Source organism: Psittacula echo, assembly GCF_963264785.1.
Source record: "Psittacula echo genome assembly, chromosome: 11".
NCBI lineage: Eukaryota > Metazoa > Chordata > Aves > Psittaciformes > Psittacidae > Psittacula > Psittacula echo.
In genome coordinates, this window is record NC_137746.1 from 12,028,384 (window position 1) to 12,166,474 (window position 138,091).

Genomic DNA, 138,091 nt, shown 5'->3' on the forward strand with positions numbered 1-138,091 from the left:
CATGTGCAAACCTGTTTTCTTGACACAGCAGGAATTAAATATAAAAGTTTTTGGATTCACTGTTCTAAATCACTTCTGGCCGATACTGGGTCCACAAAGATTTTCCGTTTTCATGCTCTTTTTTTTCCAGCTTCTCTTGCCTTCTGGATCCACTGAGCTTTTTGCCCTGTCAAGCTAACCAGTAACTAGCCAGGGCATGTGTCTTGTGTACACAAAATTCATTTTCTGATTGGGTACATGACTGCTGGTGTCAATCATTTTGGTATGTTGCATTAAAAAAGGCTTTTGATTCCTTTTTGTATTTTTTCCTCAATAGAGATTACTAAATTTTCCAGCTGCAACAAGGTTTCATCCAGACTCCATTAGTTTACCCCAAACAGGCTACATGGGTCTTATGACCAGGTGTTGCTCAATGTATTCCTTACTCGGCAAGGCAAAGCATAATGCTGAGCTCTAATTAAACACAAGTCAAATCTGAAACCTGTTCAATCTTGAGACATTCTTTTGTTACTGGCACAAACAAATCTACTGATTTCATAGAATTCTGCTGAAATTCAGTCTCTTCAGTTATATGAAATTATATTGAGAAGCAATAAGGGATCTCTCCAGGCTTACTCCTTGTTTGAGTTCAGGTGAGCTAGTACATTGTTCTGCAAATATGACATCTTGGAATATTTGGGTTTAGAATATGCCTGTCATATTCAACACTTAATGAATTACACAGAGTGACCCATAGAGTTAGGCAGAGGTAGACACTGGTCAAATGTTATATGAAACTGGAATTAAGGAATAGTGCTGTTTTGTCTGAACCATTCACTCCCCCAAGAACCTTCTCTGAAGCAGGTGATGCTGATACCTTATGATTCCCTGCTTTGAAAACAAAATGAAACAAAGCACCACTAATTCCAGTTCTAGACACAACTACATTTAGCTTACACAACTGGCACGTTTTGTTTTCACATTCTTCATGTGGTCAACTCACTCCTCATTATACAGACAACAATGCTCTGAAAGGAAGGGTGGGATTCTTATCTAACCTCTCTAGAAAGCACTTAAGGGGTGTTTTCACATGGGAAAAAAAAGCATTGCTGCCTTTTCAACTGGCTTGTCTTGAAATGGCAGCAGAGAGCAAAATAAACCCCTTGGGGGGGCGTGGGGGGTGGAACTTGCACAAAATTGTCACCAAGAATCCACCAGTTTGGCCCACATTTGCTGGTATCTAGACTTCTCAGCAAAAAAATAGCACTAAACTAAATTTTATTCAGCAACACCTGTACACATTACTGGGGCATTGATTATACTGATAAAAAAGCATTATATACACTTTAAATTGTTCACTACAGTGTGTAAAACTCGCTAAAACAAAAGGATCAAACAGTGGTTTTGACCAACTTTGCAAACACCAAGTTGTGGCTTTCTTACAAATGGGGAGAGGGGAGTAGTTTCCTGTTTAAAAAAGCAGCAAGCTGCAGCTGCCAGATTTTTAAAGTTCATTTTAACCTTTGCTGCCTGATCGACATCAGCAGACTTCTTCCACCTGTATCCCTGCTGCAGCTCTTGTCAGGGCTCACTAATATATTTGGGGTTTTTATTTTAATGTCAGCTTTCTCTTTTGCTCGGTTATAGTTACCTGTGCAACATCCTCCCCTGTAAGTGAGTAACAAGTGCCGTAGCCCATTTTGTATTCTGAGCCATGTTTTGCTGCATTTGCTTCTGCAGCAGCTTTTCTTACTTCCAAGGCTGCCAGGGAAGTACAAGCTAATCAGCTTGTAAAAATTCTGATCTATGACTATGCTGCAACTGACAGCATCAAACTGCACAAGCACAGGGTGGGAAGTGTTGCATCCATTTGTTTAAAAATTAACTCAGCTTTGCATGCACCTCTGCAGCTCACTCCAGACAGAACTGTGTTAAAAAGGCTTCAGAAAAGCAGCTTTATGTTGGCTGCACTTTTACACTTTCTCTTCCTGATAAGGTGTTTCGACAAAAGAAAAAAACAAACAAATAACCAGAGACATGAAAAAGTATTTACCTAGAAATTAAATGTGTGGAATTGCCACCAACATTCAAGGCATTTTGGAGAGAGCTGTCAGTCAAAGCAGTATTAAGCCAACTCAAATTCTAATAAATCTCTTCCCTTTCAGAGGCTGCTCTTGGACTTAATCTGCCTCAACTCCACCCATGATACAACAGCACATATGGAACATGGAAGTCAATGGACAATTCCTGCTTAGAATATAGAATCACCAGAAGAAAGACTGAATGTAGAGCTGTGTTCTCCTATTCAGTCTGTCAATCTGCTCAGGTAAGATGGCACCTCCAAAACACACTGGCCATCTGATCTGCTTTTATATCTCCACCTTGTCTCTGCACATTTTCTGCTTTTCTTGTGCAGTGACCAAATTCCTGATGTCTAATCTTTCACAATTTATTTTTTGGCAAGGTCTTTCCATCACAGGTCTTACCACTCTTCTAGAAAACATGATGAGTGCTCAGATCAATTATTTTGAAGGTATAGACATGTACTTTTTACTAGCTGTTAAAAGCTAAGGAGAAACTGCAAAAAGAAGAGGGTACTTCAGCTGTGTGGCTTGTTTGTTAGAAATTTTCACTGGGAACTTGGCAAGTATTTTCACCATTAAGCACAATGGCAGTCCAAAGGTTAACACTGCACATGATGCAAAAATTATAAGGGTGATAAAAAATTCCCCCAACAGTACTGCCATGTATATGTTGTTCTTTACGACTTTCGAAAGACAAAAGCACACACTGAAGTCTTCTGAAAACAAAGTTTAATATAAATACAAAGCTAACAGAATAAAAGACAAAGTTCTCTAAAGTTCTAGACTAATTTCTGATGAGTACTGCCTCCTCAGTTATAGTTTGCACTTAAAAAAAATAAACCAAGAAGCTTGCTCGAGCCTGCTGAATGGAAGAAATTATTAGCTTGATACCAGCAGTTGTGTTCTTGGAACATAGTACACAAACACACATTAGCATGCAGGCTCATTTTTCCCCTCCACCCTTAAACACCATTAAAAACAAGTCTCTAAAAATATAATTTAAAACAGCACTATGAGACACAACTTGAAAAAAATGCCCCAAGTCAGTAAAAGCATATTGCACATTATGTGTATTGCTGTCCCGAGAACCTTCAGAGAGAAGGCAACCCGAGTACTGCCTTCAAACAAATTTACAGTAGGTTGCATATATCAAAACTAAAGATTCACATTTGCAGAAGTCCATTTCTTGTAAATATATACATTACCATAAAAGCCTCTACAGTCTTCTGAACTATGAGCCCTGGTTTCAGTTGAGAAAGAACCCTCTGGATGCATGACAGTAGGTGTGCGTTTCATTGCAAAGCTGCAACAGGATTTTCAATTTACCAGCTACATTTTCCAAGAAAATGCAAAGATGGTATTGAAAAAACTAAGTCAGCACTGCAGTCAAACTCTCATTTCACAGTAAAGTTAACCAGTTCCACACCTTTGCCCCATTAACAGCAGTTCTTCTGTCCTGAGCCCGAGCTACTGCCAGAAGTCATTGAGCCCAAAAGATAAAATAACTGAAGGCCGTGAACCTTTTAAGAGGTTTTCCAGGAGGATTTCTTCAAGTAACATTAAATCCCTGATAAAGCTCGCTCATGAACATATTAACAATAATCTCCAGTCTCAAAAGCAGCAGCATGTTAAAGATGTAAGAGATGATTTAGTTTTTGTTTCTAAAATACTTGAAGGCAGAGTGATGTTCTGTTCAGCAGCATCATGTTCAGATTCCAGGAGAATTTTAAGTCAAAAAGTATTTGATAGTCTTCTGGCCAGTTTTTCTTTTTTTCCTTTTATTCTAAAGTCTTACTCCTGAACTATCACTCCTGATCAAAGGAAACAGAAAGTGTTCTACATATAGATTTCTGCATAAACAGAGTTCACATTTAACTGATGCCAATTTCGGTACATTTTAGTAAAAGCTTCCAGTAGTATAAGCTGCCAGTGTTCAAAGCAACACATCACTGGGAGAGAGAGTACTCCATGTTTTCCAACAACATCTTCTAGATACATTGCTACTTGGCCATAAATTCAACATATACTCCAGCCTGAAATAACTCTTCAACACAACCTTTCAGACAACTCTCTTGAGTCACTAACTGAAGATCAGAAGGAAGTAATCTCCACAGAGTCCCCACGCAGATGCCTCTCAAAGTGACACTGAGTGAGATACATTAACATTTCTATTTCTCTCTCTCATTAAAAGCCAAAGCTACAACCCTTGGCAGAAAGGCACCAGGTTCCAGTCACCAGTGGATCCATATCAACATTGTCTGAATGGGCAAGTCATAAGGATGTTGTTTCTCTGTGGTTTTAATTCAGATACACATCTTGTATCACAGAGTCTCTTCTTCAGCTTCTATTCATACCACCTTTTTCTCCTGTCAGTATTTGTCAGTCAAAACACCCAGCTGCATATGAATGATTATCACTGAAGTAACTACTGCCACAAACCATGGAAATGCAGTGTCTGCTCTCTGTTCCAAATGCTACCTGCACGGCAAAAGGTGTCTGGATGGGCAGAGCCTGGGCAGATGGCTGAAGACTGGCCTGAAGAGCTGTGTAGGAGCGCAGGGAGCTGTCAGTGCTCCTAGCAAGCAGACCACTGGGCCTGTGGGCCTGCTGTAGAGATTCACGATAAGCTGAGCACAGATCTTGTACAGGCCACTGGAAATGGGAAAGTGTAGCTGAATGCTGTGTTAAAGGGTGGTAACTATATTGCTGGAAGAGAACTTGAGTAGTAGCTTCATAACTCAGATTTCCCACTGCTTCCTGTTCTTGATGTTGAGTTGTTACTTGCTTTTTTATGTTACTGGCTTCATTGATGTCATTCTCATAATATCTGAAACAAATTATAAGTAGGATTTATTAAAAAGAACTTCATAGGGGCTGAATATATCCCAAAGTGTTCACCAGTTAGGCTACATTATCAGCTTTTTTGCCCTAGGTGTATATTGTAACCCTAGTTGCTTTCACAATTAATTTCTAATTATCCTACTGCAATCTTCACACACAATAGGTCTATGGATTATTTTGCATCACAAGTATGTTTTTACTGATGGAATGGTTGTCTTGGAATCTTAAGTCCACAACACAGAGAAATTTGAAATAGAATTTACAGAGTATTAAAGTGCATATCTATAAAGGAACAATGCAAATTCCTATTAGATATTAGAAAGAAACATTTTCACACTTGTGGTTATCACAAGAAAGATGATGCACTGCAACAAGTTGCCCTGAGAGGTTAGGAAGTCTCTGTCCTTGGAAACAGTCAAAATTTGACTAGACCAACATCCCAAGCTGTCTGATTTAAATTCAGTTGGCCCTGCTTTTAGTAAGAAGTCACAAGGTCCACCATCACTCCCAACCTAAATAGAAAATTTTAAAAGCTAAATAGAATGATTAAGACTGTATGTGCTCACATACCAGCCCAGTATTGATGCATCACAGTCATGTCCTTTACTAGAGAAAAAACAAAGAATGGTTCTGAAATGTCTCCCTACTGTTTTGTTGGAGATACACTGGTGTGTCTCTGCAGCAGGTGTATTGTGGGTACAATAAGAAAACAAAGGGAAAAAAAAAAAAAAATCTCTCATCAACCATCTCTACAACCTTCCATCCAACCACATAAAGAACTAGGAGAAGAAAACATAATGAACACTAAATTGTGCGCACTGTTCTGTACTGCAATTATTGTTAAAATACAGTATTTGGTAAAAGTGACCTGATTTTTAATCTTTTATTCCTCTCCCCAAACTGAAGATGGAGATTACCAATGTAATACTGTACTACCTTAATTCTAAGCCAAACAATTACTTAAAGAAAATAAAAATAAAAAAGCATCTTAACATCTTCTTAAAAGCACAAACAGGTTTTGTTTCTTTCTTACATGAGCATCATCTCAATGCACTGGGCAAGATGTTCCAAGGAATAGCATGTTAACAATTCAAGCTGTGTTGTCCAGGCAGGAGAAACCTGCATACAGATACGTGAGGCACACACACAAGCTGCAGCAATCAGAGATGGACGAAAATGGAGGAAAGTGGGATCTACAAAAGAAAAACCAAAACCAAGAATTATGCTCCTGCTCATCACTGCAGTGAACCCAGTGTACATGGCAAAACAGGACACAATTACATCCACAACTTTGTTCCACACATCTCAAAGTATTAACTCATGACTAGAAAAAAAGTCTCTCAAAACTGGATGAAGCTTTCCTGAAGATCTCTGTACTACTTGTTCATAACTATTACCAAGGCTTCAATAAGTTTTATTTCAGAAAAGGCCACAAAATAGACTATGCTGAAATCTGTAGACCAGTCTCAGCTGAACCACAGTTTGGTACTGGCAGTTCCACACATTAATATTAGTGTTGAAGCCAGCCTATGAGGATATGCTGTAGTTCACTCCTCTCACGTGGGCAGATATTGGGAGTGATGCTACAAATGAAATCATTAAAAGCCCCCTTGTTCTAAATAGGTCTTGCAGCACAGGATCCTGTAAAAAATATAATTTAAAAAGATTCATATGTTGAACTGCGTATCGCATCTGCAACTGACAGTAGTTCACAGTCTGTGGCACACCTAAACTTGGACCCCATTTCTGAGAGCCTCACCAATTCATGTTCTAAGCTGAAGGAAAAAGCTGATCCCACCTAGAGATTTCTGAAGAGACAAGAGACTTGCACACAAACAAGGGTCACCTCCCATTTGCCCTCTGAAATAACTGCAAAGAGAAACCATTTTGCACAGATAACTTTGTGCAATCCACATTTTGACAAGTTTTAAAGCCTTTATCTCTTCAGACTTTTGCCTAATGGAAGATCATTCTAGCACAAAACTAATCCTCCTACCTTGCACTGAGAAATCAAGGAAATAATACGCGTATTTTTCCAGAAAGTCTTTGACTTTGGTTGGTGAGGTGATGGGCCAGCCATTGTGAAGGTCATTCTCTCCAACAGACACATAGAGGTAGTAGTCAATGTAGTGTGCTGGTGTTGGCATACAGAGGTTCCAGTTGAAGTTTTCCAAAAGCAGTATTTCTATTGTAAGCAAATCTTGTTTGTTTAATACCACATTCACTTTGCACATGCTCGCCAGGTTATTTAAGAGCTCCAACTTTGGAACTTTATCTTCTTTTTCTTCAAATTTACCTGCCAGAAGAGATTGTTTTCAGGTAAGGTTTATCATTATGATTGAGTGTCCAAAAGCCAATAAAGAACACTCCCAAACCCAGAAAGTCTAATGATAAAAGGTGCTTTTTAAAGAATGGTGAGAAAGTACAGTGACACAAGAAAGGCAACAGACTAGCCAATGTATTCCTAATATCCTTTTTACAGTTTTGTTTTTAATTGTTAGTATACTATCAATGACAAACCCAGGATTATAAACACATTAGGATTACAGATAGTTTTGCTGACAATAACTGGAAGCAATCTGCTGAGGGGTATTCAGTCAAGTGTGTAGAAAGCAAGCAGCATGGGGAAAATACAGCAAAGGAAGATCTAATATTGAAAGGAAAAAAAGCTCATTTGGGTATAAAATCTAAACACACATGCTACAAGAAGGAAGACATTAAAAACCCCTCAGCAACACCACCTTTGCCCTTGCTGCTTCAGAATTTCTCTTTGTTCCTTCCTGTCTTGGGGGGCCTCATTAACTAAGGTCACTGAATGGCTAGGAGAAGTACACTGTAACCAAGTGATTAACATAAATAATTCCTACAGGGTTAGGAGAGAGAGCATACATTTTCAGTCAAGACAGCTGAGCAAAGCTCCACCTTCCTCTAAACTGTATTTACCAGCCTACTGGAACAGCAGTAGTCTCTAGAATGACTCAATTTTCAGCAGTAAGTACAAAGTGCAGTCATTTTGTACAGAAAACCAGGATCTCGCTCTGTTTCATAAAAAGCATCCTCCTTTCATAAAAAGCATCCAATAGATCGAGTCCTGGGAATCAAATTTGCTATGAGAAATACAGCAACAGTGTTACTTTGCTACAAACTTAAAACAATTAAATCTTCTTAAATTCACACTGTTACTTTACCAAGCTGAAAAAGACCTATCTACCAAACACTCCTTGTTCAAGAGCTAGCAACTATCAACCACCAGTAATAAGTTTCCACTGCACCTTAAAGAACATCCCTGCTGCAAAACCCAAACCCATAGCTGCCTCAGAGTACTCTGTAGTTACTTTTCCTTTTTGTTCTTGAGGGCATATATTCCACAATTGATTCTTGTTTCAGTTGTCCTTTTGCTGCCTCTGTAAGAGTGCTCCTTTACCAACATAGACCAAGTGACAAGATATTGGCATGTCATATGGCTTCAGTGCCTTGTCAAATCTAAAAGTGACTGAATATTGCACTAGAAAATTATTTTAAAAGATATTCCTAACTGTTTGAGACAGCAATTCCATCCAAAGTGTTTCCAGTGTATTAAAACTGACCATTTTCTGTACTCCTAGCAGCTTGAATGTCTTTTTAACACATTCAAAAGCAGATATGAAATACATTAAAAGTGTAATATGGCAGCACCTCACCATAAAAGAGCAGAACAATAGCAATGAAAAACAAAACTCATCCATCATATTAAGTACAAAAGGGTTATGGGCATACTGTCAGTGAAAGAGCCCTCGAAATTCAGGAGTCTGTATACGTGTTCATGTGTTCATCAATCTCCTGGTTACCTGAACTTAGAACTGTTTAAGAAAAACTAAATTTGAGAGAAAAGTTAACCCTTTGTTCTCCCCATTCCCGCCAGGTGATGTCAGCCTGATACAGAAATTTAATGAGTATGCTAGTGGAAGTAGGAGAAATCACTGCATGCCCAGAGAACTATAGACAGGATCTGTCATTCTGACTCCTGTAAGTTCTGTAAGCTCCTTTCTTCCCACTCAATTTTGGAAGTTTCAAAAGGTCAAACTATAGTCTGGAGGGCAGCACAATAGTGTTGGGAAGGTATCATACTAACAAAAGACAAAGCTATTGACTGGAAAATTCTTACTTTTAACTTTCCACCTTGATCTAAAACACTTTGCTTCCAAGTTCATCAAACCACTTCCTCACCTATTTTGAATTGAAATCTAGAGAAGATAGCAAAAGTTTGTTCATGCCATCAGACCAAAGAGGTCAGAGGCAAGCTGGCCATGAGCAAGTTTAAGATGGTTTTTAAAATGCAGTGTGATCTTTTCCAGTTCCCCAGTTTCCCTAATTTAAGGATATCAGAATATACCATTCCTACTTTTGTTCCTTCAGTTGCAGTAGAAACTGAAGTTCTATGTACAGCGTATTTATGCTGAGAGAACCAGGACCTCCAACACAATTGCTGCAAGAGTATTAAAGGCTTAGCCAAGACAGTTGCAAGTTTAATATTGATCAAACAAATAACACTGACTTGTTTAATCAACATCACACTTAGGAAAGAAAACCAAAGCTGTTTCACCTATATTATCACCTGGAGTCTGTCCTTTGAAGTCATTTGCATGCTTTTGAAATGCCACCATAGACACCTCAAAAGTTTGCTCTTGTGTTCTGGGGTTTGGTTACTGATAAAACCATTTAGTTGTCACTATTGTTACCTCAAAAAGTTTTGCTTTGAGGTAACAATTGTAGGCCTTTAAAGCAATGCTTAATTTAAGAAATATATGGATGCTGCAAATTTTTATACAAGGAAACTTACTGAGGTCAATAGGATAAATAAAATAAGATGAACCTGTAACATAAGTTTAGATTTATGAGCAACTTTTTTGTAAAAATCTAAATAAATGGAGACAGAATGGAACATTTTTAATGTGTGTAATACCACTGTGGTTAATGATAACAAGGTATTTCCAAGTTACTTTAGATCATGTTCTGTCCCACTCCTAATTCGACAATCAGATGCTCCCCAGCATAAAAAAAGTGAGTGCTTTCTGTGTTACAAATTCACACTTCTGTTTTGATGAATGAAAGCCAGAGCAAGTCCCGTTGTCAAGGGGACATCGCTGAAATTATAAAGAAGTACATTTCATTAGCACATTTGTCACATTATCAGAACAGCCTCCATGCCAGCTTTTCTCTAGGAAAAAATAAAGGTCTCAGAGAAGCACCACTCCTATCAAATGTACCCTGAAGAACTGTTTCATCCACTGCAACAGGCAAGTGGATGGAGCAGTCACAATGTAAATCTTGCTACACAGCAGCAGTTCAGACTGATCGCTAGTGGTTGGGTAGATGATCTTCCTGGGGTTTTGCATGGGCAGCAAAACAAAGCCAGAACATGAAGGCAATTTGTTTTATTACATTTTCAGAGTCCTTGAGGAGACCAATGAACAAAGAGGGCTGCCAAATTAAAGAGTCACTAAAGTGTAAGTACGTTTTGTCCCATACACAATTAAAATCAATCCAAAAGAAAGATGAACCAGTCAAGCCCATCTAGCCCAGCATGAAGAAAAGACCTGTGGCTGCTTACACAGCTAAAGGCCTACTTTTCTTTATTCCTACACTGTTCCAGAAGGTGGTAAAACAAACTTCTGAGACTCTCTCCCAGGCTGCATCCAGACACAAACACAGCTTCTAAATGCCCTCTAAGCAAGGCAATAAAGAGACAGGCTATTTTAGAGACAGTCTGCTTAATTCCTTTTTTCTGCAGCATCTTTCATCTGTTAGTACCTAGTATACCACTTATCTCAAGGCAACCGAGTTTTTAATGCCTTACTACAGTAAAATTTAATTACTGAAGAAAATATTGTGTACACGTTACATGAACAGGGAAATAAAAACAATAATTAAGAGTACAGACTAAGTTTTACACTAATCTATATCCAGTACTGACACCCACTATTATCTTTTATTGAAAAGAAGTAGCTCAGCTGTCTTTGTCAGAACAGTTACCTGCTTAGGAAAATGGGACAATAGAGAATGGATGAGAAAACACAGTCAAACAGGAAAACTGCCTGATGTCTGACAAGAGCTCCATATAGTCAATGAGGAATTAGGCAATAAAGGATTACCCATGCCCTAAACTGAGCCCATTTAGCACAGAGATATTTTCTTGCTTTAATTGCTTTTACTGTCCTGTGTTAATTCAGCTGCTGAGAATCCACCAGCAGACTAAGGAGCTGGGCAAAATAAAGCCAGGAAAACCATAAGAAATAACCAAGTACTCGTGAGGCAATGCAGCACTGGTTGTGCTGAGCAGTAAAACCAGCTTTGCTCAAATCAGTACTCACATTTAAACATTGTTTTCATGTCTCCATAGCAGCAGAACCCTTTTGAGGAAGAGGGGCCATAAGAACTAAAATTGCTGGAACATTCAATGCCAATGAATGGCTGAGACCTTGCTTTTATCAGGTACTGAAGCACCTGCTGCTGAAGGGGGTTAGCTCTTCAGGGAAGAAAGGAACAGGTTTTAAGACCCAGCTAGGATTTTACAGCAACAAGCAAAAGCTGCACTGCATTAACGATACTGATACACAATAACAGTACAGTGCCTGTATAGTACAGTTAGAAAACTCACAGAAAAAACAATTGCAGTGGTTTAAGACTTACTGTCCAGGTGCTTGCTTTCTCCCCAGAGTTTACTGCTCTTGCAGCTGGGCCATCTGAATGGATTGTGTCAGTGCATCTCATCTACTCTGGGGCAGCTGGTTTGCACAGCTTTCGGCAGGCAATTTGAGTCAAGCAGCACTAAAGCAGATGGGCTATCTTTACACAATCCCTTTTTCTAACAGGACACTTAGGGCTAGAGCACCTTAATATCACTATCATTTTCTGTAATAAATTGCCCAATGAAGATGCAGTTTAGAACTTTACAACCTGCTGCTGCTCAGCAGTGCCTCTCTACAAAGAGCTGCCTTCTGAGCTGCCAGGTGAGGCAAACTGAAAGTTCCTCAATTCCCTTCAAAGTGTTAGCTAAACTAGATCAATCCACCTATTGACAGCATCAGACAGCTGATTTTGTCTGGAAAAAATAAATCAGAGCTTACTAAAAGGACTGGGGTACTCTGGGGCAAAAGGAAAGTAGTAACATTTTTAGTCAATTATAGAAGCATCTATCCATAGCCTGATGCAGAGGCAGCGTCCTGGCTACTGTGCAGGTGTACTGGTAACTATCCTGGCTCAAGATCCAGCTGGCTTGGCTGAAGACCACCAGTCCCAGCTGTCCAGCATTACTTTTCACCAAAAGCCAGCATCTCTCCTTTTGAACAATTAAAATCACTGGACTTCACTAATGATCTTGCAGCAGCAGGAACCTACAACCTCTCATATTACCACAGCTTGACCTCAAAAGTAGGTCCTCTGTATCTAGTCATGTACCTAGCCAAAACATCCATGTGGACAGGTCTTTCTGTGTTACAAAAACATGTTCAGTTTATGATTCCAATTTAGATCATAAAGTTTCCCTTAGTTCAAGTGAAAGAGATGGGCTATTCAAAATCAATTCCTAAAGTAACCGTGACATCAATTTTTCTAGCAACTTTTACTTCCCTCCCCCAATAGCACTTAGTTCACTGTGAACAACTTTTACTGTTCTTTTTCAGAACTGATTCAGAGGAAATAAAAACCACTGATGACATTAGTAAACTTCAAAGCTTTTATAGCTGTTCTGAGGAGCTAAACTATCTGGAAGGAATTGCCAGAAGCCTTCTATTATTACAGTGTGCATGCATTGCAAAGAAACATACATCTTCTGGCTAGTGAACAACTGGATGATACGAAGTACACACACCCACATTCCTCTCAACTGCAGCAAGTCCAGGCTGAACATTACTTGGCTGCTAGTGCAATTTGTTTGCAACAGTATTAACTTCTCAATCCCTCCCAATTATTACCAAAGTGGGAAACACTATCATCATCCAGTTTCCCTGGCTGGGGAAACTGCTGACCCAGTCAAAATGGGAAAAATTAGAAATTAGCCCAGCTAACAGAATACTAGCATTCTGAATACTAGACATATAGCAGAATACTACATTCTCCATCATGACAGCACTGCTGCTGTATGCTATCAAAAATAGGTGATGGCAATGTCTGTAGGTAAAGTGATGAGGTTTTGAGATCCTTTAGATCCAGAATAGAAGCAACAAGCTTCAAAGCAAAACACAAGTTTACAACAATTTCTAAACTTAAGAATCTTCAACTTGCTTTTAGTTTAGAAGTTTGCTGCTTCTATTTCAAAAGTTGTGTCTAAAAGCTTCTCTATTATGCCCCTCCGACTCCCAAAACAACCCACACTTACAGTAATTAGTGGGAATAAGTAATCTTGCCTCTAACTACACCTCATCTTGCTTGTGGCCTGCACACTAACCTTAATGCCCTGTTTTTTTCTAAGGAAGCAATCAGGAAGAAACCCAGAGTTTCTTAAAACATGTTTATAGCAATGACTCAAAGACAGTCTGTATTAAACAGTCATTTTGATACGATGTATACACCACAACTATTATTGGGGGTTTTTTCGCTCTCTACGGTAAAGGTGTATTTTTTTTCAGGAGTACAAGTATCTTGCAACACAGCCTGAAGAGCACTTTTGTTGCAATCCTCTGCTGAAAAACCATGCCACTTCCTACAGTAATGTTTTGCAGGAAGTTCTAATTACTGCACTTGCAGTAACAGGCAAGGAACTAGTTTCACTCTTCTTTGCTACAGCAAGCACTTTTAAGGTGACTTCAGGTTGGTACTTCTGATTTACACCGAATCTTTTACTCCAAAACATAAAAAAAAAAAAAAAAAAAAAAAAAAGAGTACATAGTACAAGTTTTCTGTCATTTGATATAATTTTGAAACTAAAACTAACCACAGGAACTCCCACTTACTGTAGAGTGGCTTTTCTTGACTCGCATCACTTTGAACTACACGTACCAAAAAATATCCTTATTGCACATTAGGATGGCCCAGACAGTGAGAACAGAGCTTACTATGCTCCCAGAAGTCTCCAAACTGAGCCCTACTAGCATTTTAAACCTTACCTATACAAGTTAATGAGGCGTTAATTTTGTGCAAAGCTGCTTTGGTTCAACTGTCAATGTTTTGTTGTCTACAAGTTGGTAGAAAAGCTGCCTTTACAGTAGTTGATCTTTTCCCCTTCCTGTAAGGGATGATTTGATTCCAGATCAAGATGTATACATGCACTGCATTGCATTAGTTTTAGAAAGACTCTCACACTCTTTAGTTCACTAGACATACTCTTGCTCTTTTAAGCATACTGCCTTCCCCCTCACACCCAACAGGCAGAAGTTACAAAACATTTCCCTCTAGTATTATCATAGGGCAGTTTGTGAACTTCCTTTTCCTTCACAGTTGCATAGAGATGGCCTAAAGTTGCATTTTACTTCAGTTATTTACATAATGAAAGTCTTGAAAGCTTTTTTGCTTCTGTTAAAATCCTTGAATATAGATGTGTAGTGCAAGTTATGCAATTGAGCCAAGCTTATTAACAGACTGCTTTACACCTTGATTTGGACTTCATTAGGCTTTACCCTAAGTAGGTGAAAGCTGTTAACACAGAGAAAACAGTACATGATATATAAGGAAAACAACCATCTGCTCAGAAGAAAAAGCCTTAATAGACAGCAGCCAACTTACTTGCTAGGAGAAGACAGGCAAATGAAATGATGTACAGTTGCTTGGCAGTCACATCATAGCGATCCATGAAGAGGTCCAGTAGATAGATAGCGAGATGCCGGGCTGTAGGGCAGAGGTTGCAATGGTTGCTGAGCACAGTCAAGACATCAATGAAGTATCGGCGCATCCCAATCTGTGGTGAACGAGCCTTGTACACAGGCAATTTAAGTTCCTGTAGCGAAAAAAAAAAATAGAAAGAAAGGTACTGAAACAGAAAGCATTTCAGTGTCTGGAATTCCAGACCAACACCCACCACCTACTATGGCAAATGCTTAGCAGTTACAGCACTGATTGACACAGAAATCAGGGCTGGATTACTGCAAGTTTTGACAGTCGGTTAACTTCTAATACTCTGGTCATCCACACACTTTCCTCACCAGCATTAATCACATGGTCAAACACTAGTTTGACCCAGGAACAACTTGCTGTTGCTTTCTACAGAACACCAAACTTCCTGGTCATCTTAAAGGGTTCCTTTTTAACTTTGTTCACCCGAATTAGGTTGTTACATAGAGTTTTAAGAGTCTCATTAAGCAAGAAGGGCAAGATAAGTTTCCCTGATACTGCCCGCTCCTCAGCTGCCCAAGTTACTACATCTGGTGTCAAAAAAAAACCCAATGCGTAGGTCTTTAGAATAAATCACATCTAACAAATATTTAAGAATTTCACATGGTATGTGGCTGCAGCAAGCAACAACAATAAACAAAATGGGAGAAGGATTAGACTTTCATAGTTATAGCAAGTTCCAGTATTTTCTGTAGTAACCTATTTCAGCATTTAAAGCACTAATTATTGAACTGAGACTGTATTTCATATACGATATATGAATTTTCATTTCCAAGGGAGAATTACGTAAGTTTATGGTCTACCTATGCTAGATCTTCACCTGCGAGTGTTTTTACACACAGATTTGTAGCCACTATGCAAAGGGTAGCTTAAGGGTGGCAGTGAAGTTGCTTGAGAATACCTGCAACAAGCTAAAACCACTTAGACGTTCACACTTTCTCTCTTTAGACATGGTCATATCCTAATGCAGTTACCATGGCCAGACTTGAATTAAAATGGGCTGAACACCATGTTGGTAGGCATGGATTAGAAAAATACCCTTTCAGCAATGTGTGTATCTCAGTAATTTATCAAGGTAATACATAATTTTTGTATTACCTATATTTGAAAGTAAATCAGAAGTAGTACAATGCAGCAGGATAAAAGTGGTTTGTAATGGAATACAAAGCTGTACATAGCAGTTAATTCTACTACATAAATCAGGTATTTTTTTAATCAAGTGCTAGGAAGAAGTATCTGCACTGGCTACGCCAATACAGAAGTAAGAGGCAGCACCTTGCACATCTGGCATGGTGGCTGCCCACGCTCCTTTCATCCCCTGGAAGGAGACATTCCACAAGGAGGTTTAACTTATCAGGGAAAAATAGCTACACAATCAGACTCAGAGGGGCACACAACTGGAAACCAGGGAGGCTCCCAAACGAGAAGCAGCTCACAAAGACGGCAAGCTGAGTGCTGTTCCGGATGATTGCTTCCCAGGCCTTTTTAAAGAAAGTCAGTGAAAAACACATTTCTGACTGAACAGCCACATGCTGTGGACAGGCAAACAGCCCTTTGAAACCTGGGACAGCATGCTCTGGGGGATTAGAAAGAAATTACCCACCAGTAACAATTTATAAAGCAGGGAGACAATGGGACATGTTCCCCCCCATTGGTTTATACCCAGAAAACACCCATAAATTTGATTTTTCAGTTGCTTTATGTACAGAGATTTCAATCCATCAGTGCAAGTGACATATACAGGTTCAGAGCAGGAATTCATAGCATACCAATAACAAATGTTTTGGCAGAAACGGTTTAAAGCTCAGTGTTTACAGTGCTTACATCAGTTAATAGCTGCACTGTTTTTAACTATGTCTATACAAAGCCCAAGCTATCATAAGATCAGGTGGCAATCCTACCTCTGACATATTTTGTTCTTCTAGGTGACTGATAGGAGCTTCAAGTTTTATTTTCTGAGAAGATTTTCCTGTTTCAACAGCTAAGTCTCCCAGCAAAATTCTGCCATACACTGAGGTCAGCATACATATTTATTGTGATATTTGATTTTTATACTGTAAAAAAACATAACCAGTAACCCCAGTTATACATGTAGTCAAAAATTCTGAGATGTCTAAATGTTACGGTTCAATGGGTGAGCATTAGAGGCTCAAAATTAAAGCAGAGATCCAGAGTTTTGCATCCAAACTTCTGATGCTCAGAAGCAAGAAATACCCCTCCTCAGCCCGCTGCACCAGAAAATTCAAAGACCAGTCAAAGCACCGGATTTAAGCCAATAGGATTATTCTGTTACTGGTTTATCAGACATTTACCCCCCTGTAATACATCTGCTTTTTTTATTTTTATGGTATTTTTGACAATCTGTTACTAGCAAAGGGCACAAGTGAAAGGCATTTCCATTTTATTCATCAAGAACATGCACACGGGCTTCAGTATAATGAGACCTGACAGCACAGACAAGGTTCAACTTCAGGATTACTGTTTAGAGGAACAGAACCATGTGCTGTGGTTTCTTACAAGATCAAGTTCACAGGTATTAATTCATCAAGGGTAATTATCTGTGTATAGGCAACAGCCTTGCTCTGCACCACATAGCATGAAGCAGCTAGGAAGTGATTTAATAGGGGTGGCTTTGACAGAGCAGTCTTAAATGGTGAGATTTTCTTTTAAAGGCAAGCAAGTAATGAATAGTTTAACAATGCAAGAACTGAACATCAGGCTTACAGTTATCAGCACTGCTGTGAGTATGTACCTCCTTCCATCACCCCCCTTACTTAGGATTCTTTAGCATAAACTCATCAAGAAAATAATTATTCCTTTGAATTAAAAAATGCCTTTGCTGCTTTGGGGACAGTGATGCAGAATCAGCAAACACAACTCTTAAGGGGAAAAAACGAATTAACTTCTGGAGAGCAAGAATAAATCGTTTCAATTACTTATTTTTTGCCACTATCTCCAGGAAAGACCAAGTCCGATTGTCTGCTGGAATTGCCCTTTCATGTGCTGCTTCTGCTTATCATTGACCTGTTTATCTGCATCTACTTCAGCAACTTTGCTTTGGGCTACTGAGCAATTACCACATTGAAATGCTAAAAGCAGCTGCACAGGTGTCTTGGAAATTACTTGGCCAGCTTTGCTCAATCTATTGATCAGTGTCTCTCCATAAAAAGCCTCCAGAAAGTCAGACCACAGCATTTAAAGGGATCACCACTTAAAACCTGAAAAGTAAGGCTTGGACTGAGAAACAGTGTTAAGGTGAAGACAAATTTTAAGCTGTCACCTCCTACCAGCTTCAAGACCTGGTCTTCCAAAAGAAGGGAGTCAGTGTAAACATTTTTAAGTGGTGTAGTGGACAAATCTTCCTCAGCAATCACATCTGAAAGCCAGACAGGCTCCAGACATTAGCCATTCAATCTCTGCAGAGACACCTCACCACCAGTAACCTGACCACTTCAGCTGGCACAATCAATTACCTGAGCTCAGGAGACACGATTTCATCTGGTCTGGATGGCCTTATAACTGGACTGAGCAAAAGCACTTCAGAACCCATCCCTAAAGGAGGCACTAAGCAACAAGACTAAACAAGAGTAAAGAAAGCTTTTGAGCAACCACAGGAAGGTAAGGCTTTCACTGGCAATTTAATCTAAATGAGCCGAACAGCGATTGAAGTGGAGAGGAAGAAAACAGGATCACTTCCTCCAGCTCCTTGAAAGCAGCACCTGACACAGGCCAGTCTACCCAGCACTAAACTTCATCTGAGTTCCACATGAGGTGGCCCGGTGTTCAATACGGCAAGAAATTCCATGCGTACATTTTTCTCTGTCCAATTTATTTTCAGTAAAACTGTTCTCCCACTGGTAACCAAGAATGAACTGACAAGCAGTGAGGAGAAAAAAAGTTAGCAGTAGAAAGTTAGCAAGTGATGTGACATTATGGTAATAAGGCTCACTAATAACGATCAGTGCTCTGAACAAAAGTGGAATTCATCAAGTGTCTTAGAGCGACTCACAGGCTTTTTGCCAAGTAAAAGTAAACGCAGTAACAAATATGCCTCAGGTTCTGAAATTCAGGGAGCTGATAACTAAATCTGGTTTTCTACCATGTAGTTTTCTACCAGAGCACTTGGACTTCAGCTGGGGTCTGTTCTGTGCCACAGGTCAAACATGCAGCATCTCCTGACTCCTGCAACAGCTCTGGTTCTCCTCACTGCTCTCCTCCCTCTCCCAGCATCAGCAGTCCCAGCTGCAGGGTACCAGCTGATGCACAGCCAATCTCCAGAGAACTGTATCCTCTGTGGACAGCCAGGTAAATTACCTTAGCCTTTCTGGAGCAAAACAAAGCACTTAAGCCAAAGCTCCTCAGTAACAGTAAAGCCTATTCATCTAGAAATAACTGTTGCAATACTCCCTCCACAGACACAAGCTTCATTTACTTTATACTTCTCTAATTATTAGATCTTATAATCTACTTCTGTTTCTGGATACCTCATCAGAATCCAGCAGATAGCCCCTGCTACCACAGCTCACAAATGTTCACCACTGATCCCAAGCCAAAATCTCAAAAAATAATTCCACCTGATGAAAAAGACACCCAATGAAGTGTAACTGAAGTTTCAACAAGTTCTCCATGATTCTTATTGATCCAGAGGAAAAGTGTATAAAACCAAGACACTACTTGTGTGGTGTCAGTATAAGGCACTCAAATTTAAAAGTGCCCTTACCAAGTATTTAAGTCAGAAAAGTAGGAAAAACCATGGTAACTTCAGCAGTCATTTAGCTCTCTGTATGTTGCATGTTCTGGAAAAAACAGCCTGTACATGACCTCCACCAGATTCTGAAAAATTCCTATAGCAAGAATAACAGATACTGCAAAGTTGTTGGCATTAGAACAGGAAAAAGAAATGCCTGTAGATGAAAAATAAAGGGAAAGCTTATCTAGCAGGCTATTAACAGTTGTTCTTTGAAAGAGAAAAACTCCTTCCTGCTCTGTGTTCTAAGCAAACAGCTTTCCAGCTGTGGGAGAAAGGTGCCAAACTGACCTCTTGGATACAACTGTTGCACAACACATAAGAAACCACTAAAAGCTACCTCCTCTAATGCATTATTTATGCAGCCAAGAAGGTGACATACAAAGAAAAATTTATACTATTTTTTTTATGCAGGAGCTTGAAAATTGAAAGCACTCGGCATGCTTTTTTGCAGTAGGTAGGTAACATGCAACCAATTTAATTCTGCTTCTAACGTCATGCTGTTCTCTCTTCCCCCCCTCCAGAACTAATCCAGACTGCAGCACTGTGCCTTCCAGTAACAAAATCACACATAGGAAACTTGCTGGTGAGTGCTTCCATGCTTAGCTGACTGCAGTTTAATTAATTGGTCAAAAAGATTAAAAGTTAGTGTGTTTGTGAACAGTCTGATGGTAGAGTACAGCTGATGCATTTAGCTTTTCCTCAAATTCTGAACTTAGCATAGACACTTATGCTTCAGGAGTACTACTGAGATGTCACACAAAAACCCTGGTGCAAACCAAGACACTATTTCAACTGTACATGAAAACTTCTTGGGCTTGAATCCATTCCACCCTTCAGCATCCTTGCAACAATCCCAGGCAGTTGAAATTTGCAGGGAAGCTGAACTAGTATTGTGCTTGAAAATCAATTATTTCAACATGTTCCACTGTGGTATTTTATCAAGCATTTCATTAAGTCCTTCTTACACACTTCAAAGTATTCACAAGCAGCTAGTCTGAGAAGGATCAGAGACAGGAGTGTGAAAATTGAAATTCCAACTTTAAGGAAAAAAGAAGAGAGATCATGAATAACCATGTACTTTATTAGGACACCTGTTCCTTTCAGCTTCATGCACATGCTGCCATCTATGACATAAGCAAATTACAGCAAGCAACCAGTAATGCTATTGTTACTGATTTTCAAAAGCTAGGGGGTTTTGTGTGTGTTTTCTGTTAAGTGAACAGATTATGCTTTTGTTGCAGTCTTGGATTAAAAAATCCTGCTATTAATACACCTCAATGCCTTTTACACCTACTTTCTTTTACAGCTGATTAAAACTGGAAAGGTGCATCATAATGCAAGGTTAATGTTTTATCCTATTAAATGAAATGGAAAAGAGCACAAAACCTTTGCATGTCCACAGGTCCTCATCTAGATCTTGTTTTAAAAAGAAAACCCAGAAACAACACCTGTACAACACCCTAATACCTTCCCTCTGCTCAGACTGGCTAGTCTGCACCAATCTGCAGTTCAGGCTGTGTCAGACAGATCTGACTATGTCAAATTTACCATTTAATGAAGCATTAAAGGGGTGACCATTTTTTAAAATAACAAGGAAAAGAGTGGACTTCAGAGGCTAAAAGATAACACAGTACTTTGTTATATCAAGACCTTCACACTATCTGTAAGTTAAGTAAACCAGATGCTTTGGCACAACTACAGAAAGTACAGGGACATACACTGGATGCAGAGAGAAGGGGAAGAGGTGGTGTTTTACTGAACAAAGTTAATAACAGGGTCCTGCACTACTAACAGGATGATCTAAAATTGCAAGAAATGCATTTATGCTGACATTACTTAAGAGTAGTGAAGAAAAGGGCCCCTCACAACAAACCCTGTATAGATTACACTCCTGCTTCAGAGACTGCACTCCAAAATGACACTCCAGACAAAGCCAAGGGAAGTGTTGCATGTCAAAATAGAATGAAACGCATCATGCTGGTAAACAGCATTTCCTCATTAAGATTTTTAAATCAAGAGGAGGTGGGAGATAGCTGTGGAGAAGCATTCACCTAGAGGAAATCACTCATACATTTCTACCACTTAATGGCAAAGAACTGTTTGCTTTCAGCAGAAACAGGATCAGTTCTCCTCACCTGGCTGAAAGCAGCTGCAGACAGTAATTTGGACTGCCTTTAAGAAGATCAAGTTACAATTTTTAACCTTTTAAATTCACAAGCAACAAGTCCTGTAAAATTTGGCTGTGCTCTGAGAAGCTATGCAAGAGATAAATAAAAGGGAAATGCAGGCAGATTAGCAATTCTCATTAATTGCAGGAAATGAACATATCCTGGAAGGAAACAGCCCAACATAAGCACAAAAATGAGGGAGGAATAGCAAATACACATAATTTATTTCTGGGACACTCAGACTGCCTTCTACAGCAAAGTATTTCCTCAATTTTAAACAATAAGCAAACAAAAAACCCCATCACTGACTTGTCACCCAGCTTTCCACTCTTGCAGAATATTCTGCCCTACTAAAGTGGACAGAAGAGGTTTGGGCAGATGTTGCAGTAGTCCCACATCCATACAGAGAGATCTCTGATTTTTGACATGGAAGTCAGCTACCCAGCACAACCAGTACCTTTCCAATATCAGTAATGCAGGGCCATTGTAGAAGTAGCTAAGTACCAGAAAATCCCAACACATACACACAGCACAGTTTTTTTGTTTGGTGTGTTAGACTCTTCAAGTACAAACACACAGAATATGCTTCAATTTTTATTTTCCTTCTCGGCTCAGTCAGGTTTAATACTCTGGCCTAATCCAGGGGAATATTTAACCTTTCATTTAAAACCTAAGGATGCATGTAGCACTATTGAAATTTAGGCATTTTATTCCACTGGGTCAGCACACTCAGTAACTAACACAATACAACCCTGCTAAGCTGAACACTACATGCCAATAATCACAGCACAGATATTTTACTAGTCAGACAATTCAGAGGCTATTAATTTCCTCCACATTGAGCTAGAGCCTTTGAGAAGTCACAAAGCCTCACAGCATCTTTCGGCCCTCCCTGAATGAGAAGTCAGGTATAGCACACACATTCAGTATCTGCTCTCATGCAGAACATAACGCATCAGATGCAGCACACAGCATCTGTCACAAAGGACATCAACTTTCAGTGAGGTTAAGAAGAATTCCTAAATCCAACTGGGGAATGGGAGGGATGGCATAACACTTTCTCCAGTTGTTAACATAAAACGTGGGCTGTTTCATGGTAGGCATTACTTCTGTATTGGTGTGCCTAAATTATTTTTTGAGGAAAAAGAAAAAAAAAAAAAAGTGCTTTTAATGATCCTTCAGTTGTTTTCAGAAAATATTTGTTATTTAAAACAAATTATTTTAAACTGCCCCTGTTTATTTTCACCAGAGACACACACTGTTCCAGACTAAGACTCCTCAGCAAGTGTCTTAAACCAGAAAAGTCATTCAGGCTTGAGGGTACCTTTGCCTGAATCTTCTGTACTCCATTAACATGCTCATACACTAGTAATGCACTAACACACTAATGCTCTAGTGGGGGTGCCTCTTGAAGCGTATTCTGTTCTATGTAATGGCTACAGCTGTCCCTAAAACTGGTCCATGCTCACAACACTGACTTCAGCACCTCAAAACTACTTATCTTCCCGAAACTTTGTTGAAGGATCCTTTTGAGGAACTCCATAATGCTCTACAGTAAATTCTTGACAAAGCAAATTTTGGCAAAAGAAAAAGATAAATCACAGGAAGTGAACCAAAGAAGCTTTAAGGGCTGTGATTATTTTTGCTTGATATACTTGCAGTCTGGATTCTCAGGTAGTACTTCCTTCAAAAAGAAAAGTCATCCTTACAAAACAGGCAGAATTAGGACTATAATTGTCCAAGCAGAAAGAGCTGTAAAACTTCCTCAGAGCAGAAAAAGCAAAGCTCTCTTTTTGGGGGTTCCTTGAACTCAAACAGTTCTTGTCATTTCAGCTGGCCTAGGTTAGTATCCATATATAAAGAACAAGTTTTTACAATTTAGAGTCAGATGCATCCGAAAGCAGGCTGAAGAATGAAAGTTGATAAAAAGGTAGTGGGTACAGAAAAACAAATAAATAATCAAAGCTTCCTCACACCCTTCTTTTAACACCCTGCCAAGTCGATTCTCAGTTATTCCTCCCTGTAGGGTGAGGAGGACCTGCCTCAGCTGGAGGTGAGAACTAACCAAGCGCCTCGCAGATACCTAACAACAATTAACTCACTTGACATAATTTATTACTAGATGCCTGTAAAGAGAACAGAATGTCCAAAGCATAACTTTGCTAGCCATAACTTTAGCAACTTAAAAGCTGTGTTAAGTACAGGCAGTCAATATTTGCCGAGGGCTCTCTCTCATGTCACCCCACTAAAACCGCACTTCAGAGCTTCCCCGAAGTTCAGAGCCTGCCGAAGGGAACGTGAGAAGCTAACGAGCAGCTCGGTTGTACCTGCTCCCCGTATAGGTTCAGTGAACAGCCGCCGGGCTATTCTGCAATATTATTGCAGGACATTTTACTGGTTTTCTACTCCATGCGTAAACGATACACATAACTTCCTGAAAAGGCACTACAAACCCCACTATAGCTGTTTTTTCAGCTCCTCTGCAGCCTGCCAAGGAGCAGGATCCTACCTCATAATTCTAACTTTAGCATTTATCCGTTGGAAAAGAAGCAACGCTCTTTCTCCAGTCCCGCAACACGCTGATTTTTGACGGGTCAACAGCAGCATCCTCTTAGGGTTTAATGCAATCAGTCATCAACGCCTCCGCTAAGTTAACGCTACAGGGAAGTCGTAGACGGGTATTTTTAGGTAGCAGCTTTCACAGGTTTGGCTTTGAAAAGGTCTCGAGCAGAGCACAGGGATGTGCTCAGTGCAAACTTGCCCCTCCGCGAGTGGCCGAAGGGGAACTGCCAACCCCGAGCCCAGCCGGGGCCACTCCGGGCCCTGCTCCACGGGCCGGTGGGGCGAGAAGGGGGGGAAGGAACAAAGCGGGATCCAACCTTCGTCCTCAGGGTGTGATGGATGTCCGCTGCCAGCTCCCCTTTCCACCACTGCTCCTCCATCCTTTTCTTTCCATCCAAAGGTCTGGAAGAGAAACGGGGCCGCTCTGCAGGGAACGAGAACAAACCGGACTAGTCACCCGAAGCCCCGCGGCCGTTTCCGCCGGCCCTCCCCGAGGCACCGGCCGCGCCAGCCCCCGGCCGGCCCCGCGCCCCACTATCAGCACTAAGGACTGCTTAACCCTTTGATTTATGCACCACGTCCGGGGCGCCTCCCCAGCCACCCTCCCCCGGGGCCGGACCGGCGGTGGGGACCATCTCCCGACGCTTCGGGAGCGCTGCCGCAGGGTGCACACCTCGGAGAGCGGTGCTGCTCGGAGGTTAATTGCGTTAACAACCGGCCGGCTGCCCCGCGCGAGGACAAGCACGTCCTTCCGCCCTCAGCGCCAGCGGCCGTTAGCGGCGGTTACACCTGCGCTGTTCCCCGCGGCACCGGACCGGACCGGGGAGAGTCAGGGCAGAGCAGACCCGCCGGAGCGATGACCTGGGTCTGTCGCTGTTGGCTGCACCGGAAAGGGCAGTGCATGCAAAACGGCCAGAGAAAATGGAATGTAAAACTTGTCCCAGTCACAAAGACTGAATACTCAATAAATATCCTCAGAGTCAATAGAAGAGATTGACTTTTTCCTTGGTTTATGATTCCCAACACAAGATGCCCTGCCTTAAGCTGACAGAAATCTATAGACAGAAGTGCTAGCTCATGTCTGAGCTTGAGGTTCGGTAGGACTCCCTTTCGGGCCACATGTCAAGGTTTGCTAAGGTCTCACAGTGCCAGAAAACAACTGTCCTGTGCAGACACTGAGCTGGGACTGAAGTGGGGGTACACTCCCTCACATTCCCTATGTAACCCACATCTCGTGTCTTTGGGACAGGTCGCATCCCTGTTACACAGCAGCACACAGCACAGGCTACAGCAGGACCCTGCTGTGCTGCAACAGAACCTGAAGATGCATGGGTCTCCCTTGCAGCTCAGCCTGGCTAAAGCTTCCAGACTGGGCATCAGTCACTGTGTTGCCCTGGGAGCTAAAGAACCCTCATCCATTCCAAGTTTTAAACCAAAGAGCCTGAGAAACCACCAGGCACTACAGTTCCCAGCCCTTTGAGGAACATCTGTATCGTTCAGTGGACACTGCAGCAGACTAAACTGAAATATTCCAACAAGTCATTCTCAGCACTTCTCACTTAGCAATTCCAGGTGCCAAAACAATCACCACAGAACCTGTTTTATACCCAAATCTCACTACTGACCCAGAAAGGATGAAAAATGTTCACAAGGAATGTTAGCAGGCCTAGGAACAACTTTCCCATTTAAAGAGCTACATTTTCTCTGTTGATTTCCTAAAGGAAAGGAACAACAAAAATCTGCTGCTCCAGTCAAATGTTTGTGTTGATTTTAGTGTTCCTAGGAAAATATTTTTGTGATCAAAGAAAGTTGTTGACCAGATCTTCCCGGAAGACATACCCCAGTTGTTTATAGTCCCATCTTTGCTGGCTTGGCCTTGCTATAAAAGTTAAGTGGCAGCAGCTATTAAGCCTGCAGATAAAAGCTGCCACCAAGTGTCCATCAGAAATAATTTTCCCTTGTTTTCTTTTAAGCACATCCTGGAACCCTTAAACAAAGCACTTTGGTGCCTTGCATTAAGGCAGAGAAAAAGATATCTTGGTTTTTTGCTTAAAACTGGGCATGTGCTTAACTGTTTTGTTGAATAACAGCCAGAGCATTTCTTTACAAGTAATCATGGTTCATACAATAATACATCAATTTTCTGTAGCAGCTTTTATATACATTTCTGATAGCAATAATTCTATTTTTTACAGTGTAAATCAAACCAATAATATTATTTGAAAGAAAGTGTGTCAGTTCTTTGAAATCAAATTTCAATAATATGAACATGGAATGGATTTGCAGAGCCTCATGTCCACTGCATCTATTGATTTAAAGCTCTTGCATTTCTTAAATCTGAATTAATAAAAAAGTATCTGGAGATTCCACGTGAAATAGAAAACTGTTCCATGTGATGTTGGGTTTAACTGTGCAGCCAAAAGATTTTGTTTTTCCAGAATGTGGTCCATGTGTTTCACTCATTCCATCTGAAAACAAATTCTGATGTATCAGAAGTTTCCTTCAGTAACTGCATTGATATTAAAAGTGAAAACAAATAATGTTTTCCTTTCTGCAGCATGGCTGTTAGCAGTCTCAAACAGTGTCTTTGATATCATAAAATATTCACACTAACAAATTAGAGTAGTAATTCTAGACTTGATAAGAGCTCAGACATAGCCTTGAACCTTGGAATTGCCCTATTCCAAAGGAGGGAGTGTCTGCAAGGCCATGGACATAAACCAGGGTATCCAGAGCTGTTTTGATAGTCAAGTGAGCAGCACATAGACATTATCATTATCTGGTTGATACTGTGAAAACTGACTGCAGCTACAGTATATCCTTTTCATCCAAACAGGATCAGTCAAAACGTCATTAGGTTCTGATATAACAGGTAAAGTTTGGGTTAAAAACCAGGCTTTAGCCACAACAGAACTGTGTTGATTTCATTTTCAAGTGTTTTGAATGTCAGACTGACATAAAGGTAAAATTCCATGGACATTTCGAAAGCAGGTTTGCATAGAGTTTATGTTCACTCCGAGAAGGTTTATATTATTTTTCATCATTAGCAAGTCAAGGCAGAGGGGCAGAGTCAGTGAAACTCACTGGTGAAGCTGAATTTGTAAGTTAACAGAATTGTCAATGTTTACCCTTAAAAACCAGTTTAACTGAGCAAGTTAACATCTTTACCACTAGTGCTACCATTCTGGGTGCTGGGGCAATAAAACTGCTTTTAGGCACGAAAAAAGTCTGAAAATAGCAGAGAATACCAACTGCAAAGTGACCACAAGTGGCTCATATGGCAAACCCCTATCTTACTGGCTAACACAAAGGCGTCAGAGGAGACAGGCAGTCAGTTAGGGAAGCAATGCAGTGGAAATGTGGGGGTAAACAGACAGCCCCATGCACAGAGAGAGGCTGCTGCTGTGTCATCAAGGAGCTGGGCTACTCTTAGTTGAGCCTGGGTAGGAAACGTAGGCTTTTTAGTCGAGTCTCAGGTGTAACACAGGCAGCACCTACTCATGCCTGTGCACCTGAAAGGTAGGCTGTATACATCAGGAATATACTCCAAGAAGCCACTTGTGCATATATTCACCCCTCTACCCCACCTGCTACCAAAGGTAGAAAGGAGCTTCTTTTGCACCCAGCAAAGAGGTTGGTGAAAACAGGGACCACTTCATACCAGCATAAAGCCCAGCACCCCTCAGGGATACTGCTTCTTCTCCTCCCCCAGGTGTGCAGCCCAACTTGCCACTACCCAGGTGCCTCTCATTTCACCAGGGCCCCAAAGCTAAATAATGCTCAGCAACAGCTTGAGCATTATTTAAGCCAATTTGAGTGCTCTTGTACAGTGTAGTAATGTTTTGTTGATAAGGAGGAAGAGCTTCTTTAACCCTATTCCTCTATGTTCTTCCATACTTTCTATTGCCCTCTATTGTTTCTTGTGTGTTTCTGTTACATGGCTTATTTTACTGAACTTAGTTTTTCTCTTAGGTTGGTTTTCTGCAATGTTTAGAGAGACATATCGGTGCAAAGCAAGGAGGCCCAGCTTTGAGCAGCAAGAGGTAAGGAAGACATTTTCCTTCAGCAGCATTAAACTGGAATGATGTGGTTTGTGGAGTTGTGCCTAAGTCTGCTTGTCCTGCTCCTCCTAAAAGCCAGAACTGGTGGGGCTGGGCAGAGAGGGCCTGATCTATTAGTAAAAAAAACACCCAGGGGAGGATGCTGTGAGATGTGCCCTCGCTTTGCTGGATTAGGCTTAGTACAGACCCATTACCAAGTTGATCAGAGAGAGGCAGGGGCGTTCTTTGCCCCCACAGATGGCAGGGTTGAGAGCAGGGCTGTACCTTCCATGTGGGGCTCATGGGTTTGGAAAGCTTCAACCTGCTTTCCTTTGCTGTTAGTAGAAACAAGCTATGTACAACTGTTATTTTCATTTAGACAATACTACAGGATAAGGACTGTCCTTGGAAACTAATTATTAAGCCTGGCTGATATGAAGGCTTTAACCCCAGTGAGCTGCTGCTGGGTGTGTAGCCATGCCAGACTCAGCCTGAGACAGTGCAAGGAAAGAGCAGTATTGCAGATAGCATTTTAGGGTTTAATAAAATATTGTTGCATTTCTGTGTAGCTTGAAGAGCCTGGTTTATTCAAAGACTTTTAAATGGTCACATTTCCTTGCTCTCTGCTGAGTCTTGCCTTGGAACACTGAGAGCCCCAGGGAAGGTTCATGAGCCTGTTGCTGCCCAGTAGCCTGAAACATCTGAGCATTCTGCCTGAGAGTTAACATGAGGCACTAGCCAGCCCCCTCCATGAATTTCCCCTTGAACCACATCATCCCCTCATCCCTGATCCTTCCTGCTCTGAGCACTCGTTTCCTTGTTTCTCCTCTTAACTCGTGGTTGATGTGGAAATTAGAAACTCTGTGAACATACCCCTCCTTATTGGAGGCTTTCACTTCTTGACCTGCATATCAAGCACCAGGGGACATGGCCTTTCCTGCATAGAGTTGCTGAAAAACACAGGGAGGAATGACAGGGCTGCTGTGGGGTTACAGCAATGCTGTAGTGTGGCATGGGGAGCTGTGCCTCTTGTGCTTGTGCTGTCCTGAGGTAACTCCAGTTTCTGCTGTTGGATATGGCTTGTTTCAAGTGCTGAAGTAGCCCCTGGCAGTGAGAAGGGGCTGCCAGGAGGTGGGACAGTGGGTATGGTGCAGAGAGCCACCAGCAGCCATGTGGCCCCAGGGCTGTGTGATGTTATACATTATAATGTGGGCCTGCCATAGCATGGTCCTCAGGGACGTGGTGCTACTTAGTGAGGCAGCACAGCTTCCAGCTGTGACATCACATCGTTGCTTTCCAGACACTGTGTACCAAGTCAATGGTTAATGTTAATTTTCCATAGTGAAATATCTGTTATTTTCTTTTTGTTGCTAGCATTGAAATGTAGGGTTAAAACCCCTCCAAAGCCTTGAGGTCCTTTTGTGCAAACCAACCCTGAAGGGATGGAAAAGGGCTCTGGGGGGGGCTGAGCTAAGCAGTCAGAAGCTGCACCAGGCAGGAGCTGTCTTTGAGTTCATCCAATGCTGAGCGCTTCCCACTCTGCAGATGTTTGCGCAGAGTGCTCAGGCAGTGTGAAATCAGAGTTGTGCCTGAGCTGGAAGTGTGGTGCTGCAAGGAAGTGGGGGTGGATGTGGGATGGAGAAGGCTCTGTGGGAGTCAAGACAAGCTCCTTTGGTAGAGAAATCCTTCTCTGCTTTGGAGGGGACCTGAGCAGGTATGTGTGTTCACAGCTGGGTCCATCCTAGTCTCTGATGAGCCACCAGCTGAGCCTTTTCTCTCTGGCAAATTGAACACTGGAGGTGGATGCTCCTGCCTTTCCTTGCCTCCCTGTCCTGTCATGTTGAATGTCCAGAAGGGACGCATTTGTACCAAAACATGGTGCAAAGGGCAGCTCTGACACTTGGCGGCAAAGGGGGATGCTGCAGCATAAGGTCTGGCAGATGTGGATGGTGTCCTGCTCAGCCAGGACTTTCATCCTGCCTTCCTGGTGACATCTGCCCATGTGCTTGCCCAGCTACCACCATTCCCAGCTCTTCTCCTGCTGTGCCGGAGGTGCAGGCAGCTGCCTGGGCTGAGGCGAGCAGCCTGTGTGGGAGCAGTGCTCTCTTGAGGCACAACTTGGCTGTGAAAACCACAGCTCATTACTTGGTGAATTTCCAGAAATTTATGTTTCTGGAATAAAGATACTTTATGTAAATCTCAGTTTCAGTTTAAAACAAAGTAAGTAACTGCTTGGCTGGGGGATAATGGCAGCACAAACCAGGATGCAGCCTGAAGATGCAGAGGCAAGCCAGAATGTGGTGCTTTAGAATTCTCCAAAGTCTGAGCCAGTCACTTTGAGTTTTGTGTGGGATTCCCTCTCCCTTAAACATTTCAGTGATTGACCACGTAGTGACCCAGGCACACTGTAGCTTGCCAGCTGCCCATCCCTCCCTCCTCTCCTGGGTGAGGCAGGGTGAAGGGAGCTGCTTGAGATGAATCTTTGTGCAGGATTGGGCTGAGTGGAGACATTTTGTTCAGCCTTCAAGTTGCTTTTACGGCATTGTAAGATGAAATCCATCTTTTTCAGAGCAATCTGTGCAAGAACCCACATGTATCACATCGAACGTTCACGCCTCTTTCACAGCAATACTTACGATGTATCTTTAAATGTGTTCAGCCCCATGGGAGGTTAAACAATCTGTAGAAGCTGTTCCACTCCCTCTTGCCTGCTTTGATTTATTAGTTTGGGTTTCCCATTGCTTGGAGGCAGCAGGTGCCTGGGGCTGAGGTTTGAGCTGTGCAGCACAGAGGGCAGCACTGTGACCCAAGGGGTGGCTAGGGCAGTTCCCAGGGGGACAAGAGGAGGCTGGGGCCAGCAGCCTGTGCTGCTCCTGTGGAAGGACCTGGCAGCCCAGATTGAAAGCAAGTGCTATGGCACTGAGCTCCCAGTGGGGAGCTGTGGTTCTTTATAACTTGCATTTTGATATACCAGATTTCAAAGACTCATTTACAGGTTTTCCTTTTCACTAGAATAAAAAGGACACTGCCAGACAGTTAATAATGTCTCTTGCTTCTCATCTGGTGAAACCAGCTCGTGTCTCTTTGAGAGGGCTGACACTGGGAGGAAGAGGCTCCCTGCTGGGGCCTTCCCTGCAGATAAGGGAAGACTGAGTGGCTGAGCTGATCTAATTGCTCACTGCTGCTTCTTCTCCACCCTCCTCAGCCTTATCCCCCTGTGGTGCTCTTCCAGCTCTGGTATCTGCCTGGTGCCAAGGGGTTCAGCTCAAAATCAGTAGAGAACTAACTTGAATACAAATAAAACCCAAACAATAATAATAAAAACCACCCCTATTTCCCCCCCAAAAAATACTCACTTTAGGGAATGGATAATGCAGTGAATCAAAGGGGAAGAATGAGGAGAGAAGCAAGATCTGTATTTTGGCAGCAGTGACTAATTAAAGCTGTACTATGTAATTTCCCTTTTGGGTGCACCACAGCTGGGTGGTGCTGTAGAGATGCAACATCCTCCTATGTGTCCCACCACCTCCCTTGAGCTGCCCCTAGCATTGCACAGCTGCTGAGGGACCTGTATTTGTGCAGAAACCTGTGTGCACCTCAGCCCAGCCAAAAAGTGAGTGCTTCCCTCACTGGACTGGCAGGGTGGGAGTGAGGGGCTTGGCATGAAGGAGAAACACAGTTGTTGAACTGCTGCTGCCTTTGGGAAGCTGCTTGCAGATGCAGCCCAGGGCAGCCTGAAATGAGAGCACTTTGGAGAAAGAAATAAATTATCTGAGCAACCACTGTCAGGGAAAGGACATTTGCCATCTGGGTTAGCAGCTTTAGGGGAATGCACACATCCTATTCTTCCACCTTGCAGGTTTCTGGCACAGAGAGCAGAAAACCCTATGCATTCCCCAGCTTGCTGGGCTGGGCTGGAGAAGGGAATACTGCCATTGCTCTGGCTCCTACAAAATCCATCCCTAAACCTAACAGTGTCTGTGGAATCTGTAACACAGTTTTGAAATGCCTTCTGGGAAGCCACTTTAATAAACATCAAGATGATTCCAGCAGTACTTTTGTTCAGCTTTATTTTATAAAATGTACTTGAGAAGATTTTTGTAAGCTACAACAGTTACAGTTAAAGGCAACTACAGTTACTGTAGTCCACAAAAAATATGCAGATATTTTCACTTGTAAAATTGATCTGTAAAGTCCATAATCCACTGTGGCTCAGAAGCCCGTGGGTAGTTGACTTGCGCAGTCCAGTTTAGATTCTGATTGTGGCTTATCAAAGACTGTCTGAATCCAGACACAGGACTCCCGTGCTGGTACATGGAGGCTGAAATCTGAGAAGCACCAGTGATGCTCAGTGCAGCAGCTTGTGTCTTAGGAGGAGTCTTACCTTTAACCTTAAAAATGAGAGCTCTTTTGTGTCATTTCCTATTTGACCAGATGCCTTTGCTTATCAGTGCTGCTTTGATGAGGCTGAGAGCTACTCTTACTTTTATAACTTTAGCTGACGACTTCCTGACTCTTAAGTAGCTAGTAAAGTGTAACGCTGTATTAAAAAGGGTTTATTACTATTATAGGGTGTAGGGGGAGGAGGTGCAGTGATACGGTCTCTAGCATCAATGGCACTTCTGAGCTTAGCCTTTAGGAGACAGTTGTTGGTTTCCAGGCTTCATAATAATACTATAATAAAACATTCAGCACCAGTATGTGAGTTACATGTCCATGGCATGTTGCAGAGTAACTAGATGCAGGACTCCAGTGCTGGTACATGGAGACTGAAATCTGAGAAAACACATTGGGTGTCTTTGAGACTGAGAGATTCATGAGGCTGCTGAAAGGTGAGTCCTGCTGGTCCTGGTACCCTGTGGGCCAGTTGATGACATTAAGTGAATATCTGAATAGCCCATACAGGCTGCTAGCGCCAAAAATGTGGAATTGTATACTAATTCCACTCATGTCCATGTACAGGCTACACTTTGCTGGACTGAGGTCTCATGCATTTCCTATTTTTTCCCACAGGTTAGTTTCTCATATTTCATTGAGATAATCTTGATCAGGATATATCAGGAAGCCAGTAAATAAGCTGTCTGTCCAGTAAGGATCATAAAAGAGCCCATTTTGTTCTGAGTAAAATATCTGCAGCCATACCTCATCCTCCTGTTTCAAAGAAAGGATGGTTGATCCAGAGGCAACGTCATGGTTCCCAGTGTTTGCATCAAAAGTCTTGATCCGGTACTGCCCGTTGTGGACCAAGCCAATGGCCAAATGTTTGTTAGCCAAAGTGATATCATAAGTGAAGTAGTAAATACCTGGGATGCTGCATACAAATTTCCCACTGGAAGCATTGTAATGTCCTCCCTCGTTCATCAGGATCCTGTCAAACTTGATGGGCAGCCTTTCTCTTGGGTAGCTCTTTGAGACTGCTACAGAGAAGGCAGACTTGGCTTTGTTTGCATTACAAGTACAGGGTCCTGGCAGTCCAGTCTCACCCTTACTCCCTTTGGGCCCTTTTTTACCTGGGGCCCCATTTTTTCCAGGATTACCTTTTAAACCCTTGGGCCCTCGTGGGCCTGCCTTGCCAATAGCTCCTGCTTTCCCCTTTGGGCCTGGTTTGCCAGGGTTTCCTGTTCTGCCTTGTGGACCTAGAAGATAAACAGCCTTGTAAGTCTTTCAGTGGAAGAGTCAATACGGCAAGTGGAAAGAGGTTGTGTCATTCCAACTGTATATTTTCATTTAGGAGGAAAACCTTACTGGTGAGAATCCCAATGAAATACCACCAGGGAGGCATCTCTCAGAGCTGTTAGGTAGGTAGTTGGCATGATAACAATGGGATTTGAGAGCAGGACAGGCGGTCCTTCTTAGGGACCAAAATGCTGGCTCAATTATATGGCTCACTTGAGAAAAGGGAGTAATTAATTATAGAGCTAGCCAAGAACAAGCTTTAAATGTTTGGGGTTTTTCATGAGTGGGACAGGTTTGTGAAGCTTTTGGAACCCAGCTTTGAGCAGATGGAATACTTTCATCGCCTGTCTCTTTTATTTTAATTTTTTTGGGTTTTTTTTTGTTTTTATATTTAACATTAATCTGGTGTTAAAAAAACCCAACAAAGCATCTAGGTGTAGTAAAAAGCCTGACATATGTGGGGGATGAACCAGAGGACATACAGTGCAGGGACTGCCTTGAGATGGGAAGCAAGTTGTGCTGTCGCAGTGATGCTGAAACTGCTGATTGTGGTGTGGCCTGATATAAGACAAATTCATGGGGGTTTATACCCTATCTCTTGAGCTGCTGCTGCAGCAAGACAAGAGTTAAATGCAGCTGTGGGTGGAAACCTGTTCTCCAGATTCCCAGTTTTGGGGGTGGGAGAAGAGAATAAGATGCAGCTTTGGTGTGCTGATGCTATGCTGAATCAGGAGTGCACTCTAGTGTGGCAATGGGAAATCACTCTGTTCTCACCACAACTGGTCCCGAAGCTTGCTGACTGTAAGGCTGGATTTAAACGGTTGTTGGATTAAATAAGGGTGATTGTTTGCTTTGATTTAGATTCAGCATGGTCAGAGCAGTGTCTGTCACCCAGCTAGAGTGCTCTGGGCAGCAAGTGCTTGATTTTTTCACCTGACTTTGTTCTGCTTGAGAGCAGGAGTCAGAGACCACCACTTTGTCTTGTCTAGCCAGCATATATCAGAACAGGAAAAATGTTACTTCATAACAAAATGAAGCTGATAGGAATTGCGTACAGCAATAAGATGCTATCTGCAAATAATACAAGTCTGAAACCCCCAGGCAGGAGCTGACAAGTGTGAGATGTAGGAGGGGGGAGAGTGGAAATTTCTAGAAGTTTCCTATGAGAAGTTGTCTGTGCTGGGGCTCAGATTTGGGGTGATGTGTTGCTGTTAACTGGGCTGTTGCAGTATTGCTTTTACATGTTACCCTTGTGTTAAGAAGTGCTTTTCTATTACCTTCATCTCCGTGCTCGCCTTTATCCCCATCCTTGCCGTCCTTTCCATCCTTGCCTGGGAATCCCATCCTGCCGACCGTCCCTGGAGCCCCGGGTGCACCAGGAGGGCCAGGTGGCCCAGGGGGGCCAGGCAGGCTGCACGCCAGCTGGGTACCTTCCTGCAGAACTCCCTTGGCCAAGCCCCCCAGGATATGGTTTGCCACACAAGGCACAGTCCACAGGAGGAGGACAGCAGAGATCATGGTGCAGCCTGTAAAAAGGAGATGGGATGTGGCTGTTGTGGATGGTATCCAGCACGTGTGGGTACGGAGGTGTCCCCTCCACCAGGACTTGCATGAAAATAGGAGATAATTTGTTGTAAACCTCCTCAGTGAGACCTGTCCTGCAGCTGGGGTTTCTTACCAAGCACAAAACCCATAGCATGATGCAGGGCTGAATTTATGCCCCATCCCTGGCAGTGGTCAAGGCCAGGTTGGATGGGGCTTGGAGCTACCTGGCCTAGTGGAAGGTGTCCTTGCCCGTGGCAGCGAGTTGGAACTGGATGAGCTTTAAGGTCCCTTCCGAACCCAAACCATTCTATGATTTAGAAGACAGGCTTGTGGAGGCTTTGGGCCAAGGCAGTCCTTACTGTGTTTTGCCTGGCAGTGCACATTGAGCCTCTTAGCTAGCATAAAATGTCCTGTCCTTCATCACAGCTTATCTGCACAGCACTGCACAACCTGCAGCTGAATCACCCACCAAGTCTGGCTTGGTTTTGGGGTGCAGCTGCCCCTGCAGCTAGGACCAGCCCCACCAATGGGTTTTCAATCTCTCATTGTGCTGAGCTGCCTCTGGGGTGGCAATAGCTCCGTCTTTCTTTGTTACTACCATTCACCTTGGAAAGATAGGTAACTGTTAAAACCCTGGCCAGTGTTGGTCTCCTGGCTCTGTAAAGTGAGCCACTGCTTGAAGTATAGCAAATGCCAAGGGCTTTTTTGGAACCTTCATTCACAGTGGGAGGCTGAGCCTCTGGGGCTTGTCTTACTTCGCTCCTGGGTGGGGAGATAAATAGAAAATAATTTCTGGAATAAAGCTATTCCCATGAAGAGGCTAATGATGCAGAGCAGATATTATATAGTAAAATATCCCTCTGGATGTCTGTGCATGGAGTGGTTTGCAAGTAGCTATGCTCCATGTGCATCTCCTGAGTAACTCCAATGCATCTTGAAATATTGCTCAGGTGCATCAGCAGCTTGGAGAAGATGCTCAAAATCAGGCTGATTGACAAGGGCCCATCTTCATGGATGACCTGTCTGAGGCTCTGGGTATTAGAAATGTTTAAAATAGAATTAGGGTTCTGCACATGGCTACAGATAGAGTGGAAAAAAAGTACATTCCGCTATACAGTATCGGTTTCTGACTGCCCCTGGGTAAAGGTGCTCCTGCCATCCCCTCCCCAGAACAGAAGGCCTCCCCATGCCTAGGCTGAGGATTTTCTTCTCCCTTTGCTTTGCTGGTGAGGGAGGTTATGGCCACAGCCACCAGCTTCCCAGCAGGGCTGGTGCTCCCTGGTGTGTACTGACCATGGGCTCATGGAGTCGGGCTCTTCTCCAGCTGTATGAATATGGAAACAAGCTGGTGGGGTGATGAAAGGCATCCCCTGGCCTGATTCCTTTTTTTCCGCTTCTGTAGCTGGAGTATCCCTTGGAGAAATGAGACATGAAATCTAAAACTGTCCCATACAGATCTGTGGCTGGTTCACTGTTTGCATAATAGCTTTTTGATTAGGAGAGATCATGCTAAAGCCAAAGGATTTTCTTTTTAAAAGAGGAATTAGCTATGTATTGCTTTGATACAACTCCTACCCCAGGGCGAAGAGGTGTGCACTCTTCTTTGTTGGAAAAGACTCCTTTTAGTTTTTTCCCTTATTACAGCTACTTCTAATGGTAGGGGTTAAATATTTTACAAGAATCATCAGTTTGCATGGGCTTTCTTATCACATGGAATCATAGAACAGTCTGGGTAGGAAGGGACCTCCTGAAGTCCTGCTAATGAAATACAGAATATAAGTGATGATTGCGAAGCAAGAAAACTGCCTCTCACACATATCTTCAAGCTTTGGTGCTGAAGCAAATTTGGAGTTAAACAGATGAAACAGAAGATGAGCTGGGATATCCCTGCCTTTCAGTTTGTTTGTGGTCTTCTGGTCAGGAGAGGTCCTGCCTGGCGTTACGTCAAATACTGTGAGGCTTTAGCATCTCCCCAGCAATATTATGTTTATCTCCTGCACTGGAAATGAGATTCTTAAAGTATTGTATAAATTTCATGTTGGTCTTAGCACTCTTATCCTGGTACTGGCTCCTGAAGAGGGTGGAAATGCATATTACATGCTCCACATCCAGTGAGCAGTGTGCTACATACTAATGCTGAGTGGGAGCCCTCAGTTCTGCGATATGTATAATTAAGAACATGCAGAGGAGTGGGAAATGCAGAACAGATCACCAGGCTGGATTTGGCTGTTAAGCCATTTTGTTCTTCAGTGCTCTTTTGCTTTCCTTATACCTCAGTTTACTTGCTGCTGGTGAAAGGTGTCAGTTTAATGGCCTTGTGAGAGAGAAATCACCAGCCAGTGTTAATATGGACAGTTGAACAAAGGCTTCTCAGTTCATGGAAAGGGAAACAAAATGGTAAAATGCATGAGGACTGGGGAGGTCCCAAGGAAAGCTGTGTCTCTGCTTCCCAGTAACCACCTCAAATGGGGTGGAAGTGAGAGGCGTCTGGAGGTGGATGACGCTGAGAATTGTGGCAAGGAAAAATGCCATTGTGGAGCATAACCTGGAAAAAAGCTGGGACTGCTTCATGGAGAGAAAGAACAGGCAAGAGGGAGCACGGGGCAGAAGGGCAGCTCCTTCTTTTAATGGTTCTTACCGTAAGTACTACTTCTACCTTCAGACAACCAAGCTAATTGACCTGATGGGATAAAAGTGGCAAACACAAAATGCCTCGCGGCTGGGAAGTTAGTAGTACTGGTACTGGGATAGATGGGGAATATTGGACTACCTGGATCCATGCTCTGACATAGCTCCCGAGTCCATGTTAATTAATGGCTCCACAAGAACATTTCATCCCACATCACAGCAGTGTGTGGGATGCAAAGCACAGTCACATTCACAAGAGGATCTATAAATAACCTCTTAAAGAAATCTCTTTGAAAGAAAACAAACCTCATGCTGTTCCACCTTAAAAGGAAAATTGCTCCTCGATGTAGAACTACTGATGAGCTCCAAAAAGCAAATTGGAAACAGATCAGCATCTTTCCTCTTGGCAGTATGGGCGGCAGGCCTGGCACTGGAGGCCATGCAGCCTGCTTTCAGCTGAGGTCTTCCTTTTCTAAGGACAATTAATGTCTTTGTTAATAGGGCTTTGGAGACTTTTTGGCCAGAACTGATGCTTGTTGTGTGGGAGCGTGTGCTATGCCCAGGGGGTTACAAGCACTGACGTGGTGGAGGGGAGGAGAGCAGACCCTGTGTTGTCTGAGCACAGGGACTGGGAGTTGGCTGTAGGAAAGGGACCTGCTGCTGAAATACAAGTGTCCAGCTCCTCAGCACTGGGGCAGAGCACCCTGGTATTGAGCGCAGATTTCAGTATGGGAAAAAAGGCTGGACCAGCTTCACATAAGCTCTAGCTTTGGTGTCTGCAACATAGGCATGGCTGGCCAGATTTAGGACTACAGCTTCTCCCCAGCAGAGCTTGCAGCAGCACTAAGGATTGCTTCAGGTTATCAAGTGCATTTGTGCTGAGCTTGGGCTTTCATGTGTGAAGTGCTTCTCCCTCGGTGAGATCAGATCTCAATGCTTTTCTTCCCAATACTTAAAAATATCTATTGAGTCACTCTGAAACTATGTCTTCTGAAGTATTTAGCAGCAGTAGTGCTTTCTAGTTTGCTTTGAAGAAGACCCAGCCCTTGGGCTCATGAGATGATGCAGCTCGTGGTGGGCGCGTGATGGTCATGGGCAGCAGTGAGTTGCTCTGAGGGTCTTGGAGGAAAGACCCTTTGAGCTCCCAGTTGCTAGGTAGACCCTGGCTGAGACCTCATGTTCTGATCACAGCTGATCAAACCTCACCCAGAGAAAGAGGGGAGAGGCTCCAAACTGTGCTGCAAATGTCTGGGCCCTGAGGCAGTCCTGACCTGCAGCTCCTGCTTCTCAAGGCCACTGCAGCCTGGGGGCATGCTTGCTGCTGCTGAGGGGCCTCACAGGCAGGAACCTAGGGGGACACACCTCTTGCCATATCTCCCCTATGGCTTTGGCTACCAGGACATCCCTGTTCCACATGCCTCCTGCAAGTCCCAGTGCAACCACCCTTATCCCAGCCCTGCTACAGTTTTGCTTCCTGACCCACTTCAGAAGCCAGGCCAATTCTATAGATGTGTATGCATCAAATAGGTGTGTCTGTGACAATTTTGCCTGTAAGAACGGGATGAAAGTGCAAAGGATCAGTTGTACTTTCTGGTGCTTACAGGTCAGCTGGTCTGAACTCCCATGAGAGGGAAAATCCCTGAGGGCTTGCTCTGGGGCTGGTTTGGAGGCATGTGCAGTGGCTGGGTGGTGATTTTTGGCCAGGGAAGTCAAACCGTGCCATGCAGTGATGGTGTGTGCATGCCCATGGGGAGGAGAAGCACAGAAGGGGAGAGGAGACAGAGTGGGGGAATTGCTGTGCAGAGGAATGGAGGATGATAGTCTGATAGCCTGAGAGGGGACCCAGCAGCAAACAAGTAACTGTGACATTCTACTGTTTCCTTTCAGTACTCTTTAAGAGACTTAAACAGAACAACCATCTTCCTACTTCACAATTTCCCAGCATACCTCAAGGTGTCCTAATTAGTCTTCAAAGTAATCATTATCCCTTGTGAGCCTAATTCTTGGCTCTGGTGGTTGCCCTGCAGTGTCCCTGAGGTAGAAGCACAAGAGCTCTTGGGCACATGGGGCTGATGTAGATAAAATGAGGTGTGCTGCTGGTTACAGCAGCTGAAATGAGTGTATTTTATTTTTGATACAAGTCAGTGAAGTAGTTATATCAGATACGCGTTTGATCTGTTATCTGCTATTGCACAGAGCAATGCCAAAGGAGATGAAGGAGAGCGATGCATCTTCTGTGCCTGAACCTGCATCACCGTCCACGCTTTAGGCAGCCGGGGGTGCCTGTGCAAACCTCTCAGCCTGAGTTAAAGCCCTGTTACAGAACCTTCTGATTGGAACCAGAGCAAAGGGAGAGGCTGTGGTTTTGGCTGTACGGGGTGGGTGCTCCCAGCAAAACACTGAGGAACGTTTTCTTCCTCGAGTACTTCTATAAGTGGTGAGTGTTGCCGTTATGGATTCCTGTGCAGGCGTTGGAAACCTGCATGCTCAATGATCTAGACCTTATTTGGTCAGTTTTCGAAGTTAAGGTTGAGAGGAGGGAGGGGAAGAAACAAAAGGCAAAGTGAATCTACTCACCAGGGCTGATGCCTTCAGTGAGATCTTGACAGGCGCTGGAAACCACTCGGCTTTAAGCAGCTGTTTTGCTGCAGAGCCCGACCCCCGTCCGGCCGCAGCAGCGTCCTTCGAGGGGTCTGCGGTATTGACCTCGGTCTGTGTTCTTTAAGGTTTCACTCCTCTTTGTGCGGGTTGCGGGCTTCCTGCAGCAGCGCCAGGTTCTGCCTCAACGTTGCCAAAGGCATATTTTTATTATTGTGTAATGGGTCTGCGCCTCTTCCTCTGTCACGTGGCACAGGGAGAAATTTTTACGCACATATGGCTGGGAAGCTCTTGATGCTTGGGGAGCTTTTCCCTTTCTCTCTCTCCTTGTGTGAAAGGCTCAGGAGTTCCCTGGATCATTTCTGACTGATTCTGCCCCTCTCTGCTGTAGCTGCTGCCGGCACAAACAGAATTCATAAGGGGATGGGTAATGGACATCAAACTAGGGAAAAACTTTGGTGCTTGATCCTGAAGCATTAGCAAGGAGAGCAAGCCTTGTCCTAAGGGTGGAAACTCGCTTCTAAAACAATTTAGACAAACAGGTAATGGCAGATCATTCCAGGCTTGAATTAAAGGAGGTTGTGAAGCAGCATCTTTGCGAATGTGAATTTGGAGAGCAAAGTCCCACTGCTACAGGTGGATGTGCGAGACAGAACATGGAGACACTGCCATAGGGGTGGCAGGAATGCTTCTGGCTTTGGAAAGGGTTAGAATTTTGTTTTAAGCTTGCAAAGTAATTACAAATCCCCTAGCAGTTGCTTGAGGTAAGGCAGTAAAACCAGAAGCAGTGACTGAAGTCAGAGCTCAGCTTTAGCTCTGCTAACACAGTATTGAGTTGCAGTAAATACCCATCCTCTTGTTTCTCTGCTGCAGCAAGTCATGATGTTGATATCCCAGCTTATACCAACCCATTAACCCAGATTTTGGGTTTAAATGGGTTTTAAAATGGGTTGGAAAGGTTTGCCTTTCAAACTCTCAAAATTGATGGTGCTTCCCTCCCTGGGGAGGTGCAGAGTGACAGACTGGGGGTGAAGAGTTTCCTGCCCACCCCTTCCCTCCTTCCCAGCTTTGCAGGATGCTCTGTGATGCTGCTGGGGTTGGTATGGACCAGACTGGTCTTTTGAAGTGGCTGATGGGGACAGCCCAGGCAGGAGCTGTGAGATGACCCAGAGGTACAGCATGGTCTGATGGGTGCCTGGGCTGGCAGCATGAGAGGTGATAGGGGACCTGTCATCCTGCTGGGAGGGCAGCCATGGCCCTGGGGCTATTGTCACCCATGCAGAGCAGGGCGCTGGTGCTCCTAGCTGCAGCCTGTGAGTGTTGTGGGTGCATGGATCCTGCTCTGCCCAGCCAGGATCCTGTGCAGGGCTTGGGATGGGCGTGTGCTCGGTGGCAGTGCTTGAGATCCTGCCCTGCTGCTCTCCAGCCAGGGAGTATTTTCTGCTCAGTGCAGATTATCAGCTGGCTGCGGAACGCTGGACGTGTCATTCCTGACTCTGCCAGAGTTCATCCTTATCGGAGTTGTTGTGGGGTTTTTTAAGCTTTTGTCTGCACTTGCTGTCAGAACATGGTGGGAATGGATATAAAGTGAAAATGAAGTACGTGTACAGCTTGTTTGTGAGCTGTCATCAGTTCAGCTGCTTCTGGGAGGAGTGGGAACATTGGGCAAGGAAGCATGTGGCTGTTTTCGTGCTGTGCCGATGGTCCAACAGCAGTTCAGTGCCATTGAACAACACCCCTCCCCAAACCCACACAATCATCGCCTTAAATCTCACTGGGATAAGGGCTGGTTTAGAAATGCTGCCATATGGCTGCAGAGCTCTGGTGTGCCTGTGAGAGCTGCCTCCAGCCCCACTGCCTGCAGTGGAGTGAGCACTGGTGGGGACAGCCCAGACACAGGCTCCGAGAACTGTTGTTCCCTGGGGCAGCTCTGGTTATCAGCCAGGTATGAATCCTCACTCTTTGCCTGTTTCTATCAGGTTTGTAGGAAGCTGGTTCTCTTAAAGAGGCTCTTCCATTGGTGTGTGGGGCTGGAGTCAGCCAAAAGGCTCAAGGCATTGCATATGCACAGGTCCTGCCCCAGGTTTCTTATGAAACCAGAGGAGAACTTCCTGTGAGCTTTGCCAGAGTGCAGTTGGATTGGCCTGGGCAGCCACAGAGGTTTCCTCAGATGCTAACAGTGTTGGGAAGAAAAAGCTCTTATGCTTATCCCGAACCTGCCTCATGGCAGCTGTGCCAGAGCACCAGGGCTTTGAGATGGGTGTGAAACAGGCCAGGGATGAAATGATGCTTGAAAATATAGCAGTCCTGCCAAGCAATTCCAGGTGTGCCTGGGGGTTCTGTGGTTACTGGCGATTTTGTGCCCAGATCCACAGTGTGTTGAAGGCAGCAAGAGCCTGACCTAGTTCAGTGGTGTGGGAAGAGGCAGCGCTGGGAAGCTTCTGCCAGGCAGATGGAAAATATGTCTGTGCTGCAATGCTGCGCCGAGCTCACCCGGGGTCCCAGGCGCTCTGCTACAGAACATGCTTGGCAGCACACTGTGTTAAACAAATAACTGCCCGTCCACAATGAAACAGAGCAGCCCTGAGACTCCATTCTCGGTTCATTTTGTTTCAGATAGACAGTGGACCGTGTCCCTTCTGTGCTGCTTTTTAGCAATAGCCTCCCTGCCGTGACTAACATGGTTCTCACCACTGAGCATGGGGAAGGCGGCTCAGTGCCGCAGTGCAGGAGCTGGCTCAGGCTGATCTCACCTTGACAGGCCCCCGTGGTCATACATCGGAAGGGGTGGTGGGTCCCCACTGCTGGGGCCCGTTGTGGTGCTCCCTCCTCAGCACTGAAGCCATCCTGCCCGTGCTGCCCTCTGTTGTCCCCACACCAGCCTCAGAGGTGCTGCCTCACCTGGGCTGGGCAAGGAGACTGTGCCCCTGCCCATGCACTCTGTTGTGTTCATCCTTCAGATGAAGCTTGTTGTTCATGTGGCGAGGGGAAGGTGAATCATCCAGCACCTACAGAGTAAAAGGTGTAATTTTAGCTGTGTTATCACCTGAACACGTGCTTGGGGTAACAAACGCACGTGCCCAAAGGTGGGTGACCACATCCCAGCAAGGAAGTATCTTCCCTTGTTTGTTTTCTGAGTGCTGATATGTTTCACCGTTACAGATACTGACCTTGCAGCAATGACTGTAACCAAATAAAATGACTCAGCAAATGCCAAACTAACTGCAGTTCACCCAGGAGCTGGAGACAGCCTGAAATAACAGCCTCCCCATTGCACTGGGCAATGGCAAGGAAGTGTCCCTCTCTTCAAAGATGAGTGTAGGTGCTTTGGGTTGGTGTTTTTCAGATCCTAATGGGAGGGGAAAAGCATTTTTCTGCCCGACAGGCCTCCTGGTTTAGTGTGGAATGGTGATTCGAGTGATTTTTATTGCCCTGCCTAAAAGGAGTTTGAAGTCTGTGAGCAGTCTTCAGAGAGTGATTGTCCCTCTCCAAAAGCCCCCATAAAAATGAATCAAATCTCTGTTTAAACCTAAAGGATGCCCTTGAGACCATTAGCTCTGCTTAGGAACTGCAGTCCTAACCCATTAAGATAAAAATAAATAGAGCTTATTTTAGGAAGAGGGAAGTGGGAACCAGCCCAAGCACGAGTGAGCCACAGCAGGCGCAGTGCAGATGTGTTAGGGTTGGGTTTTTCTTTTGTCTCCTGCACCTTTTAATTCAAAGTGAAACTCAGCAATCTTTCTAATTTGCCACAATTGGCTCCTGCCTTAGTATCTAACAACACAGTTGGACAAGAAAAGACTCTTCTGAAAATGCTACATATTTCCCAAATACGAATTAGTCTGTAGCAGCATCAGCAGCAATCCCAGTACCTGGGGACATGAGCAGCATTTGCCCAAGCCAGGATAGCCAGTGACAAATGCCACTTACCCATGTCACGGTACAGTGCCTCTGACCTTCAGGGCAAAGCAGCACACCCCAGAGATGAATGAACAATTACTCATGTTGCATGCAAGCAGTGACAGTCTGTGCAGAAAGTAATAGCTACAGAGAAAATCCTCTTTCCTGCTGCTGCTTCCCAAGCAGACAATTTTGCTTTAGAGTCGGCTTTTCTGTTCTCAGAGAATTGACAACAGGCTAAAAATTAAGTCTTTCAGCCACTCCTCAAGTATTGAGAAAATACGAGTGTATCAGCAGAATATACTGCAGGGCTGTGCTGCCTCCTGGGTGTTAAACCCCCCAGTGCTTTTGCTTCTGCACATGCCCAGCATAAGACTTGTCAAAGCACAAAGGGGCAGATGAGGAAACCCAGGAGCCAACTGAAGGCATCATTTTCCTCCTTCAGCTTGGGCTTCGTGCAGCCCAAGGGCTGATGGCATCACCCCTTCCCAGTGAGGATGTGCAGAACCAGGAGCAATGCTCACATGAAGCAGCTTCTCCACTCCTGCTGTTCTAACAGCTGCCCTATTAACAGGGCACTGCAATGGGTGATGTCAATCCCAGCCTTTGTGCTCCAGCATCTGCTCCCCAATACACTGATAGCACACGTCGCAGCAGCTTGTGGATAAAAACAGCAATGGGTTAAAACTCTGCTGTGAGGTGGTGGTGGAGCTCCAGGTCCAGCTTTATATAAAAAATTGAGAACAAACGCATGTGCAAATGTGAAAAGGCTGAAAATGCATCTGAAAACAAGTCCCACTCACAGGAGAGGTGATGGGAGATGACAGAGTGATGCACATGGGACCGTGCATAGATCTGCATGCCATGCAGATGAGTGGCTGGGCGGAGGCTGATTCTGAAATGCTTTGGAATTACTTTTAAGACTTTATAGGCTGGAAATTCTGGGTTTGTGAACCTGTTCACTGAGCAAGGTTTTCTTAAGCACAGTGAATTTCCCCTCTGTTCCACTGAGGTCTGAAATGTGCTGGTATTTTGCACGAAGCAAAAATTATCTCTGTCTACTGACCTTGGTTGGGTCATCTAAGGGATGTGAACAAACCTGTTTCATGTAAAATAACTAGTTTGAGTTAGAATGATATTTCTGTCTATTTCTTTGTTACATCTGGCAAAAGAGTGCTAACAGAGCAATGGGGAGTTGCCTGCATGTAGTTCAGACCAGTGTTTTGGCCTGTATGGAGTAACTGAAGTTATACACAGAAATGACAGGAAAACTGCAGTTACTAGGTTGTAGTAGGCACTAGTGGGCACAGAAAATTGTTTCTGCTGTTTCTTTATCCTAAAAGTTGAGCTCCATTTCATCCTTAATGAATTGCTATCATTCCTGCTTTTTTCTGGTCCCTCAGCAGCCTAAATCAATTACAGTCACATAGAACAGTGCATCTCTAACTCACTCAGGAAAGCCATAAAGATCCAGTTACAAATAAAGGTAGAGACAGTAAAAGAGCTACCTTCTGGCATGCCTTGAAAGGCAACGCAGACTGCTAAAGTTTCCAACAAAAAATAAAGGAGAACATTTTAATCTGCATGTTTTAAACACACAGACTTCTACACATCAGCTGGCTGGCTCAGTGTGCAGCCTGAGCATGCCTCAGACACCCAGAACTCAACAGGATGAAAAATGAGGCAGGCAAAGCACTTGTTGAAAAGGGAGTTGAGAAAATAATGTCTGAGCTTTGCCAAGGGCCGGATTCAGAGAAAGCTGCTGGCTCTGTTCTGTGACACGATTTGAGGATTTGACTGGTCTGCGTTACCAGGCTAAGGTGTTTCCTGTCACCTCACCTCCTTGTGCATGCGAAACCAGTTCTCACTTTAGCTACCTCTGCTAGAGTATGCTTGGTTTCACTGTATGTTCACTTTTGCCCAAGCTAGCCTACAGACTTGTTTCACATTCATTTTAGAAAGGAAAGAATTCTTCTTGTGCAATAGGGAATATGCAGTCTTATTGCATGCCAAATTCGAGGGGAAGCAGATGGAGGAAAATTAATCCTCATGATCAGATCCACAGCGTTCTTTAACATTTAACCTTTATGATATAAAAGGACAACATGTTTTAAGCTTTATTTGTCCTTTAACTGTTGAATCTGATCCAGATGAGGTCTACTCTGCATCATTCACAAGTTCAAGGAACTGTGTTTTGTATAAAATTACACTAATTGTTTTATCCCCCAGAGCTGCCTTTCTGCTTCTCTGGAGGAAACTGGTCCATCTTCCCCATCGTCTCTCTCTTGGCAGGGCAAGCCAGGGCATGCCCTGAAGTCAGTTACAGTCATATCTTTGGGTATTGAAAAGCAAAATTCATGCACACAAGTGTATGCTCAGGGTGGAATTCAGGATGTTTATTTGTAATAAACAGATCTTCCTACAGTTATATTGACTTCCATGTGAACCTTTCTTTCCCCATTTTTCTCTTGAACATCAGAAAAATACTCACTAAACAAGCATCTAAACCCAAACTTTACAGGCTGAATTATTGGTTCTGCATTCTAAATTGCTCTTTTCAGTGTTATTTCTGAATTGCCTCCTTCATAAATAATCAAGCCTCCAGCTACTTTTAGAAAGGTATCTTAATAACTCAAGGGACTGCTATCATGGACTCTTCTGTTACCTCATCTTCTCAATTGCCTTGGCACTAACCAAGACAACAACAGTTGGTATCTCTGCAGCTGGACATATCCTGGCCAGAACTTCAGATGTTACAGCCCTGAGAAGAATAACAGTCTATTGTTCAAATCAGCTAATTTGATTAAGGACAGTTTGCATTCAGGTCGTACCAGAGGATCTCTGGAACACAGCAAATAACCTAAAATGTTGATCATCAATGAGAACATCACAAATGGTTTTACTATAGAACTACACTGCAGCCTAATGCAGAATTTCCATTGTTGTATGTATGCTAACTTAATACACTCGAAATCCTCAAAGCACCTGTGAAATCACACACACAACACTTAAATGTATGTTTATTGCATGTAATGACTTGTGGAAAAGACCAGTTTTTCCTTCAAATTATCCATAACATAGAGAGGTCAAGACATGAGCTGATGTGGAAACTTAGAACGTGAGTCACTAGCATAGAAGAAGGAAAACTCTATCCCTAACATTTTCCCCTTTCTGAGTTTGTGAAAATGTAAGAGCAATTTCTGCAAAAGCTTATTTCTCTTCTCTGAAGTCTTTCTTCCCTGGTACTTGATGTATTAACAATTCCACCCTGAGATCTTCGATCTCACTACTTGGGTTTATCTTTTTTGCACATGCAGAATCAAGTTTTAAAAATAAATGCCCACAGTCAGATGTTTAAGTCTTATAAAATAAAGTCTGCATCCAGAATTAGTATTTCTGGAACAAAAATAAAGGGGAAGCAGGCTTGGAGAAAACCTAATAAAAAAAGGAAAGCAGCAGCTTTACAGGTATAACATGTTAGAGCTTTAACACTGTTTCACCTTCTGCCAGGAACTGTAACTTTCTTCATTGTTTACAAAGTGCACATTGTAATCAGGTTCTTCATTTTAAGAAGAAAAGCCAGGATTACAGCATCTTCAGCCCTACCATTAATATAACCACATTAAATGTGGTTATAAAAGCCATGTTTAACAAGTTAAAACCATAACAGAAATAATTGTAAGCCTTCCAACTCTAAAGTCATGCTGTTAAGTTTTTCACACTTCTCCAACTTTTAATGGTTAAAGGAGAAAACTCCCAGTTTAAGGACTAGTATTGCCAAACACAAAGCAGATGCTGCTTTACACTGTCAAGAGATATTAGAGCCTGACACTTGGTATTATATCAAGCAACAGGATTCTGGAAGTTATAAGGGTGAGATGAACACTGTTATCAAAAGAACTCAGATCTTTGCAACTGAAATTGGTACGTTAACATTGGCAGAAATAGAATTTAAAAGCTCCACAGTCAGCTTCTATCATTAAAAAGCTGGACAGCATTTAAGATATTTGTATTAATTTAACAAAAAGTGTACAAAGTTATCAATTTTTACATTTCCAAAATACCTACTACAAAGTGATTGAGAAAGAAACTATTTCTCCTTTTAAAGCCATGTGACAAGCAACTCCCCTTACAAAGAAGAGGATTCAGTAGCTGTTGTATTTTTTTTGCAACAATTTTTATTCTATATTAAGCAACACTTAACAACCATTTCTTCTGAGCAGTTTTGCCAAATGTATCATTACTTTATGCATATATTGGCTGGCCAAATGAACTTAGAATTGCAGTCAGGATCAGATCTTTTTCAATAAAGAGATGAAATATTTCTACTCTGTAATATCCTATATATATACATGTGTGTATGTATACATTTGTGACTGTATATGTATACATACACATATGACTATAAATATGTCTTCTGAACTAATTGCCATGTCTATTGAACTTATTGCTATAGTATATCTAGTTAGGTCTATTGGCAGAAGTTTTCACGGTGTTTTTTGGTGCAAAAAAAGGTCTCTGCCATAGCAGGTTTCTATAGAACTGTAAACAACAATGAAAAAGAGTCTGGTGTATAGGAATGATTTCTGCCATGACTACTGTCCAAGAAAAGAGGCCATAGGATCATCAGGTCTCTGACGTTTCATTCTGTAAGCTTCCATTTCCTCTTCTGTTGGCTCCCTGCTGTCATATACGCTGTTGTATGGTCTCTTCCTCTCATCTATCTGCATGATTTCTTTCACGTGAAGAAGACGAGCCTCTTCTGCATTTAGTGCCTGAAATTAAAGAAAAAAAACCAAACCAAACCATCACAATGAGAGTTTATATTACATTTCAGTATCACGAAGAAGCAGCAGGCAGAATGGTGGGATAAGCAATGCACATCTGTCCAATACACCTACAGCACACTTCACTTAATGCTCATTTTTTAGAGTTTAACATAAAATGACAGTAAAACGATGTTTAGCAAACAAGATACTTTTATCTCTTTCCAATTGCCAAAATCAAGTAGGAAACTCCTCAGCTCTACCTAAAATGTAATCATGACCCAGCAAGTACAAAAGCAGATAAGCAAGCATGCGATCTTAGGGGTTTGGGTATGTGCATTTTTTTTGGGGGGGGGGTTGTTTTTTAAATGCTTTTTAAAATACATGTTATCCCACTCCTCAAACTACTCCTGTTACTCCGTCTAGCTATTTAAAAGAAATTGCATTTGTACAATGCTTTGATTAACCATAGTTTCACATGGTTACATCATTTCACAGTCTGAATATCCAGAGGCTGTGCTCATGGAAGGGCTGTTCTGCAGCAGTCAGCCTATAGCTTGGTGGATGGATTTATTGCATCAGCTGTGAGACTGGGCACATGTCTGGGATAAAAAGTGCTAAGTTAAGCTTTGACAGTGCTTTTGATCTTTCCATCTTTCTTCAATACACAAATCACTGTGCTCTGAAATGTCTTTTATAGATCTACAGCTGTGGTGCCTAGACAGGAAGTGTTCTAAATCATCTCAACTAAATCTTCCAACACTAAACGTTTATTGCATGCTTGCCCAAGAAATAGGGAATATACTTTAGGACATCTAACAGCATTTTAAATTTGCTTTAGCTCAAAATTAGCATTAAAGAACATCCTACATAATGCCATAGGAACTGCATAGCAGGCTTCATAAAACTGATGTTGTTGTAAAATATTTTTCAAGTTCTTTTTGCCACAAAACCATTGAAGAATATAGTGTACCTTTTTAAGTTTTTCTTGCTTCTTTTTCTCTTCACCCTCACTATCTGAATTTGAGTTCTTCTTGTTCTTCTTCTTTTTCTTCTCTTTCTGTTTCTCTTGGTGGATCTGTAAAGTGGAAAACCACTTACTGTTAAGATTCAACTTGCAAACAGTAATGTTGAAGCCATTAAGTCCCACCAAGAGTCTACTGGAAACTAAGGTCTCATATAGCATTAATAGAGATGTTAATGATCTGTTAATGCAGTCTAATGATTTTCAGACTCATTATGACTTGCATAATTTTGTAGTTATACGTATCTTTCCATCTCTTAAAATGCTGAGGAAAAATATCTGCCTCCCTGAGAAAGGGGAACAACCTACCTCCATCAGTGTTTTGGGTTTTGTCATGTGTTCTTCCTCCCCGGATTGCTCTTGTAGTAAGCTTGCTTCAGCATTCTATACAACAGACAAGAGAATGGACAGCCACTTATTAAGCATACTTGAAAAGGGAAGGACAAAAAAAACCCCAAACCAAACAAATATGCCATCCCCCTCAAAAAAGCAAAACAGTCTAAAACTTAGGTAGGAAGATTAATAATTTTTAGCTCTTATCAAGTGACTAAGTAAGACAATACTTACAGCAATTTCTTTCCCAGCTTCTCCTGTACAGTATGAGTACTTGACAAATGAGTGGCAGCATTTGTAACCCCACTTGCCTTCTTTCCAGTATGAACCCCAAATGCTCTGAAAGAGGAGAGACATACATCCATAGTGATACTCCCGTAAGAAGAGAGCTGCAATCTATTCCTGAGGTTATATCCTGGCAAGTAAACTATTTGAACAATCCAGAAAGGAAAGTTACGGGAAATAGTCTGTAATTTTGCATCAGCTACACAGGTACATTTTCGAAGAAGAGAAAAGCAACAGCATGTGGTCAACTCATATTCAAACTCAAAGCGAAATACAGTTAACTTCCCCTTTAGCTTAAGATTGCCACTGTAACTCAAATTTGCATTGCAACCATGGCAATTGGAAATTTCTCCTTGGTAGAAAAGGAGAGTGTCAAATTTGAGACAGGAGAAATTTATTTAGTGTATTAATTATATTGCACTGTATCCCACTGTACCTCATACCCTTCCAGTGGAAGGGAATCTGATTTTTTTTATAATCTTAACATATGCTTACTGTATGGTTGTTGATCTTTACATCCTCTTCATATTTAGAGCAAGCAACAGCTTTCTCTTGTCCTTTGATGACTGTTCCATGCCTAGAGTACTCCACATAATCTTCTGTTTGAGCTAACAGCAGTTCAGCTGGTGGGGCATCTAAATGTTCTTGTCCTCCATACTAAAATGCAAAGAGAAATAATAGTTTGGAAAAAAAGCCCACCTTTTATGTAATTATGCATTACATTTTAAAAACGTGTCTCTTTCAGAAAGCAGTGAAAATGACACAAATGAAGTGGACAGAGACAATTTAATCTTTAGGGAATAGTTAAGAGTGAAATACATCTCCTCCTATGGCCATTGTGGTGTTTTGGTTTCGTTTTGTTTGTTTTGCCTGGGGAATTAAAGCAGTGATAGTCTTCATACAAAGCAGGAAAACTTTTCAGATCAAACCAGAAGGCTCTGGTACAACCAAAGCAGTACTTTCTGTCCCACTCCTGACAAGGTTAGGATCTAAATGGATTATTTAGTTGCCAGCTGCCCAAGAAGCCAGCTGCAAAATATAAACCAAATATTTGTCTAGAAGACTGCACTCAAAACTCTAGTCTGAAAATTCTGCTTTTCACATTTAAGAGAAAAAGAATGGTTAAAAATAATTCTGGGAGACCGTTACCTGGGTATTTAACAAAAGACACCACTTTTAAACTGAAAAAAAAAAAATCAATCACTTGTATTATTAAAAAAAAAAACAAAACCCAAATTCCCCTTCCTCCTACATACTGCTGTCAGATTTTTGACTGGAGAAATTCTGTTAATGGAAGAGCTCCCAATAATCCAAAGAAATGTAATGAAATCTTCAAAGTTTCCTATATTAAATAATACAATTAATCTAATTGATGAGATAGTGTGTTTAGATATAAAAATGTTTTTTATGAATCCAAGCTGCTGAGAACAGCTAATGCTGGTAACACTGGCAATTTTATTTGTTCCCCAAGACCCAGGCTTCAAACTCAACCGAATTCTTATTAAATAAAATCGAATGTCTGTTACCTTCTCTAGGATGCTTTCTTTCTGCTGTGCCTTGAAATCTTCTTTTTTGACTTTGAAGGATTTATAAAGCAGCTCTAATTTTGTAGGGTCTGCTTGCAGATGAACTTCAGAGCCTTTGTCATAAGCCTCCCAAGCAAACACTGTGTACACAAGAGGTTTCACTTAATATTTATTCTAAAACTGACATATGCATTCAAATTATGATCATCTTTAATTCTGTAATTTGAAAGAAAGCCTCAATCTAAAGAGATTTATTTCTCTTTTTCAAGAAAGAAGCATTCTTAAGTATTTTAAATCAATTTCCTTAGAAAGACTTCAAAACCCACTTACGCTGAGTCTGTGCCATTGAAATGGTATCTCCAGTGTAGCGAACAAAGTTATCACCTGCGTAACCAACTCTGCAGAAAAGAACAATAGGATTTTTAGCATTCAAGAAACATGATTTCCTTTTAAATGCAACCATAGAACACCAACGGGAAAGTAAAAATTCTCCTTTGTGCCCTGAGAGTTAAGAATGGAGGGAGAGAAAGTATTCAACTCAATGCATGAAATTAAAGTCTAGACTTCCCAAAGTCATGCAAGTATTAGGTAGCAACTCAGAATACTTGATGCCTATGTTTACCTGGAATTATCTTATGACGGAGACCTGGAACTGTGTCTGGGATACCAAACACCGTAAGTCAAACTTGGATCTAATTACACAATAAATATGCATAAATGGTATGTGATATTCTAGCACAGTGATTCTCACTTTTGGATTTGTGAATCTCTCCTCCCAACCAGATCCAGTGTATGGCTCTACCATTCTCAGTTATCTGAGAATCACTTTTGCACCCTTCAAAGAGATTCAATGACTGCATAAAATATGATGAAAATCAATGTTAACAATCCAACTTCTTATTCTTTTCACCTCCCCAAAGCCACTCTGAAAAATTTAGTCTGTGGCAGAAACACAGATTCAGCAAAGGTCAAATTACGATTCCGGAGAGAAGTGAAAGCATCTGCATCTAAAACCAGAACTGGCTGGCATGATCCTAGCTGGGGGCAAGGAGAGGTAGAAAGAGCATTATTTGCCAGCATTCAGTCACTGCCATCCTGTTCCAGGCAGAGAGCTAATCCAATTACTGTACTCTGAATAAATGTTTCTACTCCAGGCCTGTCTGCTCTGCAAGGCCACAGCACTACACAGGTCAATGCCGGGTCACAGCTCAAGTACTTGACTTGAGTTTTAAGTGAGACAGTCTTACATGCAGTCAAAAGCCAGCCTATGACATTCTTTAGTTATCTATCTAGACAATGCCAAAGCTTTGGGTCCTTTTTTATGCAGAGTCTGTTAATATATGAGGAGCTCTTGCTCTAATTCAAGCATTCACTTGGGTACTACAGATATTCCATGCTAGTCTCCACTGCTGAATGCTTTCCAACAAACAAGGGATAAAGTTTAAGATTTGGTTACTGAAATACTTTACATAAACATCATTACTGTTTACAGGTATCACCTCTATATACAGCAGTATTCTAATTCTTGTGCAGATCATTAAACTAAATGGTGGTCCACATATCCCTGAATATTAAGGGCCAGTATTACTAAAATACCGTTTTTACATAGTAAAACAAAAAGTGCTGCTAAATATTTTTTCTGTATTTTCTACTACTTCTATCCATAACTGACTAGAGATTCCTTAGTACAAAGCATACAGATAAAAGAAAATACAAAACTATTAATCTTATTTTTAGCAGTTTTGTTGGATACAGAAACACGATCCTGTTTTAACTTACTCGTCTGGATTCTTGCCTGTATTGGCATATGGGTTCTCCCTCATTGCTCTTGTTTTGGGATCATAGTAAGCAGAGTTTGGATCCAGATTCCTCAAGTACTAGGGAAAGAAAACAACATACAAGATATTTAATATTTATGATTTAAAAAAGAATTAAGTTACTCCTGTATCCCCCAGCTCAGACATTTAAGAAGTTGGATCTATGTAGAAGGTTAACCTTGACAAAGTCATAACATGAGCAGGAATAGAACTTAGAATAGCCCTAAATCTCTATGCCCCAAGATCCATACATAAACTCATTAACCTTCGAGCATACAATTTTTTGGAAACTAGCTCTCATGAATACAAAAGAACACCTGTAATGAATTCTTAACTTACTTTAGCAATATCTTCCCGAATACGTAAATTTCTAACTGTGATACGTCTTTTCGAGTCAAAGTTCTGTCCAGGCATATCAATGTCATCTGCATATTTATCTTCATCCTCATCTTCACTGTTATGATCTCTTTCCTGAGAAGAGATGGGAAACTTCTAAATACAAGAGGACATTCACACTAGAGACATGTATGAGAGACTGATTTTAGTGGTTTCATTAACACTTCTTCAATCCATGTAGTTAAAAACTAGCATCATTTACCTGGGCTTCAGTGTGTTATTATACTAATCTAACATTCAACAGTTCTCAGAAATACAAGGATTTCCACTTCCTCACATGGAAACAGTTACAAAAACAGAACTCTGATTATATTAAGAATACAGTTATCTTGGACAAACTAAATTACTTAAGAACTAGTTATCTGCATACATGTCTAAAGTTTGACAACACACAGGAATTAAACCCAAAAACCCTTCTGTGAAATCCAATGATCTCTGCTGAAAAGAACAGGCAGCCAGTGGCATGAACCCAACATTCAAACCCTTATGCCATCCTTGTTTCACTGTTCCAGTAACTAGAGGCCCTTTTTTCTGCCCATGGTGCGATGCAGTGGGTAGTCATCTTACTGTCTGTGAATTTGGTTCCTCTTCTCCCCACTGGTGTCTTGGGGAGTTCTGCAGCAAACAAAGATCACATCAACACAGAAGACAAGATAGTGGAGAAAGCAAAGATGGCAGGGATATAAAGAGCAATCAAAGCAGAGCTTGATGATGGATACAAAATACAATTTACATGTAGGTGGCAAAGACTGCAACATAATGTTCTAGGAAAGCGCTTGTAACTGTCTCTATTACAGATGTATGTTGGAGACCTTTTCACTGTATTCCAAACTAATTTTCCAAGTCTTTGGAAGAACAGCAAATTCTAGAAGTGCCACTGTTTGTTAGAGCTTGCTATGCCTTTGACCACTAATGGTTTACACTTTCATATCATGCAAATATAACCAAGATTCAACTCTGAAAGCTTAATCAATATTTATGCTTAATGAGGATTGACAGAATTTCAGAAGCCATGATTTAATCTGGAGAAAAAGAGCCAGACTTTATTTTTCAACCTGCTTAGCCTCTAACTTGAGAATACTTGCAGCATTAAAAATAGAAATAAGATGACTGACCAGCAAATTGGCTATACAAAAGAGTCTTGGTCCTGTCCATCAGAGACAGTTCTTACATTTCAAACACCCTTCCCTTCTTACAGCTTCATTTTGTAAGGAACATGGAAGCCAACAATGTTTGCCTTGTGGTGAAAACAGGCACCAAAACGAGAAAGAGTATTTTTCTATCCGGAAGGCCAGAACGCTGTAGTTTGTGCTGGGTTGGAGATAAAGTTCACTCTGCCATCTACTGACAAAATGTGAGGTGACAATCTCTGGAAAGCGCAGGCCCAACTGTATGTAGTCTTTCTTGTGCTTGTTTTCTTTCTTACAGTTTTAATTAAAAATACCCTGCTTCCGACCAGTAGCAGTCTCTACTTTTCCCCCATTTTATAAACTTAGAATATTATCAGAAATTATTTTTAAAAATAGAATTTTATATCAAAGATTATCAAAAGCACTGCCTATCATCTCAGAGGAGCTTGTAGAAGTTAGCAGAAGATGCAAACTCTGCAGTAACACTGCAAGTAAGTCATAGCAACGACTGGAGAAGAAACAGGTTTGGTTTAACATAAAGAAAACACCTTCCTATTCTAATTTATACTAATCATTACTAAAACAATCCACAGTCATGTCATGGTCATTACCTCAACATTAGTCAGATGTAATCTTTTAGTATATGAACAAAATTCCATGTAAAACAAGCTTTTTTGACCCAAAATTCCATGTCATTAATGTTACCAAGAATAATAATCATACGGAATTTTTGCCCGTAGGAGGAAAACAGACAACTTTCATTTGAAAGAGATACTAATTCAAATTCTTGAATGTGACACACAATATGCTGGTGCTAGGGAAGTCTTTAAATTACTGAAGGGCATAAAAAACCCCAAAAATAGCAGGCCCTGTATAGAGAGGAAAAGCATCAGAGAGCAGAAGGAACCTGATGTATTTTTATTCAGGCTAAGCATAAATATATTAGGAGTTTACTTACCACTTGCTCCAGCTTCCCTGATGCTAACTCTTCCTGAAGCTTCTGGGCTTTCAGTGTACGTTTGGCCTGTGTATCATGAAACACAGTTGTTTTAATACTCCTTCTTAACAGCAAGTGTGCAGTAATATTTATTTATCACAACCAACTCCTCTGACTGCTGTCATTAAAATGTGCTAATTATTACCAAATACGTGGGGTTAACTGTCTTGGTGCTTGTAAAAAATCAGCAGGCTACAACTTGTCCCCTCTAACTCCCATGCTTTCCCACACTTTTTTCCGAGGCTCAAGGAAAGGAAATTATGAACACTAACCATTTTACTACTTTATATTATACTGTTAAAAGTTTACCAGATTTATGCAGCTGTACCATTAATACAGTCATCCTACTTTAAGAACTAGAGAGCTTATTTCAGTTGTGTTTAAAAACAAACATGTTTTACTATTATGTCCTCATAGACTAGTTAGAAACTTCAGTGCTTAAGATACTTCGTGACTGATGCTGCGTTTATGGTTCATGCAAGAAGGGCCACCAAAGTCTAGCACCTGAAGTGGGATTTCAAAGCAGCATGTAGCGAATTTCTGTAGGTACCTCTGGAGACTGCCAAGGACAATCCCCCTGCTCAGAGCAGGCTTACCTACAACACGTTGCCTAGGGCTGTGTCTAGGCAGGTTTTGATTACCTCCAAGAATGGAGACTGCCCAGCCTCACTGGGCAAGCTGTTCCACTGTTTGATCACCCTTACAGTAGAATATTTTTTCTTATCATTAAACAGAATTTCTTGTATTTCCATTTTTGTCCACTGCTTCTTGTCCTGTCACTAGATACTACTGAGAAGACTCTGGTTCTGCATTTAAACATTCCCATCAGACATTTATGCACACTGATTAGCTCACTTTTAGCACTAGCTTTCCTATGTACTGTAGGAAAATACCGAGGACCAGGCATCGAAGGGACTTACTTAGGCACCTAAATATCTTTTGGAACAGGTAGCTAACATCTAGCTAAGGTAGTGAACTCCTTTTTCAGCTTTTCTTAGAAGTTACTTAGTGTTCACATGCATTTTGTGCATACAGATAGAAAGTCATGTGCAGCAGCAGGATGCCAGCCTGCAAAGAGCTGTGTACAAATATTCTACTCCTCCATCACGGTAACAAAAAGGATTCATTAATAAAATAACATGAACTAGGTTACAAAATAGGTAGAGATTTATTGGCTCTAATACAACCAGATAATAAATTCCTTTCTTGCCTGTGATTCAATCTGCATCTTGGGTAATAAATTCTAAGGTTTGCCTACTAAAACATAAGCAATCTGGAGAGACTATTTATTGTACAGATCCATACTTAGTTGCCAGTTCTGATCTTAATTTTCAGTTTATGTGAAGTTCGCTATCAACCACAGTATTCATCTCACTTTTTCATTATCAGTACAACACAAGGTCTAATATTAACACTGCACATAACAAACACGCCTGCTCCCAGCCAAACCAAACACTAAACTTTTCCTGAATAAAACATAACAGCTACATACCAAGTCAACCTTGGCATATTCCTCTACAATCTTCATGTGCTCTTCTGGGTTATAGCCATTCCAACGGTCTCGCTTTCCATCATAATCAAACATCAGTTGAGGCTGCACATGTTCATCTGGTGCAATATTCATGCCTGTGTATCTTGCTCCAATTTTCCTGGGTCTCTGAAAGTTAAAAAACAATGGCTGGATCAGTCCATTAGACTAAGATACGTCACTCAGATACCTGTTTAAAAATAGTATCAACTGAGCTCCTCTAGAGCCACTTAATTCAGCACTATAAGCCTGTGAATTGTACACAAATGCAAGTAATTAATTTCTGTATTTTAAAGTAGCACAACTGATTCCAAACCCCATCAATTAAGTTAAGAAAGAAATTGAAACACCGATTTCTGGGAATGGCTTCTAATTGATATGGAACAGAAAGACAGCACTTGAGTTAAAGCAAATTATTATGAGGAACTAAAATGTTTTCACCTATTATTGCAGTACTGATCACAAACAGAATTGATGAGCAACAACCTGAACAGTAACATTTCTTCCCTTTATTTTTCCTACATAATTATTTCTTCAGAAATTTCTAAGCCACCTTTCAATACCTGTAATGTTTTTCAAAATAGCTTCTTCAAAACTAGTAATTTCTCTTTTACCTATAGCTGGCTATTTTTCACTAAGATTAGAATTCACACTATTTTCAAAACCACTAAAACATCAACAAAATGATTCTATGATTCTAAAAGTCGAGTTTACCTCCATGCAGTACTTCTTACTGTGTGTCAATGCACCACAGTTCTCGCAAGCTCCTTTACGGTATCTAGTTGCCACAGCATGCTAAACAACAAAAAAAGACAGTGTTGTACAAACCTGTGGCAAGATTCATACATATGTTCCCAACGCCCAATTCATTTTTTCAATAGAACTAAAGTGTGCACGATTTACCCAAGCTCAGAACACGTATTTTGATTATTATCAAACACTGCCTTATGTTTGATCAAATCAGACTTGCCTGCTGAATTAGAATTCCCAACTCCTGTCTCCCTCAAAAACATGTTACCAGAAATCATATCCTCATGGAATCAACCCAAATCTTTATTTTATGACAAGAACATTTTTTTGCATACCTCTTTAACTCCTCGTTTGTACCATTCTCCAGAGGTGCTATACTTTTTCTGCTTCTCTGGCTGTGGTCTCTGATGCTTTAGTGTAGGTCTTTTAGAAGGATCTATGTACCATGGTACTGAGGATATGTACTGAGGAATATGAGGATTGATATCCCTGGAAAAGATGTGTAATAAATACATGGCATAGGAAAAAAAACCCACAACAACTCAGCCTAACACATAACTCTCACATTAAAGTTCAGTGCTTTAGAAGTGATAAGAAAATAATGAAGTTGTTACAACTCATTGCAAATTTAACTAGATAAACACAGGATCATGTTGAGAGGTTGCTGTCACCTAATTCCTGACTCAAAATCAAATATCTCATTCTGTGCAATGTTACTGAGCACAAAACCAGTAACATTCCTCTTCTCAGAAGCAAGAAGCCTTGTAGAAGCGAGAGACAGCGAACAGGTAACATACACTGTGAAGTTCCCCAGTACCAGGTTTTGGTCACTTTTAGAACACTGCTTATAAGTAGCCACATAGATGGAACTTTTAATAGCACTATCAATAGATTACGGTCAATAAACACTGAACCTACATTTTTTGTGGGGTAAAATATGTTTCTAGGGATGACTGGAATGTTAAAAGCAAATTAACAGAGTCCCAACTATTTATTTCTACAATGACTCATGTAGAAATCATGTATCACCCTCATGATTACTCTGTAATCACATTAGGGAAAAAAAGCATTTCTAACCAGTAACTTTACAACAACCATAGCTTTAATTAAACTTACTTTCCTTCTTCATCCACCTCAGCAGGCGCATTTCCTAGTTTTCTCTGTTCTTCCAATTCCTTTTTTTTCCTCCAGTCTTCTCTTGTCATCTTCTTTGGTTCCTCCAGCCCCACATCATTTGATCCTCCTGAAGGAGTGGCATTCACTACTGTCCCTGATGACATATTGGTTTTTCTATTTCTTTTCCTGTTACAAGAAAATAAAAGTCTTACAGATCAGTATTACTTAACAGCACAGTTCTTCATCATGGTTTTGCATCGAGTGAAAACCAGTAACACTATAAAATGCATTCAAAAATAAGCACCGGTGCTGAAAAAAACCCTTACTATTAATTAATGCAATGTCTCCTTTGTTATGTTGATTAATGTATTATTTAGGGTCACTCGCTGGAGGTGCCTTACTGCCTATGTTGTTCATCTACAGTAATATTACCAAGTCTTGTATATTTTCCTGCCCATGGCAGAGGGTTGAAACTAGATGATCTTTCAGGACCCTTCCAACCCAAACCATTCTATGATTCTGTTTCCTGTTCTCTGCCCAGCAAGACGCCAGCACAGCAGCAGCTCTGCACACAGCGGCAGGACACGCACTATCGGCGCTCCAGCCCTAGCGGAGGTGGACCCGGACTCACCAGCCGCCGCCGCTACTGCTGCTGTTCGGGTCAGCAGAGCCCGCGGACCGGCCGGGGCTGCCGGAAGGCCCCGGCGCGTCTATGTAGCATGCGCGAACCCGAGCCTACGCGTAGGCCAGTCGAGAGAGGCCTGCGAGGAAGCAGCGCCCTACCAGGGCCCAGGCCCGGCCCGCAAAGATGCGGGTACTTCCTCGGAGCCCAGAGCGGCCACTCCGAGCGCCAGCCCTCGCCGCTACCCGCGGCCTCTCTACCCCAACCCCGCACCCTTGTTTACCTGCCAGGCCGCACAGACACCGAGAACGCACCACGGCTACGTCAGAGAGACCGACGGCACTGTCAAGGGCGGAGCCACGTCGTCACCGTAGCAACCGCCCCGTACCCTGAAGCAGGGGGTGGAGCGCAGGCGCGGCGGAAGCATCACTGCTGAGCCAATCGCGTGCGGAGCGTTAGTCGAAGTAGCCAATGGGCGATGCGGAGCCAGTTTAAAAGGTGGCGGTTCGGCACTGGAGGACGCTACGGGCTTGTTGTCTGCGGAGCGTCTGTGGCTCGGCCTTTGCGTGACTTGGAGAGTGTCTAATCTTTTTCTGTACGGGTGCTGCTGCGCTTGGACCTGCCGGTGGTGCTTGAGGTGGGCCCTGGGTTGGGGAAGCGCGGCTGGGAGCGGAAGGTGGTTGGTGTTAACTGCTCATAGCAGGAGTGCGCGAGGAGAGAGGGCTCCCGTGACCAGGAAGTGGCTTGAACTAAGGGAAGCGCTGAGGCCTGCGGCTGTAAGTCTTGCTCTGACTTTGTGCTTGAGATCTTGACTTCAAGCTACACCAACTAAAAGCAGCTTTTTTCTTCAGGCTCCTTCTGAATGAGGGGTCGTTGCATACCTGTGCAATGGCAGTGGCAAGCTCCAGGTGGGAGCTGCCTGGCTGCTAATTAACAGTGTGAAGAAGTGCTCTGATCTATTGTCTTGGTTAGGGCTGAAAAACAGGAGTGAAGTTACCGATTTGTATAGGGTGTCCTCGGTTTCTTTTTCTCATGAAAAGATGTCTCTGCTAGTAAAATAACTGTAATTGTACTTATGCGCTCAAATGTTGCGTGTTTTGAGCTAAGGACTGGATTGCTTAGCTAGGAGATGTACTGTTATTGTACCAAAGAAACCACAAAGAAGTAACAAAGCAAGCCAAAGGTATTAGATCTTTCTGTGTAGGATTGCTAGTGAGACTTTACTTCTTTCCTAAACTCATACAGGCTCTTTTAGGACTATGAGACTACCATGTGCACTAATAATGCTTTCAAGCATAAGGGTCTGTAGCTAAACTATGAAATGGTGTGAAGTACGTGTTTGTTCCCCCTTGTCTAAGGACCAGAACATGGCAGCTGTGTTGTCTTTAATGTGGTTTGTTTAAAAAGTGTGCTTTAGTGGAAAAAAACTGACAAGAATAATTTCCTTTTTCCTGTATGGCCTTTCCAGAGTCATCTCATCAACTTGAAGATGGCAACTCTGATCTTCATTGATCAGGAGAATGATGAAGTTGGCAGTACTAAGAATCGGCTAAGATTCCCTTCAGGATCTTGTGAGTACATACTGCCTTAAAACAGCAGGAGATCAGATAAAGTGCATGAATCCATGTCTTGCTAATCACTGGTTTGATCAATAATAGTTTTCTATCCCTATATCTACTTCTCTAACTAATTCTACTAAGCTCTTCAAATACCATAAAAATTATGCTCCTGAGTTATAAGTGATGGACAATGTTTTTTGACAGCTACTTTTCTAGCACATGCACTTACTGAAGCAAGCTTTAGGGTTGATATGGTGCTAAAGCTTGTTTATTTTTTTCTTTCACTCACTCCAGCAAAAATCTTATCTGAAAGAACACAAGTTAAGACTCCACTTCTGAAAAAAACAGTCAGTACATCTCCAGCTGCACCTCGCTCTGTCAGGAAGGCTCTTGGAAATGTGAATAGAACTCAAGGAGTCACAAGCAAGTTGGAAAAGATAAGACAGAAAAGTCAGCATTGTGCTGCAAATAAAGTGAGTACAGTACACTTACGAGGGACAGAGGGGAACTTCCCCATCAGTTTTCATTGTTTAGCATGATGTCCTATGATATAGAATATCCCTTTGGTCTGTTGCATCAGCTGTCCTAGCTGTGTCCCCTCACAACTTCTTGCACATCCCCAGCCTATGCATGGGTGGGGTGAGAAGCAGAAAAAGCCCTGACTCTGTGTAAGCACTGCTCAATAGTAACTAAAACATCTCTGTATTATCAACATTGTTTTCATTGTGAATCAAAAGTATGGCATCATATGAGCTGCTAGAAGAAAAATAACACTATCCTAGCCAAAGCCAGCACAAGGAATACAGGAGCATAGGAGGTATCAAATGGCCAAGTAGTGGTTCTAGAGAAAATACTGAGTTAATGCCTTGTTCACATGTCAAGTATCGGGAACTTAGCATCATGAGTGTAAATATTCCAGCACAGTGATTTATTGCTGCTGTAGTGTTGTACTACATAAACTCAACTGAAGCCTTTGTCTGTCTCCAGGTTATTTGTCTTGAAGGTATTTAGGCATAGCTGTTGACTATAGCAGGCATTCTTGTCTGTAGACCTGTGTAGTAGGTCTGTAGACCTGCTATAGCACAGGAAAGCCATTGCAAATGGAAACTGCAGTAGCTCAAATAATGTAACTTCCTCTTTTTAATATCACTAAGAAGACTGCAGGTTTAGAAAGCTGTGATGCAGTGGCTGAAGAACAGTGGCCAGAAATAGAAAATATGTTTCCTTTTGATCCTCGAGGTAAGAACTATTGGTGTAATTATCAAAATGAACAATCAGGCTTTCATGAGTGTTGCTATTGTTTTAAAACTTTTTCTAAACTATTGTGGCAAATAAGTTAGAACTCCAGAGAAATGCAATGCTTTCTTAAGCATAAGGGTGCTTGCTACTTCTGAAATACCATCTCATTTAAGTATTTTCCACTTAAACTTGAGAAGAAACTTCTTCTCAGTGAGGGTGACAGAACACTGGAACAGGCTGCCCAGGGGGGTTGTGGAGTCTCCTTCTCTGGAGACATTCAAAACCCGCGTGGACACATTCCTGTGTAACCTTATCTAGGTATTCCTGCTCCAGCAGGGGGATTGAACTAGATGATCTTTTGAGGTCCCTTCCAATCTCTAACGTACTGTGATACTGTGATTTCTAACAGTGATAGCTGTGCTCCACAGATGTAGTAGTCAGTCTTTTACTGCGGTGGCAGGAAGCTCCTTCCAAATAACCATGCTATAGTCACTTAATTTGTAAAATAGCAACTGGTAGACAAGTATTCAAAGGAATACTTAAGCAGTACTGAAAAGTAGACTAATCTTAATTGTATGCTGAGACAATAACTTGTAACTGAAAAGATTCCTACTGGTGTAGGATATAATAGTTTCATCTTCAACTCATAAAGCTATTCTTTGCACAGCCTGCTGCAGATAGTCTATCAATCATCCCAAGTGTGTCTTTAGGCCATTCAGTTCATTTGGAAGTGAGTGTGCAAAAACTAATCTGCCAAAGACTACTTTGGTGTTAGTGAAACATATGCTGTGCTGTTGATGAAGTTGACTTGGTATAGTGATTGGGAAGAAATGACTAAAAGTTCCTGCTTTACATTAACAGTTATGTGGTATATGGGATTTTATAGACAACTAAGATGTAACTTTGAAAAAAATACCCCGTAGAGGGGGGATTGTTGGATTGTGCTGTTTTGGGCCTGCTCTCACTTCATTTAATCCAGGAGAATTTGTGGCTGTACACTGTTATTAAACTACAGTGTGTCTTTCTCAAATAGACTTTGAGAGTTTTGACCTTCCTGAAGAGCACAAACTAAGCAATATCAACCTGCATGGTGTTCCCCTCATGGTATTTGAAAGGACATATGAAAGATGTGTGAACATGGTTCCTTCACCTGTGAAGATTGAAGAGATTTCATGGGAGTCTAGTAAGTGGAAACTTGGCATGACTTTCAGTACATGCAGTGCTCATTGTGGTTTAGGAGAGAATCTACTGCAGTAGTGAGCCGCCACTGCTCTACTAGCTACCAGAATAGCACGCTACTGTCAGCTTTTGGTGTATAGTCAAGCTGAAATTTGCTAGTACAGGTAATGGTCTCAGTGATGTTGCTGAGTGTTGTAGACAGGTGGTGTGGTGCGGAGTTACTGGGCACCAGCTCAGGCCGGGTTGTTGCTGCACTTGCACTGTTTCTTGTAAGGGTCTACCTGCTCTGTTGTGGGCTTATGCATGGCTGCATGCTGAGGTGCTCCAGCATGACCTCATGCACAGCCACAGATTCTTCAAGTTGCTAACTGATTAGTTAAGTGGAATTGTTTTATGCAATCAGACTATTTCCCTTAATAATTCAAGGGCTTTATGTTAATCCACTGGGAGCTAGCTTGTATTTGGGAGTATAAATTTTGGGTTTCATGAGAAACTGATTTTTTTTTCTAACTTTCAGACTTGCTACAATCAACTGCTGACTTCCTTGATACCCTGGATGAGATCATTGACATGCCACCTCCGAATTATGACATTTAATCCATATTCTGAAGCTTCTATTGAGTTCAAATTTCATAGTTCTGTATTTTTAAATAAAAGTTAATCTAACCTGTATAATACTAGATTTGTCTGTTTTAAATAGACCCAAGGTGTAGATAGTACAGTAGTGCTTTGAAAAAAAAGACTTAAAGCAGAGCCTGGGTAAGCTTCAAAGCAAGACTACAATACACTGTTGTCTACTGTATCTGGAAGTTAGTACGTGCTGATTAGACTATACGGTCATGATAGGTTGAGGCCCTTCTGAACTGTTTCGATAACTTTGTTTAAAACTAATGTGTATTTAATAATTGTGTATCTAGTGTAAATTAAGTACTAGAGCTGGTATGCTTGTGGCATTTTCCTTTACTGAACTTGTTTGCTATTTACAGTGGTTGTTCAAGGTGTGTTGGATTCTTATGCAGCTGTAGACTGCTTCTAATTGTCACATCATTGTGGTGCTGATTGCTGGTTACTGTCCGTGCTCTGTGAAGTAACCCCATCCTTCAAGTTGTAAACACACAGGTTCAATAATTTTAATTTTTTATTTTTTTTCTTGTGTTTTAATGGTCTTAACTCCTGTTTCTCATCACATAACGCAAGTCAGTTGACAGCCTTCGCTTAATCTACTTCTGTAGCTCTTGGGCAGTGCTCTGATCTAGTTGTATGACAGCAGCATAAGCTGCCTTCAGCTTTTTCAGCTCATGCTTAACATGGATTGCAATGATATGCTGTATTCTAGTCACATGACTAGAAAGCCTTTCTGTATTCCATGATGCACCTGAGCTCTGAACAGGAGGTATTGCTGTTACACAGTTAGACTGTGGCACTATATAACTGCAAGCAGTAACAACAGCAGGACCAGCTTTTCAGCTCACATTTTACAGCAGTGTCTGAAGTAACAAGAAATATGCTTTAATGATTGTGAGCTAACTATGAGATGATAAATGTGAAGGAATGGGGTTAATTTGGTGTGAGTCAGTGCTGCATCCCACAGTTCTGTTGCTTGGAGGTATACTGTGGCTGCAACCTGACTGCATGAAGATGAGATGTGAATCTGTAACCATAGTCCTTTCATGTGTTGCTTCTAGGAAGCTTAATGCAGGCAGTGAAGGAGCCCTTGTGCTTTTCAATGGGTTGTCTGGTCTGCAGGTGCTGAAGGGAATGCATTTGCCTGCTGTGATGGCATAATGAAGGTTCCTTTTAGTTTGGAAAAGAGTAGCAGGCAGAGCACAGAATACTCATTTTTATTGTTTCCTACTTATGGATGTTTCCTCATGATGTTTCATTCCCTTAAATGCTTTTTACTCATAGGTGGGCCTTCTTGGAATTGTTCTGTTGCAAATGCTGACCTTCAATCAGGACTAGAAACTTGCTGTTACTAGATTATTAGAGAGTTAATGAAGTGAAAAGGTGTTCATTTTGTTTCTTTGAACTTGTCAGGGTATTGACTAAAGTGTTAAACTGTACTGAATTATACAATAAATGGTCTTTATCTCCAGTTTCTTGTAATTGTTTTCAAACTTCAAAGAATTCAGGGGAATATCAAACTAAAAAATTTGAGGAAATTCTGTATAGAGTTTTCCAGTTTTGGCTGATCCTTAATTGCATTTTGATAACTTTTGATTCTGAAATAACTTGCCCACCTCTGCTGAGAGAAGTTTAATAGGTGTAGTCTACCAGCTGCAAAGGTTAAACTGTAATAACTGTAAAAGAAAGTGTTAAAATGCATCTTCCTTTGGCTTTTAGTCTTTACCAGTTCAAATGAGCTGGGAGAAAACGGTCCAAGCCCAATTTTACACAAAAATGGCTGTAATTAAGGCACTGAAACTGGTTCCACAGTGCCATCATGCGGCCCCTTGTTAAGCAGCCACACGGGTGAAAACCGTTCTTGGTATGCAGAGCACCAGATAATGTGGTATGAGGTACCAATAAGCATATGACATGAAATCAACATAATAAATGTAGGATGTAACTTTTTGTATGTACAGATGTTTTGTCTGGAGGGAGACACTAGTGCTTTGTGTTATGGACATTTATCATGGCGAATATAATTATTTTTGGTTGGTTTAAAATATTCACTGTGATCAAGCACCCAGATCTACTACTTGAGCCCCTGGAGTTAAGCTTTTGTGCTGAGTCCATGTATGTTTACATGCACACATGTCAATATTTACAACATGCTTGATAGTTGTAAGTTTTTATACCAAAATGGGTAAGTATTTGTCTAATGTTTGTAAAGGTGATAAATGGTTCAGATAGGCCTGTTGGTACTAACACACTTTAATCCCAAAAAGTTGTTGCTTGTGGTTACAGTGGAATGGGTGTGCAGAAAGCAGAGTGTGAGTCAGACTTGGGAATATTGCTGGTCTGTCTTGCATGAGAATGAATGCTGCTGCAGTGTAGAACAGAAGGTAACAATACTGGGATAAATGATATGAGTTCATACTGGTATAATCTTATTTTGCTTAAATTATTAAATCCTTTCAAAGTCTAGGGGAAAAGACACAGCCGTAGGCTTTGTGTCCTTTCCTTTACCTACATCCAATTTTCTTTTTCCTGTAAAAAATATGAAAGGGTGTTTTGGGTGCAGAGGAATGTTTTCTTTAGGATCCTTTTCAGTGTGTTTCATCAGATTTCCTACAAATCCTGTCTCTTACAGCTGCTGGCAGGCAAGATGAGCAGGTCAAAGCTAGATCTGAGTAACAAGCAAGCACTTCTCAAGATTTTGTCTGTAAATAGTTGAGCCTGAAAAGGTGTTTCATCATGTAGCCCATCTCTGAGCCGAAACAGGAGTGTTGCTAGGAAGCTTCTGTATGGAGTATAAATCTACTTAGAAATACAATGCAGAAATCAGTTTTCTTCATACTACTACTATAGTTAATTAATATTTAATGTTTAAACATTGATGAGGTTTTAAAAATGTCCATGATCCTTTTGGTTTAAAAGATTCAAAAAAAAAAAAAAAATGCTAATGGTTAATTTCAGACACAGCCTTGACAAATCCAGAGTTAAGAAGTCTCTATAGCAGATGAATTATGAAGCTAACTTCAGTTTTAGGTAGATGTTAATTCTTAGCACCAAATGTCAGGTGACTGGGAATGCCTTTGTTCCTTACAGTAGTGCACCTCATCTGGGGCTTCTTGTTTTCATTGGGATTTCTGGTTAATGCAGGTCCAGGGTTTTGCTTTTGTAAAGTTTGATTTTGTAAACATTCATCAGAAAGATCCATTTGTTTCAGTTGGCTTTTCTTCTCCCCGTTTCATGTACTTTTCAACTTGGCTGGCTGGGGTTAAAGAGAAATACATGTTCCTGTGACCTGCATAAGAACAAAGCTGTGGTAAGACTCAATCTGTGGGTTGAGCTTCCTGCCTGCAGTGACCTGAGGAGATGGAAGTCACAGAAGCAGTCTCCTATTTAGGAAATGTAAACTGTAGCTACAAAATAGTCTGTGTCAGCCCCTGAAGTCCTGGCTTCCTGATGCTCAGTGTCAGGATAGTGCTGGGAATTCAGCACTGCTTCACGCCATTTCAGTTAACGCTGACTTCCACCAGTGACTGAAAAATCAACTTCCTTAACTGTTCTGATGTGGATATATGCAGCTTTTTATACTGGTAAAGTTTTGTTTTCTGATGGAGTATTGTCAGAAATGGATGCACCTTGAGCTCAAAATGGTGTCTGAGCACTACCCTGCGCAACAGAAGTCCTATTTAAAACTGCTTGTGATGTTTTGGTTTACTTGAACAATTTACACTTCCTGCAAAGATCTGAGGTAAAATCTGGGATTTTAAATACATGGCTGTGATGAAAACAAATGCTCACTTGCTGGCTTGTTCTCAGTTTGAACAAGCCTTAAATCATTGTAACTGTAAACCATGATTGGCAAATCCGGATTGTAACCAAGTACACAGAGCAGGTATCTTTTAAGTTGGTTATCACTCTGTAAAGCAGCATCTTTGACAGCATTCTGGCTGTGAGAATCACTTTAAATCCTTACCTGGATTTCTGTAAGGAGAACTTGGCAATTCATAGAAAAATAATCTCTTAGCAGGCTGAGTAAAATTACTTCAGTGCACATCAGATACTTCATCCTATTTGTAATGTTCTGGCAGCGGGTGGCACCATGGTAACAGCATGTATTACGGCTTCTCGCTCCCTCAGCCTGACAGCTGTGGTGTGATGTTTGCCTTTGGTGCACAGTGCAGGCATCTGTAATGGGTTTCTTTTTGCTTCGTTAATGTGAAATGGAGGATAAAAGTCAGCACTAAGGAATTCAGAGTGCCTTTACCCTATGACTGCAGGGAATAGTATAACAGCCAAGGGCATTTTTATCTTTTGTTGTTTAAAAAGAAGAGGAATTAGAAGCCTGAGGCAATTGGTCTCTTTAGGGTTAGCAGAGCCAGGAATCTTGTAACTTTTAGTTTCACTGTAGTTTTATTAGTGTTAGCTGTATAGAAATACAATAACGTCCTTCTAACTATCCCCCAAGTGGTACTAACTGTGTTCTGAGACACATAGGCACTGATCTGCCCAACATGCTATAATGAGGTTTACATACAGTTTATATGCACAATATACATTTAAGAACTGGTTGGTAGGGATCTGACTGCAAGCACGTGTTTTTGCTTTGTAACTTTCTATGCATGTAAGAAAAGCATAATTGACAAATTTACTTGTAACTGTGGTTGAGAAGAAGTTGAAAGCATGGTGGGTCTGTTGTGCTTGAATGACCTACAGAATTAGAGGGAGAAGTTATAAAATGTCCTTAATGTGTATTTTCTTGCAGTCAGATTATGAAGAAAGCCAGGATGAAAAAGGAGCATGCGAACAGCCTGCTGGGGTGGCTGTTTTGTGCTTTTCAAACAGGTGAGGTAATCTCTCCCAGTCAGTGAAGCTTGACAGGAGGTTCATGGAGCTGAAGGCAGTGTGCAAGGATATCACAGAGATGCTAAACTTGACTTAAAAGCTGCTGAGGACCTTGAAGATCAAGTAAGATGGAGGTACCATTTTGGTGATGAAGATTCTTTTTTTTGTACCATTTTTCAGTTGGTTAAAGCAGAATTAGAGATGCTTCCTTTGGGATTGTAATAATGACTGGTGTAGCTATACACAACAGGATGTGAAAGAGGGGAAGCAAAGGTTTTTGACATGGGACACTGAAGATTCAAAGAATAGACAGAATGATGCAGGGTGATAGACATAGTATGAGTGGAGACATAGTCTTCTTGGTAACATTTCCCTTATTGTGTCTTAAATCCAACTTCTATTTCCAGCATAGCCTGACATAACCACAGCCTCAGACACTTAGAGATGTACCTGCTGAGGCATGGGCTTATCCACAGCCACAGATGCTTTGGGGTGTCCTGCTCCTGCGTGGACCCATCCACAGGTCATAGTACCTTGAACTCAAATTCACACTAGAGTCCCAGCCTGTCCAGTACAGCAGCACAGAAACAGCACCCATGCACTCCATCTGCCAGCCCTGGGGCACCACCGTTGCTGCTATCAGAATGTGTCAGGCATGGTAGACCAAGATGATGAGCAGTGCAGTGGTACAACAAGGAGCAAAGGCAAAAAACCAGCCACTAACAAGCACTAGACTCTAATTTACAGTAAGGCAAGCAAGCTCCATGGCAAGCACAGGAGCCTGCTGATTAATAGCTGAACAGTAATAACAGGTACCAATGTGATCTAGCACATTCCAGCCAAATCTGTTGTTATCTAGAACTGTTTGAGCCCGATGTGGTGTGCCAAAAAGGACTGTTGTGGTTTAATGTCAGCTGGCAGAACCACTTGTTTGCTCCCTCCCAGCAGTGGGCTGGTGTGAGAAGCAGAGGGCCTTGACTCTGTGTAAGCAGTGCTCAGCAACAGTAAAAACATTCCTGTATTATCAACACTGCTTTCAGCGCAAATCCAAAACATGGTGAAGCAAATTAATTATCCCAGCCAAAACCAACGCAGTAGGGTTCATAGATCTTAAACCAGCCAACAGAATGTCCCAGAAAACATGGATTTCTGATGTGAGAAAAACCTCTATGACCTTGCTGTACCATTGAGGTGTGTTCTGGCAGCAGTGCCCAGTTTAGATGTCACTCACGCTTCAGCTCACAAGTGTTGTATTTTGGGGTTGAGTATTTTCCTCATAAAGCCAGATCCTGGAGGAAGCAGTTGTTTTTTGAGCTATTTAAGCATTTAAGAAATAACCTTTGACATTCAGGTATCCTGCTTGGCTTCAGGAATAGACATTTGGTTTCATTTTCACAATTAACCCTGAGCCTCCTTGATAAAAACACCTCCTGGAGCTGACCTGTCAGCCTCTCCTCGTGGCAAGTGTGCATTTTGGGTATTTTTGACTTGAGGAAAGGTCCTGCAGAAAAGATAAAAGCATGGTTGGGGCAGCTCTGCAGGTAAATTTGACCCCATTTCCTCTGTCCAGCAGTACAGAGGTAAGGCACCAGTGTAACTAAAAGTGACCCTTGGGGTGCATGATATAAATCCAGCCTTTTACAGCACTGCAGCCTCAGCTGAGCCCTACTTTCACGTGAGCGCTCAACAGCCCTGTGGGATCTGCTCCTGTGTTTCCTAGAGATTGGATCCTGCATCTTCTGCTCTCTCCTAATGCAGGCAAAATTTCCATGAGCAAAACTTTGAGAGCACTGAGTAAACCCAGGAGTTTCAAAAGCACTGCAGTCAGGAGGGGGTGATAACAGCTCACGTGTGAACATCCAAGCTCCCTTTCGCTTGCTCCAGACATGTCTCAAAACCAAGCTGCAGCACAGTCTCTGCTGAGCAAGTATAGCTAAGCAGCACTGGTGGGAACTGCTGTTTTCTTGGTGCCTTTTCCTCCTGTTTCCTGCTGCAGGTTGAAAATGAGCCCAAATCCTCAGGTTGGGTACAGCAGGCATGGTGGGAAAGCCCATGGGGTGAACTTCATGGCACGGAGGTAGAACTGGATGTCACCACACTAAGAGTGAGGGGCCATGCTAAGGCTGGCACAGACAGCCCCTTTGCCACACCTGGAGGTGGTTTAACTGGGGAGGTGGGACAGGGAGAACTGGGCTGTGCTCACTATGGCTGGGAGGTGGGAGCTCTGGATGCTGGCAGGAGAGACAAGCCTCATCGTTTGACATAGGTGTCCCTTTGCTATGGTGGCACAAAAAAGGAAAGACCCCTCTTGCCAGACTGATGCCTGTAGGGAAAGCCAGGACCTTTTTATTGCTGCAGTAATTGTGAGCTCAGTGTTGTGTAAGTCCAGTCTTCATCTCTGAATACAGAAGCAAAAATGAATTTAAACATGGTCATGTTTGTATGTATTTATTGCAAAGATGATTGTTTGTAATTCCTATAATGTTATGAATATGTTCATTGGCAGAGGCCAGGCATTTGCTGTCTGGTGAAGTGCCGAACTCGCTGCACCGCTGTTCAAAGTCTCAGTGGATGGCAGAACCAGGCATTGAGTGAAAATGGAAAAGTCAGGGTGGGAGCTTTGAAGGATGAGGACAAAATGTTGATGACATGATTTGGGTTACATGAAGAGAACATTTCATTGGTGATAGATGCGGTTATTGCTGTGAATCATCAGGCTGGATGGCTGTGGAAGGATGCAGAGACCTCAGTGATGGCATCTGAGGGGCTTTGGTGTGGGTGCTGTGAAAAGACAAGAGGAGAGGCTGAGCCATGAGAGGGAGGCCCTGCTGGATGGCAGGAAAAGGTGGGCAGAAACCAGCTCATCCCAAATTCCTCTTGCTGTGAGGCTGCATCTCCAAGGCCTCAGCCCCAGCCTCACTGCAAGGTGCAGGGACCAGCGCTGAGCAGCAGGGGAGGGGCAGAGCCTCTGCCTTATGGCCTCTGTACACATCACCACTCCATGTGCTTTGCCAGTCACGCAGCCACTGCTAGCTCTCAGTGGCCTTACTTGTGCTTCCCACAGCCAATCCTTTCTCTGGCCACAGCAGCCTGTGCGCATGATGTGGATCCAAATAAGGAGGAGAGTTCTCCTTGAGCCTGAATTATAGACCCTTGTCTTCATAGAGGGCAGAAGCTGACCCTTTCTCTGAAAAACAAACGTATTTTCTCATGAGCTGTGACAGTGATTGCTGTGCAACAACAGAGAGTGCCTTTTCATATTTCTCTGTCACTTTTCTCTCCACTGTTGCTGCTCGAATTGCTTCTGACATCTAAACAAGATGCTGCTGCCAACCTTCCATTCCCAGCTGGGATACTGAATATTTAGCGGGTTTAAGCAAAAATATCTGGAAATATTCACATTCCCTGTAGTGTTTTTATACAGCTGCACTCTGTATGTGCGCCTTGGAGGGAGTGCAGGGGAGAGTGAGCAGAGTTCCTTGGAACATGAAGCCCAGGTCATCCTGTTCTTCCTTCTCTGGTAAATTCCCAGCTATCCACGAAGACACAAAACCAATGTGTGCCTGTCCCTGTAGCGAGGGATCTCCCTGGGACTGTCACAGGGAAATGCCTGCAGGCCCATTCTTTACTGCTCTTCAGAGCAGTATGCACTTCTCCAGCCTGTGGGGTGAATAATGTGGTTAAAGCCAGCCTTCCTTCTGAAGCAGCTTGGACACATATGGGAAGTCCCTGTGGTGAGCAGGTCCCTGCTGGAGTCTGAAGAGCAGCACTGAACACCTCTGGAGGGCAGGGATTGGAAGGGCTGCTCCACGCACTGGTGAATCATTGCGAAGGCTGGGGCTGCAGCACACAGCAGATCGCGGCAGGCACAGACACCCTCTGTGCTGGGATGCCCCCATCGGGGATATCAGCTTTCAGCAGAACTGTTTCCTCAGCAGGAATGTTTTCTTTGGCTGTCGCTCCAGTGCAGGTTCTGCAAAGCCTCTATGACTCAGTTCTGGAATGAGGAAAAACCCCAAACAACAAAGCCAAGCTCGAACCAGTTACTATTTGGTTTCAGTTTTCTCTAAGCCAGGTGGGCAAAACCATTCCAGCTTCAGGAATCTATAAACTATCATCCTGTTTAGCTAACATATCATCTTGTTCTTTAATCAAATACGTTGTTCTGCTGGAATTGAGTAGTTCAGAGCATTTTGCATTTCATTCAGCATGATACCAACCTCCTTTTAAAAACTGATTAGCCAGAATTGTGGTTCTCTGTACCTGCTGCCTGTGGAAACTCCAGGCAGGAGAAGTGAGTTATGATTCTCTCTGATGGACTCTGTTTATTTTCAGGGAATGTACCAAGTTCTGTTCATCTAAACACATCCAGCAGCAAACAGTGAGTGGCAGTTTCTTTGCTCTCAATCTCTTTTCAGCTTGAAACCTTCTTCCTAAGGCTGTTTAGGTATTGCCACGTCCTTGCCCATCACCTTCCTTCTTAAAAGGTACACAGCCCTTGAGAGCTGCATTTAGAGTAGTTTGGAGTGGAGCCTGTTATGTTTCACCTTCTGGATTTTGTGAAGGAGCTGATAAATCCTTTTTAGGTATTCACAAAACTTCATTTTGTGAATGCTGTATCCCTCTGTCCCAGCAGCAATGCTGACCTCCCAGAGCTTGTGTGGGAGAAAACAACCAAAGTGAAAACGGAATCATTCCTGTGGGAAGTCGATTCCAACAGCACAGCACTTTTCTAAGAATAATTATTCCGCTGGCAGCCGTTCAAAACTTGCAAGTTGTAACCAGGTGCCGGATTTCGCTTTTTGCTTTCTACCCAATCTTGCCTCAGCCTTTTTTCTTCAGATAAGAGGTTCTCAACCGCTTCTTTCAGTGTCAGTAAACCTCCCTCTGAAGAGTTTTGTCTTTCTGTGCCCATCTTCCCACGCCTTATTCTGAATTTCTTCTGAAACTAGGAAGGATCTGGAAATGCTTTGCATTGAAATCCAATTGCCTTGAGGAAGCTCATATTCTACTTCAGTCATATCCCGGTTCCCCAACCTGGTGTATGTGACCATGCTGTGACTCTGAAGTCTTTTGCTACAGTGGTTTGCTGCTTTGCAGAAGACTGTTCTTGGAAGAAGCAGAGGAGAAAAGGCCTTTTTGTAGTGCAGAAACTCAGCCAGTTCTGTCTGTCCTTCTCCAGGTATTTCTTTTTTTAGTTGGAACTAGCATCTTATTTTTCTGATTAATAAAGAGAGCAAAAATGGATTTGTCCTCCTAAGATCTTCAAGAGTGTGCTTGCAACAGAGGCCAACATAATAGGAACCTAATGCACTACCTGTGGAACAGCTAATTCTTTATTTCCCTGTTTAGGAGCCTGCAAAAGTTGGTGGGAATTTGTTGCCCATCAAGAGTCTGAGTGCTTGTGTGACTGTCCAGACTTAAGGGCTGAGTGTTATTTCCTGGTCCTGCAACCGGGAATACAGCATTCCTGTGTGATGGGCAGTACTGTCAAATAGCTAGAGTATAATTTCCAAAGCTGTCTGTGTGACTTCAGAACCCAAGTTCTATTTTTAGACATAATTTGTGTGCCTGGAGCTACACCTACAAAAGGATTTGGGCCTTTTTTGTACTCATTCCGAACATGCAGATCCTCAGAACTTCTGCCATCGTGCTACTGAGCTGCGGTAGCACTGATGGCTTATGGCTCTTCTGTTTACTCTAGTTGATACTTGGGTAAGCATCTGTTCCTGGACAAGAACCTAGATTCCCATTTATGCCTAAGCCCTGCTAAGATGTTCCTTGGTCTGTGGAGGCTGATGTGACAGTGTTTTCAGAGAGATTTCTTCTCATGTGGGATGTGGGCAGAGTAGGATGGCAGCTGAGGAGGAGGTGTTGGTGTTTCTATTTCCAATAGCACAGTACTCAGATGAGTGCGTGAGAGGCCAGCGCTCAGATTTCAAGATGCTTGAGGGGACTTCAAATCCTGATCCCAGCTGAGTTATTCTGGAGGATGTATCTCAGCTGCTTTTCCTGAGCAGAGCTGTGTGGGATGCTTCAATGTGCATGGGCAGAGAGGGGATGAGATGATGGCTTGTTGGTTGGGCTGCTTCTACACGGAGAAGGCAAACTGGTTAGAAGGCTGTCCTCTGCATGGAGGACTTCCCTCCCTTCACTAGTCAGTGAAGAAGGGTCCCTTTTCCTCTTTGCTCCTGCTCTGCTGGCATGCTCTGCACTCAGGTTCACTCACTCTGGTTCTGGATGATCAGGTCTCTGTCCCCTGTCTGCGCATCTGCAGCGAAGGGGTTGCTCTTTGCTGTCCCTCCTGCTCAGGGCTGACTCACTTCCTGCCTTAGTAACTCATTTGAAACCTTCCTGTTTTCTTTAACTTCTGAGTGCAAATCATCTTGGCGAAGCCATCTATGAAGCTTATGGCAGACATTGTGCTGTGCTGCCTGACACTATTCTGTATCAATTCTTTTCACTCAAGCTGGCTGATAGGGTGGCAGCAGATATTTTTTTAACCCATTGAAATGCTGCATTCATCTTGGTGAGAGCCGTTTGTCACAAGTGCAGGGTGCAGACAAGCCCAGGGAGCAGCAAAGGTGCTGCAGGCCAGGATAGAGCTGGGGCAGATCTGTGGGGGCCTGGTGGGGTCTGTGCTGTACCGGCTCTCACAGCCTGGCTTGCATGCGTGTTAAAGCCAGCCATGGAAAAAAGTTATTAGCATGATAAACCTGAGGAGAACAACTCTGGCGGGGTTTTAGGATGCTAGGACAGATTATCTGGCTGTTGTGACCCTGAGCAAAGCTGTTCTTGGAACATCCAGGCCCTCCGCGCAACTACAGAGCAAAATTCTTCCTTTAGGATAAGAATTATGTGCATGTACATGCACTCACGTACACAGACAGACTCTGTGGGTAAGGCTAATGCCTCTGTATGAATCTCTGCAAGCATTTCCTACTGGGAAAGCTTCCCAGTTTAGAGAAGCGTGTCATGTAGGGTAGCTGCAGTGCTCCTGTCTTGGCTCGTTCCTCCTATTTTGTGAGTCCTGTCCATGAGCAGAGCTCTGTGGCTTCTGGAAGCTGCACAGGTCATCAGGAGTATGCGGAAGGGCTGTTTCTGCCATCCCCGCTCTCCTCTGTTACCCAAGCATGCCTGACAGAGCTCTTCACTGCTTGCAGAAGAGGTGGGAGCACCGCGTCCTAATTTATATGTCTATCATAGTGCAAAATAAGAATTGGGTAATCAAATCCTACCTGGCTTGTAATTTGACCATAGCCTTTGTACATGTGCAAAGTGGGCTGTGAGAGGTGCATAATTTATAAAGTATTTCCTAGGTTTGTCTGTCAGCCTGATCTCTTTCAGCAAGGTGTATTGGACGTTAAAGCAATGAGTCAGAAATCAGTGGGAGAGCTCATAAGATTTGTAAGTCAACTCAGCTTAAAGAAACCTGACAACTGGAAGCACAAAAGTAAAAAATAATATATGTACTTGTATAAGGCTCTAGAGTGTAGAAAAAGACCCAGGCTTATTAAGACCTCATATCTCAAGGGAAACAAGGGAAAGTTTGTTTTTATAGTATTGAGGGAGAAAGCCCAGTTTCTTCAAAAACACTGTGGATTTTACCATAGTTTTCAATGGGACCAGGCTCCAGCTCCTCTTGGAATTCATCACTCATGGTATTATCTCACTGTCTGTTACAATGAAACGCTGTAAGCAGGGCTGGAAGATTTATGACATCATGCAAGAAGTGGCTATATATCTACTGCGCTTTCTGAAGGCTATATATTTGTAAAAGGTATTTTATATACAGGACCTGATTTATCCCTGATGCCTGCATGTTTTATACTGCTGTAATTTTAACTGGCTTAGGAGAGATCCTCCCTTTTGTGAGGACCTTTCCACACAGTGAAAGAAGGAAGTCAGCCATTTATACAGAATATAGTGAACAGCAATAAATAAAGGAGAGAAGCTGGATTCTAGCACCTGGGCTGTGATTTAATGCCTTTAGAAAGCACTGCATGACCACACATTGTGCTCCTGATAGTGCTACGTTCAGGGCTGTAGTGTTATCTTGTTAGGCTTAACATAATATTGCCGCAAGAAATTCCAGCCACTGAGTTTAGACTTCCTGTCCAAAACCAAATTCAGTTAGGCAAAACTTTCCAGATGAGATGCTAAGACAATAATAACTGACCTGACTGATGTCAGCTGTCGAGCAGTGCACAGTATATTGTCTGCCTCTTCCTTTATCAGTTGCTGTGTGCAAGCTTTCTTCCCCCCTTTAGCCTTCGCTTTTGTTTCACAAAGCAGAGAACTTGTCCTGTCATCCTTCCTTTGTAAAGGCCTGTGTAAATGCTTAGGCTTTCCTGATCACCTTTTTGCTTTTGCTTGACAGATATGCTGAGGACTGGGGAATGTGATTCTCTCACCATGGGACTTGGGTTGTGTTTAGCTTTAAGTTATCCAGCCATAACACATGCACATAATGAAACCTTCCTTTTGGGACCCAGAAAACTTGAATAATCTTTACTTAAAGAACCAGCAAGGGTGTATTGGACAGCAGGAAACAGATTAATTTAGTTCAGTGTCTTTTACAAAGAGGCTTTTAAACCTGGGGCTAGAGTGGGGATGCATTTTGAAAGGTGTACCACTGAACACAGCAAATATAGCTCAACCCCAGCCTGAAATATCACTGTTCCTCTCTTCCTAAGCAATGACTTACACAAATTCATTTGCACATCCTTACACAAATTCATTTGCACATCCTTATTGATTAATCCTATGAGGGTCTTTGCTTCTTTGTGCCCAAAATTGACCCACGGCAGCATCTAAGACATGGTATTTTATTAGCTAACATGAGGTCTCATGCTGGTGAAAAGCAAAATCCCATCTCCAGGTGCTTTCAAATCTTTGGGAATATTTCCCATTTGGATCTGGACTCAGTGTCAATGGATCTCTCTTCCAGTGTAAATTACTGTTGTTACATATTTTAACACAGGTATTAAAGTGAGGAATGATTTTGTGCGTGAAACTTCTGCTCGTATGAAGGAGTTTATTAGCCTAGATGTGTATTAGCCTAGATGGAGATCTGCAAACCAGATCTTGGGATGAAACAAAAGATGGTAAATACTTTTGCCCTGAGTATGGGCAACCTGAGTCTTTGTACTGACTCAGAGGAATGTGGTTATTAACAATAAATATCTTCCCAGTTTTCTTCTCTCCAAAGTAGCTGGTCCATACATGAGCTTGTTTTTGTGGTAGCCCTTAGGGTGAATGCAGCAGAAAACATCAGAGCTCTCATGAAATGCATTTGATATGTTGTATTAATTGGGAGTGGAAAACAGATTAAGCCCTTACAGCTTGCAGTCCTGTACCTGGGAAAACATTCCTAGTTGCTTCCAGACTTGTAGATGGAGTGAGTTTCTCCAAGATCTATAGAAGTTATGAGTGAAGAAGAACCTCCTGGAATGTATCCTAGAAAAACTCCTTGGCCTGACTGAGATGAAGGAGACCAGTGGAGTGGGAGTGATTTCCTGTGGGTGAGTCTTGATTCAGTACCCACCAGAACTGGAAAATGTTGGGGGTTCAGACTGAGGTGGTGGAGATTTACTCTTCCAGGGCTAAATCCACAGATCAAAGAGTAGAGCCTGCTGTCAGCCTGCGATGAGTGGCTGTGAAATAGGTTTGGCAACATCTGTCTAATGCCTGGTAAACAAGTGTCTATGTTGAGCAAAACGAGGATTGGCACACTTGCCAGCTTTGTCCCAGAAGCCTGTGGGATGAGTGGGTACCAGTGTTTCAAGCAGTCCTTTTCTCTTGAGGCAGAAACAATCTGCCTCAAGTCAGTGGTGAACATTAAGATACAGTATGCAATCTGTGCTGCTGCTTCTGCTGCATTATTTGTTTGTGGATAGATAAAGGCATTTAATTTAACCAGACATTTCATTCCATCCCTTTTTAATAAGCTGGAATTACACACACCAAGCATCTTGATGCAGGTATGGAAAAGTAGATTTGTTCATGCCAGTTTTAAACATCAGTCACATTATTTTGGCTACCAAAGCTGTTAGACTGCAGGTCTAATCTCTTCTCCATTAGGGTCTTGCTTTTTATTTAGGTTTTAAAACTGTATTCAGCTGAGGTTTTGACCGAAACTGAATCACTATGTACTTGAAAGCTAAAGAGCTTATCAGGCATCTGATAATGTTTTCAGGATTTCCCCAGATTAGACCGCGGAGTGTACAGCCAGGAAGCTCAAGTATTGAGCGCCTGACCAGAGCTTCCTCCTATGCAAGAGTGGGGGTTTCTCTGACTTCAGTCTTTAGCTCTACATGCATGGTCTGAACCTTGACACCTAAAGGATAAAAAGCACCCAAATCTCCCAGCTGGGCACTCTGAGCAAGGCGAATGGAGCGTTTTGTTTAAGCCCCGCTTGCAAGGTCAGCAAAACAGTTCTCACCTCTCCCTGCTGTTGCGTTACCTTCCTGGCTCTTTATCAACCAGGGAATCAGAAAGGGACTTTCCAGAGCTATAAACGGGTGAGCTGAATAGATGGAATGAACCTGTATGCAAATGAGTTTTGATTCCTTCCCTTTATAAAGTTAAAATGTTTTTGAGAGAGAAACAGACCGTCCAGAACGTGGGTGTCTGAGATTGTTACCTTGGACTGGCTGTGTCTCTCTCCCTGCTGTCTGTATGCCTTTCTGCCTGTCTGTCTTTCCATTGTAGAGAACAAAGCGGAGTGATGTAAAATAGAAAATGAGAAATGCAAACCTGTGGTGATTGAAGAGGAGGAAGGAAAATGAAAGAGAAAAAGCTGAAGAGTGGGAAAAGATAAAATAAAATGGATTTTGGGGATTCCACTGTGAGTAAGAGCTGAAAAAAATTTAAGCTGATTTATTACATGCTTATCTTCTGCCTGAGAGCCAGTATGCTTTGTATATGTGAAAGGTAAATTGCACTCTAAAGATTGAATCAAAACGCCAAATTCTTCCTCAATTCCTCCAGCTTTAAACCAGAGTAATTCTGTCAGCTTCGACAGATTTATGCTTTGTAAACAACAGCAGAATCGAGATCAAGTATTTGAAGTCATTTGGGGTTATATTTATGCTAACACAATGAGAAGTTTAGAATGATTTTGAATACTGTTGTATAGGGAATCTGCACATTTTCTAATGCTTCTCTTCACCAGGCAGGAATTTTTTGCTGTTGTCCTTCCAGCGCTGTTATGACTTTATTCCAAATCCAATGGCAATTCAGAAACAAGGGGCGATGGTAGCATTATGTGTATTAATGTTTTCCTTGTATTATGATTTATGTGTATGTTTTTTTCCTTTTAAATCTGTATTTTAATCCACTTAAATAGCAACTATTTAAACAGGGAGAGGATGTGAGTTAGTTGATACCGATATGATGATCTCCATCAGATGCCAATGATTTTGAAAGTGCAATATTTGATTGCAGCAGAGGGGATTGACTGGCTGTACCTGGTTTTCTTTCACATTGATCCTTCGCCTCTTTGAAGATGGTTTATCTATTTTTTCCTGTCTGTGCTCTGAGTTCATTTAGGCATTCAAAAGTTTGTTTTACAGTACGGAAAAAAGGGATGGAGAAAACGCCACAGTTTTCCGTGGTGGAATTTCCAACAAATTCTCTGTTCAGTTGGAAAGGTGCAGGGATGGGTTTCTGGAGTCTGCAGGATAAGGCAGCTCCCATCCTTCCATCTCTTAGCCTGAATACAGACAGGCAGTTGCTCTTTTCTTTTTCTGAGTAGCTTGCTTGCTGAAACATGCAATTTTGAATGAACTAAAATGATTTACAAAGCTTAACTGAGTGCAGCAAATAGTATTGGGTAAGTAATAGAAAGTTGCAGTATTTTAACATTTTCAGGATTAAACCTTTATTTTTTAAAAAAATTCTGTTTTTATAATAGTAATAATGATAGCAAAAAAGAAACATTTTTGTTTGTTTGTTTTAGGCCTAAAAACCCCCCTTGTAATGTACCTAAAATTAATGTGTTTTGTCTTCAGAAAATAATTGGGGATGGGGGAAAAATCATTCCAGGCTCAGCCAAATTGCATTTTTCTTTTGCCTTAGTTTTAATTCTTTCTGCTTAGTGGATATAAAAATTGCTCATAGCCTTATCGTTGGTACAGATCGTTATTGGGGCTGCCTGTATTTCGTGGTCATCTTGGAGAATGTTGAGATTTTATTTTCTCCGGGAAATGGTGATGAAAATGTGAATTATTTGGATTATAAAAATGTATACTTTTATGTCTTTTTATTGGTCAAAATAAACACACTATCCTTTCCCTATAATTAAAAAAGGAGAAAAGTCAGTTTTCATTATTCAAATAGATTTTGTGTATAATTTTTGAACCAATTCCCCAATTTCATGAGCAGGGCTTCAGCTACTCTCTTCTGCAGCTTTTCAAGTATCTGTACTCTATCCTAGTTTGCTGCAGGATGGGGTTTCACTTTTTATTTCTTGTGACACAGGGCCTGGAGCTCCCAGGGGGAGGATTGCAGAGACAGCAGGGCAAGGGCCTGAGGTTGCAATGTCTCTCTTTGGCAAGAGAGAGATTTCAAGTTTGTCAGTGACTACCTGTGACCTTCCTGGGGGGATTCATTAAGGAGAAGCCACAAAAAAAATTATTCAAAGCTGTATCTAATTCTTGAGTGGATACTGGATGTATCCAAGGCCATACTGGCACCTCTAACGAGCTTATGTTAAGTCTGTGCATGCATCAAAGAACATCTTTGCTTTCCACTGTAACCATTAGTTGTAGTCAACATACTTGACTAAGTGTTCTAGATGTGACTCTGTTGAATCTCAACAGCACCTAAAATTGTTTCTTTCAAATCAGATCAGGTGAGCTCAAGGGGAGCACGATTTAAAACCCTGAACAGGAGGTGAGCGTATCCCAGAGGAAGGCAGCACCAGGTCCCCCCAGGCTGGCTGTGTCAGCATTTCTCAGCCTTTTCTAATGGAGCCCCTTTGAAACAAAAACCTTGGACCATTTCACATGCCCAAAAAGGAGCTGTCTGCACCTGCAGGCAATCCCTGGCAGGATCCAGAAACAAGCTCCTAGCTGTGTCTGCCAGTGCTTGTGCATCCCTGCCAACAGCATAGGGATAGAGGTGCATTTTTTCATCTGCTAAATGAGATTGTTCATGGATCAGCTCCTGGTGTCTGACAGCAGGTCCACGGCCCTCTGGCTGAGTAATGCTGCCTAAATAGCTTCTAGGAGTTAGGGTTCCTTAGCCGGGCCAAAATTCATTGCTCCCAGACTACCTTAACTGGTATGTACCATTCTCTGCATTAACTATGGTGAGTTTTCACAGTACTTGAGCAGTTTCATTGTTCTAATATCACGCTCGTTTATTTCAGTAAATTAATAGTGAAACAGACTGCAGGTATTGAATATGAATGTATTGTATGCTATTCATAGTCTATTTTCAATAACTACAGTATAGTTACAATATAAAATATAAATACAGTAATCTTTTGTATCTCGACATTTATATCTCTGGCTTTTAATGGATTACAATGTTGCAGGTATTACAGTGTGTTTTTGCAAATAAACTCCTTTCTGGGTGATTGTCACATTCCTTTTTTAGATAAGGGGAGAGTTACAAAAAGGTGATTAATCGATGTTTGCCTGTTTGGTTTTTAACAGTTAATACAGAACCTAACCATTTGGGATTGATAATAAATAGTATAGTAGTTATGCAGTGACAAATGCTGTAAATATCTGCGTACTTTCAGCAGCTGAAATGTTACCAGTTCTTTTGAATTGTTACAAGTATGGAGATTGCAAGGGAACAAGAAATGGCCATATACTCTCTCCTGCTTACTTTTTACCCTCTTCCTATTTTTTTGAGTGTTTAGATCACATCTGAAACACATGGATTGACCAGTCATTTCAAGCTCACTCAGTTCCCCTGCACTTGTCAGGAATTGGTTCAGATGAACAGTTTATCTTATTACTCCGCCTGTCTTCTCATGGGCTGGAGGTAGTATGTGTCTCACCTTCAGCATCTGCCGTGGGTATGGTGATCAGATATCCTGACCATGGGAGGAAGTGTCACTGGGTTTGGAGGCAGCTCCATATTCGAAGAGGTAGGTCTTTTCCTTCATCCTCGTTATTAGTCAGTTGGTATAAAATTTCTTGCATGTTTAGAGTAAAAATTTGTTGCTGAAGTTTTAACAAATAGATAAAGATGGTGTTTCACAGAGCTGCAAGGGGCTTTTAACTTCTCAGTTCTCTTTACCCTTGTAAGAGCACTGAAAATTGGCTTTCCAGCTTACAACATCTGGGTGTTGTTAATACAGCTGTTTCTGCAGTTGTGTCAATGTGCAAAATATGTTTTAGACTGTTTGCATCCCTCTATACACGGTTTCATCCTGTTAGCTGAGAATATATACAAAAAAATATGAAGCCCATAAATGCTTGTATTTTTCAATATAAAAAACTTGCTGAAATTGCCTCCAGGCCGTAACTTATTATGGCTTACTGTGAAAATAACTGAAACTATACTATACTGTAACTATACTGTGAGTATATGCTATAGAGGTTATTAAAAAGAATAGTTGGTATTAGAAGGCTTTATCAATGATGGCGAGATCTTTGTAAAAATCAGAAATGAAATTTTCATTATGGACTTTTCTATATTACTGTTTTAACCAGATGCAATGTGTACAGATGGCCAACTAGGTGTAAATCATAGAATCATAGAATAGTTTGGGTTGGAAGGGACCTTCAAAGGTCATCTAGTCCAACCCCTGTGCTATGAGCAGGGATATCTTCAACCAGATCAGGTTGCCAGAGCCACATCCATCCTGGACTTAAAGGGATGGCACATCCATCACTTCTCTGGGCAACATGTTTCAGTATTTTATCACCTTCATTGTAAAAAAATATTTTCCTCAAAAATACATGTTCTTTATGATTCGTGCCTGGTATCTCTTTTGCCATGTATTTTTTTCTTTAAATTAGGGAAAAAATGCCTCCCCCCCCCCATGTCAGGAAGTCTTAGGCCAAAAAAATGAAAGGAATATGCAATCATTTTTATCCTCCTTGAAGGAAGATGGTCTGTTGCACAAAGCACTGTGTTGTTGGAAAATGTGATTAAAATGGAGACAACAGAATTGAACGTCCAGAGAAGCAGAGTGGAATAATTCTACAGGAGAGGAAATTGAATGTTTGTTATTCATAACATAGACATTGGCAGTAGAAATATAACAACCATTTGATATTAAAAACACATGCAGGAAATATCTGGGAGTTTCGGAAAGCATATTGGGAACAAATACACTTGCTTCTGCCAAGCCCAAAATATGTGCTTGGGCTGATACCAGTTCATCAGGAGATGTACATTTTTTATTTCCAAATACTGAATAACTGGGTTTTTTTCTTCTTTTTGGTGGGGGGACAGTAAAAGTGTCTGTGTAGTTGCTGACTGAACCCAGGACAAGGCACTATGGGCCTGATGCATTCATGATCTTGAAGGGCTCAGGAGAAGGAATACCTACAGGCAATTCCTCATCTGACAGTGATGTGGTGAGAACCTGGTTGTAATCTTGGAGCTTAGCACCAGTGTGTCAATGTCTGATGTGAACTGTTTGATAGTGGCAGAGTTTAGCTCAAGAGCAAAGCTAAGGTGTGCTTTTCCTTTAAGTCTACACCGAAACTTTGGTCTTGGGTTTTTCAGTGGTGAACATGATCGTTATAGAGCAAGGAAGGATTAATCATGTCTCTGCAAGTGAACACTTTTTGCCTGTAAACATGCATATTTTCTTTACTCAAAGGTATTAACAATATTTAAGGTGTGTTACGATATGGGCAGCATTGCCTTGTACCTAACCAGTACAGTCAAGACTTTCTTGTTGATCCTTAGCTCTGCTGTTGGTAACAGTGATGGAAACAGACCCAGTCAGCATAGAAAGGTTGGTTTTGGTGTGGTGTATCCCTGAGGAGGGACAAGGCAAGCTCCCCGAGACCCAGCACACGCAGCTCCTACAGGACAGTGAGCTGGGGAATGAATTTGAATTACTGTGGTGTGCAAAGGAGGCTGCCTGCCCTGGGCTAAGCGGGGACAGACGGGCCAGGGCTGGCAGCCAGTCTGGCCGAGAGATGTGGGAAAGAAGGGAAAGTCAGAGAAGCAGGGACTTCTTACATGGAGAAGCCCAGAAAGGTCGGGAAAGGGTTTTAAGGGTTGATGGTTTGGGTTTTAAACGTTGAGGTCTGGGTTTGTTGTGCCGAGCAGCAGTTTCTCTCTGACCCTAGCAGCAGGCGCAAGGCTGGTGTGCAGCAGCACCTGGCAGTGCTGTCACAGCGGGTGGGTGGAAAACATCTGCCCAGCAAGCAAAATACCCCAGGCTCCACAGAGCATGCAGCCCACGGCCCCGCTTCTGAAACCTTCAGCTCTCACGCCCTGCAACACAGCGGGACAGTTTTAACCTGAAAGCTTCTGCTGGGTTCGACTGTATGGCTGCCTCTGGTGTCACTGTGGTCCTTTATGGCTGTGGGCTTTCCTTTTATTAATCTCAAGATCTCTAGAGCAATTTCATCTTCCATTTTGCCCTCTTGTTTCAACTAACCAGATGTCAGTGTAGCTGTGAGATATGTATTTTTCCACTAGCTGTGGGGAAAATGTATTTAACTAAATAAGGGTGAAGAAGATACATTATGCTCCTAATGAAATGTGACCGTACTCATATTTTATTTCAAGCTGCCCATTGGTGCTAATTAATTACCACCCATGATGAGCTCATTTGAATAGTATCTGGATCTCATGCGAAGCTGCAGTAGATCATTGACTGGTTAAGAACCATCAAAATCTCACTTTTCAGTTGTATGTTCAGAGAAATGTAGATGTATCAAAAAGGAAGGTAGTAACGCCAACATCAAGAATAGAAGTAAGGGATGATAAGGAAACAGTGGAGAATTTATACATTCCATTAACTTAATGGCTTTAGGATCTTTATGTTCTTTTCCTGTTAAAGCATATTTACTCCAAAAGGAAAATTATGGAAGAACAGTTTTCAGGCACTTAACATTACTTAATCACTCTAAAAAGATTTGCCTTTCGGTAAAGCAGTAAAACTTTACATGATAATTGCCAACTAAGTATCTGTTCTGCAGGAATAGTTAATTCTCTTGTAATGAGATCTCCAAGCTATGAGGTACTAAGGGAGCTTGCTGGAATAGCAAAAAATAATGTTTTTTCAAAAAGTAGATTTATGGCACGTAGAAAACTCACCTCCTCGCTGCTCTTGCCAAGGGAGAACAATATAATTTTATGGGCTGTCTTCTTGTTTGCAAGTGCAGGAATTTAATCCTTGAATAAATGAGCTCTCACAGGGAGGGGGGCACTGCAGGAATGACACTGAAAGGACAGAGGATGGCACACTTGAAGTTGATAAGCGGTCAAAGCAGAGGGTGGCTGAAACTGGCATTGTGTTTTTTAAGATCTGTGAGAGCTAATGCACTGCAACAGTATTAAACTCGGCAGGCAAATTGAGAGAGTTTGACCTTTTCTCCTACTTGGTTAAAAAAACCTCTAAAACCAACATACGTTGAAAATTACTGAGGAATTATGAGCATGCACCAGTCCATACCTGCCCTTTAGGGATTTTACTAATGCACTCACTGATAGACAGCTCAGCTAGGGTGTCCTCCCCAAGGGGACCTTTGGGACAGGTCCATCCCAGAGCTTTGGGAGGGAGCAGAGCTGCCTGTTGCAGAGGGTGCTGCAGGTTCCCAAATCAGTTCCCAAGTCAGTTCCCAAGTCAGATCATCTGCATCCCTGCTCTGTGGGTGTCTGCTCTCCATGCTCATCTCCCTGGAAGGTAGCAACTCTGCATGCACTCACCTGGGAAGTGGGAGAGGTGGGTTTAGCTTCTCTTGAGCACAGGGCTGGGGAGCACACCGTGCTGCACCCCAGTGTTCAGCTGCCCTCCTGGCCAGGGAGGGGGCTGCCATGGTAGGTCCACCAGCAGTGCCCAAGCAAGCTAGCTTAGAGCTACCACAGTTCCATTTACTGTGTTTCATGGAGAGGCATTTAATATTTTCCTTGTCATTACTGTGCCTGATTGCACAATGCAAACAAGTGCCAAAGTTATGTGTCCCCAGCTGAGTGTGCTGACCATGTTGGTGCCCAGGTAGTGCCAACTCCTTGCAGGCACTCAATAGAAATGCCATGTGCTAAACACAGGCAGGGGCACTGTCCCAAGGGCTGAGAGCATCCTTTAATCTTCCTGAGCCTTTCTCTATTTTACCATATTGTGTTTTCATCAATGCCCATTTGATTTTCTGTCCTGCTTGAGATTGGAAAAGTGATCACTGCAGACAGGCCATGCTGCTGGTGAATGTCTTGCTTAATGTCAAGAACAATCTCATTCACAAGCAGTACTCCATCGACCAATCAGAAAAATCAGACAAGCAAAATTCATTGCTGTGGTATCTTATTTGAAAGTTGCAGATAAAGTTGTGTCTTCTTTGTTAATTTGGTTTTTCTTTCCTGTAATAGAAGTCTCAGAGTCTCAATCTCAGGTTGGTGGGACTTTGGGTACCACAAGACAGTTATATTGCAAAAATGTTTGTTCAGAGATTTCCCTGCCAGCAAGAGAAACAGTTAAAGAAGCATATTTTTAATTTCTGTTGTTTGGTTGACTGGTTCAGCTGCCTAAGAAAACAATTACAGTCCTAAAGACATGGGCACACAGTTGGATACTGCAGCAGCAGAGCTGTTGGATGTCCTGCCAAACAGCACGCCCTGCGCTCAGCCTCTGATGTGTTGCTAATTTAGCTGAAAAAGTGACACTGGATGTTACCAAGAATCATTCACTGCAATTTTATCATTTGAGATGAAGATTTTAGAGATAAATTTCAGAGTGGGTTCCTAGGTAAATTAAATGATTTAGAAACCCAGACAGTAATTGCTGTAGGACACGCTGTACAAAGAATAGGGTTTTAATATCCACACAGTGCTGGCTGCACAGTCACTGGTACCCCTGACTTCAGCTTCATGAGTGAATTTTCCTGGGGGAGCTCTGAACTCCTGCCGGGGCTGGGCAAATTTCTGCTTGGAACAAGCTGGGCTTTTTCCAGTCAAAAAAAATTGGAAATATTTTTGAATCAAATTACTTTCTCAGGGAAAAACTAGAAACTCCTTGATGCTTTTTAATTTTCATTCAACATTGTTATTTCAAGCAAATTCATACTTATCTATAATTTAGAAATGCTGCACTAAAAAAAAAAAGAAATCCTTCCCTTTGAACCATTCTGTTGAGTAAATTGACTTAAATTTGGTTTTAAGGCTAGAATATTTAATCGGAAATCCCCTTGACCTCAACTATTTTATTACTGACCAAATATTTAGTTTCACTGAACCCAAAGGGATTTTTTTGTGATGCCTCCTCTCACTGGAACACCAAGAAATATGTTTAAAATGTTCCAAATAAATCTGAATTGTATTTTTTTTTATAACTGAAACAGCACTGTTTCCACATGGTGCTATGCAAACACAACATCGAATTTGCAGAAGAATACATCCTCCAACATCCTAACCAGTCTATTTTTCCTCAAAAATTCCAAGTTTGGGCTCTAAAGTTTAATGAAATCTGTGACTTCTCTGGGGCTGTGTCAGAAGTGATGAGGTGTTTCCTGCCTGAGATGTCAGCTTTGATCTTCAGTGCGTTTGGACAGTATTTATCTGTAGGCCAAACCTCCTGCCTTTGGGTGAGATTGTCAGCCTGGGATGAGGTTGTCGCATCAGACAATGTTGTGTCAGAGCACAACCATGCAGCTGTAACATTGAAGGCTTCTGCTGGCCTTTTTGCCACTCAGGTTCCGACAACTCTGGAGGGCTGCACCAGTGCCAGATTTCCTTCTCTTGAGCTTCTGGATGGATTATTTTGTTAACGAAGCTTGCTGTGTTTTACCTCCCTGTCTGTGTCATTGTATTAAAAAAAAAAGGGAAGAAAATTTATAACCTACTTCTTTGAAATTCCCAAAGGCTTCCAGAAAAGTGCAAAATGTGATACGGTTATACTCCTTGGCTATAAATTCCATTCTTTTGTTACTAAGGATTCTGCTATATGTTAGGGCACATTCTGTCTATGTGTGTGGCCACTTCTGGTGCCAGAGGGAAATATAAAATAGCCCATTTCTCAATATATATGTTCTCGGGCCATTATTCTGCATCTGACCTACAGTCTGGCTAGAGTTGCTTTGTCTGCAGTGAAGATTTCACTCTTCTGTTTTACAGCACCTGGAAGGCAGCCAGTCACTGGAGAGAGCAAGCAGGAGTATGAGATACTACTGTGCGTCAGGACAGCCTTAAAATGAATGTCGTTTATTCTCAGCTTTGAGAACTGAATTCCATGGGTTGTAATTGAATCCGCTGTCAGACTCATGGGGCTCAGTTCTTCAGCTTGGATATTTCTGTCTTCATACACACGAGAGATCAAAGAAGCACTTGATCATTCACTGACTCTTCTGGATGGTGACAGCAGCAAGTAGGAGAGAAAGAATAACTGATGTGAATCATTTTAACAGGCAGGTTTCATTGTGAAGGCCAGGCTCTCCTATGTTAAATAGCTATATGGTGATTGAATCTCTCCTTAACTGATAGGTTCTATGTTGCTATTCACTGCCTAATTCACTCTGTTCTTTCCTCTCACTTTTATCAAGGTAACATATAAATCCTGAGATATTGCTGATTGAATGACAGTCCCCAAATAGTGCAAAGTGATGCAGTGCTCCTACGAGCAGCTGTGGTGAGTTTCACTAGACCAGTACAACCCTGGATCTCCCCCATCTAAACACCAAGTTTCCCAGCTGATAATTGCTGTCACCTCCTCTGTCTGGTACCACTACTGTGCAGTTATTGTTTCTTTTGCTTTGCCAAATACCCGTTGTCAGCAAGAAAAATATCTTGGTTGCGACTGAAAAGAATATGCATTTGCACCAGCTGCCAGCACCCTTACATAAACACACATTTGCTTTCCTGAACATGGTAATATGCTCCCAGAGTGTTTGGATTAGGGAGTTTCTAGTGTAATCAGTGATGGCAAAGTGAGTGCTGTTTGAAGGCTCAGCAGCACAAGCATCCCTTTATAGGGGGATTTATTTAAGTCACAGGCTAATGTGTTTTTTATTGGAGGATCTATGCTAAAATTTTTCATTCAGGCATCAGGAAAATAATATTTGTGGTCTTTAAACATGTAAAGAGTTATCACTGCTAATGAGCTTTCCACCTCTTTCCTGCAATAATAACACCTTCCTAAATTACATTTTTCCAGCTCAGTAAAGTGATACATTGATCTCATCCCTGCGGTGCAATGCTCTCAAAGGCATAGAAATATTAAAATCCCACAGGTGCAGGAGCAGCGTGCTCAGCTAAGTAGCTTAAAACTGTCATGTGCCTTTTATTCTGAAAATGTATTTACACTAAAAATAATCAGATACAATCACTGTTGCCTGTGGATACAGAGGTACCTTCATACTGAAGTGCTTTTCATGCAAGTTTTTATTCTAGGTGTTGAAGATGTTCTTTGTGGCTGTCTGAGGTGTATTGTGCTCACTAGTCTAGATATTACAGTTCTTGGAAGAATTCACCAGTTCCAGTAGCTCCTGCTGTGCGAATCTCCATTAAAGAAGAGGGAGGAATGCACAAAACAAAGTGATGAAGTTTCATTTTTTCATTTCCTCTATCATCCCTGTCAGAAAGAGGAAATGAAATTTGCGATCAGAGTTAGAAAAAATCTGCAAAAGAAGAGGAACAGAATAGTTCTACAGGATGTCTAATGCGGGCAGCGTGGTGGACAGTAGATGGCTGAAGGCACAAAACTTCATACACTTCCTTTGCTATGAAGTCCAGCCTTCAGGCAGTGATGCAGCAGAGAAGATGATGTGCTTATAGTGGTAACCACAGAAGGTCATTGCTGAAACCAAGATGGTCTTTGGTGCAGGAGTCTTTGCAGTCCCATCTCTTTGAGGGCAGCCCTCAAAATATGGTGTAAGTAATGCTTTTTTTTCCTCAAAGTCCACAGTAGGTCGTGAACTAATAATAACAAAATTGATGTTATCTTGAATTAAGCTTAAGTAGTTAAACGATGAAGGGGTGAACAAGTCACCATCATCTAAGTGAGGGAACAGATCCAGGGCTGTTGTTACACTGATAATGGTTTGTGCCTGCAGTAATACTTGCAGGAAGGGTGAGGGGGTTCTCGTGGTGAGCCCCCGGAGTGTGGTTCCTCACTCCCTGCAAATTCACACACCAGAGCACACACCTTTGAACTGCTAATAGGATATCACTACCAAAGAGTTGATGGCTGTATGTGGATGCGCTGAACCTCCCCGAGTGCCACAGACTGCCTGTGCCTCCGTGAAAGTCATGAAACTTACGTCTAGCTTTTGAGCTTCAGCTCTTCATCAGTGTTGGGCTTGCATGTAGGAAAAGAGTCGCACAGCTCACATGTAATGAAAAAGTAATTGGTATTTTTGTCCTGAAAAAGTGTACGTTCTGATTGTAGCTGTTCACACGAAAAAATGGTGAAGGAAAGAGCTGTTCCCCGAGTTTGCTTTTTTGTCTCAAAGTTGCCTAGGTGTGTTCTGTGCTCCACAATTCCTGCTGGGTGGGAGAGAACAGATTAAAATGATTAGACACAGAGCTATTTTGAAAGCAGAAGCAAGTCTGCCTTTCAGCCCTGCAGTGACCAATCACTCGGTGTGTTCTTCCTTTGCTATAGGCTCCTGTAGTTGCTTTCGAACCTTACTTGCCCTGTGGGTGAGAAGGCATCTTCTTTCTTGGACATTCTTGGGATCTTCAAATCAGGTAAGTTCTCAAGTTGCAGACTGACAGTACTGTGTCTTTCAGCAGAACAGTGTTCTTAATATGCAGTTTCAGACCAACGTACCCTCTGTCTAATTGTGCTCCCTCACAGTACACTGGTTTGTTCTACTTCACTGTAGCCAGGGACAGTCCTCAGGATGCCCCAGCCCGCATCTCACACTCCAGCCAGGCTGCACGAGGCTACGTGCCTCTAAGCACACTGAAGCACACTGAAATAATGCAGTGTCATGGTGCTGAAGTGATTCAGTGACTCATTTCCTGATGCTCTGTCAGATGTAGAACGTGTTATGTGTATTAATTGATACAAGACCTTACTGAATCCACCAGCTTTGTGCACAAGCACCAGAAGTGAAAGCATCACAATTCTGATGACTGCATCTCTTCTGAAGGATTTTCTCATCTTTTCTTGTTTCCTGACTTATGAAACTGATCTCTTCAATCTGGTCCTCTAAATGTTTCATTTCAGAGCGAAATTCTGATTTTTTCATTGTACTTTTTTTCCTCTTGGCAGAATCATTCAGGTGAATCCAGTTGTATTAGTGCTGCTCTAGATTTGTAGCTTGACTTTGGGACAATTAAGCATTTGCTAAAAGAATATACCCTCATCTTTTTCAAGCTGATCTATGCCACCTTCTGGTGCTGATTATTCTGTAATCTTACTCTGTTTATTTTGTTCTGTATAAATCAATGGGCTGAATCCCCTGGCACAGCTCAGCAAGGCTACCTACATTTTGACTGAGAGTCCAAACACTTAAAATGGAGAAGCAGCCCTGAATTCTTTTTGCATGCTTGTTGCTCTTTGCTTAGTGGCTTTTTGCTTGCTATTCACAACAAATAAATGCGGGCAGATACCTACACCCTTCTTTTTCTGGTATGAGAATGCCCAAGTGTCACCCTCTGCTGCTGTTTGTGTGGTTTTCTGCCTCCCACTCCTTTGGCTGACATTCTGTACCCAGTTCTTGGGCCTCAATCCCTCCCCGTCTCTCTCGCGGCATCTCTCTTGTGGTTCTTTTTTCCTCCCCTGCAGATGGTGGGATTGTGTCGCTCTTCTTCTTTTCTCTAGCTCATCCCCCCCGGACTCTTTTCTCCCTGCTACAAGATAGCGCTTGAATCTGGTGAAAAAATCAAAACTCCTGAGTGCTGGAGGGGCTTGTGCACTACTTCAAAAGCAGAATGGAAAAAAATAGCGGAGCAACACTGAGGGGAGTGGACAGAGGCAGACAGAGGGAGAGGAGCTGCTGCAGCAGTAACAGCCCTGTAGGTGCTCCTGTGGTTTGCATTGCAGGTAAAGTGAGAAAAGAAAGCGACCTGTGGCATGAAGCCTGCTCTCTTTTGCTGCCTCCCACCCATCATTTTCTCCCTAAGCCTCTGCATTTCTTTCTTACACCATGTGTGCCTTGTCCAGTGAATGCTGATGAGAGGCGTTAGCGCAGGCTACAGACAGGCATTTATTCTCAGCAGATGATCTTAAGTCTTTTCAAATGAGTAGCTGTTTATTGCATGTTCCTTTAGAGATGGCCCTGGACTTGGTGCTCTTTGGTACCCCAAGACAAGATAGCTGTTGCTGAATGTGGCTCTCCTTTTTGGCTAGCATCCCTATTCGCTTCCAGGAAAATGATGAGTTTATGTCAGGTTCAGTAACCCTGATGTCTGCACAGTTGAGAGCAACAGCACTTCAATATGAGCATGAGTGTGCATGTGTATATATGGAAACTACAGCTTTGACAAGCCTCTCATCTGCCTTGGGAAAGAAGCAGCAGGGCTTAAAAGCTATGGAGTTGCAATATGCTGACTAAGGTCACTAGTTTTCAATGACTCATATTCTGTTTTTGTGGCAGCCCAGCCATACAGCAGGTTGTCCTTTTTTATCTTCCGTCTCTTTCCTTTAAAAAACCTCTACATCAGAAAAGTTAATACCTAAAGATAGCTTGGAAGGTCTGCCCCTTTGGCAGGACACATGCACTCAAGTACGGGAACCTCTCTTCACTGGCATCCCTCTGTAACTCAGCAGTACTAGCCTATTCTTGCACTGGCAAAGACACACTTGTAAAATTTACATTAGATTAGAGTTATTGTGAAAGATATTTGCTGGGTTGTCTTTCTGGTGGTCATCCTTATCTTCCATTGTCTGACTGCTCACTACCAACCTGCAGAAGAGTGTTGGGCAAAGCCAGCTGAAGCAGGCTGTGCCTTTATCTAACTGAGGCACTGCGATATTTCTGGTTCCCATGTTTCTATAATGAGGGACTTCTCCACTTTTTGTTTTCTGTGCTAAAGATAGGACTTGCACTGCCCCAGCACTTACGGCTCATAGAATCGTAGAATGGTTTCAGTTGGAAGGGACTCTAAAGATCATCCAGTTCCAAACCCCCTTCCATGGGCAGGGGCACTTTACACTAGGTCGTGTTGCTCAAAATCCCCTCCAACCTGGCCTTGAACACTTCTTTGAATACTTAGAATTAGTCAAAAAATGTCATTTGTTGGAAGAATCTGCCAAGATAGAATTCTTTAGCTTTTTCTAATTTAAAAAAACAACCCTTTCTCTGACATTCTGCCCCTTTGTTTTCCTCTCTTTTACCCCACAAAAATTCTATGGTCTACTACCTACTGAAAAAACTATCGATTTTGGAACGCAGATTTTGGGGAAAGGAAGCTGTTCCATTTCAAGATGTGAAGGAAGTTCTAAAATCAGATTTGAAATACAAACACAAATCCCATAGGATTTGTCTGTATGTGTTAATATCTGTAGTTTGGCTGTAAACTCCTCTGGTGTACGGGTGATGGCAGAGCATCACCAGCCTTCATGCATCACTGCTGGAGCAGCAGGCAGCACTTCCACTGTGCTGTGGAGCTACCTCTTAGAAGCAGATCATAGATAAATGAACCAATTTGTACAAAAATAATCATCACTGGAATGATTCTTTCAGATTCATAATAGTGTATTAAATAATAATCATTAATTTGTTGTCTAGAAAAACACCCGGACTCAGCCAAGCATTTCCAGTTTCTGTAGATAGCAATTCAATTACTATTGTGCTGGAGTTAAATCTCGTGGTATTCCTGACAGAAATTTTATTCTGTATTTATTCTCATTTTATGGACTGGGACACAGGGATTTACTTGGCTGAGGACACAAAATAAATCTATTTGAAGTTTTCTAGGAATTTTGCCATAGTTAATATCACTGGTTGAAAAACTTGAGTATAAAGGATGCTGTCAGTGTTGTCTATAGCCTGGACCTCCTCTGAACAGTTGCCCATAGTGCAGAAATGTCCATTATCTGCTTGTACTGTTGCTCAAAAAGTTGCTCTGCCTGTTCCTGCCAGGGAGAGATCTTAGAGGAGAGGAAAATGCCTCCTGATGCCCACAGATCGCCATCAGAGGCAGAACCACCTAAATCAGATCCGCTTCAAAAGCCTCCTGTTAACATTTTACAGGTTCACTTGTTTTACATATTTCCTCCTTTCTGTGTTTTCCTCTGCAGGCTCATGTAAGGAAGAGTTTTCCCGGATGCAGAAATCTGTGGTTCTTGTGACATCTTTAGGCACATCAACTGGTCCACACAGCCATTCAGAACAGACCTGAGGCTGCACCACGTCCTTCAGTGCCTGGGCACTTGCACCATGGTAGGGGCTTAGCAGTGGAAATTTTTACCTTTTCCAGCAGGAAAACAAAGCTTTTCTCTTGACTGAGCTCTCATGCAGTGCTGACAGCACTGGCTGGGGCGCTGCCAAATAACAAAGGGCAATATTGTCTTTAAAAAGCAGAAAGCGCATTAAAACTTTCTAAGCTCTGTTTGTGAAGATCTTGGAGTCGCTTGATTAGGAGCTCAGAATTGGTCCGACTCCTTCCAGCCTTCCCACTTCACCCTTGTCTCTGCGCGATACTGCAGCTGCTCTGATGAAAAACAGTTATTTAAAAATCTGCTTGTAGCTATGGCAACCTTCATGCACTGCGTTCAACCGAAACTCTGAAACAGCAGCAGAAGTTTCTTAACAGGGTATTTATGAAGATTTTTGCCTTTGTACAATTTAAAATGGAAATATTCCAGTTTTAAAGAGGGGGGTTATCAAAATCTCATTAATTTGGGAATAACGCTGCTGTTGTGGGAGCTGCTGCTTAGCTCTTTTTTTTTTGTGGCTCTGGGGACTTTTTCGGTGGTGGTGCTTTGGGTTTTTTTTTAAGGTTCCTCTGATTTCTTGAACTCTTCAGAGCCTAAGAGCTGGGGCACTTTCCAGCTCCCTGTTCCTCCTGTCTGTGCCTGCCCTCCTGCTCTCTCTAGCAGATGGCTAGTTTTGCAGTGGTGTGGTGGAAGGACAGCGGTGTTGGGATCAGGCTGGTGGGGATGGAGCATTGCCAGGGATCCCAGACTTTGCCTTCCATTGGACAACCCAGGTGATTTATTTAGCCCTTTGCCCATGCAGTTGCCAGGTTGCCTGCTCCGAGAGAAGCAAATAGATGCGCTTGTAGTTAGGTTATTTGGTGCCTCCATGATATTTCAACATTTCTCAAAGACACAAACTTTCAGGGTGTACTCAGTTTCTCTAGGTGCAGTCACAGTAGACAACTCAGACAACTCAGTTGTGCTGGCAGCACCTTAGTAGAGTTACATTTGCAAAGTTGCTATTTTCCCTTTTCTTTTCCTCTTCTTTTTCTCTGTGCATTCACACCTTCAAAATCATCTTGCTGATGAAGAAGCCTTGCTGAGATGTACACTGTGCTGCCCTAAACCCCCTTGAGCCATGATATGTTCTGGTGCCTTCGAAGTGTGGATTAGGTCTAATTAATACTGTTTCTTGATCAATAGTTTTGACACAAATGCATCGAAGGGATTTATGTAATTACAGATGTAACAGCAAGGGCTCTTTTGCTAGGAAGCTCCCAGGGCTGCGGCAGGGAAGTTTGCTCCTAGTGATGGGGTTTTGGCCTCCAGTCACTGTGTCTGCCCCATCACTCATACACTTTTTTGTGCCTGGGCAGGTTTGAAGCTACTGGTTTGCACTGAAAGATGCCTTAGGTGTGGACAGGCACATACCTCAGTTAGCACACATTTGTATAGCTGAGCATTGGTACCTTTTGTCCATACCAATAGGATTATTCGTGACCCATATGGTGAAACGTTCACTTTTTGAAATGCCTCACAATAGGTTATAATGAGCCAGCTGAGGAGGTATTATCAGGGTAGTCAAAGAGGATTCTATTTCTTTATTCTAATCTGTAGAAAAAAAGAGTTGGATTGATCTCATTTCTCACAATACATCTAAGAGAAAACATGCAAGGGATGTGAAACATTCAACACCTTCCAGCCCTCCCACTCTGCATTTTGGATAACTGACATTTTGTCCACCCTTGTTCTGGCACAATGGACATCCGGTGTCTAATCCATAAACCACGTCTGTTGCTGTGATCAGGTGAGAGAGGACCAGGACATAGAAGAATATATGCCTATTAGATAGGCAGGGCTCCAGAAGGGGAATTGCACTACTGCAAAAGAGATTAAATGGTGAAACTTTGCCATCCATTGATTGTGCTAAACCAACTACACTTCATTCAGGGCTGTGAATCTCTAATGAAGACTACAGAAATTGCCAAAGGGGCTGGAATTATACCTGTATTGGCATGGGAAGGTCCTGGTTTGATGGGAAATTGGAAGGATCAAAGAAAATAAAAAAATAAGGCTGAATAGAATCTGAAGGAATCCTTTAGTCTAGACCACGCAATGTGCTGGGAGGCATTCATAGACATCAAGGAGATGTAGGGCTTGGGCTCAGGACTGGATCCAGGCTTCAGCAGTTTCATGTTTTGAAATTTCCTTATCACAGTACAACCACGTATCAAAGGGTTTGCAGGGCCCTCCATGCCTTTGGCAAGGAACATGCAGGAAGGAGAGCTGAGGTGTGTCCATTCTTCACTGAGTATCAGCGAAACATGACATGGGTTGGAGGTACAGGGCTGCAAAGACATCATCCAGTCATGCACATCCTCTTTTCTGCTAGGTCTGATGCAGAAAACAACCTGGTGAGCCCTGAGGACTAAAGCTCTTCTGCCTCTTTTGGGAAGTGCCATGTGCAGCACGCAGGCACACAGACATCCGTCTGCTGGGGACGCGTCAGGATCCATGCCAAACCATGGATTAAAATAGCATTAACATCATCTACTTCAAGACATTCTACTCAGGCAGTCCTACCATGAGCTAAATCTTTCTGACTTACAACGAAAATATTATCCTCGGTTTGCATAGAGGCAGTCAGAAAGTCGTGCTAGCTGTAGCACACCGTGGTGTGTTTTTCTGGTTGGTTTGTTGGGTTTTAAGTCAAATTGGTTTCTTTCAGCGGTTGGAGAAAGAACACAATTAGAGGGCAAAAGACAGGGGATGATGCTGGGATGATTTGCTTCAGTGTAAGTTAACTTGCTGCTGGCAATCACCTTTGCTTAGATTTCATTTTAATGGGAATTTTCTCAGTCATTGTTTGGGATGAGAAGATGTGGATAGATCTGACTCTTTTCAGCAGTTCAGTGCTTTTAGCTGCAAAACTGTAATGGAATGAAAACTGCCGTTTGGAAAGGAACCAACACTGGTTTGTTCTGCAGTTTCCCCACTATTGAAAACATGAAAACAAACTCTAACAGCAGCTCACAACTGGAAGGAATTAACCAAGTAAATACAGGAGCTGCAACTTGTGAAAGCTGCTTTCAAAAACTGCTTGAAGGAGCCACTGAATCCCTGAAGCTCCTCAGCACTCATCGGTTGGGCTGCTGCTGCCAGAGCAGCTTGTGGCTGCTGGCATTGCTCTGGCCCGTGGCACCAATGGCTCGGTGGAGCTGCCAGGACAAGCTCTTGCAGGACACCTTACATTGAAACAAAGGTACAAATATTTACAGGAGCCTTCAAAAGATCTGTCTGTCACCCATCTGGCTTCTTGTATTCAGACACAATGAACTGTTTCCAACGTATCTAGTCCTTCTGTAATTTAACATGTTGAGATTTCTAAGACCCACTGCTCTCCATCATTTCACAGGAGCTCTCCAGTAAATCCGGTGTGTCAGTAGCTTTGAAATTAGTCTATGTAAATTTGCTTAGTGTTTAAGCTTTCACCACTCCATCCTGGCTAGACACGTGGCAAGCTCTGGCCTCCTATTTCTACCATTTGGTTTTACTTTCCTTCAGGGATTTTTCTCTTTCCCCTTAATCCTGCAGCTCGCATCCTCAGGAAAACAAATTAAATACATTTTAAAAAGTGCTCTGAACTTCTTAAATGAAACCATCTCCTATAAACCCCTTCTGAGGTCCGAGAAATCTTGTGATAAAGCCTCTGATGCAAACTCCTCAAAATTGGCTGAGAAACTGAAAAAGTGCATATTTGCTTGAGCAGAACAAATATTTATAGGAGCCTTCCAAGCTCTGTCTCCTGCCATCTGGCTCTGCCGCAGCGGAGGCGCTGGAGCCTTCCCCTCGCCTACACGTGCCGGGGGGGGAGTGGGGCACAGCCGCGGCTGCACTGCCAGGAATTTACCGTGCTCAGTACCTCGGGGCTTTTCCTCCCTCTCCTCTGCAAGAGAAGTTGCGAGGCTCGATTTTCCCATTAGAGGGCAGGAATGTAACGGCGAAGAGCGGCAGAGCGCGGAGCGGGGGGAGCCCGCTTTTAGTTTCGTAAGGGAAGGAAAGGCAAGGGGAAAGGATGCAGTCAGGGTCTGGGCATCTAGTGATATAGGGTGCTGAGTGTCCGTCAAGCTTTTTTAGGGGGAGGGAAATAGAGAATGAACCTCTGCCAGTTAATTCTAGAGGTACAAATAGTGGAAGAGGAGGTGTGGTGTTCCTCAGGGTTGCTACTGGCACTGGTGTTGCTCATCATCTTTGTTGGTGACGGATTGAGAACGCTCAGCAAGTTTGTTGATGGCACCAAGCTGTGTGGTGCTGCCAACACTCTGGAGGGAAGGGACAGATCCAGAGGGACCTTGACATGCTTGAGAGGTGGGCCAGTGCCAGCCTCATGAAGTTCAACAAGGCCAAGTGCAAGGTCCTGCACCTTGGTCAGGGCAATCCCAGGCACAAATATAGGCTGGGAGGAGAACAGATTCAGAGCAGCCCTGAGGAGGACTTGGGGACGTTGGTCAATGAGCAGCTCACTACGCCCTGGCAGTGTGTGCTTGCAGCACAGAACCCCCCCAACCCCCCTGTGCTGGGCTGTCGAGGGAGGGGATTCTCCCCCTCTGCTGAGCTCTGGGGAGACCCCCCCTGCAGCCCTGATCCAGCTCTGGGGCAACAGCACAAGAGGGACCTGGAGCTGCTGGAGCGAGGCCAGAGGAGGCCACCTGCTGCGAGGGCTGGAGCAGCTCTGCTCTGGAGCCAGACTGAGAGAGCTGGGCCGGGTCAGCCTGGAGAAGAGAAGGCTCCTGAAGGGGAGACCTGAGAGCAGCTCCAGTGCCTAAAGGGGCTGCAGGAAACCTGGAGAGGGGCTTTGGACAAGGGCCTGTAGGGACAGGACAAGGGGAATGGCTTTAAATTGAAAGAGGGTAGATTTAGGTTAGATATAAGGAGGAAATTCTTTGCTATGAGGGGGTGATGAGACACTGGCACAGGTTACCCGGAGAAGCTGTGGCTGCTCCACCCCTGGCAGTGTTCAAGGTCAGGTTGGACTGGGCTATGAGCAACCTGGGCTGGTGGAAGGTGTCCCTGTCCATGGCAGGGGGCTTGGAACTAGATCTTTAAGGTCCCTTCCAACACCAACCTTTCTAGGATTCTACGATTTTGCTTTAAGAACATTAGTGTTAGCAAACAATTACAGGTGCTATTGGAACACCTAATGGGGTTCTAACGGGGTGTTCTCAAAACCAGTACTTCCACTGACTGGCACTGGGAATTCGTCTCATCCCTTTCCCGGACTCTGCAGGAGAAGAAATTCAGCGTTCCCAAGCTTGTTGAACTAAAATAGCTCTATAGGTGCCTTTGCTTCAGGGATTGCCTGTTTGCACAGAAGATTTTTCATCTGAACCCCAGGAACATTTGCTTATTCTCCTTCCTCCTTCCCCAAAGAAGTCTGGTTTGCAGCAGCATGTAGGTCCCTTTCACTGAGCTGCCTGCAGAGCTACTTGGGAAACCAAACACAGCAGTCCAGATTTATTAAAATGCATTGCTTGCTTTTTGTCAGCAGTGCTGATGTTGGTAAGAACAACAGGGCAAACACCTTAATAGGCAAGCCACGAGCCTGTGTAGTGTTTATCTCTCACACACACAAAGTTTGGATATGGCTCAGCTATTGCATACAGGCAGTGGTGGTATTAGTTTTGAATGCTGTTGGAATTAAGTACAACTGGGCCTTTATAGAAGCCCAGAGAGCTGCTGAGCAAAGTACTGAGCTGCAGAGCCAGTTGTCCCCAGGACTGTAGCCTGAATCCAGACCCAGTGCAGAGCATCCTTGTGGGTGCAGATCTTTGGGGCAGTACTGTGGCAAAAGAAAGCTTTCAGCAGGCTCAGACTGGGCACAGAGGCTGAAAGACCCTGTCACAATGGAGGTATGGGATGCTGTGAGGATTGGTACTGTCTGCCACTGTCCATCCACACTGATGAAATAAAAGTGAAAGAGGGCAGCTCTTCAGGTGCTTTGTTGGGTGAATATTTTACAGAGATAGAAAAAACCCACCCGGCACTGTCCTCCTGTGTGCAGAGCCACCTTTCCATAATGCAGAGAAGCACCAAATGCTCCTTCTCCAGACACAGGAGAGAGAATAGTCTCCTCTGCTGCCAGAGCTACAGAACTACTCCAATTAGATAATAGTTTTACTGGTAGGGGTATTTTTTATCTGAAAAAGCTCTGGCTGTTGTCCAGGTCTTCTAGGTCTTTTTTATGTGCATAAATATTACAAATATATAACAGAGAGATAAAGAGCCTCACTGAATAGCGGCACAAAGAGACAAAAGGGTAGCATTGAATTCCTGAAATAGAAATGCATCAGCGGATGCAGATGGATCTCACCTGTGAGAATTGAAGTCCCTTTTCTCTGATTGCCTAGTTGTGACCAGCTGGGTTTTGCATCCCATCTCAAAAGGTAGAGCCATTTGTTTAAAATGCTTAACCTTTGCTTAGGAGTTGCTTCAGTAATGACTCATGGAGGAGGCTGCAGTGAATTGAATCACTCCTCAAATTGTCTACTGTGTGAGGAATATAGTTGCAGAAAAAAGGTTAGCAAAAAATCTCTAAGGTCTCAGGTGATCTCAGCCCAAACTGCTGTAATCGTTTTAACTTGCTAACTGCTGCAGCCTGGGCTCAGCCTCACTGGTGATGGCATTTTCCACTGAAAGATTGTTCTGCTACTTTTCTTTGGATTATGTTGGCATTGCCCAATGTCTAAATATAGAGTAACTCAATGTTTCCATTCATTGCTTTTGTACGTAAAACGCGTTAATCTCTTCTAAGCAGCAGAGCATCGTCTATAAGCTGATATTTTGGCACTTCATCTGGTCTGTAGCTATTTCAACTTTCCTGAGCTGTTTGAAAGGGAAACGTGCTCTGGCACAGAAAACAGAGCTGCAGTAGTCCCAGTGCTCAAAAGCACTCAGGTACCTTCAGCTGGTGGGACTTTTCTGTCAAAGAAGTCCAGGCCTACATGGACATGCTGAAATTGTAGTGGCAACATCGCAGACATCATTTCCTGCTTCAAAAGGAGGCATTTTGTTTCTAGCAGGTCAAGGACTGGATCAGAAAGGCAAGGACTTTCTGAGGAGTTTTAAGTTTTACTCTCCAAGGATAACAACTACATGGAGAAACTGGTCCTAAGGACAGCAAAGGCAACGGGATAAGTTCTAACCAGGGATGTCTGTGAGCAGTGTCAACAGGAGGTGTCTGAGATATCAGTGTCTCCGATAAGCTGTATAGGCAGTCCTGCTCCTTTCTGTGCTGATGAGTAAGCCAGTTCTCAGCTCTCTGGCCAGCAGAGTTCACACAGCCTCCAGCAGCAGAGCAAACAGCCTCCAACACCTTCAATTGTACCCAAGGAAAGGTGCTGCCTTGGAAGCTGTGAGGGAGGAAAGGAATTAGCAGCCAGCCCTCCTGCTGTAGGCAGAGGTGCCTGGTACAGCTTGTGTCCTGCAACCCTCTCAGCCCGTGCCCATCACAGGCTGTGGGAAGGACCTGTGCAAAGGGCAGGGCTGTTGAGCTGTCATATATCATCAGCTTTCCCTGTAATTGACCTGGTGTTGAACATCACATCTTGATTCAAGCCAGGGAGAGCCTTGCAGCTCCAAAGTAACTAAATGGAGAGACTAAGCACTTCATGGGGATCTGAGTAACCTGTTGGATTGCGTGGGGCACACAAAACCTCGATTTCCCACAGTGAGTTATGAAATAATTACATCATTACTGACAAAGCTGCTGCTTTGAAGGAGGATCAATTTCCCAAGGGCAATACTAAGTTGACAACTTTCAGCGCTGGTGTGTCATTTACTGCTCTTCCTTGTGTTGACTTTTTATAGTGGTTTCTGTGGAGCAAGTGGTTACTCAGCCAAATTAATGTGGCAGAACGAGACCCTCAGATGGGGTCTGGGATTTCATCATGGAACTTTTCACATATTTCAACAAACATTAATGTTAGGAGAGGTCATTTATCAATGACCAGTTTGCTTCCCAGACCACACCGCAGAAATTCCACCCAGAGTTCTTGCAGTGCTCTCAGGAGTTATTGGCAGAAGCAGCTCCCTGGAGCTAAAGTGGAAGAGGCAATTTAATGTGACTAAAGTTTAAGAAATGCTTCTCTGTAATACAAGCAACCTGTGATGAATTATCTAGGGTTAGAATATAAGCCCAACAACTTATAGCTGGCAGCCTTTAATAGCTGTGCATATGCAGCCTCTTTGCCCTGCGCCCCAGGAGAGCGGCTTCTTAATATTCCTCTTAAAGACTTAGTGTTTGTGCTGGGTTTCCTGTAAATTCATAGTGTTTTGCAGCCAAGCTGCAACAAACCCCACAGAACAATTAGGAAGCCTTGCACGTACATACAGAAAATGCAGTCACAAGATTGCTAAATAGAAATTGCTCTATCTTTAAATGATCATGAGCTGTCAGCTGTTCCTTTGTTCGGATTATTATAGACACACATAAAACACTTGATTGAATGCTCAAGTTTTCACCAGCTAGAATCCAGACGGATGTCTGATAAAATAACAAACACACCCCACTCCACCCCTCCTCAAAATCCCCTTCCTGCTTCGGCTGAATTTCTCCTTGTATTGAAGCCAGTATTTCATGGACTAAATTGCACAAAGCAAGCAAACAATCTCCTTCCTATTGATTTCCAAATCAAATCATTGTTAATCACATCAATATTCCCCGCTGATTCAACAGTCTCAGTGGCTAGCTTTCTGGCTCAAACATGCTCCTCTGCATGGATGCTGTGGAGCCCTCTCTGTGTGCTGCCCACATTTGCTATTAATTACTGCTGGGAGCACTCAGCTCTGATTCTCTCACCTCTTCTTTCTCCTCCAGTTTCCCCTCATGCAGCAGGGAAGAAACAGAAATACCATCCTTCACTTGACATTGGATTTCTAACCTAACCTCTTCCAGTGATGTGAGCCTAGTGCTAAAGTACAGATCCAGGGCGCCACTGGCTTACCTGTGAGCAGTCACAATGCCTCAGCTGCTGGGAAACATGGCAGACATCTCAGTGTGGTGAGCTGCTAATTTCTGGGGCAAAAATCTGCTCTTTTGTGGTACAACTCATATGGGTGGTGTGACAGCTTAGAGGGGTTCAGAGCCTGTCTCCCGAGGCTGTGCAGGCTGCAGAGCAGAAGCCTCCTCCTGCAGACATTTGTCCAAACGATTAGTTTCAAATCCATGTGCATCTCTTTATGTTCAGTGAGACGCCTCTTATGCTTCAAACTAAGCAAGTGCCTGTGCTTTGGGAGAATGGCAATCAGGGCAGAAACAGCAGAGCTGCAGTCTGACTGTGGCAGGAGCAGCGCTGGCACTAGCAGCCTGATGTGGGAAGGGATGTGACAGGACTTGGGATCAGCCCCTGTCCCCTCACCGCAGGCAGTGAACAGTTCCTTCCCTCCTTTGTAAAAGAGAGCAGAACCAAAGAAAAGATGGCAGCCTCAAACACGGCTGTTTCCAGCAATAACAAGAAACCCCAGCAGTGCGCGCACACACAGGCGAAGCAGCACACTCACACAGAGAGTGCATCACAGTCCAGCGTAGAGGAGTCTGCCTGAGACCAGGTCAGTGGTCGGTCTGAAAAGGAGAAGATGATGCTTGGAGACCAAAATACTTTCTACCAGTTAGACACAGCTCACAGAACACTGTCTGTGCACATGTGGGCAGAAATGGTTGGGAAATCTTATCCTGCCATTTGACATGTAGTAAATGTACCCTGTCAGATAAGCAAGAATCCAGGACTATATCTGTAACATCTATTAGCAATGGTAAATTAATTAAAAGTATGAACTAATTAACCTCCCTGCTCTCTGCCTCTTCCTTTGCCAGGGCAGTGAGTCTCATCCTGCCGTAAGCCCCACAGCAGCCTGCGCTGTGTCCCGGGCAGCTCTGGTTTTGCTAATGGCCCACAAGCTGCTCCCTGTGCATCTGGGGACCAAGGTGCCCTCTGCTTAATGAGGCCACTGACAGCCTGATGATGCTTTCTGTGAAAGTGTTCTCCTTTATGCCTTTCCTGAAACTGTCTGCAGGCTGGCTATAATATGCCCTTAGGCTGGTGTGTGAGCTATAGAGTAGGGTCACCAGCAGAGGCTCAGATTGAAAAAGGGTTTTGAAGGGTCTCTGCCTTAGAAGTGGAAGCCTGCTGAGGTGAAGAGGGCTCTAGAAAGACACATAAACTTCTCATAAGATGGTTAAGATGAATTTAGGAAGTACTGGAGAAACACATAGACCTTTGAATTATCCTTTAGCAGAATAGGCTTTGTATAGCCTCAAGGAAGCTTTAGCTAAGGGCAAATTTGGGCTAGCTTCATATCCGCCGTAGTTAACCTCCTACAGATTGCTGCATTCTCTGCAAATGGCAGAGGCTCTGCACAAGCTGGTGAGTGCAGCAGGAGGCTCTGCATTAGCTGCAGTGTCAGCCCATGGCAGTGCTACAGGTGCTTCACGCTGTGGGAGCTGATCTTTATTCTCTTGCTGTCAAGTTTTCCTGTCTGCTCACTTGTAAATCAAATTGCCATGTTCTCTGATGATAACGTTTTACTCCTCTTGAAGTTGCTTTTTGCAAAGTGGCATCTGTACAATGCTATTTTCCCCTCTGAATAATCATTTTCATAATCTGAACCTGAAAAGAAAATCCAAACAACTACCATGGAAGAAAGGAAAATTCTCACAGAATAAATTTCCATAGACGCTGTTAAATTTCCCTGTAAATGCATATTACTTGTGGAGCTCCCCATGAAGACAGCAATGAGGAGAATTATTCTGCTCAGTTTTTACCTCCTGACCCTACCAAATACCTTCCTCAGCGTGCTATCAGAGGTGCTGTAGAGCTGATGCATTTGTTATTTTCTGTTTAATAGAGCTGATATTCAAATCGAGTGATATCCCTTGTGACAAATATAATTTCATTCTTCTACTGCACTTTCCAAGAACAATGCAATGGCCTTGCTGTTAGATACTGTGCTTGGTTCATTACTTGAAAATATGCTAGCACTTTGTTTGTAATAGGTTTGATGGCTTAAGCAATATAGGTGCTGAATTTTTAATGGTAAAAATATGGTATTTATTTTATTTGTATTTGAAGAAGGAGTGGGAAACCCAAGTACCTTGTGAGACAGCTTGGTTTTGTGAGACTAAGTCCAGCTTTGCAGCCATGCTGGATCATGGCAGCAACCCTTTTTTGAGGTGACCCTGAAAACATTGCAATTACTACAGGTGATTTGTCATTTAAGGATGTCATAAAAAATACTTCAGAGGCTCTTGCAGCACATAGGTGAGTTTTACCTTTATCCTTGCAGCCCAGCAGAGAGGGTCTGACCAGTCCTAAGATCTAAGCTGCATGTAGAGGGAAAAATCTTGCCTGTGCTCAAAGCATCTTTAAATCAGTGGCAGGGATTTTTTTTGTCGAGGTGCTAAATTTGATGGAGGAGCACAGGCATGGGTTGGGCTTCAAGATCTTGTGGCCATTGGCTTCACCTGCCCTATTTCCTTCTGGTCTATTAAGTTCTATATTCAAGTCTGATGTGTCCAATTAAAAGTGAGACTGAAACCCTACCACGTGTCCCAAAAGTATCCTGCAGGGAGCAGAGCATGAAGCTGCAGCAGGGTAGGAGGGAGGGGACCAGCCGTGGGTCCTCGCAGCATGGAAGAGCTCACAAGATCTCATGTTACCAAAGTTCTGTGCTGGTTGGCTCCTATCTGAGGAGTTTGCAGGTACACCAGTGATGAATAGCATTACAGGATACTTTATATATAGAGCATCAGTGCTTTCAGGGGCACGAGGCTTCCTGGGGAGAAGCATGGTGGCATTTCTGGATGAGGTAGTCTGCCCCTCTGCTCATGGTGGGCTTCACCTTGCCCTACATAGCTGCTGCCCCTTCTCCTGACCTGGCCCCACACCATCCCCCTTCCTCAGGGCAGATACACACAGTCCTGTTGATGTGCCCACAGACAGCTTCGCTGGTCTTCTCCTTGCTTGGACAAAAGTTAAGAGGCTGCACAAAATTTCCCAGGAAGCTGGGGGTTCCCCTGGGCAGGACTCCCCAGTGGGGTGTGGGGAAGAGAGGAGATGTTTCAAGAAGGAACATTTGAGAGTATTTCTGCAAAAACCAGAAAATGTTTTTAAAGCCTTGTGCACAAAATTTGGCTTCTTCTGAAACTGGAAATGGTCTCACAGCAACATATGCTAATTCATTAGATGAATTTCATTCACTGAAATGTGAACTACGGTAATTTCTTTCTACTTTTGAATGCAAATTGCAATTCAGCCTTAACTATGGCAGTATTCCCATTACACAGGGCTGAAGAATGTCTATAATATTTACTTTACTCTTGCTTTTAGCATAGCAAAATCTTTTCTCAATAAGCTTCATCTCCCCCCAGAGCAGCCTTTTGTGCTGTTCCTCACGTGTCAGTTTTGCACTGAGGGGTCAGCTCAGGGTAACAGCATCATCAGGTCCGTAGGTCTACTGGGCACCTGGGGGGACCATATTGTGACTTACTTCTTGTTTTGCTCCTGGTGGGAACTGGGTCTGTCCAGCCTGCTATGGTTTCTAATGCTCACAGAGCAGGAGTCTGTTGAGGCATAGCCGATATCTGGCTTATTTTCGCTTTAATTTAAATGAGAAATTAGTTTCTTAATAAATAGAGGAATTTGCTTCCATTTTGATTTGCAATTTGAATTAATGATTCTTCCAGCAGAAATGAACTACTCCAATAATAACAGCTTTATAACCTCAAGGCTTCCCTCTGGACTGCTTATGAAAATGCAGCATAACCTCCATCAGTATTGAACTCGTACTGAGTGTCATAACCAGTGAGAGAAGAAGAATAGCAAGAGGGAGTGGGAGAAGGGGATAGAATGAGGTTTGCTCCCCCCAGTACATTACAGTGTTTCTTAAAAATTGTTTTGATAACATTTTTCTACTCACAGTAGACTGACCTGTTATTTATATGTGTTATTCTCTCTGTATGAGGCTAATGACTGCCTGAAGTCATTCGCTGGAAGCAATTGTTTGGACATGTCTCCAGGTACTTTAAAAGGTGATAAAGTATAAGATTTTTGTTATTGTTCAGCTCACATCTGGAGTCAAGTCCAGCCTGTGTCTGGCACACCAAGTCAATAGCCTCACTCTATATTCTGCTTGCATCTTTACCTTTCTTGAGCTTATTCTGTCTGACTTGATACTGCTGGGTGTTGTAGAAACAGGAGGAGCTGTGTGTGGGAGAGAGTGCTCTGGTTTGTGGTGGGAAGATGGTGTGAGGAATTAAAGCTCCTGTTGTGACAGAGATGACAACAAAAACAGAAAGCTTCCTTGTGCGGAAGGAAACCCCATCAACTGGGGCATTTAGAGATGATACACGGGTATTGAACAATGACTTTCACACTCATTTCTGAAGTGCTGTTACGGCAGCATAGGTCAGGCTTTTGAAGCTTCCTTGCCAAAGGCTGCCTGGCAAGGTTTCTTCCCACCACTGCAGCTGACTGGCAGGATTTGTTTCCACCTACGCTTTAGCATAACGGGCACATAAAGTACAGCGAAGAGAAAACAAATCCTCTTCAATGCCCTTCCCTCCCATTCCAAAATCCTGGGGATTTTTTGTGTGCCCATTGCACGTAACAAGGAAAATCAACTCAAGGTTCCCTGTGGCAGGGGCCATCAGAGCCTTACTGTCTGTCAGGCTCTTGGAGCTGCCTGCATTACAGCATAATTTCCCCACCATTTAACATCATCACTGCAACCTCCCACTGCTGTCACCCATCTCCAAAGGGCTGTTATTGCCCAGTCTTCAGATGCTTGGGATAAGCAAATATCTCAAGCTGAGAAGTCTGGTATTGGTACATTACAGGAAAATCTCTCAACCTTAAAATTGCTTATGGTAAAAAGCTCCAATGTGCAGATATCACTGTCTAACACACCAAACCACCTCAGGAGTTTAAATAAACGTGGCATACACTGATGTGAATGTTTATGGGGTGAGGGAAGACTGGCACAAAATACAAAGAAGCTGTGTTTGAGGGAAAGGCATCTTAACATAAAGGTATTCTAATCTTTACCCTTCAGTATTTAAGTCAATGCAGCCATTATTAAAGCAATTAAAATGCAATTACTTTTTCATCTTTATTTCAGTTCTTGGATAATTAAAGCCACTTTACATCAAGGGTGATCCATAAAAGAAGGCATTTTGCATGCGAAAAGCTGCAGAGGATGGAAGACTTTGGGGTATCAGCAGTGAGCAGCAAGCAACTGAGATTGTTAATGCTACAGTAAGCCGCCTCCTTTTGCATCTCTATGGGATCATGGAAAGAGGCCACTTGCTGGATTTCTGTACTTTGTCTTGATTAAATGGCTGTTTCAATTTGATATTCACTCCTTTCATACTTGTAATCACTTTAAGATTTTCATTTTATAGTATTCACTTATTTAACTGCTTGTTTCCTGCCAAGTCTAAAAAAAGAAAGGCTTTTCCCTCCCTTCTCCTTGCTGTAATAAAGGCAAGAGTTTACACAAAATTATTTCTATATTTAAAGTCTCCTGATGTAAATCTCCGATTGCTTTAAATAGTCAGAGCTGGTAGATATTGCAAATAAGTGCTGGAGTGAAAGAGCCTGAGGCTGTTGGGGGAGGCTGACAACTGCTGCAAGCACATGGGCAGGCTGATGGGCATCCCTGGGGCATGGGGAGGCGTGCGGCACCCCGGGGACCTGAGTGGGTGCCACTTGTCCCTTAATCTTCTGGAAGATTTTGGGGATTGCTGTGAGTCCTTTCCAGGTGTGTGCAGCCTACCTGTGAAGGGGCTGTGCCCCTCTGAAGCTCCTGCAGTGCTGTGGGGCTGGGAATGAGAGAGCAGAGGCTGCTGGAGGCTCTTTGTCATGGGCACTTCTCCAGGGATGCGGGAAGAAGAAAGCTCTTCCCATGGGGCTGCAGTGATTGATTGCTGGGCTGCCAACAGCAGGAAAACAACCCTGTTTTGGTTCCTCATCACCCGAATTGAATATCATCTGCCTTGTATCTTTGCCAAGGTAATGGAAGAAGAAACACAAATGTGCTAGAAAGGATGAAACCCTCTTAGGTTTTAATTTTATTATTAGAGACTAAGGAAACCAACATATTCTCAGGCATTTGCTGGACTAGTTAGCTTTATCACACTCATTTGTCAACACGTTTTTACTAATGTTGAGGGATATAGTTTAAAGTATGCAGTAGGAAAGTTAGAATTCATCTGAGGGGAGCTGCCTTAGAGAGAGGATCAAAAGTAGTGATCAAATGCCTCTGGCACTGCCTGTTTGCCAGCGGGATCTACCATTACTGTCCCCTTAGCAAAGCCAATGAAATACTTCAGGATTTTCAGAGGTGGTAGCATTGAACCATCTGAGAAATTGATATGGACGGATTAGATGGCAGCTTCCTGTGGCCAGCCCTGATCCCAAGCATCTTAGCCAAGGTAAACTCAAGGGTCACCACTAGAAATGATGCCTACAGACACAAATGTCATTGTTCAGCTGAGCTTGGACATGGTTTCAGATTACAGCCTAATAGTAGGGCAAGACCCATCCAGCTAATCTCACCTGTCCGAGAATTGCACTGTGCTGTGAGCTGGGTTTAATTACTCCATTTTAGGTACAAATAGCTTTTGATCTGCTGAGGGAATCTGTAACTTGTGAATCCAGTCCTACTGAAACATATTATGAAACACTTCTGCTTTTTTGCTCTCCAAAGCTGGCTGGTTTTAGCACGTACCCTCAGAGGGCACAGGGAAGAACAGGAAGACTGGCTAAATAGCAGGCTTGCAGAAAATCAAATTGGTCCTAAAACTTGGCTGGCTGCAAAACTTTATCAAAGGAAAAGGCAGCTGTGGTGTGGCTCTACCATAGCAAATCCACACACAGAGGGGACTAAAGTCTGCTTTTGCCTGCACTCAGTTGCAGTGCTGCAGTGTGAATTTTGTTGGACCAATCCCTGGTGTACATGGGTTCAACAGTCTAACAGGGTGGTGGAGAAATTACTACCCAAAGAAAACTCTGTTTTATTAATACATGTACTAGGTCAAAAGTGAAAGGCAATCATATAAGAAAAAGTAAAGTTGTAAGCCTGTGGGACTTTTGAATGTCAAGCTGGATCTGTTTGGGACCTGGATCTGGTTGGAATTTGTATCTGATTGCTGACAGGCTGCCAGGACCTGGTCAGTCCATGGCACAAAGCTGGCACAAGGACCAGGACTGTGTAACTGCAGGGGTCTGTTTTCTACATTTTCCTCACTATCAAAAGTCTTTTTCTTTCTTTCTTTCTAAATAAATATACTCAGAAGATGTTACAAAGAGCAGTGAGTGGCAGGACTGTAAGTTGTGAGCCTCCTGCTTCTTGCTTTTCTTAAGTTATAGTGAAAAGAATGATGAAATGAGGGACAGATACTGTGAGGGGAGATCTAAAATCTCTAGTAAGAGTAGTTCAGCTAAAAATGCTGGAATCCAAAGGCTTCTTACAGTGTGTGGAGTTTTTATGTTCAAAAAGCAGTAGTGTATTTTATGATGTCTGAGGTCTGAAAAACCTTCCCTATCTTTTGTATGGATTTTCTTTAGACTTCTAAAATCTCAGTGATGATGAATCAATCCTATCTGAGCACCTCTGTAAAAATCTCACGTCCTTTCCACTATGTTTCACATATCATTCCCCTTTTCAATCAATAGAACAAAAGCCAACTTCAGTCTTCATTCATAATTGGTACAAAAAACAAGCCTGAAGTTTGAAAAGAAAGTTTTAATCATATCTCCTTAAGCCAACACCTTCTCCCCCAATATATCTGTTTTCTGACCAGGTTTGGTAATAAGAGGGTCCTGGTGGCCATGAGTTCTCATGCGGTTTCTGACTCCGCTGGAAAGAGCACCAGCCTTGCCTTTCATCGTGTCATAACAAAAAAACTCATAAGGATGTGAGTGACTGGAGACCTTCTGAGATTTATAGAGTTGGAAGACTTGTATGACCAGGCAAAATCTGGAGCTGTCGTCCTAGTTGGCTCTCCAGAAGCATCATCACCTCTTGGTCAGAGAAGACTTAGTCTCTTCAGCTCTGTTTCATACCACTTTGTTCTCACAGAATCACAGAATCCCGAGGGTTGGAAGGGACCTCAAAAGATCATCTAGTCCAACCCCCCTGCAAGAGCAGGGTAACCTAGAGTACATCACACAGGAACTTGTCCAGCCGGGCCTTGAATATCTCCAACGTAGGAGACTCCACAACCCCCCTGGGCAACCTGTTCCAGTGCTCTGTCACTCTCACAGTAAAGACGTTTTTCCTGATGTTCACATGGAAGCTCTGATGCTCCAGTTTACACCCATTACCCCTTGTCCTATCACTGGACATCACTGAGAAAAGCCTAGCTCCATCATCCTGACACTCACCCTTTACATATCTGTAAACATTGATGAGGTCACCCCTCAGTCTCCTCCAAGCTAAAGAGACCCAGCTCCCTCAGCCTCTCCTCATAAAGGAGATGTTCCACTCCCTTCATCATCTTTGTTGCCCTGCGCTGGACTCTCTCCAGCAGGTCCCTGTGCTTCTTGAACTGAGGGGCCCAGAACTGGACACAATATTCCAGATGCGGCCTCACCAAGGCAGAGTAGAGGGGGAGGAGAACCTCTCTTGACCTACTGACCACACCTTTTCTAATGCACCCTCTCTTCAACCTCTTTTTAGTTTTACAGAGTGGCTTGAGGCTTTGTTACATCAGATCCCAGGAATACCTAACCTGAGCTTTGTACCATATATAGATCACCTGCTTAGGCAATTTCATGGCCATCACTAGTGGTAAGAGCAATATTTAAATCCCTGTGGTATTTCAGGGGTGTTTGGACTTGAGGGATGGAGTCTTAGGGTTTTCATGGCTCTTTCTGGCACTGCAAGCATCATGAAGCACAGCCACCCTATGGCAGCTCTAGCTCAGTGTGATCTCAGGGTCATTCATAGGCATTAATAAATTGCCCAAACTTTCTGCACAGTGAAGGTTTGACTTGGCTGTGATTTTTGAGCCAGGGAGAAAACTTAAAGAGCAGCTAGAGGAAAATATGAAGATGTTCATTTGACTGAGTCACACAGTGATGGGAGCCCAGTCCTGTACCCCAGGAGCCAGCGTGCCTGCAGCCTTCTGTGCTCAGAAGTCAGGGGAACAGAAAAGGAGACTGTGTGGGTAACAACAGTATCTCACTGCTGCAGGGACATTGGGAGCTTTAGGGGAAAATTAGAGCAAAGCTTGGCTTTTCCTGCATGTTAAAATTATGGCTACCTGACTCCTTTACTTGCTTCTCCTAGACCTGCTGGCCAAGGTGCAGAATAGCCACACAAATTGCAGTCATCGGAGACAACTCCTTGCCTGGCTTTACAGTGAAGCAAGGCTTTACCCTGCTTGGTTTTACAGTGAAACCATAATTCTGTCCTCTGTATCACAGTTACTGCAGGGCATGATGCTCCTTGAGGTGACAGAGCCAGGCATGACATTTCTTTCCACGCTGCCATGCCCTGGCCTGGCTGTGCTGCAATGAGACTAAGCAACCACAGGAGGGTGGAAAAATACCTGCCAAGTCATTTGGTCTCTATAGAAGTGGCCCCCTCCCAGCTGACTCCACTGCAGAAGTTTTCTCTAAACACATATTCCTGCAGCTTGCAGCCAATTCTCCTTGCTTTCCATCCTGCAATTTCTCCTGTCCTTGACTTTGATTGAACCAAGCTGTAACTGGCATTTTATTCAGGGCTTGGAAGATGGTGTTTCATGAGCCGTGCTCTGACAAATTAGAAGAATTTACCCTTCTAATTACCTCACCCCTCACCCCCAGCCCCAAACATACAGCAAGGCCTGGGCTTGACCTCGGGAGCTGCTGAGGTTTTATTATCACAAATTGATTTCTGTGCAACACCTCAGGGTATTTGCTGCCATAAACATTGCTACAATGGCACAGGCTGTTTGTTTACATCAGTAGGAGGAAAAGAGCCCTTATTACTGAAATTCTGCCTTCTTCCCTAAAGCTTCTCCCCGGGAGCCAGCACGTAGGCAATATTGAGACCTGCTTTTTTAATTTAGGGCCAATTGTTATATATAGATGAATGTGACGATGCATAAATAATACACCACTTTGCTGCATGGCTTGTTTATTCCAGACCTCATTGGCATGCACAGCACACAGGCAAACTGAAAGCTTCTCTGGATGAGTATTGTCAGATAACTTGCCAGGTTATTCCCTAGAGAAAATCATCAGGCACACAGAGCTGGAGTTTGTAAGGTCCTTTTATTTCATCTTTTCAATGCACTCTGTGCTGGTACAGCAAAGTTCAGGCTGAATCAGCACTCCCATTAAAATTCCTTATTTTCAGGAATTCATAAGCTGCGGGTGAGCAGAGGGAGAGCAGGATGTGACTGTGCGAGAGCGGCGCTCCGGGATGAAGTTGTTCTCACAAAATTTTGAATAGCACACAAAACCAGAATGACAAATGCTTGTTGCATAAAGCAAACAGTCGTGCTGCGTGGCTGTCAGAAGGTGGGCACTGGGGACGTCACACTGCTGCGTTCAGAGCATTTGACCATCTGTGGAGACACCTGCCTGCCTGTGCCCCATTGCCCCCTGGCTCTGAAACGTGTGCAGGGGAAGGGGCCCTTTGCAATTCAGAGGGCTTCTGGATTCCAACAGGACACAAATGCCTGGAGAGCTTGTTTGCTGTGGAGCTTATCATGGCACATGATGTATTCTACTTAGATAGATTATGAAAGGCCCAATTCTCCCATTAATTGCAAAATTCTCAAGAACTTCATTATAAGCAAGCCTTGAATGTACCGTTTACAGCCTTAATCACTTGATATGCCATATGCCATTTCCCAAATCTAATACTGCGAGCAAACCCACTTCTAAGTGCTTTATGATGAACTCAGTTTACAACTGATACCAAATGCTATTCAAGTCTTTTTTACTGCCTTACTGCTGGGAAGTGTCTTCTGCGTTTTTTCTATGGGAGTACTTGATTCAATCTGGTGAAATAAGGAGTGAAACGGGCTGGATTTAAAAATGTTGGAGAAGCAACTCTGACCTGCTCTTAGCGTGAGGGCAGCCTGGGTGTTTTCTGAAGGAAATGGGGAATGGCAACCAACCCCTCTGTCTCTGCCCAGCTTGCAGAATATTGGTTTGTGTAATGACTGTGTATTAAATTTACATTAGCTTTATAGTTTATAGCAGTGCCTCACTGGCTACATAATGCATGGAAGCACTCTCAGCATCCAGATGCTGGTGTGGCCCATGATTTTGGAAGCTAATGTAAGCATAAAGGATTTTCCTCAGCTGACTGCATGGTGTTTGGTATTAATTGTTTCAGAATAGTGAGAGCCTACCTCTTCTCCCATCATCTAGGGATGACAGGGGAACTCACTACTGACTGGATTTTGTTTGTTTTGGGGGAAAAAAGGAAAACAAAAGATATTCTGTTAAATGAGACTTTCTTGAGTTGTCTGCTGGAATTGCTTTTTTTGTTGCAAAGTAATTTCCAAGTTCAAGCTGTAATAATAATATAAGCATGGTAAGAACGGATGCTGGTGGATAGCTGACGTAAATTTAGATGAGTGACCCGCTTGACCATAAAAGCAAGATGTCCTGGTTAATGGGCAGGAAAGGCTTGGGAAAATGAATATGTAAAGTACATTGAGTGAAGTATAAGAGCCAAGTTAAATGCAATAATGTTTTGGACCTACTTTCCTCTGTATGGTGGCCATCAATATACTGTGGTCCTGCACCATCAGCCTCAGGGGAGGAGGGTGCAAGTGAATTTAGTCACAAAGATGACTTGACTCATGCAGCTTGTTTTCCGATGCATATGCATGAGGAGTGCTTGGAAGGGCTAGTCAATAGGGAGAATAGGCATATTGGCTGCTTTGTGGTTTGTCTTTTTTCAGACCCACAAACTCTGTGTCCAAGTTAGGCAGCTAGGCTTTTAGGCTCTCTCCATAGTCAGCAGAAACAGATAAGCTGCCTTTATGGGAAAGGATTCTAGTTGCTCCTGTCTTTCCTCATTCTTTTTGTCTCAGAGCCCCTAACCAGATTAGTGGGAGGAAATTAAATCATTCCCAAGAGCTGGCCAGGTTTTCCTGCCCGCCTCAGATCTCTCTGGCAGGCAACCAAAGCTCTTGTAGGAAGAGAGGGAGATGCTAGTTGGAGAGTTACCATGTCAAACACTTCTGGCTGTCACACAGAGCTACTGACAAACAAGTAATTCTAGGTTGGAACAACCTGTTAGATCAGCGGCTTTGCCCCTGCCCATGGCAAAACAGGCTCACTTGCCTTGCTATGTGCTGAAGACACTTGTGTAATCTGTACTTCCACTATTTTAAGTAAGTTTCCCTCTTCAGAAAGTGCCTGGGGTGATATGATGAGCACATCCAATAGTGACACAATTTAACCATTAATGACAGAAATGCAGAACTCTTTTTTTTCTCTCAAAATGCCTATACCCCTTCAGCTGATGAGCAGCTCCCTGGAGGAGCACTCACACGACCAGTGTCACAGTGGATCTTAACACTGGCAGCGCTGCACGGCTGAAAACATCCCACAGCATTGGGACAATCAGTGCACAGACCTGGGAGGACTCAGTAAGTGGAGCTCAAAAGGCTAACAGTGGGAATAAATGTATTTTGGATGTAATAGGTGCCTCAGCCTTAAGTTAGCCCCACAGCAGTCAGAGAGAGTGCCAGGAATGCTGCAGGGCAGCGGGACTAAGCACTTCTCCTGCCTTATAACAGGCCATTGCTTACAGCTACCAGGGACAGTCACTTTCTCCAGGCTGACTTTACTCAAGGGTGTTGCTTGCTATGAAGCTATTTGTCTCCTTCAAACAGCTTGGAGCAAACCCCAGGATTTCTGGGTGTCACCCATTGCTACAGCCCCCAGGCATTGTCCCCACTTCGGACAGTGCTGGGGGGCCCAGCCTAGCCTGCAGTGCTTTGTTGATTCAGGGGGCGCAGGGCTCTAAGGGGAAATGGGAATGTCAGTAGAGCTTGGATTTTAAAAGCTTATATTATCAAAGTATATTATTTAAAACATGTTATTAAAAACTTTTAAATTTAATTTAAAATTACTTGTTCAATAATTAGTAAATGAGGGAGGGAAATTAGTGTTGGAAGGTGTCTGTTTGGTTGAGCACTGCAGACAGGTGTCAGCCAAGGACCAGGGGTCCCTCCTTCTCTCAAGTATTTTGGTTACAATGGCCCCATCACAAACATGGGTATTTTTCACGTGCGTCTTGGGCAGCGTACACAGAGGGTGCAAATGTGGGACTGAGTATGCCAGGAGCTCTTGCTGCTCTGAAGAGTGGCGAGGGATACGGTGAGGCCGAAGACTATGGTGGGTTCAGCCGGCGGTGTCACCAGCTGCTGGCAGCGTCTGCCTGACACCCATGGAGCAGAGCAGAGACATAGTGGGTCCGTCATCAGAGCCCAGGTACCAGGGAAAAACCATTTGTGCTGGCAGGTGCTCCAGGGACCGGCTGGATGAGGCTGAGCCCCCGGCAGAGGGGTGAGCTGAGGGCTGGTGCAATCATGCTCCAAAATGGCTTTGGGAAAGACGCCTAACATGAGGTGAGGGGCTTGAAAAATTGCTTGAGATGTGCAGTCAGCCCTGGCACGTCTCTTAAATAAGAACCATCTTTTCTGCTGGGATAATCTATCATACTTGAAACATTCTGAAAGGCTGTATCTTTCCCCCTAACCATCTTTATCATTTTAATTTAAAAGCTTTTTAAAATTATCGCCCAAATAAATGAGAAGTAGTAACAGGGTAAACTGCTCTGAGCTCTCCATTAGTGCAAACAATGCAAAGTGACTGTGCTCTATTTACAGAAAATTAATGAACGTAAAAAAGATGAACTGTGTGTCATTCTAGTGATCGTAAGTTGTTTTTCATGCAAGGAGGTTTGCAGCTTTATACATTCAATTCTGGGACAAAAGAAACATCTCTGCAATATTAATAGTTGCAATATATGATTGCATGTGAAGGGAATAGAAATAACGTTTATTTTATTTAATGAAGACTAATGAAGTTGTTCTGATCTTTCCATTACAGTTTCAACAAGTTTTTCTAATCAAGAAATCCTACTATTTGAAAGCTAATTTTTCATTTGAAACTTCTGAAATGCCAGCAGAACAGTGAAACGCAAAGGCAATATCATAGGATATGAGAACATTTCCAGTTCTAATGGGAAATTAATGCATTTCAGAGCTTTTGTTTTGTTTTTGACGAAAACAAAAAAACTCAGGCTGTTACAGAAAAGTTTGGTTTTCTGTCATGGTGTTTTGTCTAGAGACAAACATGGCACATACTCTGCAATGGACTTATCCACAGCTGGATGGGAAAGGGGTCTTTTTCCTGAAAGGGATCAGGGCACGACACCATGCAGTTTAAGATAAAGAACACAGTGCTGAGTGATGGAGAGAAGGAAAGAGGTAATCACTGAAACCAACTCTTCTGGGGACACCAGCATCAACATAGATAGCCTTTGAAAGTGCCTTCAGCTCTTGAAGCCTGGTTACATATATTAGTAATCAAATAGGACCAGAATTTTTTGGGGGTATTCATGTTCAGATTCATAAAGGAGTGTGGCTATACAGACCCACATGTCTTTGGGGTAATGCAAAGGGAGGGCATGGGTCTCGCCAGTCACATGGCTGGTTACAGAGGAGAAGGGCTCTGACTGTCCCTTTGGTGCTGTGGGCATCTAGACTAACACATGGGCAGGACAGAGAGCCTAAGGCAGGAGTGAGGAAGCTCCTTAAATGGGGAGAACAATTTAAACCTCCGTCTCATCTACTTCCTAGGCAAATGAGCTAGCAGCAGAAACATGAAGGGAGAAGACTGCTTCGCCCTGTTGTTGCCACCTGCAGCTGTGTTTCCAAAACCCCTGCAGGAATGCCAAGGCGGGTACTTATTACTGATAAAGGTCTCTGTCTAGGTGGACGTGCCTCATATGCCTCTGTCAGCTGCTGGGTTTCAGATCATGCATTGCAGAACTGCTTCTAGAACTAAAAAAAACATGGAGTAGTTGCACAGAATTTTGTTTTCTTACTTTCTGTCATATATATCTTAGGCTGTGTTGGTGCTGCTACATAAATCTGCTGTCTAACACCTTCTTATAGCATTAATAGGGTTGTTGAGCCTTCAACATTTTTCACACCTGACAGTTTCTTAGAATGCATCAATTATTTTCCTACCTGTGTTCACAGTTTTGTTGTCATTTGTAAAAAGAAAAAAGAAAAAGGAAAAGAAAGGATTGATTTTACTTTTTATTTAAACAGAAGAACTAACATCTTTCATAGCCTTTATATAAGCACAAATGTGATAACTACCAAAGCTGATGGTGAAATCTGAACTGGTGAACTGCCATTTTCAGGCCAGCAGGTGTGAAGCAGAAGCAGGACAAGAAAGTCATACTGAAAATAAGATGAGAAAGAAATCATTACCTGTTAGTGCCTTTTCTAGCTGCATTGATGCATCAAAGCATATGTAAACACCCACAGATACACATGGAAAAGATTTCTGACCTGTATCATTTTATTGCTATAAATTATTGGGTAAATTTTTGGGGGTAAAATTTCCCAATTATTTGGGTAAAATTATCCGTTTTATTGGGTAAATTTCCCCAGTATCATTTATCTTGGGCTGAGAAACAACTTCCTTCTCCCATTCCTTCTGTCCTCCCTTAGTAATTCAGGTTAATTTTTGCCACTTGTCATGTGCTCCAGGCCCCCCGCCTCAGTTTCTCTTCATGCCCTGCCCTCACTGGACACCACATCTCCTCCAGCTTAACACTGGAATGATGCCCCAGAGGTGGCAGATTGGAGAGAACTTTATGGCATCTTCTGATGTCACTGGTGCTTCTGGATCAATGCCATGCCATGCAATGGCACACAGGTTCTTGCCATGCTGAGGTGCCCTGAGGTCATATTAGCCTTGAAAAAGAAAAAAAAGGGCTTTTTCCTGGTGTTCTTTGTGTTTTCCCTCAGCAGTGTCATCCACACATTTACTTGACTTCTTTCTTGCCCTTACACACATAAAATAAGAAAGCTGACAATTTTAATATGTATAGACTTTTCTGCCTAATTGAGATTAACATAGACAGTTAATGTATTAGCACAGGAGCTGAACCTTGGTGCCTTACAGGAATTGCTCATCTATTTGCAGGGTCAGGTTCTGATTAGTTATTTTAACACTTGCATATTTGCAGTGCAATGTCATGGGATAGATGTACTCATGCTGTCCTCCCCTTCGCAGCACGCACAGGCAGAGGACACCTTCCCCCCCATGTGTACATGCACACACACATGCGCATACACCCCACCACCTCTTCTGTCTCTGACTCACATGCTTTGCCGTACTCTTTGGTGGGCATCACACATCCTTGTGTGGTTAGGAAAAAATATGATGCAGCAACCTGGCCTTAAGGACCTCCTGGCCCCTCCTCATGCCTGCATGGATGACCTGAGATGCTGCTGCCTTCTGGGTAAAATGGAGCAATGAAATTGCTTCAGAAGAAGTAGACAGTACATTAAACTTGATCAACCACCAGTAACTGCTGGGTCGGTGACCTTGATCAAGTCCCCTCCACCCATGCCTCTGCCATCCCCAGAAACACAATGTGATTGCTGGAAGACCTGCCCCACTGACTGAACCCTTTAAAGAGCAGAGGTGGATTTTCTTAGGGCTTTTTTTGTGCTTTTCATGTGTTGTCAAGGGACCGAGTGGCTCTAGGAGTGTGTCAGGACCTCAAGAAGCAGAGCAGGGAGGGCAGGGAAGAGCAGTAAGGTGACCCCTTGACTGTACCCTGAACCCTGCTCCACTCTAGTTCCTGTTTCACCTCGCTGGATGCTTCCAGAAGATACCCAGTCCTGTGTGAGTACTGAGCTTTGCCTGCAAATGACAGCCAGAGGTGGCTGGATGCTGCTCACCCAACCCTGCAAGAGGTAAATTTGGAAGGGGCACTAACCCATTGAAGCCTATGGCTCTGCTGTATTTCGCAACAGGTAGCTTTGTCTTCTTCTCTTTCTCCTCCTTCTTCTTTGCCCCTCCTCAGTTTTGGGGGTGTAGAAGACTCTGCTGGCTCTTCTCATCACAGTGTATAAAAACCCAAATCCCATTTCCAGTGGAAGCAAATCCAAGACGTGGCAGAAACTGTCAGGAGCGGGATTTGGCACCTGGGGGAGTGGGGCCCATCTGTGGTTCCAGCCGCATGGCTGCTCCCTGAAGCTCGGCACACGGCCGGGCTGTGGGCACAGAGCAGGGAGGATGAGGAGAGGGGGAAAATCACCCAGGGAAATTATTTACGTGACTTTGTTTTGTGCACAAATCTTGCCCTAAAAAGGGCACAGCTGTCACTCCATTTGTCAACATCAGCAAGTAATTATGTAAAGAAAAACATCATTGTACTTTTGACTTTGATACTTGCTGTATCGGCCAGAGACCGATAGATGGAACACTTGGATTACTCGAGGTAAAGGCACGGTGTGAATGCGCAAAGCTGGAAGGGCTCCTCTGGCTTCAGCTAAGCTGGTTATTTTTTTTCCCCCTAATAATAGAGTGAGAATTGAGAAAGAGAGAGAAAAGTAGCAGTGGAAAAAACAGCTCCTCTTTATTGAATAGACAGTCTAATTTATCCCTGAGCACAATGTACCTGAAGAATGATAAGAAACAACTTTGATATCATACTAATAAATAAAAAAAGGGGTTACATAACCTAATTTCTCTGGTTTTACAGCAGTTTTTATTTTTTTGGCTTTCATTTAACCAGAGCAAAATTAATAAGATGAGAAAGTAGAGCTACCCGGGATGCTATGGGAGTTCTTATACAGGAAGTGTCTGTAAGCTCATTATTTTGTGTGCAGGTCGCTGTGTGGCAGTTCAGGAGGGCTGGACCCCAGGAGAAGTTGATGTTGGGTGCATGACACTGAATGCTGGGCATCCAGGTCCCCAGGCTGGAGCTTGCCCCCAGATCAAGTGGCTCCACATGTAACACCTTGCATCAGCACTGGGCCGGTTGGCTGATTGGGCTTGGCAGGCAGCCTTGTGTGTCTTGGAGGTGGAAGGACCTCCTTATGGGGAGGAGAAATGTCTATGTGTGGGTCAGCTACCCTGAGTGCAAGCTCAATTTCCCAAGCATTTCAGAGGCAGCTGATTAAAGCAGGTTATTTACAGTGTGTGAGAGCACAAGAAGCCCCTCAGTTTGTAATTTCCTCCCATCCCCTCCACTCCCATTCCTCAAGAATAAGAACTAAGGAGAAAATAAAGTAAAAGATTAAATAAACAATTTTATATATACTTTTCCAGATTTTGATTCTGCTTGATTTAGTGCTGAACCAATATTACAACTACAAATAGAAGACATGGTGACAGCTACTTTGCTTCCCTTCCCCATATCATCCAGCATTCACAAACGGGAGCACAGAGCCCATCAGTCTGTCACCAGCTGAAGGTGGCTTTAGGCATGCCTTTAGCTTTTTAGGCTTTGGGTATATATTAATATCAGTCTGGAAGGAATAGAGGAGCTGAGGGTTTAAATATAAACCTCCCCATTTAAAAGAAAAAAGCAGTAGTAGGTGATTTTCTTATTATTTCTTGTCTCCTGTTGCATCATGAAGGAGAGAGCAAGTTGAGGAGGCTCATTTGCAGCACATTCAATTTTGAGAAGTACAATTCACATCAACCCATTAAAAGTAGGGGATGTCAGTGCCTGTCTGACTAGCTGGTGAGGGCAAGGGGGAATTACATCGGTGCAGAATCTCAGCCTGCAAAGCTGCCACGGGTGGTACTGCAGCAACATCTTGTGCAATAGATGTTTCTGACAGGCTTAAAACACACTCTACAACTGGGGCTGTTTGGCTGCCTCACGGGTCCTGCTTTTCCGCCCTTGGGCTGAGCTTAAAGGCTTCTGGTAATGAGAAGACTTGATGCTGTCCTAGCCCAGGAGCTGGCTCACCCTTCTCCCAGCAGTGATGCCCGTCTGCCAGGCACCGGTCCCAGGGCATAAATAACTCTCACAACTGGTCCTAGGGCATAAATAGCTTGCGACGGTCTGATGTGGAACTAAGCCTCCTACTTTATATGCATTGTAGCCCTGCTGCTGGAAGTAAACTTGTACATGCAAAGTAAACAGTGACAAATGCGGCCTGATTCCTCGGGCATTAGGCATTTACATTGGTACTTTTTGTGCTTTGGAAGTGCAAAACATGGAATAGGAAAATAAATTAGCTAGTATTAGGGGTTATTTCACTTGAACTTATCTTTTTACCAAAGGAAGAAACTCCATGGTTGTGCAGCACGCTGAAAAATGCTAGCTGTAAAGTGGCAATGGGTACTTTTGGCTTGCTTCCTGCAGTTGTTTACTGCTTTCATGCCACTTAATGATAAAATTTGTGTGTGCATGGTTCAGCAAGTCATTATTATAGTTCCCTCTCTGGCCCATGGTGTGCCAGTCTCACTGCTTGTCCTACAGTGCTGAGTTACATACAGACAGGGGCTGCAGGCAGACATTCACTGTGTAGTCCTGATAACAGGCCAAGGACACCTCTAACACAAAACATGTCTGAGAGGTGGACTGAAAGAGGTGGGGTCATGCTTCATGCTAGAGCTGTGCTGCAGTACAACCACTACTGCTGATTTACCCTCACTGTACCAACAGGCTTCATACCATAAAGAAGATAATATAGGAGTATAGCAAGCCACAGATATCCCTTTGCACCAGATTGTTGTACAGAAATATATTGCAGATGATATTTACTTAAAAGACAAGTAAATTTTTATTTTTGTGTCTGTTTGCAATAAACCTAATTAAAAGCTAAGCAGACTGTTTTCCTCTTCACTTAAAATATTACAATGAGTGGCAACATCTGTGTTGTGTAATTTATTATTTGTATGTACAGTATTATAAAATATACTTTCCCAGCATTATAAACCGGTCTACAAAACCCCTGCAAGTAGCTAATTAAACAATATTAAAATGCTAAACTAATTTGGAGTAAGAGAAGTCAATTTAATTTCTTGTCTTGAAAGTGTTTTTCTTATTCCATTACAGAACTCCAGGGAAAATGTGCTGTGGGATGAACTGGTGAGGGTGTCCTTTCACCGTATCTGGGGTCTGTAAAGTACAGGTGACACTTCAGTTGAACTCAGGATTGGGATGTTAGATTGCAGAAGTGTCCAATGGGTGGTTGTTGAATCAACAAGATTTGAGTGAAACAAGACTTCAGGAGATCACAGTCACTGCCCTGTGGTACATGGTACATGGTGAAGATAGTAGCTGAAGAAGAAATTCCTCCCTGGCATGAAATACTCTTTTACCACAGCTTTTCATGCCCTGAAGGTACCTAACGTGGAACACAGTGAGAGTTTTCTCTGCAAGGACAAAAAGGATCTCTCACAGTGCAGAGCTGTATGCATCGTTCTTTTGAGCTGGTGTTGAATTCAGTTCCTGTCTCCATCTCCTCAGCCAATGCATTAAACGGTTCCCTCCGCTGTCCTGGTGTTAAACCCCAGTGGTGGATGCATGTCTTGGGAGGTGGAGTGCTTCCAGAAGACCTTTAGTATCAAAGTGCATGGGCAGGAGGTGGACACAGCAACCAGAGTAGCTGTTCGTTGCCTGGTGTCTGGTAGGAGCTTGACCCATCTGCGGTGTGACTCACACCCTCAGGAGACTGATTAAGCAGAGGGATACCTCTGCATGGGTTATAAATAGCCTACAGTGTACATAGCCCAAAGGATGTATAAAAATAGTCAAGGATGACCTTGATTGCCGTCACTGGCAGCTAAATCAGCCTGTGTGTCTTTGCCCAGAGGTGGATCAAACAGGAGTGTGTGTAAGAGCAGGAATAGCTGCGAGCAGAAACTCCTTCTCTGGGGAATTTCAATTGTGACTTTCCTCTGTGGCTGTTACCTGACTGCAACTCCAGCGAGGCATCAGTAACTCCGGATGGAAACACAATGTCAACCTGTTAACAGAGACACTGTGAATAAGCTTACAGACAAGACCCTTCAGACCACCTATGCATAAACTTAGATGATGGATTTAGGTGGGGTACAAGGGAGCCACTACTGCAGGATTAAGGGCATCATGAATTGATCTGAGCCACTAGATACCTGCAAGTGTGGCCCTGCTTTCAGTGAGCAGAAATGGGGACACATCAATAGCAGGTCTCTTTTGGAAAGACCCATTAATACTGCCTCCTCTACCCCTTTAGTCCAGAGATACTCAACTGGGCTTTGTCTCCTCTCTGTGCTTTTAACTTCAGCTATGAGCTGTTTCTTCAGCTCTGAGAGTTGAGTTCCCAAGTCTACTTAAGCTCGCAGAGTATCCTTGTACAGCCCATCACAGCTGCCAGTTATCTAAATGGCATAATTTGCATTGATTTGATTAATACAAAGCATTTTTAGCCATTTAGAACAAAAGCTGATTTTCTGTTGCCATTGTGTACACAACACCTGGAGATAAAGATATGCTGGAGTTGCTTTGCCTTCCAGACATCTCCGTTCCCACCTGGTGCACATCAGCTCACAGAGGTACCTCACTGTGTAGTCAGCTAGGCACAGACTGGTTGTTGCTGCTGGCAACTTTGTCTGGGAAACTGGGAGTCTTTCTCTTACATTCAGGTGGGAAGGGAAAACGTGTATGACTGGGACCTGTATTTATCAATGTATAGAGAAGTTGGTTGGTACCAAAATAATCAACAACATTTGCCCTGGCCCTTAGATATACAAAATATCCATGAGGATCAAGAAATTACATCTAACATAAATAAAACTCTGATGCTTCTCTGGCTTTTGGTGTGTACGCAGCTGGCTGCCCTGCCTGGTTAACCTTCTCCTTCTTCATGGGCTAACCAGCACCATGAGAGCACCATGACAGAGAAGGGAGCATGTGGGAGTTTTTGCCCTCTACAGATAGGGATATGCTTGTAGCGGAGGGGGAAAAAGGCAGCAGAGGTATCACTTGTGCCCATGCAGGGTAGACAAGATGGGTTCCACTAAGCTTAGCAGAGCTGTGCTGCTTTTGAGCTGCCAGGTATCCACCCTGCTGATTCTCAGTTACAATGCAGGTTAAGCCCAAGGATCACAGGAGACTGGAGGAAAGCAGAAAGCAAAGGTTTTGGTAGAGCCATTAATTAATTCCTGTAAAATGTTTTTCCACCCTCACTGCTATGAAAGTCTTTTTTGTAGCTGTTGTTTTTTAAACACTCAAACTGATTCCTCTTTTCCAGCTTCAGAGTTGATTTAAAGCGCTGTTAGACTTCTCAGATCTATTTTGGACTAGCCTGTTAAGACAAGCCTGCAGACAGATCCCATTAGCACCTATTCTTTCCCCCACCCTGGTGAAGTCCCTTTGTGTGACCTGGAGAGTGATGAACGGCTGCAAGTGTAAACTCTGAGACAACCAGGGACTGCAGCGGTAAGCACATGTGCAGGGACCAACTAATGCACCCAAAGAGGCCATGTAGGTAAAGAGCAACTGTCACAAATAGCCAGGCAATGCAATATGTACCCACTTGTCTCTTTCTAGAATATTTGCAACTTCTATTTCCCTTACTTTTAGCAAATGCACTGATATTTTACTTGTCTGATCAGTCTCAGGAAATTCACAGTCTACATTTTTTTTCCCTCTGTGAAAGCTTTTAATAATTCAGATCTATTGCGAGGGACACTTTGTCTTCTCTGCTGTGCAAAGGACAGCTTAGGCTCTGCCTCTATGATGTTGGACTACTCAAGACTCCTTATTGCAAATTATTAGACCTAATTTAGCTTTTTTTAATTCTGCTTTTTCACACTTTTACTTCGTAGATCATAGAGCCTGTCTGGTTGAACATGATCCTCACCACAGCTGATCCATCAGCCAAAATCATGCTAAGTTTTGCTGGCCAACGTGACTGTTAATTTTGGCTGAGATCTTCCATATGCAGAGAATTATCTGCTTCATCGGGCAGCTCTGGCAGCAGGAATTCTATGGGAAGTCACTGGATTGTGACACTACAAACCACTATGGTGCTCCATGCTTTGATCTTCAGGTGGGCTGGCAAAGCAGCAGAGGTTATGAACTGACTGAAGAATAAGGAATTGTACATACTAGGAGGCATTCAATAGTATGGGCAAACAGATTAATCTTTCTTCTCTGTTAACTTAAGTACCTGGAAAAACCTGCAACTCATCTAAAATAATATACATAGATAGATGCATACATATATATATAAATCTTATGGGTATGCATGTATATATTTCAAAGCAGGGATATTGGAAATGCACACCTTTGCTTCCCAGGGTTACAGTATTTAATGACTACTCAGCTTAAATCCTCCCACTACATAACTGCCAGGATGAAAATGACTTTTTGGTTCCTTTCCCCCTCTACGGTGTTATTTTTTTTATGTCAAATGTGATGCTTTTGACACTCATAAAAAGTATTAATTTGTAAATTAATTTATTTATAGGCTTTTTTATAGAGTTCAGCACTGTCAAGTCTGAATGCCCTTCAAAAGTCGCTGGGTGACACTGTCATCTCAGCCTGATGAACAAATGAGAGCTCATCCTGTTGATGCGGTGGCTTCAAGCAAACATCCTGCTTTCGTTTGACAGAGGCTTCTTTCTTTTTTTTTGGAAATCATTGTAGGTTTGTTATGAACTGCAAGCAAGCTCAAATTAGACTTTTCACCAGTTATGATTTAATTCATAACTAAACTAGTTCAAAAAGTTAATGCAAATCTTTCCATGTGAAATCAGAGCAAATTCATATATTTGCATGAGCAACAATATTCACAGACTGATCCAGGAAAAAATCATTTTCACAATTTCTAACCTGAACTGCGTTTATCAAAGATGTAGCTAATTCCTGTTTCCCTGCCTCCACTGAGTACAGCTGATCTGAAGAGTGCATCATCTTTGTAACACCCTTCATACTCAGGAAGACTAGTTAAAAAAAGCACACATACAGTGGGGCCAAGGCCCTGCATGCAAACCAGAAACATATGTGAGTACGCAATGTGCTTGTGAACCCAGGACAGAGCCTCAATTCTGACAATATGGGTCCATCAGAAAAAAGCATGGGTTTTTTTTTCTGACTCCTTCCCAGTAGCTGGAGCCATATTTTAAAATGGGTGAAAAGACCCAAACACCCTCTTATTTGTTCACATAATTTTCCTTTTTCACCTTTTTTTTTTTTTCCCTTAAAACAAACATTTCCTGCTTCTTTTCTCCCTGTTTTGAAATAGTAACGACTCTACATTGACTTGAAGTGTTCACACCGTGTTTCTACTTACATGGAACTGGTGAGAAACATGTTTCTAACAATTTCCCTGTAGGCAGGAACCTATGGAGCTGGGAAATGTCTCTCAGTGGGGTTTATCTGCAGCAAAACTGTGAGTTTGAAAAGGGGCTGTCAAAGGGCTTTCAAGGCTTTGGCCTGGCTCTCTCTAGCAACATTTTTGTGATCCAAATTGGCATTGATTCGAGATGTGTTCCTCTGCAGGGTAAACAACACCTTAAAGCAGCTGCTAATTAGCTCAGCTCTGTTCTGTTCTTGCTTTTCATGTCTAGATACCTCCTTCAGAAATAAGAAACAGAAGGAAAACATCCAAGCAGAAGAATCAGTAGGCAAAGGAAAAAGAAATAGATGAGGACTGCAAGTGAAAAATTAATGAGGAGAGACCTGATTTCACAAAGCTTATATAAAGCTGGGCTGCGTCTGTGCAAGGAACAGTGACCTACAAAGAGAAATCTGTAAAAATTCAGAGCAAGGTGCAAAACTGGAATCCCTTGTTTACGGCCACTGTGAGCCCATCTTTGACATATCTATCTGGTTTTCCCTCGCCTCTGGCAGGTCCTGGCTCAGGAAGCAGCAGGGCTCCATCAGTGCTCATGGAGAAGGTTTGGCTAAGTGTGAGTCCAGAGGAACCGTGCTATGGGCTCAGCATGGCTTATTTTACATTTATTTGGTGATATCCAACCTCTTTATGCAGGATGGGGAATATTTATCTTTGTTTTACAAAACCTTAATTATTGGGCATGTTCTTTCATAGCCATTCCCATAAGAAAAAGACCTTGCATATTAGGGCTGAGATTCTCACCCTAAACACACACTACCTAATAGCTGAACTACACGACAAAGACAGAGGAGCCACTGCAGGAGTGCCAAATCACCACTCTTGTTTGAATTACACCCCTTGCTTACTCACCTGTTGCCCTGAGTGGAATTATTAAAAATGAAACCTTGTCTTTTATATTAAGAACATCCCAGGTAATACTGAGCAGGTCACTCTCTGCTGTTAACAGGTCTCTGAGTACTAACAAAACATTTATCCCTCCTACTAATTTCTCCTGCCAATCTTTGCCTTACAGTTTGAATAAAGGGATCAAGGCATCATCTTCTGTTGCACCACATAAGCTTATTCTTAATAGTATCATCAGTTAGCAGTGAGTCTAATTTGATTGTTTCCAAACCAGGAATGACAGCTGTCAGCTACTTCCCAGAATGGATTCAAAGGCTATAATCAAGAAATCTTCTCCAATAAGTTGTTCAAAGGTGGTACTTATCACTCTTCAAAAGACTGTGAAGACAATAAAGTAGTCAATTTACTCTAATGGACAGGTGCAATCTGAGTATTTAGTGTCTTGTTAATATTGACTGGCAAGCTTAAAGGAATTTGAATGCCATGGATGTCAGCTGCTAGACTGGCAAGACATGAAGCAGCGATGATAAACATTTGTACTTGCACAAGAGGCTAATTCCAGTTTATATTCTGAGGTGTTAACTATTGAAAATAATGATGTTTAAAACTTGCACTTTGTGAAACTGGTCAGATTTCGCTTGGAAAAAATTGCTGTTAATTCTCATAAGGTTGCAAGGAGCCACCATAAAATAGCAGGGATTTCTCCTGAGGAATCTGATTTGGGTTCTCTCAACATTTAGCACCACTATTTCCTGCTCTCTTTTGACTCCCGGACTTCTGCCAGCATCCCAGCCTCTAATGACTTAAGGCAGACTTATTGTCATACCACTTGTACCAGGTAGGGTAAAGGATTATTATATCCACTTACAGACTGGGAAGGCAACCAGAGAGACTGCTCCCCACCTCCTTGAAGGCATTTAGCTCTGCTGGCATCACTGTGCAGCACCTGCAGCTGATGAACCCTGAAGCAACCTGTTTGCTTTCCCACAGAGAGCTGCCCAGGTCTGTACCCCCTTGGGGGACACTAGCTGGCGAGGCAGCCTTCCCCTGGTTGTTTTAGGGTATTTATGTATTATGGGTTTGTTTAAGAATGCTGTTGCAAGGGACAGACTATTAAACCATCTGTTGCACAAGTTTAGAAAAATACACACTTCTCAATGTCTGTTTTCTTTGTTTTAGCAGCACATTATCCATTTTGCTGCTGGCACCTGCATCTTTCTGACCCTGGAACCTCTGCACAGAGGGAAGAACATCCTTAAGGCTGGCTTGGGAAAGGCGGGGTAGTCAGCAAGTGACTTCTTAACCTCAGGATACTAATTAAAAAATGCCCTCGAGTCATCTCCAAGTCAGGTAACAAAACAAAAAGCCCCAAAGGCCTGGAGAGGGATGGATGTTCAGTAAATAACAAGCCCTGTAAGACCTTTCTGTTGGTGCCAGGCAGGCAGTTTCAATACACCAAGCTGAATTCTTACTGAAAGTTGAAGCTACTTATGTACAATTTCTTTTTTTTCAGAAATACAGGCAAATTGTTAACTTTCCTCTTCCCAAATATCTGATTATTTAGCGGAGTTGCACTATTTGTGGCTTAACAAAGAAAGAACTATACACAAGCTAATAACAGTATTTTTACAATAAATTCTGTTTTGCCTTTTGTGAGCTGAAACAATTGTTTCAGTGCTGACGGACAACTGATTAGAGCTAAATAAACAGTATTAAGTAGACAAAATATTTCTTGAATGTGAGTATTTGGGGATTCTGAATAGTTTCCTGTAAAAAGGATTTTCATGTATCACTGAATGACATATTTAAATAAATTGAAAAGCAGAGGTTTGCCTGTGAAACATTGACTTTGACTATCTGCTTTTCATCAAACACAACTAATTTGCACTTTAACCTATTTCCTGTTTTATTAGGTGATTGTAACTTTCCAGTACGAGTTTAAAACACTGCACGCAACAAATAGAGCATATCTAAGGACATACTTCCAACAAAATACTTTCCAAACTTTTGATGTTTGTGGTATTATCATGAAGGTTAATGATGACAGGAATAATAGCAAGCAGTAGGTGCTGAAACTCTTATAATAAAAAAGCAACAAAGTGAATATGAAGCTTTAATGTACTTACATTTATATGCACCTATTATTCTAGTATTTGACTAACTCCACAAACTCCATTTTTCTTCAAAGTTTCTCCTATCTTATCCCAAAAGCACTGTATGGAAAGTAGCTGTTTTAAAAATGGACAGATCTCATATTAATTCTGTATCATGATAAAACTTTTGCTTTAAGCCACACAACTACCATGAAATATTATATTTCCATTTCAGTTGATTTAGAAAAAAATTTATCTATTTCTTTATACTGGGGTAATACAGAAATCCAGGAACTCTAGGCTGTAGTGCAAGTGCTAAAGCCAATTTAACTGGAAAACAAGTGAAAATACCAGACTTTCCTGTTTCTTGGTATATGCAGGACCTGTCTCTGTGCCATTGAATGCAGTAGCGGATCTGCCATGGACCCCAGAGGGGTTTTCTTTCACAAGAGAATTCTGTTGTCTCTCACAAGCAGCCCTTCAGGTCTAGTATGTGCTAATGAAGTTGCTCTAATAAATTAGCAAATACAGATCCAAATATTAAAATGTAGCTCTCCTCAGCAGAAACCAAATATGATGAAGCCCTTCAACAAAAAAATCTGTATTTTCAAATGTGGTGATTAAAACCCCAGTTTCAGAAATACATAATATGTGTAAACCAGAGAGAGCTCTTAAGGACGGGTTATAGCTGATTTCCCTGTACAGCCTGTCTTTAAGTTTCTCTGGTTGCTAAGATACTAGCAGCATTACCTTTCGCTATGTCTTTGAGATTTGAAGATTTATATTCTCTTATTGCCTGTGAAAGTCTCCTCCATATATTGCACCCATACCTTTACCTGCACCTTTCCTTTCAGAAGGAGTGTAGGTGAGATTCTCTACACATATAAAACCACAGACCTCCAGTTACTCCAGTGGGGCAATCCTACCTTGCCACCACCTAAAATCTGGTCTGCTAAATGCAACCGCTTTATTTAGAAATTAGAAGTTTTGTTGTTGTGTCATACCAGGTAATGTAGACTTCTATAAATGCAAAGAACTTCAGTGGCCTAAAATCTGCCAGAATAATCCATCTTTGTCCATGACATGGAGAGTGGGATTGAGTGCGCCCTCAGCAAGTTTGCAGATGACACCAAGCTGTGTGGTTTGGTTGATACGCCGGAGGGAAGGGATGCCATCCAGAGGGACCTTGACAGGCTCGTGAGGTGGGCTGATGCCAACCTTATGAAGTTTAACCATGCCAAGTGCCAAGTGCAAGGTCCTACACCTGGGTCGGAGCAATCCCAGGCACAGCTACAGGTTGGGCAAAGAAGAGATTCAGAGCAGCCCTGCAGAGAAGGACTTGGGGGTGTTGATCGATGAGAAAATGAACATGAGCTGGCTTCAGTGTGCGCTCGCAGCCCAGAAAGCCAACTGTATCCTGGGCTGCATCAAGAGGAGCGTGACCAGCAGGTCGAAGGAGGTGATCTTGCCCCTCTACTCTGCTCTTGTGAGACCTCACTTGGAGTATTGTGTGCAGTTCTGGTGTCCTCAACATAAAAAGGACATGGAACTGTTGGAACAAGTGCAGAGAAGGGCCACGAGGATGATCAGGGGACTGGAGCACCTCCTGTACGGAGACAGGCTGAGAAAGTTGGGACTGTTCAGCCTGGAGAACAGAAGGCTGCGTGGAGACCTCATAGCAGCCTTCCAGTATCTGAAGGGGGCCCATAAGGATGCTGGGGATGGACTCCTCATCAGGGACTGTAGTGACAGGACAAGGGGTAATGGGTTAAAACTAAAACAGGGGAAGTTTAGATTGGATATAAGGAGGAAGTTCTTTACTGTGAGGGTGGTGAGGCACTGGAATGGGTTGCCCAGGGAGGCTGTGAATGCTCCATCGCTGGTGGTGTTCAAGGCCAGGTTGGACAGAGCCTTGGGTGGCATGGTTTAGTGTGAGGTGTCCCTGCCCATGGCAGGGGAGTTGGAACTGGATGATCTTAAGGTCCTTTCCAACCCTAACTATCCTATGATTCTATGATTCTATAATTTTATATGAGGGTTCTGATTTTCAAAGTTAAGTTTCAAATTCTATGCTCAAATACCTGGTTGCCTCAATCAAAAGAATTTTGATGTCTAAATAGTTTTGTTTTAGCACTCTACCATCAGCCTTGAACCACCATGAAGCCTCCAGGCTGGGGAAGGTTTCGTCAGGATTTTATAAATGATGATGTCCATTTCCAGGAGAACTGAAGATGGAGTGATTTGAAAGAAACTCGTTCTTTAAAGTTCATCACTCTCACTAAGCATGATTAAACACTATATAATTTAACATTATTTGCTGATAGAAAATCAAAGCTTTTGCCCCCAGCATGCTGACATTTACAGCAGTGAAGAACATTTGCACATTTTATGCTTATAATAACAGATGAGGTATGAAATGGATTCTGATAATCCTTTGAACACCATGGAAGTCTTGTCATTTATCACAGCATATGAGCTTGCTCTGGATCCCTACCATTATTGTGATGTATTTCTATACATAGAAGTAAAGCTTTATTTCACTGATGGATTGTGGATGAACCTTTGCGAGTCCAAGAAGCAGGTTCTTTTCGAGCGAGCCCCATTAATCTCATTTCTCACAGTTTCTTTTGTTGTTGTTAATAAAATCCTGTGAGGAAAACAGCTGATGTAGATTGTCTGTACCTCCTCACTGCAAAGAGATCAGATTCTCTGCCGAGATTCTCAAATGTCATACATTTCTGTGAAAATATATCACAAATAACCAACTGTGGAGTAATCTCACGAAACTGCAAATCAGTCTAAATTTTAAATGAATGCAAGTCAAATGCACATATGCTGCCAGAATATTCCTTTTAAATAAGCTGCATTCCGAATCAGTATTAGGATTTAAAATATTTATTTGGTGTGTGCTTGGACTTCTTTATCAAAAGGTGCTGGAGAGTTAGATGCCTTTGGCCTCAAATTTTAGCTTTGGGTTGTCTTTTTATCCCAGAACTAATAGCTGCAAGCACAATTCTGGCTCTTTGATGTCTCTGGACTATGTTCCCTCCTTACTGTGAAATTGAAGATTATAAAAAGCAGCAATGGATCTTAAGAACACATTCCCATAATTTATATACATTCAAAATTTTTGAGAAATCTTATTTGAATCTTTACAGCATTACCTCCACTTGAAAGAAGATTAAAAGCAAAATCATCTTAGCCTACTACAAAGTGTGGGGCCATTCTTCACAGCCTTTCGCACTTAACAGAGAACACGCTTATGGGCTCATACTTAACTAGTTTTACTCATAAAACATGTTAGATAGACACTTTAAACCTTGAGTGACCTCTGAACAATGCCTAAAAGTAGTTTAAGAAACTTGTTTGGAAACTTCCAGAAGGCCTTGGACATGTTCTTCCTTTATCATTTTGGTGCATTCCTGGTACAGTACTTATTAGTCCATCTCCTGTCCCATGTACACTAACAATGAAGAATCTGCTTTCCTCTTCAGATCTTCATTTAGACCATGACATTACTGGCTTCAAGCTGCCTAAACATTGTGAAAGAGGAACCCTTCATTTTGAGCACATATAGATTTTCCTGACAAAATTCTTCAGAAGTATTAACAAAACAAGAAAGGCTCTAGTGAGATTTCTGTTGAATCCAAATGGTTCTAAACAAGCTCTGTTGGCCTGCCTGCAGACTAGGGATTTACATTTCTCCATTTTTTGGTGGGTTTTTTTGTTTGCTGTGGATTTTTGATTGTTTGGTTAGCTTTTTTTTAATACAACAAATAAATGGTCTGAGTTCGAATAGAACGTTAGTAAACTGGGGAGGAATACCAACATACAAAAGGAAGGTCCAGCTGTGTTTGGATTTATCTTCCAATGTATTGTCTACTTGAATTGTTTTCAGTGCTTGGAATACGTTGTTTCCATTTGAGGTTCTTTGGATTCCATCTTATGCAAAGTACAATGCCCAGGAAGACCGAAGTACTTGCTGACCCACTGAAACAGCCCTGGGTACTATAAGCATAGCAGCTATTAAACCAATGCATTCAACTGCAGAGCCCAACCTTGCTTTCTGGCTGGCTTCAAACTCTTTCCGGGACTGCAGGCAAAGTGGAGAACAACTCCACTTTATGGAGAACAAGATCTGAACAATTGACAGCATAACACATAGCTCTGACAAGTTCCTTGTCGGGGTTATCTGAGGCAGTTGAAGAGATTATCTGTGACTCTTGTGCCACCCTCATGATGAGGGCAATAAACTGTGGCGGAGAAATAACCCCCAAGGCTGGCAGCAAAACTGCTCCCCAGTCCCATAGAGATCTTGACTCAGCTTTGTGGTGTTGGGTAGATGACAACAACAAAGTAGCAGCTTTTGATTTTGTGAAGTCAAGGTCAAAATCAGTTTCCATGGAGCCAAAAATTGACCTTTTGGTTACAGCAGTGATCTTTTACAGAGCTCTGCTTTCCTGTTGAAGAACACAATAACCACTCAAGTTCTTTGGGCACTAACATGGAAAGAAACCTGCAATATGTGCCTGGAGGTGGGAGCGTACTTCAGTAGCTGCACTGGGGATGGAGAATAAATGACCATTGCCTTGAATGTCTTCAGAAAACAGACAACTACCCCTCTGATGTGTTTGGAAAAATAATGATTCAGACTCTGTTCAGTCCCAGTCTTGTTTACATAGCTGAGAATAATCAGGTGTTAAATTAAAGAGCAGGGCAGCAAGTTCTGCTCACAGTTTTCTCATGTACTGATAATTGCAGCAAGTTCCAATCACCGGCAATGTCAAAAGTACTTTATAGATCTTCAGTGTTATTTGGTCAGCTTTCTAAATCCCACCCTCTGTGATCATTATCTCCAAGAGTCTCTTGTCTCCACGTTTATAGTTTTACTCATCAGTGCTGCTTACAAGTACCTAATCATGCCACATCCTGCCTGCAGTCACCTTGTCCCTAAAGCAAATAGCTCTGTACTGGCACATCACC

The 138,091-nt window shown here is 42.7% G+C and overlaps 4 protein-coding genes across 8 annotated transcripts; 1 reads left to right on the top strand and 3 right to left on the bottom strand.

The window, feature by feature from the left end:
* Positions 1–4,442: 4,442 nt before the first annotated feature.
* Positions 4,443–24,568, bottom strand: CCNJL (cyclin J like; the record flags this gene model as incomplete). Its single annotated transcript, XM_080627261.1, has 5 exons — positions 4,443–4,890; positions 5,938–6,097; positions 6,901–7,200; positions 14,604–14,814; positions 24,506–24,568. 5 exons carry the CDS (start codon positions 24,566–24,568, stop codon positions 4,443–4,445), a joined length of 1,182 nt encoding a protein of 393 aa, XP_080483387.1.
* An 8,682-nt stretch (positions 24,569–33,250) lies between these two features.
* On the bottom strand, positions 33,251–35,422 carry C1QTNF2 (C1q and TNF related 2; the record flags this gene model as incomplete). The annotated part of the gene is made up of 2 exons (XM_080627361.1): positions 33,251–33,864; positions 35,182–35,422. The coding sequence occupies 2 exons, from the start codon at positions 35,420–35,422 to the stop codon at positions 33,251–33,253; spliced, it is 855 nt and encodes a 284-aa protein (XP_080483487.1).
* An 11,525-nt stretch (positions 35,423–46,947) lies between these two features.
* SLU7 (SLU7 homolog, splicing factor) lies at positions 46,948–61,254 on the bottom strand. 3 transcript variants are annotated; one of them, XM_080627147.1, is made up of 16 exons: positions 61,149–61,254; positions 60,244–60,429; positions 59,463–59,616; positions 59,092–59,172; positions 58,342–58,506; positions 56,811–56,876; positions 55,290–55,337; positions 54,666–54,797; positions 54,289–54,386; positions 52,840–52,907; positions 52,510–52,649; positions 51,479–51,640; positions 50,933–51,037; positions 50,675–50,749; positions 50,315–50,419; positions 46,948–49,350 (listed from the first exon to the last, which is right to left on the bottom strand). In XM_080627147.1, exons 2-16 carry the CDS (start codon positions 60,405–60,407, stop codon positions 49,171–49,173), a joined length of 1,743 nt encoding a protein of 580 aa, XP_080483273.1. In that variant the 5' UTR covers positions 60,408–60,429; positions 61,149–61,254; the 3' UTR covers positions 46,948–49,170. The 3 variants fall into 3 exon arrangements, with proteins under 3 accessions (XP_080483273.1, XP_080483274.1, XP_080483272.1); XM_080627148.1 differs by lacking the exon at positions 61,149–61,254 and adding an exon at positions 60,875–61,141; XM_080627146.1 differs by lacking the exon at positions 61,149–61,254 and adding an exon at positions 60,676–60,805.
* Positions 61,255–61,383: 129 nt separating this feature from the next.
* Positions 61,384–66,931, top strand: PTTG1 (PTTG1 regulator of sister chromatid separation, securin). 3 transcript variants are annotated; one of them, XM_080627019.1, is made up of 6 exons: positions 61,384–61,502; positions 62,334–62,436; positions 62,719–62,897; positions 63,579–63,663; positions 64,697–64,846; positions 65,360–66,931. In XM_080627019.1, the coding sequence occupies exons 2-6, from the start codon at positions 62,355–62,357 to the stop codon at positions 65,437–65,439; spliced, it is 576 nt and encodes a 191-aa protein (XP_080483145.1). In that variant the 5' UTR covers positions 61,384–61,502; positions 62,334–62,354; the 3' UTR covers positions 65,440–66,931. The 3 variants fall into 3 exon arrangements, with proteins under 3 accessions (XP_080483145.1, XP_080483144.1, XP_080483146.1); XM_080627018.1 differs by having other exon boundaries at positions 61,399–61,641; XM_080627020.1 differs by having other exon boundaries at positions 61,399–61,641; positions 63,582–63,663.
* The last annotated feature ends 71,160 nt before the right edge of the window (positions 66,932–138,091 follow it).

Coding starts and splice junctions, on each gene's coding strand:
- PTTG1 (XM_080627019.1), top strand. CDS start 62,355: ATGGCAACTCTGATCTTCATTGATCAGGAGAATGATGAAGTTGGCAGT. Junction 62,437..62,718: donor AAGATTCCCTTCAGGATCTT/GTGAGTACATAC, acceptor CACTCACTCCAG/CAAAAATCTTATCTGAAAGA. Junction 62,898..63,578: donor AGCATTGTGCTGCAAATAAA/GTGAGTACAGTA, acceptor AATATCACTAAG/AAGACTGCAGGTTTAGAAAG.
- SLU7 (XM_080627146.1), bottom strand. CDS start 60,701: ATGGGCAGGAAAATATACAAGACTTG. Junction 59,617..60,243: donor GAGGTGGATGAAGAAGGAAA/GTAAGTTTAATT, acceptor CATCTTTTCCAG/GGATATCAATCCTCATATTC. Junction 52,650..52,839: donor TTCAATGGCACAGACTCAGC/GTAAGTGGGTTT, acceptor TTGTGTACACAG/TGTTTGCTTGGGAGGCTTAT.